Source organism: Indicator indicator, chromosome 7, assembly GCF_027791375.1.
Source record: "Indicator indicator isolate 239-I01 chromosome 7, UM_Iind_1.1, whole genome shotgun sequence".
Classification (NCBI taxonomy): domain Eukaryota; kingdom Metazoa; phylum Chordata; class Aves; order Piciformes; family Indicatoridae; genus Indicator; species Indicator indicator.
Genome location: NC_072016.1, coordinates 27,638,438 through 27,782,616, shown reverse-complemented (window position 1 = coordinate 27,782,616; position 144,179 = coordinate 27,638,438). Strand labels below are relative to the sequence as shown.

Here is a 144,179-nt window from a genome sequence, read left to right as displayed (position 1 = left end):
CCTACCTGTGGTTTGATCAAGGGCATTTATCAATGTTATCTGAGATGCACTCTTACCCAAGATGGACTGCTGGACAGAACAGTACAGCACAGAATCCATTTAGGATTTCATCATTTTTTCTTGTTACTGAGCGCTGTTACACCACACTGCTGCCATTCAAGTCAGATGGTGAAAAAAAATAATTTCTGACCTCCACTGCAAACAATTCTTTGCTGTGTGTTTCTAGACAAATCAGCTTTTAGGTGACCTAATCACAACTAAGATCCCTATTTTGGGCAAGCCTGAGTGCACATCACAGCAGAAGTCAGGCCTCAAGTTCCAAATACTTCATTCTTTGTTCTCATTCACTTTTCTCTCAGAGGAATAGTTGAGTGTTTCCTGGGATTCACGGAACTCCCAATGAGTTGCTGAAAGACTTTCATTTAACTCAGTGCAAACTGATGGGCCTACATGAAGTTTGGTAATAGATGAGGATAGTCAGATGGTTCCTTGTCCTCAGTTGTAAGAGCTGACAATATTGGCTGGGGTTTATTAACATCATTCCATTTATTTTTTAATAGTACTGTGAAGAACTATGACAACATAGTATCTCTACAGGATGCAAGTTTACAAAAGTATGAACTCATCACTTGAAGCACTGATTTGCAAGGTGAATTACAGTATCATGAAACAATCAATATGTAGTAGCAACTACAAAATGCCAACAGTTTAGCATTTCTCCCAAGAGTTAAAGCACTTTCCAAACATCCAGATTATTCAAGTAGGAGATAAAATGTCACTGTGTGAGGGGTTAAATTAATTACAGGTCTTCTCACTTTCCTGATCTCTGGGTAACTTTGGGATCTACTAGTGCAATTAAGAGTTATGGCTGTGCTCTGTGAAATGGTATAAATCCTCTTCTCCAAGTGAGAGATTTCTCTATGTCTCTCCCTTCCTTCCCCACTATACCTCTCATTACAGTGAGTTTTGATACTTTTTATGAGGGAAGTATAAAAATGCCTTACTGGCACAGTCAGAGGCTATACAGAACCTGCTGCCACACAAAGAATGGGAAAGAGCACAAGGAGATTATGTAAACTGGATGAAAATCTTTCTTAAGCCAAGTGATCTGAAAGGGTCACCATGTATATGCACTTAAAATAGTGTCAGAAGTGATTTTAAAATGAGGTTATACAGTCTCATCACATTGAGTGAGTGACTAAAACTTAAGCAAGCATACTGCTTACTCTTTGTATAGGGACTCTCCAGAGCAGTTTCTTCCTGACAGCATGGGAGAAGAATTGTCATTGTCTTGCTGCATCCATTGACATTATATTTGTTATGTCTTTATTTGCAGTGGCTGCTCTGTGGATGGACACATGATATCTGTCTGCAGAGCTGGCAATCAATAACTTTGATCAATATTTGCTTCATTTTTAGAATAGAGAACAATCACGCTGCACCAGGAGATAAGGACAAGTCAGTGTGTTAGGCAGCTTGGTGTGTTTTGCTATTATCTCTCTGTCACTGTTGTTCTGAGGCACATACAAAAGCCTTTCCATAGTTCACTTGTCTTTCTGATGACCAACTCGCTACCTTTTGTAGAGAAACTAGTCCTTACTAGTCCCACTAATAGGTTTTTATGGACCTGCCCAGTTTCTGCCCAGAGCTCTATTTAAGCTCAGCCCTGGGCTTTCAGCTCCAGTCAGAGCTGTGTTGCAGAAATGTTGGTCTCCAGCTCAGCCATGCTTATGATTTACTCTGGTCTCTTCTACTCCAGACATGTGGTCTGGCTTAATGAAAGACCTTCTTCATCATCATCATAAGGCTGCTATCTCCAGCTTGCCTTGCTCAGGTACCGTGGGAAGGGGCTCTGGATGGTAAGGCACCAGTCCTGCCAGCCCTGTTACTGTGCCTGCCTCCCTTCCTGTCCCCTAGGAAGTAAATGGCCCATGCTGCTTGCTTATCAAAGTTAAAGGACCAGCTGGGGCAATCCTTAGTGCTGAGAGTTATATTTTTACAAATGAAAGCAGTGGATAATAAATGTGAAGACATTAAATATTCATATGACTCCTCCTGCTCACAAACCACTGCAAGCTGAGGATGTGTGTAGCTGTTAGAGCAACATGATTTCTGTTGCTCAAGCACTAACTGCTCTATGATCTGCTAACTAGTCTGCCTCGTGGGTCGGTAGAAGCCTGTTTGTGTTTGAGGTGGCTATGGATGCTGCTTTCCATAGGAAGCTGCATGAAATTGAGACTCCCTTGCCCAATCTTTGTTAAGTCTGGCACATGCTGTTTGAGTTTCTGTGCTCTGCAAGGTTCTAGTTGCAGTGCCTACAGGAAGGTTTGTAGAGCAGAACAGGGTTTACAGTTGCAGCATCCTTTGCGTTTGCAATCAAGCAGGCACTCTCCAGGAACACTGTACACAATTTTAGGCAGCTGTTGATGTGAAGCAGGGCAAGATGAGGCCCTATACTGTATTTTGTGGCTAAGAGCTGCAACCCCCTGCATCTCAGAAGTTGCTGTCAAATTTTTGCCTGACTCCTTTGAATAGTAAAGAGGAAATTGATTGTGTTTCTGTGGATTTACAGTTTCTGATGTCTGCTTGTTAAGTGCTGACTTCTAGTTTGACAGCTAAGGAAAAATAGAGGAATTTTACAACCCTTAGGTTAAACAAGAAAACAAAAATCAAATGTGTTCAACCATCATGACTACAGCTGTTTTGGGCTCTTTTCTATCTCAAGCATAGACAAGGTGTCTACCTCCCAGTGTGTGGAAGTAACTAGAGACGCACACTTTGAATCTGCCTTTATATCTAATTTCTGAAAGTCTTTCTGTTGAGCAGCTGCTCTGCATGCACTTCATGAACCAGCTCAGCAGGTGTGTGAATTCCACTTGTTACCCTGAGCCACTGGAATTGCTTTTACCTGTCATTCCACCCTCCCTTCAGTGGCAACACAGATCAGTTCCTGTGGGGCCCTCTTCCTCCCTGTTTGTCTTTCATTGAAGCTCAAGAGCTGTTTCCATCTCTCTGAGCAGGCCTACCTGGAGCAGGTCCCCAGGGTGACTTCTTTTCCAGCAATACATTTTTGAATAGAAAATCTAAAATACAAGTGAGAGGTGGGAGATGGGTTTCGTTCTCCACCATACACTGCAACTGATTTGCTGAATGTCTCTGTCATTTGAGCCAGACAAGGATCCATGCCCTCTGCAATGCTGTGTCCCCAGGTCCAAGTGCTAACTGGCAGCTGCGGTCCCCCTGTCAGCCCTGTGCCACTCATTCTGTGTTTACAAATCAGTCAGAGAGAAATACAGTGTGTTCCTGGCCAATCTGAGAGCTCAAAGGGATGTGCTGTGTCAGCTGATCCCTCATGAATTATTTGCATGGTACTAATGGGAACATAGCAGTCATGAACAGATAAACATGCCCTCTCCAGGAAAAATTTGGTTCCTTAATAGAGATGCATGGAAGTCATCCATCCCTCTTAATGTTTTAACCAAAAATTGCCTGCTTGTTAGAGGTGATTTATTGTTTTACCTTGGATCCTACAAATGCAATGGATTCGAAGGTTAAGCCCAGATGAGCTCATGCTGTTCAGCTGGATGATATTAGGAATTAATCCCTTTGCATGGTTCCATGTTCTGTAATACCTCTCAAGCCTGATGATTGCAGCTGTATTTTAAAAGCTTGCCTTTTTTTTTTTTTTTTTCTTAGATAATCTGCTGGAAATATGAAGCTGGTAAAAAACAATATTCTCTTCTTTCCTTTGAAAAGACACAGTATTTTTCCCCCATAATTAAACTTTTCTTTGAACTGGTTTGCAAAACAAGTTGAGGATCTATTATATCCTTCCAGTGATGACTTGTAAATTCAAATCTATTATAGAGGTGTAATTGGTAATGTTTCCAACAGCTTCTGCAAGTAATTAAAGGTCTCCCTCACAATTTTAATAACCTGCTTGTTTCCTGGCTACTAAATAAGTCTTTTGTTGCAAGTTTTTTTTCTTTGCTTTGTGTTGCTGCCATTTAACATGGCTGGTCCCTGGGAGCCCATGAGCTGCTCTGTGTTTTAACTGTAGCTTATCAACCAGGTAATTTCTAGACTTCTGGCTGTGATATAATTAAATATATGTATAACAAATTTGCCCTATAGACTGAAACTCCAATTGTGTGCTTGGTTGACCTAGGGGTTCCAGCAGGGGTTATTTCAGTCCCATGCTAACAGAATGTTTTAGGGATTTGCTACTTATGTGAAATCCTCATACCAGGTTTCTGAGCCATCTACCAAACAGCTGATCCACTCATCCAGGTTAACCTTCTTGTTTTCCATCTGTGTCACAGGACTCAGAGGATGGAAAGTAGATTGCAAATAGCAGACTAGCTCTCTTTGAAGAATTGTGGGAACACTGCAATGCCCCAAGAGTTTGCAACATACCTCTGAGCTAAATATCAATTAAAGTAAGCTTACTTCTGAGAGAATGCCAGAGTATTTCTGACTCTGGCTTTCTTCATATTTCTCATGAGTTTTATTTTACAGCTTCAGTGTAAAAAAAGAAGAAAAAAAGACCATATAGTTGCAGAGAAACATGTTCTGAGCAAATCCTAGTAACCTGGAAGTCAGCAAACAGAACAAAAAGGTTTAGTATAGGTAAGCATGACTGTCCTTTTTATGATCTGAGTTTAAATGCAGAACTCTAGAACATTATGGTTTATATAGCTGGCCTTTGTGTGGTGTGTCAGGGCCAAGGAGAGCTAGTAAGAAGTTTTTTCTCTTCTCTAATAGTATTTAGTGTATCAGCTGTTGTTCTAAGCTCCTTGTGGGCATATGCTCTATATGAAGAAAGGAACTCTACGGGCACACCACGGGGGAGCTGTTTTCAAGATCTAAGTGATCTGTAAGTCAATCAAGTAATTCTGAGGACCTGACTTTCAATTTAGCAATGCTTAGTCTTGTCAGTGCCAGGTATGGAGCAGAAAGTTACAGAAGTGTTGTTTGGAAGGAAGCCAAGTGATGGGGGAGAAATAGACAGGAGGAAGAAAAAGCACACTATTCTTATGCCAGTCATACTTTTCTAGTGGGATTTTTTTTTCCCATATGTTTCCCTGATTCCTTTCCCACTTCTTCCTTTGCTCTCTCTTTTTTTATTTCTTGCATCCTTAATTTCAAATACACAGTGCTAGAAAACATTGGTTTTGTTTTTTATCTTGCATAAATTTGTAGAGCAGATTAGAGTTTAAGGGACCTCAGTTATAGGCTGGAATTCGTGAATAAAATAAATTTACAAAATAAAATTTGACCAAGAATATAATATTGCCTCTTCTGGTTTTAGACAATAAGTGATATTAAAGTTCTTGAGGGCCAAAAAGGAGGTCATCTGTGCTGTGAGACTTTGCCTTGTTGCTTGTTTGGAATAGTTCTCTAGGTTTAGTCTTTCAGTTTGTACTGTCTCATGTGGGCTAAAAAGCTTCTTTGGTGAGGCTGAACTAAGACTGCAAAGATATTTTAGTTCTCCACTACCCCTCTGAATGACCTTTGGCAAATCTGGTCTTGGTGCATCTGTTCAATAGAAACAGTAGGGCTCTCCCAAGAGCGGAAGAGGTAAGCCATTAATGGTTACAACATCCGAGCGTTTCTGAGGAATGAGAAACAAATACCCACAGAGATCAGTGAACTTCAAGAGCCATCAACTGGAAACACCACCCTTATTTAGTGTGCAATACCTAATAACTGTGAATTGCTTTAAATAAGTGTGACAAAAGTCTGCTTGGTTTTCATTTAAACCAATAGTAATATGAGCTGGGAACTAAATTACACCATCAGATGTTTATCAGTGGTGTTATCCATGCTAGTGCTAGCCAGGTATTTTTTAGCAGGCTCTTCTGTGGAGCACCTGCATGTCACTTCCCTAACCAGCAACTCACCAGCTTGTTCTTATTTTGTACTCTAGCTTACCTTGCCCGAAAGCTGCTGTAAAAATCAGCTCAGTGAGATGAGAACTCAGTTCATAAACTCTAAGTTGATGTAGTGGGCTGAATCTAGTTCATCAGCACTGTGCACCTAACTGAGTGGCTGTGTAAAAGCCTCTGGGGATCATGAAATGTGCAGCTGAAGGGTCCCTGCTGTTCTTTTACTTAAACTTGGAGCTCCAGGAGGTGCCTGCTTGTCACTCTTTATTTCAGGCTTTGACCGTAATGGAGAAGGACAAGGGACTTCTCCAGAGATGCATCCTTCAGGAGGTACCTTCTCACCCCCTGGCCTCAGCTCAGTGCATCTGGAAATGAAATACTTTGCATTTAAGAGGAGTGAAAACACATCTGGAAAAGGAAGGAGAACTTTCTTTCTGTCTGATTTATAGAAATTACGTGTTTGTTATTTAACAGGAGAGGATTTTCATGTTAAGATGTAGTGGAAAAATGCTTCGATACTCTATGCCAGGGGACAACCTAGATAAACTGGAAGATTCTTCAGCTCTTGCTGGCCACATCTGTGGTTTCTGTTATATTCTGAAGCACAGACTCTCCACTGCAATATTCCCAAAAGGGAAGGAAGGAATAAACTTAGGTAATCAATGCATTTTTATAATACTGGAAGGTTGGGTATATTCTATGTATTTTTAAAAATGTCAGAAAGCAAGAGTGATACAAAAGTTCACCCATCGTGCATTTTGGCTGCAGTAGTAGTAAAACAGTTTTTGAAAAGTCATTCTATAATCTTGTTTGGATAATGGCTACTTCAAAGGAACTCATGTTCCTCTGATTTGCTGAATCTCAAGTACACCAACAAAACAGTGGACCAAGTCATACTTTCCAAATTTACTTTCACAAAATATCTGTTGCTCACACAGCTCTTAAGAGCTTATTAGAGTGCTAAACTATAATGGATTAGAGCAATGTCCTGGTTTACTTACAAGTTAAAAGACAAAGTGATAAGAAGCTTTTTAGTTAAATTTCATCACAAAGCTGCATTAATTATGGTATGCCTTAAGATTTTGTTGAGACCCAGGTTAAATTACACATTGTACAAGAAACAGTGGTTTTCGAGGTTAAGCGAGATGGGGATGATAGGAATTCGAAGGAGCTTTCAGATTTCAGTGTTTCCCAATGGCAAATTAAATACAGAATCAAGAAATGCTATATAATGCCAGAAGAATGAATTATTTTAAGCTGTGCACATATACTGAAGAGCTGTCAGCTGATTAATGAATGACTTAGGAGAAGGCTTGGATGTTGCTGTGTGTTGCTCAGCAAACATTGTGTGACAGATCAAAAAAACCCCAAGCAATTAGCATGTGTGGGACAGAAAACAGGACTGAGCACATGCCAGAGCATGTGAGTGCTCTCACCTGATGCCACATTTGGTCCTCAACAACCTGAAAGGTTACTTAAGCTGAGAAGGACTTAATCTGGAAAGGAACTCCAGCAATTCTCATAGTAAAGCTGAACTATAGTTAGGAAGAATACTTATTCTACCCCTCTCTGTCCTGCTTTTACTGCATTCTGGTTTCCTGCCTGACTACTCTGGAACACAGCACAGATATGACTTGGGGTTTGTAATCATCCTGGGATGTTTTAAGTGGCTGTGTTGCTATCAGAGATCAAGTAGCCCAGAGAAGGATGAGCACAGCTTCCCTGTCTGAGCCCTGGCCATATTTTGTTACTTGTCTGCTCCCCTGCTCCCCATTACTTGCTTGGCGAAGAGCTACCCTAGAAGGCATGAGGAGAGCTGGTGTGTTGCCCCAGCTGAGCCAGGCTTGTTCAGGGGGAGCTCACATCCTTGGATACACAGCAGTAGCAGAATGATAGGGAACTGCTTGAGTGGGCTGACTCATCTTGAGCTGCAAGAACTGCTCTTGAGCACTTCTAAGTGGGAAAGGCCCATTACCTGCTTTTTGTTTTATCTTCTTTCCCTGCCACATTCAAAATTAAATAGGAAAGATATGGCACTTTTACTTAGGGGGCCTTAACCTTCCAAATTTTGTCATAGATATATTAGGAAGGAAAACCAAAATCCTTGTGGTGGAGGATCACATGAGGTCTGCAAGCCTAAGTTACCTGGGGTGGTCAGGAATCTTTCCCTTGTCTGGGGATAAAGGGCTAAAAAAAGAGAATAACTCTGTAGTGGCAAAGGCAGTGACAAGACCTCCACCTTGGTGCTTGCTGAAGCTTCTTTCCTGCTGCCAGAAATTTGTTTCAGGCATTTTGCTGGATCTGGCAGCACAGCTCAGGGTCCTTGTGGATCCCGGCAAAAGCAGCAGTCACTTGGAACTCCAACAATTGCCAAGGTCAGTAACTTTGTTACTGAATACCAGTGCTGTGACTGTTTACAGGCTGGTTCACAAGATTGTGGAGACTCAAAGTCAGATCTTTGGGATTTTACCTTAATAGTGAGGATGTAGCTAGAACTCACTCTGACAAGGCTAGACCATAGTGTAACCTACCTGGCAGTAATTTGCTTCACTGATGTGGTTATGAAGTAGTAACAGGCAAGGCTGGTCATTTTGTGTTTCACCTCCCCATCACACTTTCTTCTTCTTCTTTCCCTGTGTCTGTGCTGGTGGTTAACTCCTGGGGAAGAGTTTTGGCTTTGCTTTTATAAGCTGCAGACAAAAAAAAAAAAAAAAGAATTGCATCTCATATCACTGAGCAGACAGAGCTTTTTGGTATCATTGCACGGTGACAGTGTTCCCTGGAGTGTCTGGATTGCACACTGCATCCTGACCTGGGGAAGGTCTGTGAATGCACATGGGTGCTTCAGACTTCTGCTTGGCTTTCATTACTTGACATGAGTGTCCAGCAGCTTCACTGCTTTCTGTGAGCCTGCAGAGCTTTCTCCTGAAACAGGAGAGAAAATGGAAGAGGAGAGATCTGCCTCTACCTTCATCTGCTTGTGCTGAAGATGGTAATTTCAAGAGGGAAGCAAACACTTTTGCAGGCTGCCAGGGCCAGGAGCTAAGCCTCATAAACACTTGTTTGGTGACTCTCTCATAAGTCAAGCCAGTCACCCCAGCAGTTTGTAGGGAGAGGTAAAGCCTAGGCTAGTTGGATTAATACAAGCTTTCCTCCTGGGCTTGAAAAGCAGTAGTGAGATTTGAGCAGAGTGCAGGCTTGTGAGAGTTTACCTCGATCGTATTTTTGTGATAAATGAAAGCCTACTGCATTTGGAATAACTCTTTGGTCTGCTCATTGTCAGCTATGCTTGGAGGTGGCTGTTCCTGCCATCTGATGGCAAAACCTAGAGCAGGTGTGTTCTGTTGAGTCACCCAGGTGTGTCCCAAAACCTGAGTGCAGCCAGGGTAGAGCCCCCAGCTGGGGAAGACAATGCAGTGTGCTGCCAAGAGAGATGCCTGCACTGCACATCACTGTGCAGAGCAGGGCACTGATCAAAGCTGGCCTGGGCCTGAGAGCATCCCCAAAGGAAAATGCTTCCTGGGGTGCAAAGAAAGTTTCTGAGAGTGGTGAGAAGTGTTCTGTGCTTGCCTGCTCAGTGACTGTGAGTCTCCAGCTGCAGACAGTACAGTTCATAGCAGCAAGTTTTCAGTGCATAACGGCTACTGAAATATGTCTTGCTAAAAGGTTTCACTGTAGAAAAGGAGAAAGAGGAGCGATCAGGTTATGATGTGATTCACATATGCTTCTCCTTGAGTAGGGGAAGGAAGGAGCAGCCAAATATCTAAGGCTTTCACCATTCCTTCCAGGTGACTAAGCAGCAATTTTATTTTTAACAAAAGGTAACACTAGGGAAGTGAATAGAGCTGATGATATATCTGAGAGTGCTTGTGTCACTGCCTGCACTGTGAAAATCTGCTTAGGCTTTGAGAGATGCATTGCATTGCCTTGTATTGATTTTTCTACTTCGTGTTGAGTGTGCTTGTTAGCTTTCTTCCCTGTGACAGATTAGGTCATCTCTGCTGAAGGTCACTGATGGGTTTTCAGCTTCTTTTTCATTACTGGAGGTTGGGGCTTTGGCTTTCCTGTCTGTTCTGGGTTTTGGCCAGCAGAGGGTACCAAACGAAAGGTTAATACTGAAAGGTTTCCTTTTGCTGTCAGGCTGGGCTTAAAGTTGAGGATAAATGCTACACTTCTGATAACAGAAGCCTGTAACAGACAGAAAACAATTAGAAACGCTTATATCCTCAAATTGCCTTTCTATGCAAATTTGCTTTGGTTTATGATTAAGACATTTGAATTTAAAACTTGCCAGTCATGGAAAGGATTGCTGGTTTTATTAAGCATTCAGTTAGCAACGTGTGTTGTTTTAAATCCCTGATGGCATCTTTTATAGACATGAATAAATGCTAATAATTAATTTTTGAGTAAAAATTTAAGCCATAGAAGTAGTCATGAAGTAATTTCATTACTTTTAAAAAACAATTACTTCGAATATATCTAAAGCTAGTGCTTGAAAGCATCGATATAAAGTGTTTATCCTCTAAGATTAACATGCAGTTGTCACCCGCTATTTTTGTCCTCATGCCACTTCACTTTCTCATACGTCACAGCTAGCATAATCCATCTCTTATGGATAGATGTTGCCTGCCTTGCAATGAGAGGGGTACCAGACCCCCTTGCTCCACTGCTTTTCAGACAGGAGTTTTTCACAGCCTTGGATAAAGATCATGCATTGCTTTCCCTAGGTGATTGCTGCTTATTTGTGTCAGCCCTGGACACGGCCTTGCTGTGTTAGTCACTATTCCAACACATAAATTCCTCAGAGGTCCCTGTCTGGGAGGGTGATCTGTTGGACTGGATGATCTTGGAGGTCTCTTCCAACCTGGTTGATTCTATGACAGCAGATTGTTGCTGCTGAACTCTTGGAGCTGCAGAGGGGCTCTCCTTGCTCCTTACACGGAGTGTATGGCACATTTAGGTTGCTGGCTGGAGCAGGCTGCAGCCCTCAGCAGCTTTTAGCAGGGAGATCTCCACCTACTCTGTTGTCCCAGATCTGAGCATAGACATATCAGCCAGTTGATGTGACACCTATGAAGTTTGTTAGAGTGGTTATGCACAGTGTGGATAACTAGTGAGCTTGTGCAGCCTCTGAGCTGTTACCACAGCCCATGGGCTGCCCTAAGGAAAGGCTGCTGGGATGCTCTGCCGCTGATGCTGTGTCCCCTCTGAGCACCCTTGCTGTGTGCTGCAGCAAGCAGCTTGGATGACATTTGGAGCAGTGTGACAGCCAGGGATGAATGCAAGGCTGCAAGCAACAAATCTGCTCATTTTGGCTCATTCTGTGGCATCCCTGTGGATTTCAGTTTTTTACCCTCTGAAAAACAAGGTTAATGCTTTAATATTTCACTGTTAAGTTGTGACCTGCGCTCATGCTTCCAAGAAAATATATTACTTCTATTTTGTTAATTTCTCCAGTCCAAACTTGTGTTCCTGAGGTACTGCATGAGGAAAACTGAAATACAACTGCTGCCAGGAAAAAATAAGACTTTCAGAATACGTTGTTAGAAAAAGCATGTTAGGAAGAAATAATGTTGTCATTTTTCAGGTTGAATTCTAAAACAATTTTATGTTGCATCTGGGTAATACTCTTCCATCTAGTGTTAGAATGATATTTTGTAGGTATCTTTCATACACTGATGTGTTTATCCTTTTATCTTCATATTTTGTACATACAATGCTAATAGTAAAACTGACCATCAAGCCTTTATCAGGAAATGCAATTTAAGATTGGAATCCAATGTGCAGAAACACAGAAGAGAGGTTCAAAGCCCAGATGGATCCTTTCACTTCTCATAGGACTAGTGACACTACATCTCTATTATATGTTCTTTGTCAAGCAATGTACTATCAATAGAGTGTGGAGAGTGTTAAATTATGGATGTGTGCTGCATCTACAGAAATGTGGTAGGGGGTGGGGGGGAAACACAAGTGCTGCAGGCATTTGCTGAGCCTCAGTACTCAGCACCTTTCACCCTCTAAGCTGCAATCAAAGGTGGAAAATTACAATCCTTAAGGAATTTGTTTCAGAAAGTGATGAGGGAGTGAAAGAAGTGTTATAATGGAAGCTGGAACTCAACCCTGACAATGTGAAAAGTGTTTCTGCTAGCTGGTAGCATAAAATGTGGAAGAATGTTCTTTAGAAACCTACCCACGCTCTGTGCCTGCTTCTCCAATTTCTGCTCCTTTCCCCTTTACTGCTGTGTTGTGATTGCTTCCCTTCCTTGCTGTCTGGAGTTCCTTTCTTTCCACCTTGACCCTGGGGCTCTGTTTTCTTCTCTAGTAAAACTCCCCATGCTGCTAAAACCTCTCAGACCCCACAGAGCTCATATCAATCATGCCCTGTTCACCATTATGGATCCGTCAGCTGCCTTCCACATTCCTCCATATGTTTGTCTTCCTTTGCTTTCTTTGACACTGTCATTGTCTAGCCCTTTGCCCTTCAGCGATGTCTACTGGAAGATCTTCCTCTAATAGTCTGAGAGGCTGATGGAAAGATCACAGGAGTTTTGGTCCCATTTTCTTCTTCCTCTACAACTTGGCTGCAGGAAATCTTGTATGTAAAGCTCCAGGGAATCACTGACTTTATGAACACTTCAGCATCCTTTTCCTGTTATCCCCTCCTTCCAGATGGAAGCCTCGGTCAATCTTGCTGTCACCATGTCAGTGTCAACCTTAGCACAGCTTCTGAGCTTTTTCTTTCTAACTGCTGCAGGTATCACCACTGTCCTGATGAGACTCAGGGCGATATCCACTGGGTGGACATCATCTAGGCCTCTGTAAATCAAACGTCCTTACATCCAAAAGGGGTCTCTGTTTCACGAGCTGACCTTGAACAAAAGCTGTAAATGATAAGAGTCCTTCCTTTCTATTAATGTTACACCTGCTACTCAGACTGCAATCCTTTTTGATCTCTGTTGCTGTACTATGTTCCATTTCATCCTCAGCAAAACTTCCCACATAGTCATGGTATGTTGAGGCAAGGACTTTGTCTTGGTTTAAATTTGTTTTGAGTTTCCCATCTTTTGTCCCCCCCCTGTTCTACAATATGAGATTTATTGATCTCTCCTTTCACAGCCTAGTGCCTCCTTGGCAGTGAGGTGTCAAACCTTGCTTCTGACAGGCCCACAACAGCTTTCGCCAGCCCTTTGCTTGAAAAGGTCTTATTATGTTTTATATAAGTACAACAGATTTCTTAAATTCCTGAGGACTTTCCATAACAAATATTAGTGAAAATGATACTAAAAATAATCTCGTTTCTTCCAAACAGTCTTCTGTCCTCAACAACAAATGAAGAGGTTTAAGAGTTAGAGAATACTGTTGGTGTGCTGAGATCAGTGCCTGTCACAACGAGCAATGCTCTTTTATTTGGTTTGCACTCCTGTGCAAACTCCTGTCACACCTTGTTTTGTACTAGATTTAAGCCTCTGCAAGACAGAAAGGCTTAGAGTTTTTTTGCTGCTTTTTGTTGCTTTTTTTTCTCCTTTTAACTGATAGCTAGAAAACACAAGAGTAGTGGATAAAACGAACCAAACTACTCTTTATAAAATGGCCATCTAAACAGGAACAGTGGAATTTACCATATAAACCTGTAAATCCATAAGTGCCTTTGGTTTTTTTGCAGCTTAACCTCTCTGGATATACTGCATCAAGGTATGAACTGGGAAGATTGTATACACCCGAGTGCATCACTGCCCGGCATAGAAAAGTTCTGTTTGAAAGGTCAGTTAACAAACTGAAAAGTAAAAATAGAGTGCTTGCTTTAGAGAACAACACTACTACTATGCCATTTTCTGACTCTGGAAGTGAGATGATTAGCTTGTGTATAAACCCACTTGCAAAAATGGGGCCTTAAGTCAGAGTCTTGTTTAGTTACTCCTTAACAGTACTGCTGTATTACGTGTTAGATTGGACCTTAGGAAGAAGTTCTTCAGTACAAGGGTGGTGAGACTCTGGAGTAGGTTGCCCAGGGAGGTTGTGGATGCCTCCTCCATGGGGGTGTTCAAGGCCAGGTTAGATGAGGCCTTGAGCAGCCAAATACGGTTTAGAGGTGTCCTTGCCCATGGTGGGGAAGTTGGAGTAGCTGATCTCTGTGGTCCCTTCCCACCCTAAGTCATTCTATGAAGTTGTGAAATACCTCCTTGAGGACTTGTACTGTTTTCTAGAGTAACTTTTGAATTTCCTAAATTTATTTGCCTCTTCCAGAGTTTTCTCCAGGGATCTCTGCACAACTCAAATCTTTAAGTGCACATTTTGAGCTTCAATAATTTTGAACACTGTTTTTAAATCTGTTTTCTCTCAGTTATTTGTGCTAAGTGTTCACTGCTGCTCTAGAATGCTTGGCATGCTGAGCCCGTCAGATTGTTTCTTCCAGTTCTGAGATTTTTCAGTTCCAATTCTGAGATTTTTCAGTTATATATGGCACTGAAGCCACATGATTGTCTCTAAAATCAGTAAGAGCTGTGATTGCAATTCTGTGTAATACCCTGAAAGTGTAACAGTAGCTGTCATTTAATACCCCCACAGTATTTTTCTGCCTTTGATTCTTTGGAGCAGATGTAGGTTAATTAAACTCTAAACTGAGCTTGCAGAAAGTGATTATCATCATTATTTATGTATTCAGGATTAATCAGGCTACTGAAAATGCTCCCCTTCTATATGGCAGCAGCAATGTGTGTTTATCTGTACATTTGGGAAGCAGCAACATAAAGTGATGCCTACAATCTGCCATGAATCTTAACAGCTGTGCATTTATTCCCATGTGTAGTATAATACAGCAATGTACAAAATATTCATTATAAAGCACTCTGAGGACCATGGTGTATATGCTTGGTATGTTAGCAAAGTTCAGCTTGCAACACTAGAAGCTTTTATGTGCCAGGAGCAGAGGACAGAGAGAAGTGGTATCTAGTGCCACATAATCACAGACAGCCCCGTAACTGATACTGCTGCTCCAGAGAGTTTTGTTGTTTTCTTTTTTTTCTTTTTTTTTTTTTTTCCCAGTTTGGACTAGACTTTACAGCTAGTCTGCTGTCTGAGGAGGTGGAGCTGAAGCGTGAAGCAGTCCTGTCCTGCTCCCATTAGCCTCGACCCAAATGGTGGTAAAGACAGCAATTAGTGAGTTTTGCTTCAGTTGTTATTTCGAATCCTGAGCTAATGTGGAAAAAAAAAAAAAAAGAGAGGCAAATGGAGCAGCTTAGTGTAGTGAGACCCATAAAGCATCTATTCCATGCACTACAAAACACTTCAATATCTTAAAGGGCTTTGCACTGGTAATTGAAGCTCACAACTGCAGCACACTGGGGAAGAATGCCTACTCTAAGCAGGTGCTCATGTCTACAGTCACGCCTGCAGTCTGGGAGAAAGGCTTCACCCATTAAAACTGGTTTGAGAATACAAACCCATTTAGCCAGCTGCCACGGCCTCTAGTTTCCCATCTGGACAGGATTTGAACCAGTGACGTAGGAGTAAAAAGCTTGCTATCCTGTTACAAGTCCCATGAAACTTGAGTTTGATCAGCTCTCCTTCCTGGCAAAGCTTTAACAGCAACCTCAGTTGTCCTATCTGGCTGGGGAAGACTTACAGATCTGGCTTTAAAATTCAAGAAGTTTTACAAATAAGTTACCATTCCAGACAATCAGTATTGTTTCTAAAAATGCTTGGCTCTCTTGAACATCCAGGCAGGGATTAGCCTAGAGGCATCTTTTAGTCTAATTGGATAATTGCCCAGTACAGTAAAGGCAGCTAAGAATGTCCCCCCTATTTTTCATATTATTTGCATATATTTGGGTAACATAATTAGCATATTGCCCTAAGTAGCTGTTGATGCTAATTACAAGGCTGCATCTGGCAATGCTTATAACATCTATTTTTGCTATTATTTTTTCAATTTGAAAAACACAATCAATTTTTTAGAGCAATAGATAAATCATCATTTTTCAGCTCTGAGAAGAGAATGTATGAACAGCCCCTTGGGATTATTCTATTAAAAGAAACTTTCATAGTTCATGCCTCAACCTTTGATTGCAAGGAATTATTAAATATTCTGAAATATCACTAATTCAGCAGATACTGGAAATAAAGTCCCCCTCCCCCACCATATTTTAATTTTTCTCTCTCGGAATGCATCTTTAGTATAATCAGGGTAACTAATTACTGTGTTGAAGATGCTGTGTCAGGTGCACTGCACTCTGTCCTCTTAAAGTACTACTTAACACCCCTGTTCATAAGTGCAACAAAATTCTATTACAGTGCAGGCTTTTAAACAGCTCCCTTCATTAGGAAGAAATGGCAATTTCTCCACAATAATCACTTCTACGCTTTACATCTTTTCTGTACACCTCATTATGTGGATTGGTTTTGAGGGTTTCCTAAATTTGGGTATCCAGGAAACTGTTTGGAGTCTTATTTAACAAAAACTGGAAAACTATTTATGAGAGGCGTAAGAGATGGCAGGGCAAATTGCATTTAGAAAATATTTTTCTTATGCCTGAAATATTTTATTTAACAGAAAGGAAGGCCAACAATTCTAGATGCCATCTATTTGTTTTGCAGATGGAAGATGGAATATTTTGCTTATTGTTTTTAATAAGTGCTTTTTACTTAGTGTAATGCTAAAGACCCTGTAAACCAGTTTATGCTGGAGTTGTAGTAGCTTCTGAAATAGCAAGTCAGGGTCCCTTTCTATCAAACCCTAAATCTGGCACTTACTGTTACTTTTATGAAGAGGCAGCTGGGGGGACACTTGGCTTCTGTAGTGAAAGCACCACCCTGTCTCGCAGAGATGCTTCAACCTCTGGTTCGCTGTTGCCTGCCTTGGGATCACACACTGCTTAGGCATCTATCAAATACTGTGCTTAGCAAAGTCAGACAGTGGGTTGCTGACCTGCACTGTGATTTCTGTGATGGAATCGCTTATTGCACTGAAGTCAGAATTTCCACAAACTGCAGAAACGTGCACTGTGACCTACAGGTGACTAAGGGAGTAGAAGTCTGGCTCAGGGTGGACATACGGATCTGCTCTTAAAACAATGGGAAAGTGTGAATGTGGGAAAGTTTTGGCTCTAAGTGTCTTTTTGAAGTATTCTTGTAGATATGTAGGAACTGTTCTAAATGTTCAGTTAAATAACTGTTGGTGGGTTTATTAATTTAATGGTCTGGACAATCTCCATGCTGGGATAAGTATAGAGGTCAGATTCCCTTAGCTCAGACCCTGGTAGAGGCCTCAGAGACACTCAATATGCACACAGGAGAGAGCTGTAGCAGGTCTCCTGGTGATTTAACTTTTTTGATGTGTTTAGAGGCATTTCAATTAGGAAACAATTGCTTTGCCCAGTATGGGATTTTTATCGGGGTTAAAGCCCATAGGCCTGTATTTAGTTGAGAGATAAGAGTGAGCAGCTTCTATTTATGTCATGCAGCTGTTGAAATGAGCACATTGCTGGCTGGAGGCATCAGCACAGATGCTTTAAGGAGCTTATTGAATCTGAAGCTTTGCTGTTTACCACTGCCCTTTTATTCCTTCTCAAAACACAGACAGAAAAATCACGTTTATTCTCACAGAATAAATACCTGTTCCACTCTTCTTTCCTGCTCCTAGGAAAAAAAATGTGTTTGCTTTTGTCAAGAAATGCAAGAAATGAAATAATGAGCATGTAGATTTACCCCAGTTTTCCAGAGCCTAGACAAAGCAACCACCATGTGTGCAGGGAGAGGTCAAGCCCCATTCTCAGCCTTCAGGGTAGAAAGTCAATACTCAGACACCATATTGAGTTATGCAGCACCCTGTACCATGTGCTATTAATATCTTACCCCCACATCAGCCAGAACCCCTCGCATGAGTCTGAGAGCAGACCAGCTGAGATGGTGCTGCACCCGAGGTCAGCCTTCAGAACACCCAGCAATGCCCATTAGGAATGGGTCCTCTGCCCTTCAGGGACAGTTAACTTCCTTGCTGTCAACCATTCCATATGTTAGGGTATGATTGTTGCCTTTGGGTTTTTTTGTTTGTTTGTTGTGTTTGTTTTTAATGGTTCCCTCTTGTTGATCTAGCAGTGGATAGAGAATTTGGAAACAGCACTAAAACTATCCTGTGTGGGAGGCATCCTGGAGCTGCAACCAAGGCACTGGGCACCTCTGAGCCAGGCCTCAGCAAGGAAGGGAGGAAGATGGAGGAGGGAAGGCAGAGGTCAGTACATGGAAATGCTGCTGTTCATTACCTCCTCAGTGTGTATAAAGAGCAGAGTTGATGCTGAAATGCGTCAAGTTGGTTCCAGTTTGTACTGGCTATGCAGAATCTGGATTATGACCAGATTTGAAAAAGCAGCTTTAAAGCACAAAGACTTTACATGGAAACTTCTTTTGCTCACTCCTTTCCCCATATGAAACCTAGAGAACTGGGATCTCACATGCTGATTTCCTACAGTTTTTGATATGTGCACATAAAATGCTGTAGCTCTGGCTACTGCATCCCAGGCATGTAAAAAAAAAAAGGGAACAAAGGAAATTTCAATTCTCTATAAAACTTAATAGAACAATTAAATCTCATGTTGCTGAGGCAAAGTATAAATAAAAAAAAATTAGTCTGTCACCTGTACTTTACAGTTATATTAAAATGTGAAATTATTAAGTAGAGCATATCAGTTTGTTAAATTATTTTCTTAGAGATATCTATGTACAGTGTGAATTCAAATCAAACAACTGACTACTTAGGAACCAGAAACAACGTAGTTCCTGTATGAGCTTGTGAAAACAGCTAGTCTTCATTTTAATTTTAGGCATGAACCTGGAAACACCATAAAGCCTAAACTGAATAGTATATAATGAGGAATTTCAGGCACATTGCAACTTTATTTAAAATTGAGAAACTGTTTAAATATCTTTCCAGAGATGAAGGCCCCATTCGAATTTTCTTGAAAATAGTGTTTCAACAATAGCAATGCTTTAATGAGAGCCCTGATTGAGAATTGAAATTAATTACTCGACTGCATAAAAGGACTCATGATGAAATTAATACAGTAGAAATTTTTTAATGTTAATTCAAATCTAAATTGACTATGAAAAAAGCCCCCACAACTTCAAAGGAACTGCTCCAGTGGGGATCTTCTGCTGACTTCAGGAGGCATGGGTAGGGCTTGTAATTATAGCTGAGCTGGAAGAAATGACTGAAAAAAAGACAAGTAATAAATGAGTACGATAGTGTGTATGTCTCAATGAGTCGGTTTTTGAGAGTAATGTGGAAATGGGCTCCAGATGTTCTCCTTGTGCAGCAGCTACATGGCCACCTTTATAAGTTTCCCAGCACAAGGGTTGCATGAGGCTGATGCGTTTGGCTCTCCACTGGGCCACACAGCAGCTTCTAGCATAAGGAAGTGCTGTTCATCATCCATGCTCATAAAGATCATATCACCCAGCTCTGGGGGCTACTGGGGAGCAACTGCCCTCAGTTTTTCTTTAGATGGCTATGAGAAAACTTCAGCATCCTCTCTGTGATCTTCCTGAATGTGGTACTTCAGAAAGGAAACTCCCCATAGCAAGATGAAGAAAGAAATAGATATAATATTTCTGAAGTGGGATTAGATTTTCAGCGCAAGAAACCTGTTTGTGTGCTGGCTTGGAAGCTGCCAAACTGTTAACAAATGACAAACACAAAAAAAAAAAAAAAAAAGAAAGAAAAGGAAAGAACACCCCTTGCTGTTTAGCTGTGACATGTACATTCAGTGCAGCTGGCCAGGTCCCTGGAGGGTGGCAGTATCCCTGCCTGTCTGCAGCCTGCCTTGTGAGTGCTCTCTTTTGAGACCAAGGAGATTTGTAGATGCCGCAGGATAAAGGCTTTGAAGAAATTACTGTTATTATTGTTCTGTTTGTTTTTATTACTACCATAATTAGGATGACAGTAAGAGCTGAAAGCCTGAGAGATGAATTTATTGATACAAGTTTAGGTAGTTTCTCAAAAATCTCAAAATATTTATGTACAACAGGCAAAAGTCAGACTGAAAAAGAGAAGTTGGTTTGTGAATTAGATTGGGCAGGACTTGATCTGAATGCTGTCCAGGCTGCAGCTGGGAAAGCTGTCACAGACTGAAGGGGGAGAAAATAAAATAGGTTTGATTAATTTCCCATCAAGGTCCTGTTACTGTTGTCCCCTGTATAAAACATAAGGAAAAATCTGTAGAGTTTGCAACTTAAACTTATGTATCACTTGCGTGGTAAACATTTTGTTTATTGTTGCAGAATACACTGGATGCCCTTGCACAGGTCCATTTCAGTCTCATAAGCACATTAAAATGTATTTTAGATACCTCTCTTCAGTGCTCAGATACCTGGAAAATTCCTCTTGGATCCTGTTGGGGCTGACTCCCTGATTGTGCAGTGTCATCCTGTGATGCATCATTCTGCTGTATCACTGTGGGGAAATCAGTTCCCTGGCCTGTTCAGTTAACCCACGTGACTCTGATACCCAGCTCTTCTTTAGCACACGGGGAATTCGTTCTGCTCTCATGACAGTACAAGAGGAGCTTTCTGCTATGGAAAAGACATAATGATGGTGAACAATGCACAGGCAGCACTGCAGAGCTGGGTGGTAGGACATAGCATATAGGATCAACCTTTCCATTAGTTCATATCTAAAATGCTGTTGTCCCATGAAAGTAAGAAGTACAAGTCCAATGAGATTTCTATTATGTGATTAACTGAGTTTAGGTCAAATATTAAATCATATGATAATTACCCTGTGAACATGGAAAATGTCTCGCATGTAGAGCCAAACTTTCCTAAGGATTTTCTTTGGGAAAAAGAGACCTCTAGATTTGACATGTAAAGCTAAAAGCATCTCTTTTCACTTTCAAGCTGTGCATAAAGCAAGCACGAATATGTTTTAGCTGAAAGAATGTAACAATTTAGTCAATTCTCCCTCTCAGACACTGGTTTAATTGCAGACCAATTCATAGCAGTTAGTCCTTGGAGATCACATCTTTCTGCCAGCATGACTAGGCTGTGTGTCAAGGAACAGCCTCATGAGCAAAGAGAATGTCCCTACAAAGGTCTTGTGGAGCTGATGAAAGCAGATTTTTTTCTGCCACTTTTGATATGCACAACTAAGCAACTTCCACGCAGCTCTGCTGCTCTGTTGTAACTCATCCAGGCACCTGGGATCTGTTGTGAGTTGATGGATAAGGGTTAGTATTTGCCAGCCTAAATTTCCCCCATCTATGAATCCTTTTCCCAGGTCAGGTTGCTTGTCTGGTGAGCTATGTCTGATGTACAGTTGACAATAAAACATGACTTATGGGCAAAATTGGAAAACCATCTGTTGAAGGATATGTTTGCCTCCTTTGCCAGCCTTTAGACAGCCTAGTGCAAGGCCCAGTGGTTTGGGTTGAAGAAGCACAGTGATGGTTTCCATACTCCCTGTCATTGCTGGCTGCCTATAATCTAGTTCAAAATAAAGGGGTGCAAGCAGCGCTCCTCTGCACAGTTGAATCCAGCCTCTTCTAATGTAGTCAGTTCACGTATCATGTATCAAGAGGAGTTTGGATAGCAGGTCCCTGCTCTCGTGAGACCCCACCTCAAATACTGCATCCAGTTCTGGTGTCTCCATCATAAGGACACAGAGCTGTTGGAGCGAGTGCAGATGAGGGCCACAAAGATGATCCAAGGGCTGGAACACCTCTGTTATGAGGACAGGCTAAGGGAGCTGGGGTTGTTCAGCCTAGAGCAGGTAAGAACTGCCTTCTGATACTTGAAGAGATGCTACAGGAAGGCTGGGTAGGGACTTTTCATAAGGGTGTCCAGCAACAGGACAAGGGGGAATGGTTTTAAGCTGAAAGTAGAGTAGGTTTAGATGGGATCTTAAGAAGAAGTTCTTCAGTATGAGGATGGTGAGACTCTGGAATAGATTGCCCAGGGAGGCTGTGGATGCCTCCTTCCCTGGGGGTGTTGAAGGCCAAGTTGGATGAGGCCTTGAGTAGTTGAGTTTATTTGAGAGGCATCCCTGCCCATGGCAGAGAGTTTGGAGTAGGTGATCTCTAAGGTCCCTTCCAACCTAAGCCATTCTATGATATGATTATTTCCAGGATTTTTGAATCAGTTTTCTTAGTTCCTGAACTTCTTACCAGACATCATTTTTTCTAAACTGGGTGTTAGTCAGTTGGGCATGAAAACAAGAAGAAAAGCACAAAGAGAAAATATTGTAAAGCAAAAAATTGTACTCAATGTATACAGTTATATGGGGGAATAGCAAACCTGTTCTCCCCCAAACTTTTTAAACCTGCTGTTGTCCTCCTTTTTTCTTTCTTTTTTCCCTGTGAAATATTCCTGTTTATGACAGAATGAGCTGGAATCAGTAGTTAAATCCCCCTTAAATAAGCAGCAGTTTCTAAATTTTTTTTTGAGCTTGACACATGGCATGTGGCCCTTCCATGTCTCTCCTGCCTGGAAGGCATCTATTGTAGGATAAAATGAACTGTTGCACTGGTGTTCTGGGACATCAACAGATCTGTGAGGCCTCCAAATATTGCTTTGTAGTAGCTGCCAGGATCACATCTGTTACCTGTTGGGGTGATGTTCTAATGCCTCTGATCTAAACCAGGTGTCAAAGTCAACAAAACTCAATCTATATGAACTCCTACTGGAGCTTAAAATTTGGTGTTTAGATGGACTGCACCTGTGGCCTTTATTTCTGTCCTTCACAAAAGACAAGCTTTTCTCAGCTGAAGAACAGTGTCCATGCATTTGTATTTTGTGTTTAGCTCTGCAGGCTTGTCAGAGCTTCTCATGGGAATGACCTTAGAAACTCTTCAGTAATAAAATTCTGCAGAAAATCACAGCAGGACCGAGAATAAATGCTCAATTTACATTGCAATGCATGGAGTAGCACTTCTGATTCCTAGCTTGTGTGTCACAGTGAATTCCTTTGATTCCGAGCAGTGAAATGACTGAGTATCTGCACAGCTAGGCAGATGGAATTGATTCATTAGAGTTCAGTAGGTTATCATTACTGTAGGAACAGGTAATGACATATAGTCTAATTAGAAAAAATATTCAGTGGTTAGAGTGAATTAAAGACTAGAGCTGATTTGACCCCAATCAGTACAAATGAGGATGCAGTGCTTCATCATGCAGACAGCATCAGTAGCATTCGGGTTCAAAAGCCATCTGCTCCTTCCAGCCTTTAAAGGAAATGTGCTCAAGGGTGTTTCTAGGACTGTTGTGTTTCAAACTTTGGTCTTCTCATGCAAATGGGAGTGAGCTGGGCTTCTTGAGGGCAATTTAATTTCTGTTTAAGTCACTGTAATGTTTGGGAAAATTTTAGCATGCTGGCAGAATTGGTGCTATGAGGATGCCTACCTGTGCCTGTGTCTGGCCAAAGAGTCCTAGATTATACATTAAAATGTGAACTTCATCTCCTGGTCAGCCTTACTTTAGGGACATCCATGGGTTTGCATATCATAGTACAAAGAGCTAGCAAGCAGTTGAGTTACTGGCTGTTGTTTTTTTACAGTTTCTAAGATTTTTGTATAGCTCAAATGAAACTACACTTGAATTTATCTCATTGATAGAAGCATTAATAATAAAAAGATACAGAAGCATATTTTTCCCAGCACTATGGTGGCGTTCAGTTTGCAATCTAGAAATTGGTAGCTGTGAGCTACATGTTTTTATATTAAACCCATTCAAATATAGTGGAATTATCTGAGTAGGACACAGCATCTCAGATATCTGTAAACATGGAGCAGGAAGCTAGGAGTTCTCATAAAAGTGTTAGCTAGAAACTTCTGCTAAACATTATTTTATATTCACTCACAAGTAATAGAACTAAGAGTTCATTCAGATTGAACACACCAGTTTTTATTTCTCAGATGAATGGCTTGGGTTTGGTGGTCTTGGATTTGAGCAGGTATCAACACATTATTTTCCTCTTTGATCTCGTGTTTTTGGTCATTTTTGCAAATCTAAGGACTAGGAAAATGTGTTTAAACCGTTTAAAAGGAGCTGCTTAGGCTTTGGAACACAATTTCAAGGCAATGGAAAAAAAAATGGAAGCAGATGCAGGAAGTGGGAAGGGATATCTGAAACAGCTGGGAAAATAAGAAAAAGGGTTCACAACAGACCAGAGAAACCAGGGTATTTAAGGTTTTACTCATGTCCCTATTTATTCCATTCACAGCTTTTGGAGGACAGTGTACTGTTGGCAGTCTTTGCTTCTACTAATCTTTTAGCAAGGAACAAAGCAGCCTGGGGATTTGAGTGTGTAGCTGTGAGAGGATCTAAGATCAGGTACATGATGATGAGCTGTCACTAGATATTCACAGCCTGAGACCCATAGGGTCCTGAATAAATCAAACTGAGTATTAAAGTCCATTAAATCTTTGCAGTAGGGTTTGCAAGTTGAGCTTAGAGCATTCAACTTTGTTTTATTAAAATGTGCAATTAGCAGTCAAGGTCTTAGAGATAATGATATCCTTTGTGTTTAAAATATTTCACTTGAGCATGAAGTCCTTAATTGCTACTGGAATTTATTTCAAGAATATATATGCACAAAAGACTGACTTAATCTTACTGTAAATTATTCAATAAAGAAATTTTCATATAAGCTGAAATATAGTTTGGGTTTTTCCGTTTTGATTTTTTTCTGTTTGTTTTGTTTTGAGGAATTTATAGCCTAGTTTGAAGTATTAGAAAGATCAACCAAAAAAGCCCTAGAAACCCCAACCAAAACAAGATAAAAAATCAATCCTGCACCTACTCAGCTCAAAAAATGACGTTAATTCAATTAGTCAAACCATAATTTAACCCAAGGAAATAGAGCACCTTAATTACTATTTATCCTAAACACCCCACACACACACTAATTATTTTAGTTCTTGTCATTCTTCAGAGTCTTGCCATTCCTAGTAGCAGAAAACAAATTCCCTGCAAGAGACTGCAGGAATTTTATTCACAGCAGAAAGCTTTTTTGCTTAAACAGCTTTCCCCGTGAGACCTGACCCTTCCCAGAGGAAGCAAGACACAGCTAAGGAAAGTTGTGCAGGTGCAGGAGGTCTGCCAGAACATGAAAGTGGCATTGAGAGAGAGCTCTAGCAGCGTGCCACTCTTAGCTAGTCACACTGCCAAACAGTGTAACTTTTCATTTAGAAATTCAGATCTTCAGCATTGCAGCACAGCTTTGGATTTCTGGTTATCGTGTTTGGATTGCCATTGTGTGGTGAGAACTTATGCAAAATATAAGCACAGTATTTCAAATAAAATTAAAATGTCTAGCAATATCTCTCCTGAAAACTAATTTCAAAAGAGGCATATATTATCATCCACATCCTACTTGTGTTGGAATGGAAAAACATATATCAGAAAAGGAAGACTTTGGTATAAAATCTAAATGTGGAAGAGAATTTCTCAGGTAATACATGATTTCCCAGATTCTAAGTATTGTTGTTAATAGACTTACCAATATTACTAATAGAATATTAATAATTAGACTTTATATGTGCCATGTATTGAGTTGAACCTGCTGCTGTTATTCATACCATGCTGCAGTCATGCCAGCTTCAGAAAGTAAAGTGCTGGCTGGGACTTGAAGTTCAGAGTGCAACAGGGGAGGCTTTCCGTTCTGGTTGTTGCTTCTGGGTTCCAGGTTGTTTTGGGTGTTTGCCTTTTCTGCTGGGATAGCGGTGGGACAAGAAGGGATGGGATAGTACTTTTGTGGCCTGGGCTTTTGGCTCACTTGCTTCTGCTTGCTGCTGCTTTATGCCATTTTTCTCTGCAAATAGGTTAAGGTAATTATGCATTTTGTACCATGTTTTTCTGATTTTGCTCAGTAATCTCTATCCTTATCTCACTTTTTTTTGTGTCTCAGTCCCAAGTTTTTGTGTGTTACTTTTCCGTCACTCCTGTTGTGGGAAAATAGAAATAGCCAGGTTAACTCACTGGTTCAGTTTGACCCATTTTGTTCTGATTTAAACCATTAAAATATATCAGTAAATCATAGAGTCATAGAATGGCTTAGGTTGGAAGGAACCTTAGGGATCATCTCCTCCAACCTTTCCACCACAGGCAGGGATGCTTCTCAGCTAGACTTGGCTGCTCAAGGCCTCATCCAACCTGGCCTTGAATACCCCCATGGAGGAGGCATCCACAGCCTATTCCAGAGTCTCACCCCCCTCATATTGAAGAACTTCTTCCTAAAATCCAGTCTAAATCTACTCTCTCTCAGCTTCAAACCATTTCCCCCTTGTTCTGTTACTAGACTCCCTTATGAAAAGTCCCTCTCCACCCTTCCTGTAGGATTTCTTCAGGTATTGGAAGGCAGCCTCCATGGTACTGCCAGAATATTATATTTCTACTTGTTAAACATGACAACTTAGTAATTTTTGCTTTTTTATAGTTCAAGAAGCCTAAAAGAAATACAAGTAAATAAAAATAAAACCAATGCTGCATTAAAGAAGTGGTAGGTTCCAAAATGCAAAGGGAACAATATCTGCTTATTCTATACAAGACAGACCTCTCACTTGTAAAACACTTGTATAGCTTTGATTCAAAAAATAGGGAAATAACCTTGGAATAAGCTTTCCATATTAAAGAAGTTCTTATTAATTGCTAAATATTGCCCCAAAGTCATATGACAACTACCCCAGTTTTAAAACTCAACAGTATATAACAATGCTTAATGTAGCCAGCTTAAAAATACATTGTAATCACAGAATGTTAGGTTTTGGAAGGAACCTTGAAAGATCATTGAGTCTAACCCCCCTGCTGCATAGAGCAGGACTACCCAGTGCAGGTCATACAGGAATGCATCCAGGAAGGTTTTGAATGACTCCAGAGAAGGAGACTCCACAACCTCTCTAGGCAGCCTGTTTCAGTGCTCTGTCACCCTCATAGCGAAAAAGTTTTTTCCTTATGTTCATGTGGAACCTCTTATGCTCCAGCTTGTATCCATTGCCCCTTGTCCTGTCATTGGACATCCCTGAGAAGAGCCTGGCTCTGTCCTCCTGACACTCGCCCTTCACGTCTTTATAAACATGAGGTCACCTCTCAAGTCTCCTGTCCTCCAAGCTAAGGAGACCCAGCTCCCTCAGCCTTTCCTCATAAGGGAGATGTACTACTCCCTTTACCATCTTTGTGGTTATGTGCTGGACTCTTTCAAGCAGTTCTCTGAGGTCCTTTTTGAACTGTGGGGCCCAGAACTGGACACAATATTCCAGCCTCACTAGGACAGAGTAGGGTGGCATAAGAACCTCTCTCGACATACTAACCACACCTCTTTTAATACATCTCAGGATGCCGTCAGCTTTCTTGAGTACAAGGGCACATTGCTGGCTCATGGTCACCCTGTTGTTCACCAGGAGCCCCAGGTCCCTTTTCCCTTTGCTGCTCTCCAACAGATCATTCCCCAGCCTATACTGGTCCCTGAGGTTGTTCTTTCCCAGATGCAAGACTCCATACTTGTCCTTGTAATTCATTTCGTTTCTCCAAGCCCAACTCTGCAGCCTGTCCAGGTCTCACTCCATGGCAGCACAGCCTTCAGGTGTGTCAGCCACTCCTCCCAATTTGGTGTCATCAGCAAATTTGCTGACAGTGTCCTCATCCAGGTTGGCAATGAATATCCTGAACAGCACTGATCCCAGTACTTACCCCTGAGGTACTCCACTAGATACAGGCTTCCAACTAGACTCTGTCCCATAGACCACAACTCTCTGGTTTCTTTCCTTCATGGAGTTCACATTCATCTCACTACCCAATCATCTGGACCACACTTCCTGCGTTTAGCTGCAAGTATGCTGTGGGAGACAGTATCAAATTCTTTCCTGAGATCAAGATAAAACACATCCACATACATAAACTCCACCTTGGTCTTCCACCAGTGGATTTGTACACATTAGGAATGGCTCTATAGACAGTTATACATGTGCTCATGCATCTTCCACATAATAAAATTGGAAGGGAAAGCAGAAGCAAAGCAGAGAGAAAATTTCTGTTGCTGTAAAACAGAAAGAGTGATTTAACAGCTTCTCAAATGAGCAGAATAACCAAGTAGCCCAGTGTCTGAGCTTTTCTGGTCAAATTAAAGGGTTTCCACAGTGGTAGGAAACTTTGCAAATAGAATTGAATATTAAATTAGTCTGCAACAGCAGATGTCACTGAAGCCTTAAAATTTAAGAGAGGATTTTAGAAGGTAGATGAACTGAAACAAGTGAGCTTTAGTGTTACTTTAACCTTGAACATACTTAGTATATACATTACTTTTATTATTGAGTCTCATCTCTAGAAGATACAACAAATTCATATTCTTTATTGCAGTCATTATTGTTGTTACTGTTATTTGACTCCATTTGATTTCACTAATTTGTCTGTGTTTAATTATTTTGTTCCTTAAAATGACCTTTTATATTGATAGCTCAACTTTAGCAGCAGTAATATATGGAGGAAATATTAGGATCAAGATTATTCATCTTAGCCTTCAGTCTTCAGCATCTGATTAGACTCAGCCTGTTCCATGCAACCCTCAGAAAAGAATTGTTGTTGTAGCCTCTTAATATATTCTCTTTGCTACTACTACTAGAGGTGTTTTCCTGTTCAGATTTCCTGGCAATGAGTGATGGTTAAAACACCTCGTGAGGCAGAAGATCAGTGAGAAATTCTGTTTGGAGGCTGTGGGGCATCTGTATTGATGGCTGTCTCAGCTGTGGGTATGTCTGGGTCTCCTCTTTCCTCTAATGTGGGTCAGCCAGTGGCTGTGATTTTATCTGCTACAGTAGGCTCAAACGCCTGTGGTTTGCAGTCTTGTGATTATATCACTGGGGCTGGCTGCTCCAGTGACCTCAATCACTCCAGGACCTAGATCCTCCCTTGCTGAGACAGGGCTGAGGTAAGGGGTGCTGGCAGAGAACCCAGGGAGGAGTGTCCTGAACAAAGATATTAGGGATTATTTTGTTAGACATTAAGCTGCTAAGTTGTCCCACTTTTCAGGTCTTTTTAATAGGGTTGCTTATAGTGGAAGGAAGCTTAATATTGTGTATTTGTATCAGCCATGATTGATACAGCCCAAGACAAGGAAGCTGTCCATAAGCAGTCTCATTCATTTTTCTATGCCTTATATTCAGCCTGTTTCTTCATCCAGTATTAACATAATGCAAATGCAATTCAGTTTTCTAATGAGAAATTGACCCAGACTCTCTGACTGTTCTAAGATACAGTAAGTGGGCAATCACAACCAATTAGGGCCAGTATGGATATGCTGAAAAAATCCATATGGATGCTATTGTAAACCATCTAGCTGGTTATGTATATTAGAAGCTTTCATTTTTAAACACCTTTTGATTAGAGTGTCAGACACAGGATTAACCAAACTGAAATTTTCATGGAGGAAGCTTTGGAGAATGAATCTATGACTTCTCATTTAATTTCATGTTGATATGATTTGCATAAGAGAAATTAGATGATGGTGCAGATGCCACACATTTCCCTGTTAAAACGTATCATGTGAAAAGGCTGATTTTTCCCCCCATTGGTTTCATCTGTATTAAGCTGCTGAAATCAGTAATGTTTCTAAGCTCTTCTATATACTTTCCTAATGCAAAATGTCTGAAAGTTCAATTATTCATAACAGTAATTCATTCCTGATGTCTAAATATAATCTGGAGGTGAGAGAAACACCTTAAAGTCTTGGATTTAAAGCATAGAAGTTGCAATCTGTCCGAAGAGGTAGCAATTATAATCAGAACCAAGAGTTAAATATGCTAGATTTAGATGGGTTGAAGAGGAAAAAAAAAAACCCAGGGGAAGCATATACCTCCCCTTCTCCCATATGTGCATGACTGAATGTGGCACAAAAACTTGACACCCAGTGATTTGTTTGCCATCATGTGGTTGATGATCTCTGCTTCTCTCTCCCTCTTCTCACCTTGCATGGCAGGGTTGACTCTGTCTTTGCTGATCATCACAGACACGTTGCTTTTTTGATCAATACAATATAGGTAAGGCTGAACTATGTTTGACTGGCATGGATGAATAATGAGTACTGTGCTGAAGATGTTCAGGCTCAGTGCCTGAATTCACTTGGTAAGTTACTGAGTTAGTGATGCTCCTCCTTTATAATAAATATTCACAAAAGGACACTCTTCATGATTCACCTTAGAAACTTCAGAGCTGCTTTGCTTCGAGAGAGAAAATCTCACTGCATTGAGCTGACAAGATTTCCTGGCACATACAGAAGCTGTATTTCATATCTTTGGCTTTGGCTAAGTGATTGCAAATAATGAAGTCTGTAGCCATGATCATCTGTTGCTTGTGAACAGCCATGTTGAGAAGACTTCTAATTCTTAGTTCTGCTCTCCAGGGACTACTGGGAATACTCCTAGATGGACCCCATATAAACAAACAAACAAACAATATTCAGGATTATAGTGCAATATTAAGGCACATGGCCTGTGGCGTTGTTGAAGAGCCTCACCATCTCAGTTTGTAGCTGTTTGCTTAATTGCTTCAGCTCTAAATTGCTCAAAAGGAAGGAATACTTTCAGGCACACAAATGGGGTACAGAGGATGACAACTAGATGCATCTGTGGAGTAAAATGCAACTTATGTGAAGAAGTCAATGAAGCAGCAGTAGGTTGTAGTGACAATAGCATTACTGAGGGGAACAAAGACACATCACAGGCTATTGTACAGGACAGCAATAAAAAATCATGTTACTTATTAGAGAAACAGTACAGGATGACAAGTAAGGATAATTGGTGCATAATGTATGTACCTAGAGGATAAGTTGTGCAATCACAGGTTTGGAATTTCCTGAATTATGAATGTTCAGCCATTTAACTAGAGAATTTCTCAAAACCATTTTCATATGCAGTGTACATTAACTGGTGATAATGGTGACAGCTACTGAAGAAGGCGTATCTGAATATATTATTTTGCCTTGCTGCTATTATTCTGCATCTGTTTCAGGAAAAAGGCAATTTCAAGAAATGGTTGTTGTTTTCCAAATAGAAGAAAATAGAGCATGAAGTAAAACACACACATTAAAGTATGTATTGATTACTGACAAAGCACACTTCAGAACTGATCTGAGTGGTGTTGTGTCCAGCTGAGGCAATCATGCTATAAAGAAGGATTGTACCAAATTGCCAACGAGAAGCTGTGGTGGCCAGAACTGCCAACAGGGTCTGTTATGTTTGTTTTGAGCCTCGCCTCAGTTCCCAGCACTGCAGGACACTTCCCCAAAGCAAGGATGCTTTGCCTGTCCTAAATTTAATCTAGTGGAAAAAATCTTTTAGATTATTGCTCTGTCCTTTACTGACCCTCAGCTCTTACCAATAGGTCTTGGTGCCAATATCTTAATTTTTCATTTTATGCTGCTTGCTTTAACAATGTGTTCTTTGGCAGCCAGCCATATCTACAGCACTCAGCTCTTACAACGTCTGCTCTCTGCTGCAGCTGTTCATTTACTTTATGAACTGATCAGGCGGTAAAATGTAATTTAAGGGAAGAGGAACAAGTCATAGTTGAGGGCACAAAGTATCAGCTGGTTTGCTGTATGCAGGTCTGTCCTTCATAGATTTTTGAACCTAACTTGTCATCCTACTTGGTTGTTTTTTCTTTCAATTAGAGCATAATATGAAAACAGTGGCTTGACATGCTGCACATAGTGGGTGAGTAAAACCAATGCTGCCCTTGTGGAAATGCTGGTACCAGGAGCACTCAGGAGTGACACAATTGTCAAAGCGAATGCAGTGCATACTACTTCTCTTGTAATTGCTGAGGTCTTATTGGATTGAACCGAACTGTAAGCTGCGTTTTTAAGTGAGAGACATTTTAGAAAGTACCCTATTTGCCTCTAACAATAGCTGTTGAGAGAGATGGTGCAGAGGATGGCTTACTGAACTAATGAAAACATCTACTGATACAACCCAAAGACTTGGGTTGACATCATGTCTGGTAAACAAGGGAGGAATGGAACCAGAAATAAATGGATCATAATTGATGGGCTGGCAATTAGAATTAACTAGCAGGCAGAGTAATGGGGGGATGATTATGCTTCTTATGTTTTTCTGAGGTCCCAAGTTTATTTGTAAGCTGACCAACACACAGTTTACTCTGCTGTTGACTGCATTTTGATATGGAAATGTATTCTCACTTGTTTATATTATTTTACAGAACTCAAGTGTTGCAGAGAAAATGGAGAAACCATTCTCACTGATGTTTTTATTCTGTTTACTATACACATTGATGGACTTCTAGTCTTAGATTCATTCCCTCTTGGCAATGGCTGACAACCATCTAATACAGAGCTTTAAATACATTATTAGCTTTTGAATGAGTAAATTTCATAAGAAATTACATACTCCACAAAGACAGAGGTAATGGATAAATAGGATCTTTATCTCAAAGGAGTACTAAAAGGACTATAGTGAGATTCAATTCGCAGTTACCAACTGGGTCACATCTCAGTGAAGGCGATGTATTATTTCTGACAGACAGTATGGTCTGATGCCTCTTAAATGAACAACAGCATACATTTTAGTCCTAGACTAGTCCTCAGTGATCAGACATCCAAAGAAAACTGGTATTCTCAGTGGTTATCAATAGTTCGATCTTGTGACCATATGCTCTTTATTCTATAAAGTTGAATGTAAGCAGTTTTGCAAAAGGACCACAGACTATGTTTGGATCTTAAAGTGCTTTATCCTCCAAAGGGGATTTCTTAGCTCAGAGGAGACATATGTTGACAGTGCAATATATTCCTTAAAGATGTGCATAAATAGACCATTTGAGTTTTCAGGTTACTTAATCTGGTTCCTTTATCATCATAGCTTTCCAAATTTGTAAGAGGCCCAAACCATCCTCCATTGAATTATTAATTTTGGAAAGAATTGAAAAGATCCATCAATAAATGGGCTGATTTTCCTTTAAATTAACTTTGATTGTTAGAGTTGATGTTTGCCATCAGCTGTGGACCCTGTTAGTAATCTTCACAAGAGTCACAGGATTACAAAATGGTAGGGGTTGAAAGAGACCTCAAAAAATCATTGAGTCCATCCCCCCTGCTGGGTAGAGCAAGACTACCCAGTGCAGGTCATACAGGAATGCATCCAGGTGGGTTTTGAATATCTCCAGAGAAGGAGACTCCACAACCTCCCTGGGCAGCCTGTCCCAGTGTTCTGTTAGCCTTAGTTTTTCCTTAAGTTCATGTGAAACCTCCTATGCTTCAGCTTGCAGCCATTGCTCCTTGTCCTATCATTGGACATCACTGGTAAAAGCCTGGCTCTGTCCTCCTGACACTCACCCTTCACATCTTTATAAATATGAACGAGATCACCTCTCAGTCTCCTCTTTACCTAGCTAAAAGAGACCCACCTCCCTCAGCCTTTCCTCATAAGGGAGATGTGCAACACCCTTCATCATCTGTGTGGCTCTGTGCTGGACTGTCTCAAGCAGTTCTCTGAGGTCCTTCTTGAACTGAGGAGCCCAGAACTGGACACAATATTCCAGATGTGGCCTCACCAGGGCAGAGTAGAGGGGGAGGAGAACCACACTGCTTCTAGTCCATCCCAGAAAGCACTGGTTGTCTTTGTCACAAGGGCGCATTGCCAGCTCATGCTCATCCTGTAGGCTTGGTGCATTCGACCTGGTATTAACATATTTCTGGGCAAGAACTTGGTGACAAAAGCAGGTAGCTGAGTGTTTTTTATGATGTTTAACGATTGTAAGAGATTAGGTACATCTTTTAAAAAATAAAGACCTGTTGAGGGTGCAAGAAAAATTAAAATGTCTTCCAATATACCCTTAACCAAAATCCTAATGCTTAAAATTTATTTATGTGACCACATTAATTTAAGCAATAATTACGTAGGTCCATACTGTTTAAGCCAAAAGCGTATGAGGAGGGTAGGCACTAGCATATGTATCATGAATCTACAGAAAATACGAGTATGTAATAAATTCATTTAAATTATAGTTGAAATAAAATATTACCCAAGTTGACATTGAATCCACAGTGGTGGAGTAGAACTAGAAGTGTCACAGGACTGCTGACCCTGGCTGTAGATTTTTTAAAATGCCAGTAACCTTGGGTACTAATGCACTAAAATTGCCAGGTAAGCATTTCTGCATTTAAAATTGACAATGGGCTTCCATGATGTGTGAAATGGCACCTATTCAATCCAGTGCCAAACACATTGAGATTCACATGTACCTGTAAACACTGATTTAGAAAGCAGATCTAAGGATCATTACATTTCTATGTAATACATACATTTTAATTCATTCACTGAATGGTCAAACTATATATTTAGTTAAATATTTCAGATTTGCCTCAGCTGTAAAATTTTACAGATTGCAGTTGTGTCTCTCCTGTGGTATTTTGCGTACCTGTCTAACTAGGGGATGCCATTGTCTTAGCATCAGGAATTAAAAGCAGCACGAAGGGAGTGCAAAGGGGCTTCCACCACCAGGAGAAAGTGGCAGGCCTATTATTTCACTTGTCTCTTCAATATCTCATGAGACTTAATCTTTTCTTACTAAGAAGGCTGTCTTCCGATTTGAAAAACCTTTTGCTGTCTTATTTTGTATTTTTCTGTTTCTCTTTCTAATCTCTTATTCTACTGTTTTGTTTTGTTTTGTTTTTTAACACCTATGGAGCAATCTAGGACATCTGCATCGAGAGAAATAATACTGAATATGCTTATCTGCACCTGCCTCAATGCTTTCCACAAGCAAGACTTCATAGAGTCATAGAATGCCTTAGGCTGGAAGAGATCTCAGAGCTATCTATTCCAACCTCCCTGCCGTGGGCAGGGATGCCCTCTCAACTAGACTCAGCTGCTCAGGGCCTCATTCAGCCTGGCCTAGAACACCCCTAGGAAAGGGGCATCCACAACCTTCCTGAGCAACCTACTCCTGAGTCTTACCAGGAGACTCACTTCCAGGACAGCGGGGCTATAAAGGAAGCACAATTCTAGGGAAAACTAAGGTTCATGCAGTACATTCATCATGTACTGCAAGTCTGCAGTACATCAGCATGCTGATCCATCAGCAGCACATACTGCTATTTTCTTACTACTGAAATACATCACCTTAAATGCATACTACTGCACTACCTCTGCCAGGATGGTTGGTAGTTATTTATTTAGGTGACTATACCTGTAAGAAAATCTACACAAAACCTTTTCCCCTACCTAATTTCTCACATGTGAAGTATTTTGGAATCAGTAAGAGAATTTGAATTGCCGAATGTTCAAATTAACAAGCGTTGTTATCTTTGAAGCCTTTCACAGGACTAATAAGGTATCTCTCTGATAATGTAAATACCTTCAAACCCCTTCTTCCAGTTGATACACTACAGTGTGTCTTGAGCTAACTATGATTAGAAATGCTGACTGCAAAAGGAGAAATTTTTTTCACTGAAGTATTTTCTGATTCACACAAAGAAAATTATATTCCATGTAAAAGCATGTAACATTGTATGTCACACAGCAACAGAGTCTGGAGTCTTAGGAGGAATTAAATACTATAAACATACAACAGTGCATATCACTGCAAGAATTGGAAAAGCCATAGCAGTACCATTCTCACTTTAGTAAGTGAATAATTGAGAAGAACATTCCCCTTTCACCGAGATCTTCCTTCACCCAGCAGCTGCCATTATATTACTGACTGAATTCTCTGCAGTCCTGACTTTTTCTTGCAATGTAGAGTCATGTTGCAGAGTATTGTACTATTCTTGTAAAAATAGTGCAATGGATTAGAAAAATAGTAGAATAAGAAAAATCCCAGCAGACATGTAAAAACGTTTGTAATCAAATACACAGTTTACAGTTATGTTAAAGGATGGAAGAAGGACATTCCCTGAAAGCTTACCCACCTACCTGTGCATTTTTTCTAGGTTTATCACTTTCCAAGTGCTTATCTAGTAATACTTTCATTATGTCCATCATTGCAATTTGAGGAAGTTCTGCACTTCAACTACATCCTCAGTAAAGATAGACCCTTCAGCTTGTATTGTCCTCCTTTTCTACACCTCTGAGACTCTCTGAATCTCTGTTTTTAACCTTTAACATTTGAGTGAATATCTAGAAATATTTCTTCATTTACTCACAGTTATTACTGTTAAAGCTGTCTTACGCTCAAAGTATTGGATTTTATGTTGTTTCTCTACACCAGTTTGGTATGGGATACAGTTTTGTACAGGGTATTGCATGGTTCACAATAAACATACTGATGTGACAGTGAATAATGGATTCCAGATCTGTCTCCGCCATTAGTTTGCCAGCTTGATCCTGGCATTTTCTGTACCTCAGTCTATTTTAAATTGATTAGAAATAGCCATAACTCTATTTAAAACATATTCTGAGGATATATCCATGTTTGCAGAACACCAGGAGTTCTTTGATTTCATAGGATCTACAGTGCAAAATATTTTTGTAGGTATCTTTATAGTCAGACTCAAAAAGCAGAAATTTTATTAGCTTAAAATTTTGTGTGTAATTTCTTGTCTGTAAGAATTTCCCATTTCACAATGCAGAATGAAGACATATTTTTAGCCATTAAAATGCCAGAGTCATGCTATTTAGAGTTTGTCCTTGAGCCTTGTGACAACCATCTAAAGCATACCCAATATTTTTTATTGCATGCATTTCTAAAATAGTTCAGTCTCCTTCAAACTTGCTGCTATCTCCATTTAGCAATTATTAACTCAGAGCAAAACTCCTTCAATATCTCCTGGTTTAAAAGTACAGCAGAATCTTGCTGGTGTCATTGTGTCAGGAAACTGGACAAAATCTCTTGGGATAGTGTCTTCAGAAGTCCATGAATCAGAGGCAGGAGCCAGATTGTAAGAAAAACATTTTCTATTTTGTCTTTGCCAGAATCCAGTTTTCTAACTTGACAGGAAAGCAAGTATTTAACACACAATTTCCAAAAAGATTTGGTTTTAAGGAAGGACCTTGGAGACAGACTGAGCTTATCTTCCATTTCTGCTGAGATGGGTAAAGGAGTCCACCTGGAGGAGCGAGCAGTAGTGACCTGGAGAAATTCTACCTCCAACAGCTTTGGGTCACTATTCAGGAATTGCCTAACTAGCAGCTTTCATTCTCTGCATGATTCCTAATGCTTAGGGCAACTATGTTTATGTATATATATAAAAGTTCTTATGTAAAACTATATATATATATATATATATATAAAATAAAAAAGTTTCTTGAAAGTATATTATATAAAAAATGTAAACAACCCTAGAAATAATAACTAGAGCTAATACAAAAGGAGGGAGAGAGTAAGTATGAAAGAATACCCTTATAAAACATTTCCCAGATAACACTTCATGATTTTTCCAAGCAACTATAGTTTTGAGCATATAGTGTTACTGTCCTCGATGGTCCTGTGGAACTCTGACACATTCAGTTAATTACTGATTGGTCACATACTTAATTTTAGCTAAGGTGAACTCTCTTCTCAGTGCACCTTACTGCCATCGGTGCAAAGACGAAAAGCAATTCCATCTTTTAATCTGTGTCTTTGAGCTTTTTAGGTTTTGTTGCCATTTAATATTGAAAATATAATTTAATCACTGAAAAATGGATTTTCAGCTTTCATTTTCTATGTTTTGATGCTTTCACATGCTCAGATAAGAAAGATTAGGGTCAAATATATATGTGGAACAAAACTACTTTTAAAGTGCTGAACTGTATTTTGAAAGTGCTGGATTTTCAGCTTTCATTTTCTATCTTCTGATGTTTTCACATGTTCAGATAAGAAAGATTAAGGTCAAATATGTATATGGAATAAAAATATTTTTAAAGTCTTGAATTGTATTTTGAACATGCTGTTTACTGGAGTGGTCTGCTTGTATTTTTCTTTAAGTGTCTAAGTTAATTGAAATGAATAATTTAATAAAAATAATGACTGAAATAGTATTCATGGAAACAGTATCACTTTATTTAATTCCTTCTTGCAGTCTACTTCAGCTATGAATCAGGACTCACAAAATATAAAAATCCTCTTAAAAGGATCCTCTCTGAGATAAATAAAAATGAGTTTCAGCTGAGCAAGTGGGAAGTATTCCCTATGCCAGTTTCTGATAAGCTGGAATCCTCCATAAATGAACTGCTCAGCCAAGGACTGTCCTGTGGTGTACAGCCAGCAGCGATAACCTGCATGGGCTGAGAGATGAACCAAGCTCAGGCAAGAGTCTGAGTTATTCTTTCTTTTTTCCTGGAGAATTTGTAGCTTCACCATTTCAGGTTGCTGTGGCCAAAATGCCTGTGAAGTATGGCTACAGTGCAGGATCTGTTTTCTTTTCTGTGATCTCTGTTGCCTATCTACACTACTGAACAGATAATTAAATTGATCACAGGACACATTTAACCATTAAGGCCCCTTTATTTTATAAATAAGCATCTCATTTAATATGTTCAGTTCCTACATAATTCTTCATATAATTCTCTAGATAGTGGGAATTTTCCTTAAGAAAGGAAAGGGATTAATCTATAGTTCTGTTCTATCTTAGGCTTCTTATCTAGTCTCTCACCATGTAAAAGAATATTTGTCATTGGTAAAAACAGTATCTAAAGAAACAAAATTATTAGCTCGTAAAGGTAATTTTGTACACTCCTGAAAGCTTCTAAAGCAAAATAACAAGTGTTACAATGAACCAGATCAGCAGGTAGTGCAGGAATTTTATTTTAAAGGAGTTTTGATGTATTATCAGGCAGTGAAACCATCATTAGCACTGGTAAAACTATCAGCAATCCTAGCAGAGAGGATAATGCTGCCTAGAATCAAGCTGGTGTCTCAGCCATCTTTTTAGTTCAAGGTGCAGACTCATCAGTGTGGCTAAGAATGGAAAACTGCACACTGTATATTGTGTTTATTGGTGTGCTAACAGCATGTAGAAGTCTTTGGTCACCACACCACGTGGGAGTCTCCAAACCTCTTGAGGACAGGAATGCCGTAAAAAAGGATATTGACAGGTTTGAGAACTGGGCCAGTGTCAACTTCATGAGGTTCAAACAAGTCAAAGTGCAAGGTCCTCCATCTGGGTCCAGGCAGTCCCAGGCACAAATACAGGCTGGGTGCAGAGTGGGTTGAGAGCAGCTCTGAAGAGACTTGGGGGTGTTGATTGAAGAGAAGGTCAACATGAGCTGGCAGTGTGCTCATGCAACCCAGAAGGTAAATCGTATCCTGGGCTGTATCAAGAGGAGTGTGGCCAGCAGGACAAGAGAGGTGACTCTGCCCCTTTACTCTGCTCTTGTGAGACCTCACCTCAAATATTGCATCCAGTTCTGGTGTCCCCATCATAAGAAGGACACAGAACTGTTGGACCAAGTCCAGAGGAGGGCCACAAAGATGATCCAAGGGTGGGAACACCTCTACTATGAGGATAAGCTGAGGGAGCTTAAGTTGTTCAGCCTAGAGAAGATAAGATTCTGAGGAGAACTTCAAGCTGCTTCCCTATACCTGAAGGGATACTACAGGAAGGCTGGAGAAGGACTTTTCATAAAGGTGTCTAGCAATAGGACAAAGGGAATGGTTTAAGCTGAGGTAGGGCACATTTAAACTGGATTTTAGGAAGAAGTTTTTCAGTACAAGGGTGGTGAGACTCTGTAATAGGTTGCCCAGAGAGGTTGTGGATACTTCCTCCCAGGGGTTGTTGAAGGCCAGGTTGGATGAGGTCTCAAGAAGTCAAGTCTTGTTGAGAGACATCCCTGCCCATGGCAGAAGGATGTAGTAGGTGATCTCTATGGTCCCTTCCAACCTAAGCCATTTTATGATTCTAATGCAGGGGATGGGAAATACCAAGTTCAGATTTTGTACAAGGGGTGAAACTGTTACATGGACAAATTTGAACAATCCTTCTTTCATTTTCCATTAGAGGTAGGGAAACACACTCCCAGTTTGCAGAAAATATTTGTGTGAATATCACTATCTGCTCATCCAGTTCTTACACTCTTCTCTGGGTGGTTGATGTGTTTTGTGTCTGGTTCCAGAAGGCAGCACACTGTCAGGTCAAGAAGTGAAGTGGATAAAACAAGCTTTTAGTCCATCTCCTCGTATAATGTAATGTCCATTTAAATCAATTTAGTGTAAAACAAATGGAATGTCAAGTCTTCAAGCTGATGAAATATCAAATACTAGACTGATAAAAAAGACATTGCCTTTCATCACAGTAGATCTTAGTCCTGTAGTCTATCAGTAGGATTAAGACAATCCTTTGAGTGAAGTAGTCAGAAGCTGGAGTTGTGTTTGTAATACTTCCCTTCTTTGATGTTATTTATCATAAACTACAAATTCTGCTTAAAGACTGGATCTTAATCTGGAGGTGATTATTAAGCATTGTGGAAATCTGTTAAATGTTTAAATGGATAGTGGGAGCTCTCAAGTCTTCTAAAATACAAGTCATTTTCTTCCTTTTACAGATGTAGTTTTCCTTTGGAGTTGTGTTTCACAATCATTTTCAGAAAACAGAAGTATGAGCTCCTTATACCACCACTTCCAGGTGAGAACATGCAGCTATCGTGCCTCCTTTGTGTTGGTTACAAGTGTTCCCAGTCCTCTGATCTAGCTGAAAAGTATGATGACAGGGAAAGATTTGTTCCTTGATCGCGTTCACTCGGCATCTGGGTATCTGCCTAAGAGATGCATCATGGAAGCTCCACAATTGCTTGGGAGGTGAAGTATTGTGGTTGAAGAAATACCTGCCGGTGCTCACAAGACAGCAGTGGAAAATGTAAGACTCTCCCTGAGCCTATAATAGAATTTATTTTAATTTTGGGAAGGAAATGGAGAAGTTAGTTGGAGGAAATTTCAGTGGGAACACTGAAGCTGTTCTGATGAACTAAGTAGAGAAAAATCAAATCATTGCTAATGCAGTTGATGTCGACATTAATGCTCAGAAGCTGAGAATGCCCGAAAGGATGATTGTGTGGTTAAAGTGATGATGCCTGACTCAGGAAATCTGAGATCATTTCCTGACTTTGCTGTCTCTTCAGCTTTGTGAAAGAGATTTAATCTCTTTGCTTGCCTTTCCCCACCCTGTATCACAAGGGAGTAATCATGCTTTAGATTGTACTAAGAATAAACACATTAACGTGCCTGGTACACTTAAGTTCAGGCAAAATATTGTACAAAAGCTTCAGTACTTACTTATTTTTTTAAAAAAAGTTCTTTCTGGGGCAGATGTACAGAGTCTTCATGCCCTCTGCAGCATATCAAATGGTATCTCTAAGCAGGTCTGATACCTTGGCAGCATGCCTAACTTCTAGTCAACAAGCTGTGGTAAATGATGCTTATCAATTACAGGGCGGTGGGGGGTTCTTCCGCATGAACACAACTTGAAACTACTGCATGGCATTCTTCCTCTGGGAGGCCTGGTGAAGCAGGCAGACAAAAATTGAAAACATTGGCAGGTAAAACTTCTAGAGAAATGAAACCTTGAGAATCTGAAGTTGAAAAGAGATGCTGAAATGCTAACACAACACTGAAGGTTCCAAACCACGGGAGAAACAGAAACACAAGCCCCAAACAACCATGCAGGAAGCCAATAAAAGCAGTGGGGTGTAATACTGAGTCCGTGGAACGATCTTGAACCATCTCACCTAACGACAGATAAGCAACTTTGCCTAGGTCCTTGCACGGTTTTTGACATTTTCTCAGCACCTTCTGATCTCTGGCAGTGACAGAAAAGTTAAGGGAATTAAACTTGCAAGTCCTTCCATGAGCATCAGCATGGAGATAGCCTGGCCTCAAGTGCATTTGCATCTCAGTGTTCAGTGCAATAGCCCTTCCAGGCTTTTCATGTAGCTGGGACATTTACAAGGCTTCTATTGCACTTTTAACAACTGAATTTCTGAATCGCTCAACGGCCTCGCTAACTGTTCGGGCAGACCGGACTGACACATCCAGCCGGCCTGCAGCCCTCACGCCCTGGCGAGCGCGGCGTGATGCCGTACCATGACAGCCTTGCAGCAATGACGGCCCGTGTCAGGCTCCACGCCGTTAGGAAACCCCGGCGCCGATCTGTGCCTTGTCCCGAGCGAGGTGCGGCACCGTTGAGGCGGGGTCTGCGCTACGGCTGAGGGACCCGCCAGTGGCGGCCTGCGGCCTCCCGCATCCCCCCGCCGCGGCGCGACCACGGCCGTTCGCAGCAGAGCGTTGCCGCGCGTCACCTATTGGGCGACACAGGGCGAGCCGCAGCGCATAGGCCGGGCGCGCTGACGTCAGGGTGAGGTGAGGGGCGCGCAGGGGCGTGGGGAGGCGACTGGGTCCCTACCCGGGGCATGCGCGCGGGGGCTGCGCGCGCCTGCTCTCCGTTACCCTCCCATCTCGGGCCGGGCGGGGCGGGGCGGGGCGGGGCGGCCGGTCGGTACCTGAGGGCGCAGAGCGCCGCGGCCCTGCCCGAGGAGGGGACAGCGCCGGCCTGCGCTCGTCCGGGCGGTGAGTGCGGTGGCGGCGGCAGAGGCAGGATGCGCCGTTATCCCCTCGCTCTCCTCCTTTCCTTTCACGCTGGGACACACTGCTGAGGGTCTCATTGCCAGCGGTGAAAGGGGAGCTGCCGCTGCTCCTCTTCCTTCGCCGTCCTCTCTCCGGGGCTTGGTTCGCCGGCTCGGCTCAGGGATGCTGGGGCATCACGGGCCACGCAGGCCGCGGGAGGCTGGGGATCGGCGGCGGATGGCCGGGCGGGTGGGGCAGCCTCCTGCGTGTCCCTGCCGGGCGCAGTCTTCATCCTTGGGGCGGCTTGAATGTCAGCTGCGGCTTCCGCAGTGCTGTTGGCTGTGGGCCATGCCACAGGTGTGGCCTCCCCGGCTGGCAGGGCGCTTGAGCGGGGCCAGCTTGGCTGGCGGTGTCCTGGGCTTGCGCTCGTCTTAGTCAGCTGCGCTGCTCCCGGAGGTTAAAGACAGTCTGGTACGGCAGGCCTGTAGCGGTGTGCCGTCGTTGGTTCCTGCTTTGAAGTCGTTTTTGCGTCTTCTAATTCTCTGTTTCTTGAAACATACTTGCAGATATATTAGGAAATAGCAGGTGGTCACAAAGAGCTTTTGGTTGCCCCAAAAAGGGGAAGAACCAAAAGTTCCCAGTATATGGCTGTTTAGAGATCACAGTTAAAAAACCCCAAACAAACCAAACCCAAAAACATAAATCGTGGAATATCTGTTTCAGTTGTAATACAGTCAGTTTTGCTTCTAACGACAAGGGAACGTTACGTACGTTATCGTGATTTCTCCTTAATGACGCTGAGACTGTGCTTTCATCATACAGAGCCTGCTGTTAACGTCTCGTTCTGTCAAATGTACTTTGGCACACAATGAAACGTAGGCAACCTCAGCCTTAGAGTTGGCGGAAGTCAAGCCGTTTATCTTCAGTTAAAGAAAGCAAAACTGAATGGGAACTTTATGCTGTAGCAGAGCATTAGTGTCCAGGCCAGTCAACAAATTAAGGTAAGGATTGTAGATCTGGTGCTCCATCTGGTCTGTTGTATAAAGGTATTTACCACTTTAAGAGGAATTGGTTCAAATTGTAGGCTTGATGCTTTCTATTCATAGCAGATTTGTTTTTGGTGTTTTGTGGTCTTTGTGTTTTGATTTAATGCAGAACAGATTTATTTATATATTACGAAGGTATTAAAAGCAAAACTGAGGTGGATTTAAGGTCTTGTTTTGTTATATTTTTACAATTGAGAGCCACTTTAACTGTTCTCTGAAATTTAAAAAATGTCTTTGAGTAGTCAAAAATGTAAAACTCTTCATTGTGCTAGTGTGAGGCAATAAACATTTAAGTTTTTTGGTAATACTGAATGCAATTTGGCAGATATTTTCTCATGTATTAATTATCACATAGTTCTAAATTCTGTGGGCCCATTTTAAATGTAATGCCACCAAGCTGAGGAGGTGAATGCCTGACAAATGGAACATTGCTAATAACTAGCTACCTAAATGTTAACCAAGGAGCTACATGAATATGCAACTTGTGGTAGAAAAAATGTTTTTAAGGTCAAAATTTAATGTTTACTCTCAATTAGTACTTTTCATTCAGGGAATCTCCATGTTTAGGCTCCCAAAACTGCTAACTATTGTCTTATAGCTGTAAAGCTATTTAAACAGGAGAAATGTTTCAGGTTTAGAAGACTTCTATATTTGATGTTTTTAACCACTACAACACCTTGTATTTTTGAACTGAAGTAATGTTATATATGAATATAGAAAAAAATGAATAGTAATTATCTTAACATAATGATCTCATTTAATGTATTGTTATACTAATGAGTAATCCTGTTTAATGGAACTGTTGATGTTAAAGCTTGCTTAGAGTAAAACCTATTACTTTAGGACCTTGTCATCATTTAAGAGGGATTGGTTATTTGGAATAAACCAGTTACAAAGAAGTGTTGGCACTAGCTCTCTAGATAAGAAGCCATCAGTCTTCAGATTAACATTGCTTGCCTAAAATTGCTAGGAAGTGTGGATCTCTGAAAATGGAAGAGAGGTGAAGGAATAAAAAGTAGCCAGTTGCAGCAGTGGTTGGGATGTTCTCTTTTAGCCACTATTTGGAAGCGTAAACAGCAGCACCATCTTCTTAATTAGAAGCTTTTAGGCAGGGTTAAACTCTCTGCCAACAGGGATACTAAGAAGATGAAAATACTAATGGTGCTTTTAATAATTAGGTTTAAAATCCTGTAGTGTGTTTCCGTTGGAGCAATTAAAAAAAAAAGCATATGTAAATCTCTGCATAGCTGAACACATTTATGTTACAATAACATCCCAACAGCATTGAAATAATTATTCTAAAGTTGAAGTTCAGCTAATCAGTGAGGGTCTTTGCTTTTTTTCCTACCTCTGGGATACATAGTGCAGCTTGTTCTAAAACTTCTATCAAATTGGTGAATTTTGGAAGACATTCTGAGAATATTGATTCCTTCTTGATCAAAAGTAGCTTGATTTACAGAGATGTAGATGTTGCTCACTGGCTGTTCTCTATTCTAAAGGGAGGATTCAGCTGGAACAGTTCTGCTGATAATGTCCTATAGTAAGTGGGGCAAGAAAGTCTTTCAGAATGGGTGATGCTTATCCTTGGTCACGTGGTAAACTGGAGTCACAAGTTTTCCGTAAAGTGCTTTTTCTGTTACAGATTGCTAGGATTATCATGAGCACTTAGTTGGAGATGAGTTGAGGTAGTCCTCTGAAGAGTACATTTTAATGGCTTTGATTGAAGCATGGTTCATGTTGGCAAAGTTCCTGCCACAAGGAGGCTTGTCTTCTTAGCCAGAGGAAAATAGCTGATACAGTTTTACTTTTATGTGGCGGTTGAACAAGTTATAGGTCTGGAATAACCCTTGAATTGTGAACTGTTCCCAAATCTATTCCCTGAAGGAAAAGAACTCCTGTGCTTTTAGCCTAAATAGCCCATGTGGCTTGTGACACACAAAACACAAGTGAAGTACCAAGACAGAAATGAGTATCTTGGGTTCACTTGGCTCATGTACTTTGAGCTGGACATTCAAGTATCTCTTCACGTAGATGTGTTGATCAATATTTCTGATGACTTAGGGAAAGCTGTGACTTTAAACTAACCTTCATCTCAGTAAGGCAAACTTGCTTAGGTAGAAACATGGCAAGGCCAAAGCTATTGCTGTTAGTAGCAGGGAACTTGAGGAAAGGAGCAGAATCTTTCATCCTGCATTGCTTTGTCCATCAGTAAACAGAGTTTTAAAATAAATCGTGATCCCTCTCTGTGTAAATCTTTGTCAGCGAAGCTCTCTGAAATGGTACTTTATAAAAATAACACTTTGCCATGACTAAATCTGAGATGTTGAATAAATAAAAGAAATTGTGTATCAGCTTCCTTTAAATTCAAGTAAAATATGATCATAGATGACTGTGTAACTGTAAGCTAATGTGGGACAAAATGATCCTGGGTTCAAACTGTCACTAGTAACTGAAGTTACTCATGTTAGTTTCCTTGAAAATATTTTTTTTCTGTGGTGTCCCGCCCCCAGCAGTTTCAAGTGTATGGGACTCTAACAAGTATCTGTCTTCTACATTGTATAAAATTGTAGACAGAAGCTGTAGGTGTCCAGCACTAATGAGATCAAATTCGGTATCAAGGAAGTGATACGTTGAAGACATGGTTCAAAAATAAGCAAGTTTCAACTGAAAGTTGTAATATGCCAGTACATGGCTGCAATATTTTTTGTTAGGGCGAGATGTTGAAGAGAAGTCAAACTTCACTTCAGAGAATACAAGTAAACTAGTATATTGAATGCACATAGATGTGAAATAAATTGATTCCCTGGTATGTTTGGTAGCAGGGAGAGCAGAAATCAGTGACTATTTCTTGTGATGTAGGAAGTTTGCAAGTAGTTTCCCTGAGGAATCAGAGCAATGCAATGAAATAACATGGGGGAAAAAAGGTTGGTAGGGCTTTAAAACTCCTTGCTTAAGCAGCCATGGATGGAAAAAGTTGAGGAGCTTGAGACAGGTTGGACAAGGTAATGGAGTGAGCTGTGGAGGGTTGCCTAAGAAACTCTATTAAATTTAAGAAATCCTATGAATTGAAAATAATTGAAGGTTGAGAAACTCACTTTCTCTGCTTGCCCTGTTCATCCACAGAGAGAATGTGGCTTTTTATTAATCACATTTAAAGTAACATTGACTGCTGGAACTGTATGGCTGCTCTGGAGAATTGAATCTGGACATTGAATTGCCATAGTCCAAACCCAGAGAAATTATACTATTTATATAATATTTCATGTTTTGCCAGGGTTCATTTGCTCTCTTTCATAAGAGAAGTTGTAGAGATTTCTTTGTTGCCCTTCTTCTAGCTTTTTTTTTCTTTAATATTTAATCTAGCAGTGGCTAATGACAACAATACGATTGGTTTTTTTAACGAAATAAAAGATCTCTAGCAATGGCTTGACATGTTTTTGTATCGAAGTCATGATCTTGTGAGAAAACCCTGAACTATGTTGAAACAGCTCTGTCAATATATAGAAAAGAAATTCCCACAACTGTTTTTGTCCCTTCCTTCTGCTTCATCTTGTGTAGTCTTGCTCAATTATCAGCTGTGAACCTCTTCAGGCATATTGAAGATATCTCAGAACCAGTGAGTCTATGAATTACATGCAGTCTCCTTCAATTATCTCTGCTTGTCATTCAGCCTAACCTATAACTAGAATTCTTACTCAGGCAGGAGTTGAAACAATGAGCATGCGTGGCTGGAGGGAGAGAAAAAGTTCTATGTTCTGGTAATAAGCACAGCCTTATTGCAGGCTTAAACTAATGGGAATTCTTACTCTTAAGATACCTATGTATCTAAACTGTTCAGCAGTGGTTCAGACAGATGTCATTGTTTCTGTCATTATATAATCAATACAAAAATGTATTGAACACTATCTGTTTGTAATGCCATAAAAGGGTTTTAGCTTGTTCTTATATGGAGAAGATGCATCACTGAATGAATAAGCAGACTAGAAGAGTTAGATGGACAAGCTGGCAATCTAAAAAGGGATACTTCCATTTATAATCAGTTGCATCAAACATTTCACTTGACTTTCAGCCTTCTTGTTCTTATCAGCAAGAAAACCCTGTTCCTGTTAGCTAGCATGACTAAAGTAGCAAAACATGGTAACTGGAAGCTGACTGTTTTGTTAGTGAATAACGGTGAAGTAAGTCTTTCTGAGCAGAGTTAGAGATATTAGAGATCTGTTTGAATCATTTGGTAATAGTGCATAGTTGAGGGAAAAGGGAGGCTCTTTTAAGTGAAATTTGTCAGACAAAGCCAGGCAATTCCTGCTTGTTTGCAGGGTGACAGAGCTTTTCTGTCTGAGCTCAGATACAGATTATTCTGTCTTGTAAGAATAAATTCATCAAGACTGAAATTACCAGCATGAAATAGCGTTGCTGGAGGAATAGTACTACCAGCAAAAGCAGTGGCTTGGTTTTGCTATCAGTTGCCTTGATGCTGACATAATCATGAAATGTTTGAAAGGAGAGATTGAGATCTACCTTTTCACCACGAGAAAAACTGCAGTCTGGAATCCGAGCTATCTTTGGAATTATTCAGTCACTCTTAACTGCGCTATAAAATTTACTTTGGCTTTGATATAATCATTGATACCAGTTTTAAACTTTTCTGAAAGGAAGCCATCTGCATCAAGCAGGAAAGACCAGTGTTTCAAATCTATACATACATACACACACATGTATGTAGGTACACTCAGGGGTTATCTTCCCGGACAGAAGTCTTATGAAATATAAGCAAGTTCTAACACAGCAGAGAGGGTACCCTAGATACAGGTTTGCTTTACAGTCACAGACCTTTGGGAGTAGAGTGAGAATGATGCTTGAGTAATATAATAGTTCATGGTTTTTTTTCTTCTCTGCAGCTGTATGACTGCCTTTAGGTTACAGAGCATTAGATCTGTAAGGCAGAGTGTGTGTCTTGTATTCGTTTGTTTTTCCCCTTTCTGTTTGTTATCCATAAAGATTGATAACAGATTAAACTGAGTAATGTCATCAAAGAATTGAAGCAAATAAAGGCTTATTGTATCTCTTCAGCAAAGATTCTAAGAACAATACATCTTTTGTAGTTTAAGTGCTGTTAAGCTACCCTGATGAAGAAGCTTAGTCTACAGAGTTACTTGACAAGGTTCAGTCTGTTGAATTGGTTCTGTTCACAGAAGGCTGTTCTTTGTGTAATATAACAAATGAAGGAATACACATAATTTAATTCCTTCTAGCAAAAGTGTTTCTAAATTTGGGCTAGGTGTATCAGTCACAATTATCTCAAGGTTTCTGCCTCTGATTCATCAGTCTAGCCCATCCTCCTCTTACAATGCTTTGAAAGACATTATTTAGGTCAGTACACTTAATGTAATGTTTTTGTCAGCTGTGCAATGTGTTCTCTGGATTTCAAGTGAAAACCTTACTGGACTCTGCATCTTGTGTTTTAGAGAGTTGGTTGTGCAGGAAGTGTGTCATGGTTTTATCTGCAGATACAGAGCTGACATCACTAGTTCAGATTTAACAAGGTATGGGACTGCTACACTTCAATGAGTGATTGGAAAAGTCCACAACAGCACCCTTAAGGAAAATCCAATGTCCATCAGCATCTAAATCACCTTTAGTTCTTATTAAAGGCATGTTCCAAAATTTTAAGCAGAGTCAGAACAGACTTATGTTTTATCTCTGCTACAGCAAGAGCTGCCCTTTGAAGAAGGGAATTGATGACTTCCTTCAAGAGGATGCATGAGATGATTAGCAGTTTTGGAGAGGAGTAGTGCTTCTGCAATGCTTTATTGTAATTGATAGATGACCTCTGTCTGTGACAACAGTTAGGCTGTCGGCACTAGTGCAGTGTGTCATTGCACTTCACATGTCATTTATGAATTAATTATAATAACCTGTATTAACATTTAAGAAGAACATGAAAGTGCGGTGTTGCAAGTCTGTTTCTTCCTTTTTTTCTGGCAGTTATCTCGTCTATTTGGAATAATATAGCTCAACACCTGAGTATCTTTTCCCATCTTCCTTTCTTTGTCCTGAAGCTACAGCTGGCTAAGCATCTGCACTTTGACTGCCATTACGCCTTACAAGTCCCATAAAAATGCCAAAGATCAGGACTCATTTACTTATTTGAGAAACTTTAGCAAAGGTCTTACTTGTAGTTAAAACTTGCATGACTTTTTCAATAAAATCTTAAGGATTTATGATAAATCCTGGTGTTTGTTTTCTTTCTTCAACTTTTTTAGAAAGATTTGATGTATGAATTCAAAATTTAAAACATACAGTCTCTCTTTTACTGGTATGCAAAGCACAAGTGGGTAAATCATTACAAAGCATACAATTCTACACAGACAGGAACTCAGCTCATTTATTTATTTATTTGTTTATTTTTTTTTCTTCCTTGAGGTACCTGATACCTAATGTAAAATAACATTAATGAGAGAGTGAATTGAGAATGTGGCCTTAAGGGACGTGAGTGGAGTTTTTGATTCTGGAAGTATTCCAGTAGCTTTCTTCTACATTTCCCTATTTCTTTTTCTCCAGTAAGTGCTTGTGTTCTCTAGCCTTACAAAGCATTAAGAATGCATATTCTGATGAATAACAACAACGCTTTTAAAGATTGCAAGGAATGTCACGTATTTTTGCTGTATTGACTGAAGATACTGTTCAGTGTTAAAAATGCAGAATCACTTCATGATGTCTTACTTGTTCTTTTGTTCCTTTATCTATATTTATTATCACACTCTTCCTGTCTTCCTTGACCGAGTGCACTCTGAATAACAGTAAATAAAACTCAACACAGCAGCAGTATGGATAACTGATTTGCTTGGTGCTTGATAGATCAAACTATAAGTAGGATAAAGAACATCAACCTAACTAAATGTGAAGGTAGGATAGAAAAGGACTTGCTTGTAAGCTCTGTGAGATCTGGGAACAGAATCTTACAACTCTGGACATAAAATGATTTCAGAGAAAAAAAACAATAATTAGGTGTCTTGAAATTTCTTACCATATTTTGAGTGTGGTACCTTCAAAAGGCACACTCTTGCAGTTGCTAGTATTAATCACTGTGCAGGAAAAGGCGTGACACTAAAATTTGTGGATGCCTTCATATAGCACTGGGAATGGATGCTGCCTCGTGCTGTAATCATTCCATGATGTTTTGACACAGAAGCTCACGTGGAGAACTGAACTTTGTTGAGAAGCTCATTTACAGGAAGCAGCCTTCCTGGTGCTGTTAAAGCAGACTGTGAATGAAGTAAAAATGAATGTTGTGTTTGCTAGTTGAAACTAAAGTTGGAGGATATTGTCAAGGTGTAAATAATCCCACGAGAATGAATTATCACCAGGATCTGGAATATTCTTGAAGGTAAGGATGTAGCAGCTTTTCAGTTAATCCAGATTCTACTGCAGAGAGAGTCTCTAAGTTTTAATTCCATTTCCCTGGATTATTATGTAAGTTTAGGATCTTTATAATTAGCTTAATTCCCGATTAGGCTTGTGTGCACTGGATAATGTGTTTCTCAAGACAAAGACTTGTTTGCCCCCCAAAAATACTTTGAATGTCTTTATAATACATTAGAACATCACTCAAATTGTATTGAGCCTGAGTTTTGTGGGATGCAGAAATCACATTGCAACTTGCAGGTACTGTGCTTCTTGAGAGAGGAATTTAATTGCAATGTTTAGTAGTAAACATATGTCAAGATTGAGAATCCTTAAGGTAACTTAAGAAATATTTCCATTTTCTGGAAAAATGAAAATCATGCCAGACAGGATACTGTTAAGTTTGGACTGGGTTGTTTGTGTTGTTTTGTTTTGTTTTTGATGGCATTGTATTTCAGCAAAATAAATGCAACCTAGAACTAAAAAGGTGACATGGTAGTTGCATTTATGTAGCTAATAAAACACTGACAAGTATTGCTTGTCTTTTAATTATCTGAAGTGTTTTAAGCAATCAATACAATTTTCTTGAAGATCATGTTTTGTCTTCCCTCCCCTAATTAAGAATAAATGAGCACGCACCCTTTGTGAAGAACTGAGAGGTCTTTTTTCAAGTTTAATTTGCAGCACTTGGTGGAGGATTCAAGTAATCTAATTAAATGACCTCATTTAAATTTTGTAGTCACCTAGGAGATGGTAGACAGATGGGGAAAGGGAATTCATAGAGCATGGATGTGAACTTAGCAGCTTTCTAATGTAACTTTTTTATGAGACTTGAACTTTTTTGTTAGTTGGTATCTTTTTTTCTATATCTGCAGTATGATGCTTGCTGTGAATTCATCATGATGTTAGACTCTTATTATGGATGGGGTTACTTCAAAAAGTGTACTTCATTACCTTTATATATTTGACAAAGTCTGTGACATTTGATGTTAAAGAAATTTTTTTTTTTGCAAGCTGTACAGGTACAGTGTAGGCAAGTTTTTTTATGGATACAGATGTGTGAGATGCTGTGAATGCTTTTTTTCAGTAGATGATGTTGATAGAGCTTTTTGAGATAAGTCCCACATTAGACATCTAAGTCCACACGCAGACACCTATTATATAAAATGCATTAAAAGTTTTGCAGCTGCCAGGGGAAACTTTTGTGTGCTTCTTTGTACACCTAGTTGAAGGTTGTCTCTGGTGTGTAAGAATTCACTTAGTATTTGGAAACTCTGCATTTGTGTGTTTCTACCAGTTGGTAGGACATGGACTCTGAGTGTGTTTCTCTATCTTCTTGATGTAGGTCTTACAGAAGTACAGCTCTGGGGCATCCTATTAATTTACAAAATCCTAAGGGTACTTCAGTTTGCATGAATTTAATGCCACCTTGATTTTATCTTAAGTGTTTCTTACTGAACTCTTGCAGCTTGGGGAGTGAGTCACTTTAAGGTAATGCTTGCTGTGGTAACAGGTATTTTCTGCACCCTGAATAAGTATGTTGTTAATATGTGTTGAGTCTCATCATGATTGCCATGGTCTCAAAATTTTTTAATTTTTTTTTCAGTCCTGCCAATTGTATGTAGGTCTTTCTAAAGAGAAACATGGATAAGGGTTTCAGGGAATAACCAGGGGTTGGAAGTGACAGAAACATAAAATCCAGGCTGGCAAAAGCAAGATACCATTTTACAACTGTCTTGAAAAAGCAGAAACCTGATCTTGTTTAATGTGTAGTTGTTTCAGGCCTATTTTTTTTTTCCCTTAGATTCAAGCACCATTTAAGGACCAATGTACCCGATAGCTCATGGAAGAAAAAAATCAAATCAGGACATCCTTGGTTTCCAGGCTACCGAAATATGGAATGAAAACTTTAGGAAGTGTTTTGCAACCAATGCCAAATGGGACTGCTGTTAGTTTAGCAGGCAATCACGGTGGCAAAAATTTTGACAAGCACAATGGCACTGTTCATATGTCTTCCTTTTCGTTCAACTGGAAAAAATCAAATAAATATCAACCTCATGATCAAAACAAGAGAGAGACCAACTCTAAGCATAACTATAATGAAAAATTAACTGATTCAGAGAAGTATTCTCAATCTCAAGGAGCGTTGGGTAATGAAGTACTCAGGGTGGGTTTGAACAGTACTGCTTCGGTTGCATCAAAAGCAGCAAAGCAAACCAATATGTTTGTATCTTCTACTGAGGAATTAAACCCAAAGTCTTTGCCTGGGCTCTCTAGTTCAGCAAAATTCACCAAAGGTACCCTGTCAGGAAGGACCTCATATTCTGGACTCAATGCTCCAAAATCACATTTAAATGGATTCTATGGAAATAGGCCAGTGGTAGGTTTGCAGAGACCTAGAGCAAATTCCACCACCACAAGGACAAGTTCAGGAGAAAGCCTTGCACAATCTACAGACAATAACAAGGCTTTTTCCTGTGAAAAGATGGTAAGATCACAAAGTTTTTCACATTCCATTCAGAATTCTTTCCTTCCCACTGCATCTTTAACCAGGTCGCATTCCTTTAATAAAGCTGTGGATCTTACAAGGCCTTATCATAGTCAAAATATAGCTGCCAGGACATCTCAGAGGTCAAGTTTGTTATCAAGAAATGCACGTCAGTTGGATGTACCCAATGGAAACGAATCTATGAAGTATGGATTTACCAGGCCCTACTCTGGTTTGTCAGGTCCTTGTTCAAAGAAGCCCCCAGTGTCAAATGGGTCTGGGTCAGCACCTTCTTTTGGATACAGATTGAGTCGACCTTCTCTGCTGAAGCCTACCAGGGAGCGACTTGTGGGAAATATGGTGGATGGCAGCAAAAGTGCAACTGCTGACATGTACATCATGGAGAACTCTGAAATTTCAACAAATATTAATAGAACTATTGAGAAAAAGAATATTATAGAGAGCAGTGATCAAAGAACAGAATCTGATGAGGGCTTGCATGAAAATATAGGAAAACATGTCTCAAAACTCATGTGTATGAGTGATGATGGAGATGAAATATCTATATCTTCTTTGTCATCCTCTGAAAAAAATGATTTGAGTGAAGACTTCAGTGACGATTTCATAGATATAGAAGACCCAAACAGAACAGTACAAATACATCAAAAGGAGAGCTGCCTAGAGGAATTGGAGCATGGAAGCATAACCTCAATTGAGCCATTCACTTCTCTCAAGAAAAGTGGAGGATCTTGCTGTAATGCTGATGACTGGCTTGATATAAACGTGTCTGGTAAATACTTGATGTTCTGCTTGAAATTTAGGTGCTAAGAATCATTGCCCATTGCTTTTGAATCGTGTTGGAATGGAACTTGGCTCTATGCTGGCCTGTTTGTTCCTCACAGTACTTGTTCTGGATGATAGTTCTCTTTCCCAAGGATCACTTGCGAGAGCCCTTTTCCTTTGGGATAAAACTTGATACTTCATTTACTCTTTCTTGCAATATGGTTGTCAGATTACTTGTATCCTGCTTTGCCACGCATTTCTATGGACTACTCATCTTTAAGAAAATTATTCCTCCTCCCCTGTCCCCTCTGCAGGAAAAGAACTGCTTCAGAATAGCATGAATGAGTGTAGGATGTCTAACTAAATCAGTTAAATTACAACTACAGATGTTAGTGTTGTTTTTCCCAACACATGCTGTATTATTTCTGTAATAATTAGGGGAAAAGACAGAAGATGTTTTAAAAGCCACATTTTCAATGGGCCTCTCATAGTGCACACTTCTTTTGAAAAAAGGTGCAGATGAAATACTGAATGCAAAGCATGTACTTTTGGACCCACCTTCTAATATGTTAAAAAGATACAGAATTTTCGAAAGTAGTTTATATGATGGGTGAAAGAGTGTAAAAGACTAGCAAAGGTGTATGTTGAAAGGATACTTAGTTGTAGCTACCAAACCAGCTTGAATTTTTTGCCTGCTAGGATGAGTGAATGATACTGTAGAATTCTTTCAGATATTTCAGCTACAGTACAGTTTCAGAACAGTTAATGCACCAATAATAAACCTGTTAATTGTTACTTTTGGATTATCTCATTGGTTTTAGAATCTTAACTGTTCTTGTTTCCTTTAAGCAGTGGATGATAACAGTGAAAGCACAAAACATACTACTGAGAATGTGATTTCTCCAGAGATGAACTACAGAGCGGGGTCCTCTTTTGAGCTTTCTCCCTCTGACAGCTCTGATGGCACCTATATGTGGGATGAAGAAGGATTGGAGCCTATTGGAAGTGTCCATCCATGTGGAAGCTATGAATCTTCAGAAATGAACAGCATAGTATGTATTTATTTTCATAATTTGCATGATATTACTGGTTAGAGATAATTATTCATTCGGTACATTTTTAAAAGCAGAATTAATGTATTTGTTTACTTAATTTTTTTTCTTGTAGTTTAACTTTGAGAAACATCTTGTTTAGAATGTTTCTATATAGGTGACCTTGATTAAGCTTTTGTATTTTTGCCTTATTCTCAAGTGAAGACTGACCAGCTCCGTCCTTATGCAGTCTTGTGATAATGCTCACAAAGAATAAAGGAATTAATTTCTGCAAATGATCGGCTAAATATCTCCTACCAATCTCTAAATCTAGGAGTGACAGGGAAGAAAATAACTATTATCTATTTGACTCCTCATAGATCCTCTGGTTTATCTACTGTGTATGTATAAGAACCATTTAGAGGGGAAATTTATGCAGATTTCTCAATTGTCTAAGCATAAAATCTTTAACTTAGTTATCTGACTAGCTCACCATATCAGGACTCTTCATAGGTCTGAAATGTGATACACAAAATTCATAACATTTTTCTTATTGCTAAGTAAGAATCATAGAATCATAGAATGGCTTAAGTTGGAAGGGACCTTAGAGATCATCTGCTCCAACCTCCCCACTGTGGGCAGGGATGCCTCACAGCTAGAGTTATCTGCTCAACGCCTCATCCAACCTAGCCCTGAAATACCTCCAGTGAGGAGGCATCCACAACCTCCATAGGCAACTTCTTCCAGAGTCCCACCACATTTGTCCTGAAGAACTTCTTCCTAAGATCCAGTCTAAACCTACTCTACCTCAGCTTCAAACCATTCCCCTTGTCCTATGCTAGACACCATTATGAAAAGTCCCTTTCCAGCCTTCTGGTAGGATTCCTTCAAGTATTGGAAAGCAGCTCTTAAGTTCCTCCCAGAGTCTTCCTTTCTCTAGGCTGAACAACCGCAGCTTCCTCCTTCTGTCCTCATAACAGAGGTGTTCCAGCCCTTGGGTGGTCTTTAGGGCTCTCCTCTCGATTTGTTCCAATGACTCCATGTCCTTCTTATGATGGGGACACCAGAACTGGATGCAGTATTCGAGGTGGGGTCTCACAAGAGTAAAGTAAAGAGGAGAGTCACCTCTCTTGCCCTGCTGGCCACACTCCTCTTGATACAGCCCAGGACACAATTTGCCTTCTGGGCTGCATGAGTACACTTCTGTCTCATGTTGAGCTTCTCATCAATCAATACCCCCAAATCTCTTACTTCAGGGCTGCTCTCAACCCAGTTTCTACCCAGAATTATTTACAAAGACCATTATTCAGTCTGAAGCATGAATGCAGTCTTTCCAGTGCTGTGACTTGCCAGCTGAGGTCAGAGAGCCACCTCTGGGGTTTTGGTAGACATCATGAGACTATTGTCTGTCCTTCTTAATTTTTCACTGTTCATACTCTTCTATCTGAACAGAGTTTTGTGTTAAGCAGTTCAGATTTTGTTAACAGGATATTAAGAATGAGGACTTTGAACAAAAAGAATTAGGTATTAAGAGTGTGACATACTTAATGTGTTTCAGATGTGTGCCACTTTAGTAATGTAGATACCAGTTTTGGACTTGCACAGTGTTTGTGGCATTTTCTCAGACTTTGATTTGTAATTTTAGTGGGGTTGTCCGCTCCAGCCCAAGAGCAGAACAGAGATTTCTTCTGAAAATTGAATATAGCTCTTTTTATATGAACTATATAAAAATTCCTGATATATTTTTAGCTGCTTTTGTGGTATTGTTTGCTTTCTCGTTTGTCTTTAATTATGATGTTGAGGTGTAGTGCTTAAAAGAGTTTAAAAACATTGAGTAATTTTTCACCATAGTTGTGACCAGCTTGAAAAACAACTATGAGATTTTTCTAGTATGAGCCTTGTAGTTTTATTGATGTTTGAGGCAAAAGTGTTCAATGTAGGCTGTTGCAGAAACAGAGATGTGCATGTGTATGCCAGGAAAAATGGGAAACTTTGAAACTTTGGCCTTGACAAGTTTTAAATATAGGTGTTTTTTATGCACACAATGTAATTTGTCAAACAAATACTTTTCCATGCTTTTGGACCATGTATCTAGATTTTTGTTGGCTACATGTGACCTACATACATTAATTTATGTGTGTGTATGACTTAATAATCAGTGTTCTGACTGACAGAGGGTCTTTTAAGTCTCATGGAGCAGAGGCACGTTAGGTATGTTTGATTTTTTTTTCTTATTTTGGTTTATTTCTTCGTTTATTTGAATTAAATAGCTTTTAGAAAGGGCTTAAAAATGACAGAATAAATTTATTATCTTTTGTGAAAATGGAGGAAGGAGAAGACTGTAAGTAAGACTTACTGTCATTTGAAATTTGAATTTCCACTATTTTTTATCCTGTTAGTTCTGTTCCAGAATTACAGTGCTTGCTGTACTATGAAGTTTTATCTTACATGATAGAAACACCAACAATATATCTGGATTTTTTACAAGGCAGAAATGTGTTTTCAGTCAGCTTTGGTTTTGAGCGGGAATTGTAGCTCCAAAATGTTTGTTGAATTGCCTTAGAGTGGTGGTGTTTTTCCCTTGTGCTTGTTGGTTTTGGACAAAAGCATGGTATGTTTTACTTCTTCAGCCTAGAGATTAAACAGTGCCTTTTGTAATCTGAAGATACAGAAGGATTTCTGACACATTTTAATTATTTCTGAAGAATTATGTTCTTGAGTAGGTTAATGTAAGCTTTTGTTCCATCTTTTTCCTTTTCTCTGCAGGCAATGAATATAAAGACAGGTTAAAAAAAAAAGAATTGAAGGTGTAGAGAATAGTTATTGTGATTAATCAGCACATCGGATGTTTTGATTGCTGGGAGGTTTGTGATCAAATTATGTTGTTTCTGTCTGCTGCTGTGGTGAGGATAAAAACAGTCCTGTGTGTCAAAGTCCAGTTGATAGAAGTCACTGAAGAATTTTGAGTGCCTGAGCCACTACCAGACTCACTGCCCTTTTGAATTAATGTATCTGGAGAAATATCCAGAGCAGGCAGATAGTTGGTTCTGGAGTATCTGTGCAATCAGGCAGAGGTGAGTAGAAGCATTGGAGCTGAGGAACAGCTTGAGTGCATGGTGAGTTATTGGTAAAATCCGTGCAAAACTCACCCTTTTTAATTTCTGTCCTGCTGTTGTATTGTTTGTCTTTTAAGCTGTTAATATCCTTAGAATTGACAATTACCAACTGCTTTCCCTAAATTTTTCTATAGATGACAGAGCAACTCTTCCTGGCTAGTTTTAGGTTGGAAGTTTTTTGGCAACTTTGGGAAAAGTAGCTTGTGCAGAGATGATTGAACGAGGCCTTTGGAATGGTAACCAAAATAGGATGACAATGGAAGCATCTTACTGGTTACAAAACCTTCTTGTTCCTCTTCTGGGAGAAGGAAAGTATATATATCTTTGCTATTCTCAGGGTTTAGTTTTAAATACATGGAGGGATCTGTGGAATAAAGTAAACTTAGTGAAGAAATGAAAAAGAGGCTAACTAAGCCAACAGCTCAGCTAATTCTCTTGTCAACTTTGAAATGTTTTATTTGCATGTCCCTTTGCACCACTTATCTTAAGCTGGTATTGCTTAAGTTCATAAAGTCATGTCCAAGTCCCATGCTCTTTTGTTCCCAAATCTTCATACTGTATTCCAGGATCTGATGAAAAGATGCTGACTCACTTGAATTCTTGTGTTTTATGTTCATTGTTTTGATTATATTGGAAAAATGAAAGCCATTACAAGTATACAAATCACAGAATGATATGGGTTGTAAGAGACCTTTGGAGATAGAGTCCAACCCCCCTTCCAGAGCAGTTTCATCTAGAGCAGGTTGCACAGGAGGGTGGTCAGGCAGGTTTTGAATGACACCAGAGATGGGGACTCTACTACCTCTCTGGTCTATTCAGTGCTCTACCACTCTCAGACTAAAGAAGTTCCTACTCACATTTAGAGGGAACTTTAAATGTTCGAGTTTGTGCCTACTGCCTCTTGTCCTGTCGCTGGGCACCACCAAAAAAAAAGGAAAGATCTCTGACTTTTCTCATAGCCTCTGTTTCTAAAAAGCTTTCAGTTACGCCTAAACATTTCTATTTGGAAAACCATTAGACTTCTTATTCTTCTCTGTCTGTATGATTACTTGCCCTAGTATGGAACTAAGAGCACAAGCTTGTTCAGTGTGTTCTGTCACCAGGGATCCTCAGCCATTCTTTCTCAGCAGAGTTTGCCAGTGGACAATTCTTGGCTCATGGCACAGAAAGGAAATGTCATAAAAGTAGAGACTGGTTTCAGAGGTACTGGCTTCAGAGTGGAAATAAGTACTCTCTCTGTTTCCACCACTGCTCTAGTCTTCCACTTCAGAGCTTAACTATTACAGCAAGGGGAGGTAGTGAGAAACTGAATCACTAAATGAAATGGCTTTTCTCTCCCTGTCTTGTGTGATGTAACTATCCCTGCTGTCAAATATTAAGAGTTTATATGACCACATATAGCCTCTTGGTTTGAGATGTGTGACATTTTGTGAATAAGCTTTTATGGCAAATATCCTTTTTTATTTGAGATAGGAAAGCACGTATGCCTTTGAGAGCTGCTTGATTCAGAACTGGCACAGTAAATCTCATGCTGTTTTGGCTGGCGAAATTACTTGTACTCCGATGTTTCTTTTGTGGTAGCTGTTAATGACAGCCTTGAGTTTGTGTTGTGGAGAGAGCAGCAACTGATGTGTGAAATATGAGAAGAAATACTGGTTAAAATCAACACTTACTTCATGAGCATGTGACATTTCGTTTTTCCAAGTTATCAGTATAAACAAGAAAAGCATTAAAAAAAATTAAGTACAATAAATTGAGACCTGGATCTGACCTTCCTAACTGGGTTTCTGAACATTTTACAGATAACTTGTTGAGAAAGGCTTAGCTTGTTGAGAAAGGCTTAGCTTGGCACACAGTTTCCTTTTACTTTTTTCCTAAGCGACAGGGACATTAGCATTAAATTATTTTCAGAATTATTTTCTGTCGTGAAGCATTAGAAATTTAGGGGAGGGGTAGCGACTTCTACATGTTGGGTTAAATTGTTTTTGTAGTACACACAGCTTTGTTCCCTCTGGAGGAAATGTATATGCCTAATTTCATCCCTACTCTCTTTTACAATTTTAAATATGGGATGCACTTGAACTTCAAGAACATTTAACATTGCATTCAGGTCATACTGATACCAGCTACATCCAGATACCACCTTATAACTGTGTTATTCTCCTCATGACTGGAAATTTAACAAAGTGCCATTTTTCTCCACGTAAGAGGTGATTCTGAGTAAACAGGGTTCCAGTATTTTGTGGTTTTGCCTCACAGTTTTGAAATCCTAGAATGGCTTAGGTTGGAAGGGACTTCAGAGATTATCTACTGCGACCTCCCTGCCATGGGCAGGGATGCCTCTCAACTAGACTTGGCTGCTCAAGGCCTCATCCAATCTGGCCTCAAACACCCCCAGAGAGGAGGCATCCACAACCTCCCTGGGCCAACCTATTCCAGAGTCCCACCACCCTCATACTGAAGAACGTCTTCCTAATATCCAGTATAAATGTATCAGGAAATGCAGTGACAATCTGCTTTTGCAGCACTGTAGAGGACAGGACACTTGCAGCATTGTTACAGATCATTTAGAGGTTGGTTAAAACAAAATTTCTCAAACAGTTAAAAGCTATCAGAGGATTGTTTTGTTTTGAATTATAAACAAGTACATTAAGCTAACTGTGTAAGAACAGTACATGATAATGTTGTGTAGATGATCTTGCTTTGGTAGGGGTGTTGTAATCTATGATCTCTAGAGATCCCTTCCAACCCTTAACATTCTGTGATTCCGTATTCAGATAACCTTTTCTTAATTTATATCCTGGTAGCAGCCATCTGAATTTTGAGATTATGGTTTATTTTCTTTCTCACTTTTGAAGCCTTCCTATTTTCTTTTGAGCTGAACCTCACAATCTTTATGCAAGTACAAGTCAGTGGAGTGAGATTCATTAACTATTTTTCTCATTTGAGAGTATCTGTAGCAATTTCATGTTGCTTTATAGTGTAAAATGCTCCATTATTTTTAAGTAAACCATAAAAATGCTGAACTTGTGATATCAGTTGTATTTTTCTGAAAAAACAACCTGGAAGTAATGAGCAGAAAGGATTGCTTTTCCTCAGGCTCTGCTACTTCTCTGTTATTATGTTTACTGTTCATGACTTTTTGTTTTTGTGCTCAGTAGTAAAATGGAAATTTTCTACTTAAAAGCATCTGCCAATTAAAAAAAAATAGGATATATTCTTAAGTGTTTCTGGAATTCTGCAGAAAGATCAACATGCTTCTTCCTGCCTCATTCAGTTTCTCTTCTGTAGGTTTACTGCTGGAGGCTAGATGGCAGTCAAGGAATGCTTTTTGTGTCTGGGATTTAACTTGGCTGTTTGGCAAGTGCTGTTGCTTATGAATTGGTGAAGTCATGCTATTGAATTTCAGATTTCTTACAGAGCTTGGTATCTGATTTTTAAAATAAAATAATAAAGTAACATCACTCCTCCCACTCCAGCAAACCTCACTGCTTCTTAATATATATATTCTTCTCTCTCTACTTTTAATAAATATAGGGAGAACACACACTGCCTTTATAAAATGTTTAAGAATAGTAAATCTTTATTGAAGACCATTATATCAAATAGTTAAACAGAAAATATCTTGGACTTTCAGAATAAAGTTCTTGCTGTGTTTGTTGTCATAGCAACTTTGCTTTGCAGAGCATGAACAAAATGTTGAAATGTGTTTGGATGTTTGTCTTAATTATCTTTAATGTGACTCCATGTACAGCAATTAAAACAGCTCCCTTTATCCTAGTTTTGGTATCCTGCAGAGTTCTCTCCTGTCTCTATCCAGGTGTGGTTTCCTTTGTTTTTATGTCTTTGTTTACAGTGAGTTTTTCTCTTCACCCCAGTTGTATTGTCTAGTGATGTGCTTTCCTGTGTCTTGATCTTCTGTCTCTCTTTTCTACATTCGCTTAACAGTTCTGTTCAGTTCTTATTAAATGATGCCCTCCTGGAGACTTGCATTGAATTCCTGTTTCCTTCTGTCCAAGGTGGTGTCAAATGCTGAAAATGTAACTGAGAAGGCCCTGGAAATCTTCCTCTTCTCTACTGTCAACCTTAAGTTCTATTTGAATTTTGCAGTTATCTTTTTAGCTGCCTGATTTGCCTGTGTTTGAAAGGGGCTTCTTTTATTCCTAGATTACCTGAAATGATACTTGGTCAGTTCGTGTACTACTCACAAACTCTGCACTTCAGCCGAGTTTTTTTTTGAATAGATTATTCCATAGTTATTTCCCTTTACTTATATTTATCTTCTGCTTGTTGATCTATTTATTTTTTTCCTGTGGTCCTTTTCATACTTTTTCCTTCTCAACATATTTTTTTAATGGAAAAACCAAAATCTTTGTTTTTATTGTCTTGCCAGAAGAGATGCAACGTATAGAACTGCATAGAAAATGAGTGCAACAACGTGTGTTGAATTTCATGCATTTAAAGCTGCTAGGTTTTTTGTTTTGATTTGGGTTATTTTTTTGTTTTGATTTGTTTTTGTTTTGATTGTTTTGATTTGTTTTTGTTTTGATTTGGGTATGTTGTTTTGATTTTTAGGTATTTGGTCTGGATTTGGGGTTTTTTTTGGTCTGGATTTGGGGTTTTTTTGGTCTGGATTTGGGGTTTTTTCAGTCTGGATTTGTTTTTTTGGTTTTTGTTTTTTTTTTTGGTCGGGAGTTGGGGTGTTTTTCGGTCGGGAGTTTGTCTTTCTAGGTTGTACAATCTCTAAAATTACATGCCGCTTTCCATATGCATTATTCTTTTCAACTATACAAATACAGTAGGATTCTTCTCTTAATTTATACAAAAATATACAAAATAAAATAGCATTTTTCTGTTACTGTGACTTTTAATACTTGCTGAAACATGTAATATTATGTAGGGTTGGAGCTGATGCACTTCAAAATTTTTTATTTCTTGTTCTGTTTGAACTCATTGCCCAGCACACTTCATGATGATAATCACTGTTAAGCATACATTATTAACAACGTTGCTGTCATGTAGTTAGCTTCAGTTCATTATATAGTAGTAAGAATAACAACAGAAGCTTTTAAATATAGGTATTTTGTGTACTAATGTGTTGATGAAGCCTGCACTTTATCTTATAGTCTTTCAAGATGACATTGCTGACATCTACTTTTGTGTTTCTGGAGTAGATTATCATTGGGAAATACTCAAAGTCATAGATGGTCCAGCTTTTACAAAGACTTCATCTCACAGTTGTGTGCCCTAGCACAGAGTTGCCTCAGTGTGCTTCAGGAATATATAATTAGGAAAGCATAATGAAATGAGCTGTTGACAGAAAAGTATGTTTGGCATCTCAAATGCTGACCTTCTCTGACATCATTAGACTTGTGAAGTTCTGATAGAGAGACAGCAAAGTGGCTTATCTACATTTATTAGCTATCACTCTGAAAGATTACATTTTTATATTGCCCTTTTCTAGATGCTTTTGCACAGCAATGGCAAACATTTTCAACTTTTTTACTGGCTTGTGGCCACTCTTTGCAATTAGTCATTCTCATTAAAGTTCTTGTAGCAAGAGACAATGCTTACTCATGCTAATCTGGAAGATCAAGTCAAGGCATAGAAACAATTTATCAGCTAACAAACCAAAGCTGCCTCTCAAACACATTTTGCATACTTCTTTGAAAAAAGACATGTTAAAAATCTTCTAGTTCCTGGAAAAATATAAATTGGTGGAAACAGACAAAAGTAGATACATATAGGCAGCTTGTTCTCCAAAATGTTAAATCCACATTTTCTTTAGATGGCTTCTGTTTCTCTCTGAAGTTTTTCTGTAGTTGGTTTCACTGTTATGCACAATGCCTCAATATATAGGTTTTTCTGTTTTGTTTTTTTTCCTGTAAATCCTTACACTGCTATACTTAAGCAAAATAATTCAGTAGGACTTTGAAATATAACAAAGCCAGCTGTTTGTCTCAAATATTCCATCTTTTCTTGATATATTGCTCATGTTTAAAAAGCATATGTTAACTGTTTTCATAGAATCATGGAATGATTTAGGTTGGAAGGGACCCCCAAAAGTCATTTAGTCCAACCACCCTCTGGTCAGCAGGGACATCCTCCACTACATCAGGTTGCTCAGAGCTTTGTCAAGCCTGACCCTAAATAGTTCCATGGATGGGGTCTCAACTACCTCCCTGGGCAACCAGTTTCAGTGTTTGCCATTCTCATGAAAAGAACTTGTGCCTAACATCCAATCTAAATCTCCTCTAATTTCAAACCATTGCCCCTTGTCCTGTCACTCTAGGCCTTTGCAAACAGCCCCTCTCCAGCTGTGTTGTAGGTCCCCTTCAGGTACTGGAAGGCCACTATTAGGTCTCCCTGGAACCTTCTCTTCTCCAGGCTGAACAACCCAGCTCTCTCAGTCTGCCTTCATAGCAGAGGTGTTCCAGCCTCCTGATAATTTTTGTGGCCCTCCTCTGGACCTGCTCCATCAGGTCCATGTTGTTCCTGTCTTGAGGACTCCAGAGGTGGATGCATTACTCCAGGTGAGGTCTTACCAGAGCATCTCATACTCTCCTTCCTAAGTCAGTAAATAACTTCCCCCACTGAAATGTATAATGTTTAATATTCTGTGTCACCAACAAAAAACTGCAATATTTAAAATATACCTAGCTCTTTCCACCACTTGTAGTAAAATACAGTAGTCCTTTGTGAATACTAGGAACACTGCTGAAGAACATTGGAGCAACAGTTTTGACCAGTGACTATTAATGTTCTTCCCTTTCACCTGTACATCTCTGATAACACTTAGTACTGTGAAAGGAAGAGGGGTTAGTTTCTGTCTTTAACACTGATTGTCTTGCTGATACTGCAGTCCTTTCTCTTTACACCTCACTGACTATAGTATGTGTAATTCTATTTAGTACTTACGCTATATTCCATTGTTCTTGTGTCTTAGCACACTCATGCAACACGTTTGCTAGTCCCTTTAAAACAGCTTTATAAGAACCGCAATCTTAAAAGGCAGCAGAGCTTAGTGCTGATAATTGTGTATTTTGTTGGCCCAAAAGGTCAAGATAATGTAGGTTCTCCCCACCTTCCTTTCAAGGAAGTTATAATAATATAGTATGAAAGCTAAAACAAGGTGATGTAACATTTTCTCCTTACCAAGCTGGTTTTCATTTCTAAATGAGCAAAGTAATTTAGGTTTAAAATGCTTCCAACTTTGAAGAATGCAGGTTATTTATGAATAGAAAAAAATCTTTAGAAGATTCCAAAGATATCAGGCAGAAAATGTTTCAATCCATCTGTTTCATCAAGTACTGTTACTGTATTGTTTGCTGTTGTGGATGGTCTCAAGTATGATTGATCTTTGCTTCTAAAGAGGAGGCTGCTGCTAACGTTGGGTATGTGTACAATACAAATGTAACAAAGCTGTGAAATAAATGTTTAATGACAGTAGGATCATGAAATATTATGAAAGCAGCTGTATGTCGCATTTTCTTTCAGGATATCTTGAATAATCTTGATTCATGTGATCTTGAAGATGATGATCTTATGCTTGATGTGGATCTGCCTGAGGACCCTCCTCATGACAAAGGTTCGTACTTTAGCCAAGCAATCTTACTGTTAAACTGCATTATAAACTTAAGAGATTTTTTTAGTTACGTTGTTCTTTTGTGAGCTTTAGTAAGCCAGTGCACTCTTAAGAAACAATTTCAAGTGACTATCTGAAAGGTAGAAGATATTATACATCCGTTTCCACAAATACAGCTCTTCCATTTGAAGACTTCTAAAGTTAGAAACCTCTTGCGTTTTATAAAAATGCAACCTTGTTGCACGCTATTCCTTCAAATTCTTTTAGTAGAATAAATGTCAAACTTTAAAGTTAGTCATTCAGTCTTATACTTCACCTGCATTTGAAAATATTGCAACAAAGGTTTTTTTTCAGCTTTGGTGAATGACAACTTAATTATTTTTAATTACCAAATAAAAACATTTCCAAATACGGTTTATATAATTCAGGGTACCAGACGCTTAAGGATTTAAAATGTGTTTTTCCAAGCTGTCTTTTATCCACTCTTGCCAGTGAGTATGCTGGCAAACTTCTCACAGGGAGGACGGCAGTATCTAGATACCACTAAAATAATACAAATCCAGACTAGGTAAGGCAAATTATTGTCACATGCTCTCAAATTCTGACCTGAAAAAGTTTGAGGTATTTGCTTTTTGTCATTCCTGACCTGCTTGTAATAATTGTCACTGTCATGTGAATAGGGCTATCAGCTTTATCTCCAAGTTCAGTGGAGCCTAATACACCTTCGGATGAACAGAAATTTTGTGTGGAGCACTGTACAAACAAACATTGAAGAAAAAAGAATTTCCTTGTTTTATGTACTGATCAGCTGCTTGCTGAACTTTGGGGAAATTTTAGTTTTTTTGAGAGTGCTTTTAGTTCATTGTATTGGTGTATATGTTAGGTATTAAGCCATATTAACAGTAAATAAACACAGTCTTCCATCCACCACAATGGTGGCACATAATGTTTTAAGTGTGTATGTATGAAGTGCAAGTAATCTTTTTAATTATAGAATGTTTTGGGTTGGAAGGGACCCAAAAGTCATCCAGTCCAACCCACTGCAATGAGCAGGGACATCCTCCACTAGATTGGGTCACTCAGAGCCTTGTCAAGCCTGATCTTGAATATCTCTAGGTATGGAAAAACTAAAACAAATTCAAAGGGTAGATCAATTTCTCATAAGTTTTTGGTTTTTTTAATAGAACATGCAATGTATCTATATCAGTAATTGCTTCAAATGATTAATTTAAAAACTGTTAAAAATGCATCTGCTTTAAAGTTGAATATTTTCCATGGAAACTTAGTGTTTGCCGTTTAATCTAGATACAAATGAATATGGGATTAATTCACTGCTTTCTAAAATGCATCAACAGAATAAACTTAAATCTATTCCCACTTCTACAGCAAACTATCAATAATGTTTGTGTACCTAAGTATGTTTTGTGACTATGACAATCTACAGTGTAAGCTGCTGATTTAGGAGAAACTTACTGTTTGAAATCAATATTAGCTATTTACTATTATTTTTGGTATTTTTTAAATGTGCAGTTTCTGTAGAAACTGAATGTATCATAAACTGGGTATCTCTGCTATAATTACTTCTAATCTTGAAATCACTGAATTTTTAGCAAAATGCGTCTGAAAGGAATTCAAAAGCCATCTCCAGGCTTTCCCTTAAGTAACGATGACCATCTGAAAAAGCGGAATTTGTTCTTTGTTAATATCCAGATACCTTCTTTACTCAATGTCTGAATTTCATTTTCCAAAGCTGAAAATTATAGTGATAAAATTACTTATGGAGGGCTTATTTCGAATAGACCAACTTGAATGTTTATGTAATATTAGATACAGAAGGATAGAAGGATATTGCTTAAGGAAAATAAATTTTATGGTACTTCAGGTGAACAAGTTTATTTTCCTGCCTAATTTTTTTGTTGTTGACCTAAGTGATAAAAATTGTATTTATGAGTATTTGTTATAATAATATTTAACAGCACTTCTTGCTGACATTTAATTGTGTGACTGCACTGACGTCAGCCTCTTAAGACTTTCCAGGTCCTCAGAAACTATCCTTGTTTCACTTTGGAGTCTAGGATGCTGCTTGGACACTATTTATAGAAGCAGTTCTAGCTCAACAAGTATGCAGTGAACGAGGATGGCAGTTTTAAATCACAGGGTAAAACTGGGCTCCCTTCCCACCAACACAGAGGCTGGGAACGAAGCAGGAAGGAAGGCCTGTTTACAAGCGTCGTATGCGCAACTATGTCTGAGTAGGCAGCCGAATAAAACAGTGTTCTCTTGTGTAGAGTTATTCTCCTAGCCAAGGACTAGCAATGTGAGGAAAAACTCCTTGGGTAAGTGAAGGAGAAAGTGCAATGGCAGAATAGCAGTTTATGCTTTTTTTTTTTTTTTTTTTTTTTCCTGTGTGGGACTGCATGGGTAGCAGTTGTTTTGGCTTTGTTTCTAGTGGGTTACAAGCTGTTGCCAAATACAGCTTTTGTTCCCTTAAGAAGTTTGGAATTTGCTTTTCAGAAGTTAGTGTTTTAAAGAGATTTTGTTTGCTTGTGGAAAAAAAATCATGCCTGTTGCACAGATAAAGATTAAATGTCTTTGAAGTTGAAAAGAATGAATAGAATGACATGTATTTGTATTTAAATAATGACACCGTTCTGTTTTGGAATGAAGTACTGGTTTCTTCCTGAAATGTCGTCTTTCTCTGTGTGTTGATAGAACTTTTTAAAAGGCCCGAAGATACTGTCAGTAACAGAGAGGAAAATGTTACTTCTGGTTTTATTTTTTTCTTCCCCATAACTCTTCTTCCTCCAAATGATTTCCTACTGAAACTGGAAACTGTGTGAAGGCTGAATTCTGTAGTTTCTGCTAGAGGTTACTTTTATTCTTGTAACAGGTTAATGTCACATTTTCATCAGTGTATGATTATAGAGCTCTGCTTGACACTGCTAAAATGCTTGCTTCTTTGGATCATTTGAAAAAATAAAACCCCACAGATTTTCCGTTGCATCTGTTAGTAGCACATAGCAAGTATTTTATTTACATAGCAAGTATTTTATATTATTTGTCTTGCAAACAAGTTGTATTTGTTTTTACTTCGTGTTCTCTGTAGAGGAATGTGAAAATATGAACCGTTATGAGAGACAAGACAGAAGTGCAAGGCAGCGCCAGGAAGGATTCTGGAAAAGAGCACCACAGCAGCGATGGAATACACAGGATCACTATCATCTTGGCCATACTGATCACTATATTCATGGTAAAAATGATTTGAACAGGTAAGGGACTTGTCTTTTTTTCTCTCAAACAACTGAAATATTCTGATGAGAAAACCCTTTCACTGCACTGAAGGATTTCAAGTGATACTGAATGGAAGATAGTTTTAGAATAGCTTTATGTCTGTAAATACTCCATCTGTGTGAGAGCATCACTGAGTCTTGTAACAATTTCTCTTCAAAATTCTTGTTGTTTCTGTCCCAATTTTTAATCCTAATATTTGTTACTTTTGTTTTATGTTCTAAATGTTTGATAAATGACCTTATGTTCTGTGGGAAAAAAAAGCCAACAAAACTGAACAAACCAAACCAAAAAGAAAGAAACAAAATTTCACTGCCTTACCATGTGCATGTTGTAGATTCTGACAGCTTGTAACTCATTAATTTGTTTTAAAATTAAATGTAGTCCTACAGTTCATATAAGGTAGCTTGAATGACTGAGCTTACAGAAATTCTGATGAGCAAACTACTTTTAGGGTGCTGTAGTTGTTTTTCTACAAGAGATTTATGCAGAGAAGCCCAGCATTTCAGTAAAACAGAGTTGGCATTTTCTGATTCCTTTTTTTTCTGTTGTATGCCATGATATGTGAGTAAAGCCCACATTACATAACAATTTATTTACTAAATGCTCCTTAGCTCTAGTTTGTCATGACTGTGTTTGTTGTTTTAATTTTATTTTCTGTTTATTTGTTTTTAGGGGATCAAATTATGTAGAATCTCCTATTGGTCACTTGGAAAGCTATGGAAAACCCAATTATTACCAGGCTTCTAGACAGTTGGTGGGTTTACCGGAGAATACTGTGATGCTTGATGAAATGACCCTTCGACACATGGTCCAAGACTGCACAGCTGTGAAAACTCAGTTGTTGAAACTGAAGAGATTACTGCACCAGGTGAGCTGTTGAAATGGAACAAAATCATAGATGGACTAGCCTTATGTTTAGGCTTATTAGGCTATTGCCATTTCCTTTATACGTTTGAATTACAGTTCTCAAGAAAGTGTGCACTTGTTATTGCTATTTAAAATAGGATTTTTTTCTGCACTTTTCCTGACTGCAAAAAAATATATTGTTATTCTGCTTCTCCAAGGAAATAATGCTAAATTAAAAAACAAACCAAACCCAATGTTGGATGTGAAGACAAGCTTTTATTAGATAAGATTCTAAAGTTCTGGGAGTGGGGAAAAAAAGGTTACAATTCATCTCATTGATCAAAATTGCCTTAAGCAAGTCATTGTTAATAACTTCTCCTAAGGCTTTCTTTTCCTGATTCTTTTCATCTTTTCTGTTTGTTTTGACAAGAAGCTTAGCACGTCCTGCTGGGTCATCTTTATTGGAGGTGTTCAAGTTTAATTCTTCTACTGTATGAAATCACTGAATTGTCAGAAGCATTTAATGAGCTTTTTCATTGTACCCCAAAACTTCACAGATTGTGGGATTAGTAGACTACTGGATGTCTCAGCAGAAGTATGGCATTTCAGCCACAAAATTTCTTTTGCTACCTTCAAAAAATTCCATTAGACTTTCTTTGGAGGTATATACGGATTAACATTGAAAAGTATTTGTATGATGTTCTTTTTAATATTAAATTTTACTTTTCTAACAGGGTAATATAATGGAAATAAGTTTTTGCCCAAAACAAAAAGCAAATCAACCTTGAGGCTAATTCAAGGGTATGACTCTGCCTTTTAGAAATGTGAACATTTGCTTCCTATGGTAACTGAGAATGTTGGAGATACTTTTCCACTGATGAAGTAGGGAGTACAATTGCAACAAAAACAATGTAGTGTCAAGGAGGGAAGGGGTGTTCTTAGAACATCATGTCTGCATAGTGAACTACATAAACTGCGCCTCTCAACAGCCTCAAGAATGCAATTAGTACATGAGATAGCAAGCAACTTTTTGTTCAGAGCTTTTAATTCCTTTACCACCAGGACAATCAAACTAGAGAGATGATCTGTGTATGTGTACTTCATTGAGTAAAGGAGTGCATTGTTATAGCCAAATAGGGATGGCAACTCCACCACTTCCCTTGCAGCCTATTCTAGCACCTCACCACTCTCTCAGTAAAGGAGATTTTCCTAATGTCCAATCTAAACCTTCCATTTCACAACTTAAACCTATTTCCTCTTGTCCTATCACTATCTACTTGGGAGAGAAGACCACTACCAGTCTCACAACCTCTTCTCCTCCTGCCTCTCTGTAATAGCAAGTTTTCTGTTAACAAGTACTAATCTTAAGTTCAAACTTCATCAAGCATACTTTGTTTTCTTGACCTAAGCACCTCCTGTTTTGACTTGCTGTTATCAAAACTCATCGCTTCTGTGTATTCTACTGTCCTGTTTATTTTCCAGTCTTATAATCAAACACTATGTATAGTAATGTAAAAGTAAATTAACCTGCTACAGAGGAGAAAATTTTAGACCTTTACCCCTATTTACAAAACATTTTGAGTAAAACTTCTATGAAATATCTTTTCATTATTTATAAGTGTTAAAACTTCTGTTTGCATAAAGCTATTTTCAGGGAAATGAGATAAAATATTATAATTTTTTTTAACTTACTCTGAAGAACAGAAATGTAATTTTGAAAACAATTACATGAACTTTAGCAGTCTTAACACTGAAGTCGGTGTGGATCTGTGTATCTTAGTCTGAGTTTTATGATGGGTCTTTTCTTACGTGATGTTAAAAACCAGTATACAGTCACCTCCTTTCACACAGGAAGGAAGCAGAAGTTGCTTTACTGATACTATACGTTTAAATGTATGTGTGTTATCTTTTTCCAGTTAGAACTTCTAGCATATTATTTAATTTGGATAGTTAGCCATAAAGCTGTAGTCAGGTCTTCAGGGTGAGGTCTCACAGGAACATTTGTAGTAAGATAGTGAGCTATAGTAATTAACTCCAATTTTCTACAACTATCTCATCAGCTGTAGTGTGGCTTGTGGAGTATAGCATGTAATGAATACCTAGCAGATTCCTAGGGAGACTTAATGTGGTCTACTGGATTTATTGCTGTGACTGTAGCCCACGTAACTGTGTATAAATTATCTTGGATATTACTAGCAATGTTGCTGCAATACATTGGATTTAGTGTTGTGTTCCAAATTCTGCTTGGAAAAAGAAGTGGTTATTTGAGTAGTCTTGCCTTGTCTGACCTTTGTGTGACTGCCATCACAATGCCAGCAGTACACCTACTGCCTGCTTACTTCTTGCATACTCCCATCATTCTGTATTTTCTGACAGTGAAATTTGGAACAGGAGTCTATCTTATGCAGAATTGTTTAAAATTTTCACTGCAGTAAGTATAACGTTCTCTGATTTTGCTGGAGTGAAAAATGTACGTTCTTCTTAATTTAAATGCAGTTGGAACTATTTACAGGGAGCTGTTGATCTACTGGTGAATGTTCTAATTTAATGCTTAACTGGAGCACTAACTTTGTATTGTAAAAAGAAAATGCTGTGTAAGGCCAACTGTAGTAATAATTACCATCTAAATGTTAATACCTCTTAAACATTGACTAAGGTACTTCATTTGCAGGCATAATAGTTAAGAAGTTTTCTGCTGATTTTAAACTGTCTTCCTTTTTCCTCCTCAATTTCTTGAACTTGCTGCTCCAGGTTGAGGCTACAGAGAATGTGTTAAAACTTCTGTATTTAAAGAGTTGTACTGTTTCTGATGTCCTGGAGTCTTTCATCTAGACAAGGATGAACCATCATGTGTAGTAACTTTCTCTGGAGCCTGGCGTTAATGATTTGCAGCTACTCTGTTTTATCTCAGATAAGCACTTAGTGATATTTTAAGAACTGAAAACATAGAGCAGGTCACAAAACTGTGATGTCTGTCAAACCTTTTTTTTTCCTGATGTATTCAAGTTTTATAAAAGAGTTTCTTTTCAACTTAACTTTCATGAATGGAGAAGAAATTCTGTTTTCCTAGCACAAATCTTCAATGTAACTAGTCAGATAAATGGGCTGATCCTATATTAAGAAGTATGAATAAAAAATGATTTTTTTTTAGTGCAAAAAGTTACAAGCATCAATATATTTTTGCTGATGATTTAGTAAGTCACTTGCATACCTTTGAAGTATGTATTCATTGTGTTCTTTTTGCATCTGGTGAGACTGGTAAGAGGTATTTATCTTTGTAACAAGAAGTGTGAAGACAAGAAAGAAACAGATCTAATTAATGAAAACCAGAGGTTTCTTTATGGCATGTATTACGTTGTATAAATTGCACCTACAGTTGTTAGTTTTTTTCTCTTGGCCCCAAAATGGTTTACCTCAGTGACTTAACTGTGCTTAAAAGAAACAGAAGTGAAGAAATCAGCAAACAATAGCAAATAAAATTGGGAAATCTTAAGTTTAGGCAGCTGGTTAGCTGTTGGACAATCATTGTAACAGCATTTGTCACTGGGCAGTGGAAACAGTCATACTCATTTGTAGCAATATTTGAATAAAGCTACCCTCAAAATGCCAAGTAATCAGCAGGTGAACAGCACCCTCTGCTTGATGGACTGGTAATGAATTGTCTCTTTGCAGATTTATAAAAATGTTTCGAGCAAAGGAAAGTATTAAAATGAATAATTTTTAACAAAGAAAACTTTGAATTAGGAATCAAATGCTAAACTATGAGAAAACTTTAAACCTTTGTAAATTTCAGAAACATCTGTTTTGTACTTTTTGACTTCTTCATGAGCTGTAAATGCTACAGTGTTGGAAGAATTCTCAAGATGAAATTGTTAGTATAACATTAGTAGCATAGTCTTTTTAAATACTGAGTGTTAAAAGGAAGCTTATGGTGTTAGGGAATTACAAGATAATTGCCAAAAAGGCATTTACTTCTGATGAGTTGATTTTTGTAACAGAAGAATTTCAAATACATTAGTGTAATGAAAACCACTATTTTAAGCTTTCAGTGTTGTGTTCCCATGAGCCAATATCTTGATATTCTTCTGAGAGAATAGCCTTTATCTTGTTTCTTTCGTTTTTCAAGAAGATCTACAATATCTCTTTATTTTGCCTGTGCTTTTAACTAACGCCTTCAAATAATATCAAAGAAAGCAAGAGAAGAGGGGAAAATGGAAAGGCTAGTCAGTAAGAACAGCTGCATGGCCTATATGCTGTATAGAAAGCTCATGTTTATAATCTTGAAATGTGGTTTAGGGACCACTCCAGTGTATTTAGTAATGGAGTTTGACTTTTCTTTTGGATGTGCTTTTCTCTTTTTAAAGTAGAGGCACTTAAAATGAGAACCTGTAACTGCCAAGGGGATAGGAGAAAACGTGAGCAAATGTGGCATTTTTAAGCTGCTGAATTCAGAACAGCAGAGGTACTGCAGTGATCAAAGCCCAACAGTCCACAGTAGGTAAATGCCTTCTGCATGTGATCAGTATAGCAGGTTAGACAGATAGTGAGGTTTTATTAGGCTATTCTTGGCTAAATACTTGTATCTTACCTGGAGTGCTGTCCAGCTCTGGCGTCCTCAACAGGAAGGACATGGACCTGGTGGAGGGGTCCAGAGGAGGACCACAGAAATGATCAGGGGGTTGGAACACCTCTGCTATGAGGACAGGCTGAGGGAGCTGGGGTTGTTCAGCCTGGAGAAGAAAAGGCTTTGGGCAGACCTAAGAGCGGCCTTCCAGTACCTGAAGGGAGCCTACAGGAAGGCTGCAGAGGGACTGTTTCAGAAGGCCTGTGGTGATAGGACAAGGGACAACAGTTTGAAATTGTAGATGAATAGATTGGATATTAGGAAGAATCTGTTTTCCATGAGGGTGGTGGAACACTGGCACAGGTTGCCCAGGAAGGTAGTTGAGGCTTCATCCCTGGAGATATTCAAGGTCAGGCTCAGCAAGGCTCTGAGCAACCTGATCTAATGGAAAATGTCCCTGCTCACTGCAGGGGGTTTGGTCTAGATGACCTTTGCTAGATGACCCCTTCCAACCCAAACCATTCTATGACTATGATCTGATAAATCTTTCTCATAAATCATAATCACTAAATAAATATTACTATTTAGCATGCTGTATACCAAAGGCGTTAATGAAGTTCTTTCTAAATTTGTGAGCTGAAGCAAGCACAGAAATTGGTGTCATTAGTACTAAAAAATTCACAGTTAAAACATTGACATGAGAGCATGCTATGTACAGCCACTCAAAAAGGATAGGTTTCATTTTGTGGCTCTTTTCTGAGTGAGTTTGTTTTGTTACTGCAACAGCCATGATGGAGGGTTATTCTAAAACCTTCATCTTATGTTCTTGAGATGGATTAAAAATGCCAGATGCAGACGTGAGAATATAATTGAGTGGTTCTCTGAAACTGTAACATTTCAGAGTGGGCATGTGAAAATGTTTGAAATGTAGAAAATTAATCATCCAGAGAAATAAGGTGCATGCCAGTGTTAACACTTGGGGAAAAAAGATTCTTACATATTTTACCTCCATGTACACTTAAATCTCTTTATCTCTCTCTCTCACTGAGATTCTCCTAAACCAAAAATCAACTGGTTGGTAGCAAATGAAAATGGCATTGATTTTCTATAGCAAATAGTCTTTGCAAAGGATTGTGAAGCTGAAATAATATTAAGCATGAAATAGGACTACTTTGATAGTCATGGTTGTGAAGCTTTAGGCATTCCTCTGTATTTCTTGTATATGCACTATGCTGATGAATATTAAAGTCTTGTTAGAGAGGTGGTAAATCGTATCTTCGCACTTCATAAAGTCAGAGTTCTTTCAGAGCAGCCTCCTGTCCTTTGAGTATTCTAGAAGTGTTTGAAGGGAGTTTTTGTGTGGACTACAAACTCCCCTACAAACACCTAGTCCCTTCGTTCAGCTAATAGTAAATTTAGGGTGATATTCTAAGGCTTGCTGGTATATGTTGTAATAGTTTGACTCCAGGATTGCTTTAATTTCATAAGCCACTTTAAAACATACCTTGAGGCATGTGGTTACCTCAGTTTATTACATAGGGACCACCCAAAACTGGCCAAAGGCTGATAAATGCGCTGTTACTTTATGTCCAGCAAAACCTTTACAGTAAGTGTGGTTATCTTAAATCTCTGGGAGAAGCAATTCAGATGAGTTTAGATATTCATATCAATAAGAAGAGGTCTGTGAAATGATCAGTCACTGCCATATTGTTTAAATGAGCATAATCTTGATTAAACAGTGCATACAAAAATAGCTGAGTTGATATCAGGTTGCAATAATAAATCCTATAACTGCAGACTATCCCTCTGTACTAAGTAAATGTGAATGTCTGCAACATCAATCCTCTGTCATCTTACATACTGCAGGTTGTTTTTGTGCCCAACCACCAGTAATGTTTAAAAACAACTGTACCAGGATTTCCAGCATGTATGTGAGGTTTGAGTTGTTGCAATGTTTTTAAATGTACAAGATAGTTGTAAATACAAAAATATATTTTTTCCTTATATGCTCCCCCCCTTTATTTTTTTTCAAAAGCAATCTAATTTCCTGTGAGATGAAAGTGCTCACAACCTAAAGCTCACAATCCCACCACTGCTGCAAAGCCACCACTAAAACACATCCCTCAGCACCACATCCATGTGGCTTTTAAACACCTTCAGAGATGGTGACCCCACTACCTGCCCTGAGCACCCTGTTCCAGTGCTTGATAACCCTTTCTGTGAAGAAAGTGTTTGCAATTTGCAACCTGAACCTACCCTGGCCCAACTTGAAGCCACTTTAGTAAAAGCATAATTGATGTTCCCTGAATGACATTCAAGATCAGACTTGATGTGGCCCTGGACAGCCTGATCAAGTTGAAGGTGTCCTTGCTCACTGCAGGGGAGTTTGGCAGGATGACCTTTGAAGGGCTCTTCTAACCAAATGCAGTTTGTGAACCTGTGAATGTAGGGTGTGCATCATCTAGCTGCAGAGCAGAGAACCTGCAGGAAATACCTCCTTCCACCTTCTGCTCCAGCAAGTAGGGCTAATAAAACTGTTAGGTAAAGACCAAGAGGCTTTTACATGGCCTATTGTGATGTAATGATACCTTTATAAAGTTCGCTGTAATGTTACCCAAAGGTTCTATGTTCTCCACAGGTTTCTGAAACTCAGTGGTATCTTAATATTATAGTTGCTAGGCTACTAAAAATACAATGCATGTAAAACTAGTTGCATTTGGTTTGCTATTTCTATTGTCTTTGCTAACTCTAATCTTCTATTAACCATATAGCCTTATTCTGCTGATTTCCCCTTCCTCAATCTCATTTTACAGTATGATGAACAAGAAAGAAAAGGCAAAACAAGTTTCATACATTAATTCTATCCTATATTCACAATGAGATGCTTTAAATTCTCACCGATAACATTAGGACAGAATTGTTTTCAATTGCTCTGTCTTCATTATATGTATTAAGATAATTAAGACAGTGGTAAGGGAATTAAATGAACTTAGTTCTTGCTTTGCTGATGAATGTTAGTTGAGCATTAGCATAGGGTTGAAGTACTAGATTTATATTTCCAGGGAATATGTAATGTACTAATTTTCTTTGCTGTTAGGTCTTAATCTTCTGTCTTGGAATGTTTTATTGCTCTACTTCAGTGCATTTTAATGGCAATAGAAGGCATAGCAGAGATATCAGTGATACAACTTCTAAAAGCCATGCAAAATACTTTTGCATGAAATAGTTTGTCTTGTTTTGTGTGGTTTTGCGTTCCCATGATTACTCCTTCACAATAACTGTGGCTGTGTGATGTAACATTTCTTCTGAGTGCATGTATTTGAATCATTGGTTTACAAATATTGATGTAACCTGTTAATTGCAGACTATAAGATAAATAGAAAATACGTAAAATATCATCTCCTAATCTAGAAATGATTCTATGATTCTACTTGCTACTCATTTCCTCTAGCATTTTGGAAACATTTTGGATTAAATAACATTTCTTTCTAAAGATACTATTGTTGAAATTATTTTAAAACATTTGATTAGGACTTTTTCATAACATAATATGTGAAATTCTGTCACTTGCTGGCAGTCTGCCCAGAAGGAACAAGAAGCTACTTGTGAATTGAACACAACTGTGTGTTGGACAGTGTCAGCTGAAATATTTACTATGTTAAGGAGTCAGAAGCCTTGAAGTTTGTCTGCTCTCAAAATAGTCTCACAAAAAAACAACAACCAAACAAAAAACCCTAAGAAAACCCAACAAAACAACACCAAAACCTGAAAGACATGAAATGATATGTAAGTGATAGAAACTAAATTTCATTGTCTGTAGTATGATAAATGTAATTTAGAATCGTATATTAGTTCTTGGTATTTATCTTTTAAGTCTGATGGTGGCTGTGTGTATTTTGGCTACAAGTAATGTGTTTGTAGGAAAAAGTAAAAATCTAATTGGTAGAAGTTGTTTATTCTTTTTTGCATCTAAAGAATTTCATTCATGTTTCTCTGAAATTTGGTTGTTTTTTTTTTTAAGGAAATACTTATCATGGATTAAAAAGAAAAAAAAATCTCTCACAAAAACCCCAATAAAATACAAAACACCCCTCCCTCCCCACCCCCCCCCCCCAAAAAAAAAAAACAAAACAAAACCAAACTAAGAACTTTAGTAGACACAAAGAACATAAATAGGTCCATTGTAGGTTTTCCCTTTAATTGATCTGTAGCATTTAAGCTGAAAATTCAGTCTTGTGGGTTTTAGGAGTTGCTGGCTCAGCCTTAGAGTTGTTTTACACAGGTTTTTGAGACATGCTGCTGTTACATTCTACAAATATGATTTTAAGTAGTGAGGTCATCGAGTTAAACTCCTGTGTGAGAACACTAAAGAACCCAAAGGAGAATACTGTAAGGTAGAAGATTCATTTATTCTTAAAGAATGTAGCAGATGGAGGAAATGGATGGGGAGTAGGGGAATAAATCTTTTTACACCAAGGAAATGGGGGTTATGAATTTCCATGACCATGAAGTAACTGTACTGTAGTTGTTGTCACTCTTAAGATTGGATACAACATCATGGTACAAACCTGAGATCATTGCAACAATACGTCCTCAGTTTTTGGTCTGTGACTTGACTCTGTAACAATCTTTTCAGAGCTGAGTGCCACAGTATTAGAGTACTGCCTATAATGGCTCTGTGTATTTTTTTTGTGTGTGTGTCCTTCAGAACGGACCTAGACAATCTTTTCATGTCTTTTCTTAATTCTGCTAATGCCTTCTGTGCTTAATTTTAAAATTCACGTCTGTCAAGACAGGGGAAAGGGTACTGCCTGTGTTAGGGAGGTGGGGAGTAAATGATTTCCAAGGTCCTTTCCAACCTAAACCATTCTAGGATTCTACTTTTGTGTGGTTCCAATTTTTATAATTTATAGTTAGTTCTGATGGCTGTGAGTTAATTATGTATTAGTCTGCCCAGCAGCAAGTGTTGCCATTCTGGGTAAGAATTCGTTGCTGAAATATTTTGGCTTTGTATTTTGATACTGCTCAGACATCAGCATCCATTTGACTTGCATTGTGAAGGTAATGAAGCTTTTAAAGCAGCATACCATCACCAATGCTTCCTGATATGACACATTGGAATACAATGGGGAGTTTTAAGCAGATTATTGTGCAAAATGAACACACTTCAACATAGCTGCAGCTATTTGAGTTTGTGAGCCCCTGTTTGGGCATTGTACACATGCTGCAGGAAGGGAGGCTTTCCTATTGGGGAAAAAAAGAAAATCCACAGTGAGAGGTCAGAAATTTTAACAGCTTCTGCAGAGGTGATACATCTTCATCCATGAAAGCAAGATTACGAGGGAGCTGTTTCAGCAAGTAATTAGTTTTTGTTCTTCTCTTCGGTTCTCTGACAGAGTGATGAAAATGTGTCGCCCCAGGAAATCTCACTCTCAGTTCCATCAAGTCCAGAACCAGAAGAACGTGAGTCAACTTTTAAGGTAAATGACACTGATTTACTCTTCAGAAAAATATGCAAACCTGTTAATGTTTTAAAAATACAAACTAAAAACTTGTGTCATTATGAAGTAGTGCTTCTAGCATCTTTTTTTTCTATTAAAGTGCAAACCTAATATGTTTATACACTTATTCTTTTCAGTCTTGTTAAAATAGAAGCTTGGGGTTTTTTTGTTTGTTTTGGTTTTTTTTTTTTTTACCTTTTAAAATACATGTTTAAGAAGGTTAGCACAGTTTTGCCTTTTGGTATTTGTAGCAGTCTTGTGGGAATTAACAGATGTGAAGTAACATCCTTCAAAAATTTTCTGCCACCTTGGAATGTTAGAATTTGAAAAGACTCTTTTTGCTGTCAACCGTAATCATAGCATACTTATTCAATCACTTCATTTTGTTACATTTATTGTTGACTACAGGTTAAAATATCTTTATCTAAATTAAGTTGTCCCTGAGCTAATGCAGGTATTGCAGATGTGACTTAAAAATCCATGTGAACCCCACAAACTCAAAAATGAGTTTGTTTGGAAGGAAGAAGCAATCACGTTGGATATTCCAAAAAAAAGAGATCATCTTTTATGGTCACAAAATGTTGTGCTTTTTACAGTAGCAAAGTTTTGTAGCAATTCCCTCAGGTTCCTGCTGTAAAATCAGGATAGAAAGCTCCTGCACTAGGGGAGAGGAACAATACTTGCTGAAGACATAATGAAATTATAAGTACATCCTGAAAATGAAGAACTATTAAGATCATTGTCTTGTTTGAAGATCATCTGTCCAAATCCTGGGTTCAGGGATTGAGGTTTGCCAAAGCTGTAGGTCCATATTCAACGTCCTTTAGCAACTCTGGTTTCCACATGGTTAAAATTTAGGTCTTCTTTTCTCCTTACTTGTTGTCTGATGTATTTGTTGTGCTTGTCCTTCTACAGTCATCTCCATCAAAATCTTAGAACCTTATAAGTCTTAATTCCTAGAAGAAAAACTAATGCCTTTTAACTTCTTAGTAAGTAGGTTAGGTTTAACTGACATTTTGAATTGTTACTTTTCTAATTCATACTGGCACATGATTTGAAAAAATTCACAACTTAATTGGTCTGAGTTATCCTAAAGCAGTGAGCAATGACACCTTCAGTGAAACTGGAATAGTAAATGTATGCTGCTAAATGGAAGCATGCCCCTTAATTTACAGCCTAGCTGTGGCAGTTTAGGCTAGGTGCCCCCTGCCACTGCTACATGAGATACACCTCTGGTGTCCCAGGTGCCCACCCAATAGGGGTGGACACAGGAAATGGCGTATTTCTACCCATAAATCCTGCACCCTATAAAGCCATCTGCAGAGTCATTCTCTTCCTCTTTCTTCCCTCTCTGTCCCCGTGGGAGATGCTCTCATCGGGTAACGGTGGGGGAGTATCTCAGGCCTCTTGGGCCTGTCTAGGCCTAATGCCAGGAGGAGAATGGAGGGGGGGCAGTCTCAGACCTGGCCAGCCTGAGACTTGCCTAGCAGCGGGAGGGGGAAGAAAGAGCCCTGAGGGTTTGGGTATACCCTGAGGTGGGAGGAGGGAAGGATTGGAAGCCTCTGGGAATTGTGTAAGGGACTCTGTATGCTTTAGGATGTTCTTTGCCACTATGCTTTGTAGTGTTTTTGTAGTTTCACCAATTACTTTTCCATTTAAACTCTCCATCCACTCTCCAATCCGTTTGTGTGTGTCATTCTTTTGTCCCTTTCGGGGCAAGAGATGTTCTGGCTGGCCTCAAACCAGCACACTAGCTATAACAGGACAGTTAAAAAAATCAATTAAAAATGCCTTGTGATGAGAAATTATAAAAAAAAAAATACTCTTGTGTAGTACCCAAATTTTTTAGTCTGTACTTTTGCATAATTAAGTGTTCGGTTTTTAGTAGGATGCACTCAAGTCAGCTAATAGAGTCACAGAATGGCTTAGGCTGGAAGGGACCTTAGAGATCATCTCCTCCAATCTCCCTGCCATGGGCAGGGATGCCTCTCAACTAAACTCAGCTTCTCAAGGCCTCATCCAACCTGGTCTTGAAACACCCTCAGGGAGGAGGCATCCACTATCTCCTGACCAACTTCTTCCAGAGTCTCACTACCCTAATACTGAAGAAATTTTTCCTAAGATCCAATCTAAACCTACTCTCCTTCAGCTTAAAAACATTCCCCCTTGTCCTATTGCTACACACCCTTATGAAAAGTCCCTCTCCAGCCTTCCTGTAGAATCCCTTCAGGTATTTGAAAGCAGCTCTAAGGTCTCCTTTGAGTCCTTTCTTCTGTAGGCTGAGCTGCCCCAGCTGCCTCAACCTGTCCTTTTGGCAGAGGTGTTCCAGCCCTTGGATCATCTTTGTGGCCCTCCTCTGGACTTGCTCCAACAGCTCTGTGTCCTGATGATGATGGGGACAGAGTACTTGAGTTGTGCTATTTGCATTCAGTAACTGTAGTTATGCTTATGTTTATGAAGTACTTTTATCTTATTTCTATAATTTTTAATAGTGGTTTACTTAGCTTTTAAGCTTCAGTTTTGTTTTTTTTTTTTTTTTTTTCTCTTACTGGATTAAGATGAGCATAGGTAGGGTTTGATTGCTTGGAATGTTTATCCTCATGGTTATGGTTGCTTGTACAACAGATGAAGTACTGCATTAAAGATGCATATGATTTCCTTACCCTGGACAATTCAGTGAGTCAGCTCAGTTCAGCCTCCTAAAGAAACTGCTAGTCAAGTTTCTTCATTCTTTAGGTTATATACCTACATCTCATTTCACTATGTGACCGAGAGGAGGAAAGCATTTACTAATGTTACTGCCAGTCCTCCATGATCATCTGATGCCATGTCCTGTAGAGATGTTGATGTGGATTGTGTCACTTGTACAGAAAATCTCATATTGCCTGCTATTGTTTTGCAGATGGATGATCTGCTGAATGAGATCAGGCAGCTTAAAGATGAACTGAAGAAGAAGGATGAAACAATCAACCAATTAGAACATCAACTTGTAAGTATGGTGCCAGCTGCTTTACAAAATACCAAAGTGCACTTCCATAGGTAATTGTTATGAAGGCTTTAAGAGGGCTAGACATTTAATTATTTCCTATGCTTTTGTAACAAAAGTGGACTTACATTCTTTTTAGACCGACCTGATTCATGGGTCTGTAAGCATTTAGTTCTACGTGTCCTAGTGTGTTTGCATTTACAGACCTGGGATCTTTAATTCTGCAGGCCAGTCATGATTTACATGTAGGGCACTAAGCAAGTATGTTTATGAAATTATTATATATTTCATTTCCAAAACAAACCTTTTGAACATAAAATTCTAGAAGCTGTTCAGAAATAGCGGTGAGTAAAGATAAGGGACTTTATGCTTAGTGCTTTAAAAATTGACAAATATTAGGCTTATTGTTCTGCCTGAAGCTTTTTTATTTCTATCTTTCCCATACTGTCCATTAGTTCAGTAAGGAATTCCACCATAGAATTTAAAGCCAAGCAAGACAGTATTAGAAGCTGATTTTTTTTTTTTTTTAAATACAAATTAAAGTATGTTGCATAGTAAGATTAAATAGGCCAAATAAATAAGTTAGGGAGATATTTTTGTCATACGTCCATTGCAGGTGGACACAAGTCCTCAAGCAAAAGTCAAGTATGCCTTCTTGCCTTTTCTTTTTGCTCTTGTTCTAAGCTGCCTTTGGATTTTGCCATGCATATCTCTGCATTAGGTTCTGGTAAACTCACTTGCCATGACAGTTCTTGTAAAATAGCCTCCCATTTTCCAGCTATTTCAAGCTATGGCTAGAGACAGCCTTGTGTGACTAATGAAATGTTTAGCTTCTGCTTTCTTATTCGTCTGTACTGAAATTGACCTGTGGTCTTCATCCTTACCCTGTCTAGCATGTGATCATTCCCTCTCAAACAAAAATGACTGGCTAAGATTTCACTTTCAGTCCTGCTCAAAAATGGAGTTCCAGATCACAGCATACTGAAATAAACTATCTTGTCTATTAGTCTTTTGCAGTAAGTGTTGGTTTTTCCAGTATAATTAGTCTCACTCTTAACATAGGTCTTCAAAGATTTGTTCAAGGAAATTTCACCTTTCCTGATAGGCTTCCAGAATTGCTTAGCTGCAAGAAAGTTTTAAGTTACTGCAGTAACTTAAAACTTTCTTGCAGCTAAGAACCTCTGCTGTAAAGATGGGTAAAATTTCTATTTGTAATTATGGAAAGGGTGACGTAAAGAAAATTGTGCTTCAGAAATTTAAACAAATCAAATTCCCTTCCCAAAAGTCCCTAATTATTCTGGATTATTTCTAAATACACTTTGAGAAGAGAGGCAGTTGTGCAGCATCGTAAATAGTGGTTTCTACACTTTAATCATACAGTGTTGTACTGTCAAATAATGCATGATGTTTGAACACTGAACCTTGACTTCTTTTCAAGCGGCTTTGTCAGTCATCTGCTAACAAGTTTTCCTTTCTTTTTTCTATTTTTTGGGGATGATTAAGGCCATTAGCTGTAACTGCCAGAAAGACAGTCGAAGACCTGCAGGGACAACATGCACGTATGCTGATAAATTTACACAAACCTCCTGGAGGAGGAGTTCTGTGAGTAAACTGTGTCATTCCTTCTCAGTTGTGACTTCTGCATTTCATTCCCCACTGCTTTTACTTTTGCTGTCAAAGAAGTTGGCCTTGTTGAGGAGATTCTGTGCTGTGTCAGAGTGGTATCCCTCCTCCTGTGCATTGCTTCCATTCTTTTGCAACTCTTTTATTTAAACATCTATTACAAATGTTTCTTTTAGGTATGTAAACTTTAAAAATCTCTTCAAAATAATCACCCTTTGCACTAGTTGAGTTACGGTCAGTCCAAGCTGTATATCTAATTACACAGAAGATATCTTCCTATATCCTCACTTCAAAGTTATAGATGTCTTTATTTGGATTTTTTCCCTGGTTAAAGTTTCATCGTTGATTCATAGAATGGTTTAGGTTGGAAGGGACCTTAAAGATCCTCTAGTTCCAACCCCCCTGCCATGGGCAGAGAAACCTTCCACTTGACCAGGTTGCTCAAGGCCTCATCCAACCTGGTCTTGAACATTTTTGAGAAAAAGAAACAGTATAGCCTAAGGTTCAATACATAAGTATAAAAAGAAAAGTTACTCTTCTAATAAATGCATTTTTATATTTCTAAGTTAATTCTTTCAAAAAAATCATTGAGTGAAAAGCACTTTGACAAAGGACATCTTCATTCTCATATGTTGTTTCATGGCTGACATTTGCTTCCGTTATGTAAAACCTAAGTGCCTTACAGAATGGTCATAGAATACTTAAGATGGGGAGGAACAACATATTTGGTATTAGCATTAATAATAATACTCTTGAGTGATAAGCAGCACCTTTGCCAGTCACCAGCACATTTGTCTTCTCATCTTGAAGCTACAGCTCTAGCTAGAGAATCCTAAGAATGTTCTAAAACATCAAAAATGGATAGTTCTTATTTTTTCTTTGATTTTACCCTGATATAAGTTACTTGACATAAGGTGGTAGTAAAGATAAATTACCCCTGCTATACTTCTCAAAATACTTTTTTAAATACATAATGCTAGGATAGAAATACCACCATACTGTGTGTTCACCAGTGGCTCGCAAATAGCTTTATCTTGAGACCATGCTTTCCAACTCTCTTCTTTGTGCAAAGAATTCAATGTGGGAGCAGAACCTTAAATATCTTTTGTTTTGCGCTGACACCTGTGTTCCAGAGTATGTGTAATGTCTTTGTTTATTCCATTTCTCTGTTCCTGTTATTTAGGTACTTTTGAGCTTTTTTTTTCCCCCCACAAGTTTTGATTCCATGCATGTGATGTTTATTTGATGTTTCATATATGTGATGTTCATCTGATGTTTTTGTGCATTGATACTATTACAAGGTTTGTGGCTGGTTTTGCTTCCATGTTCCTTTTTATTCCTGTCTCATTTTATACATAAATTCTGAAGCAGACTAGTAACCATTGGAAGTTAGTTGCTAACTGCAGAAGCTTTAGGTTGAGCAACCTGTTTCAAAAGACATTTGCTTTGGTGTGAAGAAGTTTGGGTTAATTTTTTTTCTTGAAAAAAGAAAGAAGATGTCTGCTGTATTCATGATTGGGGGGATGTGTGTGGATGTATGTATATGATCACAGAATCATAGAATCACTAGAGCTGGGGAAGACCTTTAAGATCAAGTCCAACTGTAACCCAATTACTATGACCACTGAACCATATCCTGAAGTGCCATATCTACAGCTTTGTGAACACCTTCAGGGATGGTGACTTCACCCCCTCCCCGGGTAGCCTGTTCTAATGCCTCACTGCTCTCAGTAAAGAAACTTTTCCTAATGTCCAATCTAAACCTCCCCTGGCACAACTTAAACCCTTTTCCTCTTGTCCTATCTTTAGTTACCTGGGAGACCAACACCAGCCTTACTCCAACCTCCTTTCAGGTAGTTGTAGAAAGCAATTAAGACCTCCCCTTAGCCTTGTCTTCTCCAGACTAAAGAACTCCTACTCTGTTAGCTGCTCCTTGTATGCCATGCCCTCCAAACCCTTCATTAGCCTTGTTGTACTTCTCTGGACACACTCCAGGACCTCCATGGCTTCCCTTTTCTGTGGTGCTCAGAATTGAACACAGTACTCAAGCTGTGGCCTCACCAGGGCTGAGTACAGGAGCACAGTCACTTCCAAGCCAGGATGTCACTGGACTTCTTGGCCACCCAGGCTCACTGCTGAGTCATGTTCATCAGCACCTCTAGATGCTTTTCCACTGGGCTGCTTTCCAGCTGCTCTACCCCAAGCCTGTAGTGTTGCTTGGGGTTGTTGTTACTGAAGTGCAGGACCCAGCACTCGGTCTTGTCGAACCTCATTCTGTTGACTTCAGTCCATTGATTTAACCTGTCCAGATCTCTCTACAGTGCCTTCCTACCCTCCAGCAGATCAACACCGCTGCTGAGTTCAGTGTCATCTGCAAACCTCATCCAAATCATTAATAAAGACATTAAATGGAACTGGCCCCAATACCACGTCCTGGGGGACACCACTTGTGAACAGCCATCAGCTGGGTTTATGGGTTATGGATACACATGCGTGTGTGTTCAGGCATATGATCAGTAGATGATGACACAATAAACATCTCAGTATTTTTATCTACATGTAAATTCTGTGATGAAAATTGAGAAAGGAATTTGAAAAATTCTTGATGGTGCTGACATGTTTTCACAACCAACTGCCTTTCAGAAGCTTTTATTTGTAATGAATGGCTGGAAAGCTTTGGGCCAAGTGTGGTGGGGTTATTTAGGGTCTGGTCATTTGCATATTTGTAAGTTACAGGCTTTGTGTGGACAAGCAGAAATTGATAGGAGCTCCTTAATGAGGGATTTCTTAAAAGAAGGTGGTAGCCTTGCTGTTGTAGCTAAGGTTTGGTTCTAACAATCACACCTCAAATTCAACACTTCCTCTGCTAACATGCATTGCTATGCTTCTTTGAATGACTTAATAGGCCTATGAATACAGAAATAACACTGGCATGAAATTGTTGTTCATCGGAAACCCAATGACACAAAATGTCATTTGTGGTAGAAGAGAGACACAATTTGCTTTGTTTTGAGGCAGGAGTACAATAAATGGAAGCAGAGGAGACACCTGAATAAAATATTCTCACCAAAAACAAAGTCCAAAAGAACATGTTTCACTTCATTAACATTCCTGTTCAGTTCAAGGGTCTTGAACTGAGAGTGCAGGCTGGGAGAAATCAGGTTTATCGTTCCTAAATGTGGTGTGAATCATGAAATGAAGTTAAATGTTTATGGAATGATGAGGGTTTTATATAGACTCTATTTTCAAAAAACAAATGATAATTGAGCATCTTGGCAATGAGAGTTGCTCCTTTGAGGCATATTACCTTCTTTCTTCTTTAAGCTTGGTTAAGTTATCAAAGTTGATGAATCATAGAATCATATTTATTTTTCCTGTAAGAGTTGACCTGCCAGTCACTTTAAATGATTGTGAATATCAGAAAATTACTTTAGTTCTATTATCATAACTTCAGACTTTATTCTGGCAGTGTACAAATTGTGGAACTAATACTGTGTTGATTTCTGAAGCATAAATAACATTCTAGTAACACAGGATAATTTACTGATTGAAAAAAAAAGTGCTTCAAGAAACATTGTTAATGTAGCGTTTCACAAAGAATAGATGCTGGAATAAGCTAGAAAATGGTAAGAGTGGCAACTGGCTATTAAAATATTTCAGTTGGGGTGAGGGTTAGACTGGATGGTCTTTGAGGTCTCTTCCAAACAGATATATTTTGTGAGCTGCAGAAATTTATTGCAGCTCTTCTGTCCATTTGGAACAGACAATATTTCTGATCACTTTATGGTTCACCCAGTAAAGAGGCAAGTGAATATAATGAAACATACTCTTTTTTTTAAATATCACAGAATGGCTTGAGTTGGAAGGGACTTTAAAGATCATCTAGTTCCAACATTACTGCTATGGGCAGGGACACCTCTGACTGTACCAGGTTGCTTAGAGCTTCATCCAGCATGGTTTTAAACATTTCCAGGAGTAAGACATGCCATTAAACATATTTTCTTTAGAAGCTATGCTTTTATCTCTTGTTTTCCATTATTACCAGTTATTTCCAGAACATAGTCCATCCTGAGGTGATTATAAACTTGTCTGGTGCTATGCGTTTTAGAGAACACAGTTTTTGAAAGTACATTTAGTTGTTTGCGTTTTTTTTTCATGTTTTTTTTTTCCTATCTAAAAGTTAAATATGTATATAAATGGAAGCTATGTAACTTCAGGTTAATCATTGGAACTTAATATTCATGCACTAAAACCTAGTGGCTGAAAAGACATCTTTTGGAAATTGGGCCTATTAATAATCAATGGGTAGGTACCAATTGCCTGGCTGCTCTGTCTGCTGCATGGTATTTCTTGTAACTAGTCTCCTGACAGTGTGCTGAAAACCTATGGAATTTCTGATTGATAACTTGGAATTTTTAGTGAGCTGTCCTTAGGATAAAGGCTTGTACAAGTATTCCCTGACAGGGGTAGACCGTGGTGTTTTTAGAAGGATTTCTTACAGCTCTCTTTCACAGAATACACTTGCAGTTAATCAAGGGTTGTTTTGGTTGGAGAAGACCTCTAAGGTCATTGAGGCCTACCTTCAACCCAACACCACCATGGCTATTGAAGTATGTCCCCAAGTGCCGTGTCCATACATTTCTTGAACTCCTCCAGGGACGGTGACTCTGCCACCTCCCTGGGCAGTCTGTTCTAATACCTGAACACTCTTACTTAGGTTTTGAGCGTAACATTTCCTGAGAAGCTGAAGTTGACAGGAATAGCTTACAAAGAACCTTGTCACATCTGTCTTGCAGACTTTGCAGCATTAATTCTGTAATATTAAGTACCGATACTGTTTTTAAGATTTTGAGGGCAAAGGGGTTATATGTCGAGTTTATGTCCTCAAGTTATTTGGTTTGTCAAAGTGGAAAAGTTGTTCGCAGATGCTGAGAAGTAAAAGGCAAGCAAGTGAACTACAAAGCCCTGAATTTGGTTGGCAATGTATGTAAGATTCTGACTTCTGAGGTTCATTAGTGTAACACAACTACTATTTCATGGATGCTCAGTAGATAGCATATAGTAAAAGCTTTTTTTTCTTTTTGCTGTCAGAGTAGTACACAGTGATTAAGCTTTGCTTCCTAAACCTGTATGCATTCTTGTCTTTGACAAAATGACAACAAAAACCCTCAGTCTGCATGGGAGCATGCTTATTTTTGTTCTTAGCTACATCTCTGCTTCTGCACTGAGATCTTCCTTACTTTCCATTTGAACCTTCCAGTTTTTTCCAAAGCCTTTCACATTTGTTTGATGAACCTTTGTAATACTTCATCTTTTTTTGTGTACTTTTTTTTTTTGACCTCCTTCAACCTTGGCCTTAAACTTCCTTTGTGATTTGACTCTGGAACTATGAATTTAACTTTTCAGATTTTGAAGCCAAGTTACTATATTAGTGTTTATCTTAACATTCAGCCCGGGTTTCTCTCATTCTCTCTGTCATTTCTTTGCTGATCTGTTATAACATGCATTCTTAGTGAGACAGAACCATAGCCGGACTTTGGATAGTCGCATTGTGCATCTGTTTCTTGTGCTACAGTGATAGCACATAACATGTAGGGGCATACATAGAAGAAAGGCCCTTTAAAATCTTCATAGGTTTAGTGCAAATCAGCACATAAGGTGCTGTTTTCTTTTTTTTTTTTTTTTTGACCTGAATACTTCCCAAGGACTATTGCATGTCAGAAGTGCTCATTAATCATCATTTTCTGGGTGTTAAACGGCAAGAGGAGACTTGTTGTTTGCATTAATATTTGAAGTATGTCATTCTAGGTTTGGTCATGATCTGGAGCTGTGAGAAGTGGCAATGCTAGGTGAAATGCAGCAAAAAAATCACCTGTACTTGGAAGTGCTCAAATGCTCCAGCTGTATGGATAAAAATGTATCTTTCCCATGTTTTTGGTTCTGTAACAGAGAAGTCTTTTTAAAAGCAGAAACCGTTTTGGATATTGGTGTATCCTTGAACAAGAGCCAGAATATTTGGCTGATGGCCTAAAGTTTCTGTGTAGCAATAGCTTAGAAATGTTTCTCTTGTCCTTTTCTGGCAGAAGCAATTACTTTCATTCACGTGATTGCTCATTCCAAGGCTGAGGTTTCTTCATGGCAGTAGAAAACCTCTGCTTTTCCAGTGCAGTTAGTTAGGACTTCATAAAGCACTTAGCAGCAATTGTACAATTCATCAGAATCTCTGAAGAACATTCATCCCTTTTATTTTTTTTCCTGGTTCTTAGTCTACTTTATTTCAGCTGCTCTTATTTTGCCACTCCCGAGTCTCCTAGTTAGCCTGGGATTTAAAGTTCTGAATCACTTATCTTTTGGAATGCTTTTGCTGTTTCACAATTCTAGTGTCTGGGAGGTGAGAGGGATGGCATCTAAGTTTAGTGGCTTGATGCACAGAGCAGATGGGGGGAGGAGCTGCTGAAATGCAAGTGGAAAGACTTGCTTCAAAACCCAGAAAAATCCCATTGAAATCCCATCAAATGTTTCTGTTTTGTTTTTTAAATATTGAGGTAAGTCATATTCTCATCTTTCAGTTCTGGCATTGTGTTTTTTTGTAAGATTTAAGGACTATGTAATAAATTCTCAGTATATCCTCATCCATACTTGGTTCAATTGATGTTGAGTTTAATTACCTTATCTGATGTGTAATTGAACAGTGCTTGTTATGATTTTTTTTTTTTAAACAAATGAGGAATCTGGCATTTATTTGACATTTGCCTATATGAGCAGTATAAACTCTCAAGACGACTTCTGCCAGATGAAGAGCTGGTTATTTTGCTTCTCAGGAGGAGAATGTTCTCCTGCATTAGGGAAAAGGGGATTGAACAGTGCCTGGAGACCAGCCCAATTTAGGAGGCAAAATACTGAAGGAAGTTAACGTGCACTTGCTTGATTTACTTCTGCAGTCAGAGTAATGCTTAAATAGCATGAACAATTATTGAGAGGAGTGTACTCTTGAGAGGAGTGTACTTAATATTGTGCTCTGAAGTGCTAATATGGATACTTAAAAATTACTGCAATGTATCAAAGCATCTAAATATTTATTTGCTTTTACAGTAGTATCACAACTGTTATCTAGCTCAGCTGTCTTATATTTGTCTTAATCTCTCTCTTTAAAGAGAAGGGAAAGGATATAAAATTTTCACCTCCCTTCTTGATGCATTAAAAAAATCAAAGACCTCTGCAAAAAAGCCCATTGCCAACTTGGATAAATCTCTACAAGGTGAAACCTATTCTTGATGGTACTATGCTTTTTACTCTCTGAGGATTCAGTTATTTTTTAGAGAGCAGAAAGAATACTTTGTTATTGCATCACCTTGACAAAATTGAGGATGAAGTGTGAACAAACCCAAGAAATTAAGTGTTCTTTTTTACAGTGCTGTGAAAATACAAAGCTGTTGTTCATGTCTCATCAATCATTAATTTCGTTCCCAGGAATATTTCTGTATTTAATACTCAGCTGATGCAGCTTAAGTTATTTTTTCATCTTTCTTGACTGAAATGAGTACTGTTGTTCCATGCCGCAGCCTAAAAATTGTGTTGATTTTAATGGCTACTGATGAAGGATTTCAAGTGTTAGGTAATCAATATCTCCATCTAGAGAGAATCAGAATAGAGAACTTGTTTAATTTTTTACCTTGGTTTTTGCTCCATGAATCATTTCATCTCAGCTTCTGAGGAAGAACAAAGAAGTCTTGTCAGACTTTTTTCTTTTATTTCCTGTTCTAAAGTCTTCTGGCTGGCAAATTCTAAAACTTGATTAAATGCATGTGTTAAGTTACATCTTAGCAGTACTGAGGTTTGGAATAGTTGTAGGTAAAATTTAACTAGACTAAAATAAATGGAACATCAGGGAAGTGTTTATAGTTATCCTATGATAAATAAAAGCAGATTATTTCTCTATAGAAATAATGTAATGTTTAACTTTTTTTTTCAAAAGAAGCAGCATGGAAATAAAACTTCATTGTTTGTCCAGCCCTGGCAGTATTACCTGCAGCAGATATGCCAGCAGAGAAACTGGAGAGGAGGGACAAACTGTGTTCGTGCTTTCTTTGATACAGATGTTCCTTCAGATATCTTATGCTTGCTGTCTTAGAGTAACTACAACTGGTTTCTGTTGATACCTGCTGGTTACTGGTAGGCAGGAGGCAGTGGCAGTCATTACTGTTAGCACAATATTCCAGAACTCGTAGAGGCGGAAGTTTTCAGCTGCTAAATGGCAAAGGGATTGTAAAGACATAAACCTGTTTTGCTGAAGTAGGAAGTCAAGATTATGCAATTTAAGAGGGCAGTTTGAGCTTGGATAGATTTCTTTTAAACGCAAGGGTATGGAGAAAATTATGGATTGCATACAATTTCTTTCTGGTTTTGAGAATGAAGCAGCTACGATGTGTCACTGCTGTGGTGATGTAAAACGTTTTGTCTGACAGCCCAACCCAGCAATGACATAGACATGTGCAGTTCTCTAATCCTGTACTAGAAGACTCAAGGGCCAAGAGCAAAGTGAAGGGAAAACAGCTCCATGTTACTTCTCTTCTACATTTAATAATAATGATATCCAAACATGAGGGAAGTGGCCTCCAAAGTGCTAGGATTTGCTAGGAAATCTGTTTCTATGCATTTGAAAGTTTTTGTTGTAAACTAAAGCTGACAGGATTTCCAGGAGATTAGTACGAAAAAAACTTACTGCTTGCTGAGGCATTTTAAAAACGTTTGAAAGCTGAAAAAATACAATTTTAGGCATGTATTTCTAAAAAGAAAAGCTCAGCTCCTATACTTTTCCCTTGAAACCATCTTTAAAAGATGTATAAGCATATATATATATATACACACTGAATAAAAATTGAGGCATTTTGTGAGATTTTTTTTCACTAGTTCAGGGCATCATCATGTCATTTTTTTCTCTGGGCTCTAACATATGTAGCATTTGCTTTTACAAAGTACAACAACTGGGAAGTGATACCTTTTGGGGGGGGTAAAAAAAGAATGGGATGGCTTTTTGGTGTCTTGTTTTTCCCTGTTCTCTTTTTTTATTATACTTCTCCCCCTCTCTCTTTCTGCACAGGGTGGGTATTCTGCTCCCTCCTTCTCTCCCTGGCAGGGCTCATTCCAGGGCATCCCTCGGACTGTGCCACCGCACCGCAGACAGAGTGAGTCTGTACTTCTCACTCATCTCCCTCACCATGTTCCAGTAGAAGCTTCCCTTTTGCACGCACTGTTCATCTCGTAGTATCCTCCTTTCTCAGGCAGTTTTACAGGCCTACACCGTAGCCTGTGGCTAACCAAAATGCTTCCTTCAGCCAGTGTATGAGCAACTACAACTTAGAGCTTTGTAACAGTTATTAAATGCTGATTTACTTCAGCAGTTCTTCAGGCAAACCTGAGTAGCCCCTTGTTTTCAGTCTTGTCTTAACATGAATCTTGCTTGCTGCGTTTTCCCTGTCTTTTTCATGGCTGTAATATACTGTCCTGTTTGTGTATGTGTTCTGTTTGCTCATAAGTCTGCACATGTGCATATGTGGATATATTGACATAAATATGTTGTGGATGTACTTAAAATGTCAGTGAGAGTGTTGTTGTCATTGCCTCTCACAAGAAATTTTCTTAACATTTTAGAATGACTTCCTTGAAACTAATTTTTTTTTTTTGTCCCATTTGGTATTTGTTGCAAAAAGGCTTCTAATTCATTGAAGTGGCTGTTGCAAAACTTGCATGATTTATTAACATTCCTTATGTGCTAGCTACAGCGTGGGCTGCTGTAAGATGCATTTGTTCTGTTGGCTTGGATCTGCAAAAAAAAGACAATTTTTGATTTTGAAACTGTATGCTTACGTAGACATAGAGAAATGGTAAGTCTTACTTTGTGCTTTGGGATTGCATTGTAAGCAGATAATTGTTCAAAGAAATATAACTAGATCATAAAGTTATATTTTTTTTTTTTATGTACTGTAATTTGAGAATTACAGTGTCTCTGCCTAGCAAAGCCCAAGAGTGTATTTGGACAAGAAATAAAAGAGTAAAATGCTGGAAAAGAAGTAAGATTTGTAGGGCCAATGGAGATCTGGAGATCTGAAGAGTAAGCTGCACCTTGGAAAACAAAACTTAAATGTATTTGAGATTGCAATAATCTTATTTCAATTGCAAGAAAAATGTATCTTGTGTAAAGTATTTTATAAATTGTGTTTCAAATACTCTCTTGATGTTTTTGTGACAATGTTCTTAATCAGCTCATCAGGAATGTATAGCCTGTTTCTTAGGCTTTCTTCTGTGCAATGGAGAGATGTGCTTCATTTCCTGTGGTGTTTGATGTGGGGCTCAGCCTGTGTGTATACCGAATGTAAAACCCCTGAAGCAGATCATCATGTCTTCTTGTTTCTGGAACCCAGCAACAGCACAGCCTAACTATTTTCTTGTCCTCTCAGCAGAGAGTCCAGGTTTACAAAGATCAGTTCTAGGGTTGAAGAACATATAAATTTCACATTTTTTGGAGATTACTAATTTGAGAGTCAGAATGGGAGCGTCAGGTCTGAGCTACCAGATGTGTACCTCTGTTGTCATGTTTGCTTTGCTAAACTGAAGGAGAAAACTCTGCTAATTTCTTAGCAGTTCTCTGAGCTCCCACCTTTTTATTCCACTAACTCCAGCTTCTTATTCTGGGATTCCATAGCACACTTCCATGACTAAAGCAAGTTGGATCTTTTAGTTTGCATCTTATATGCTCTATTAGTAAGAGAAATGAGTGAAAACTTGCCCTTGGCTAATTAACCTAAACTCTAATTAACCTACTGCTTAGGAAAATGTTTCCTATAGTTGAGTGTTCCTAGCCTTTTTCTTTGTCTTGGGTTTGATGAAAAGATAAATACTAAAAACAAAGATACAGTGTAAATGATGAGGTTTCTTGGATGTTTTTGCTGGCAAACTTGTAAAATCGATGATTTACCACTGCGTGAAGAATACCTTAAAGCAGAACATTACTGCAATTATTAGCATCCTTCTTTTCCCACATTACTTTTCCCTTGGTTCAGTAGTTTTAGGCCTGCTGGTTTTTGAGCTAATATGGAATGTCAAATGTCAGGGTTTGAGACAAGCATTGTTGAGCTGGGTATAACCACTAAGAAAACAGCCTTAAAGTCTATGCTGATGTTCTTTGTGATAATATAGAGAAGGTGTTGGGAACATCAAGTAAGTCTCAGTTTTAATTTGGCTATGCTTTCTGTCTGGAGATCTTGGATTTCAGTCATTTTTTTTCTTTTACCTTCTGGATCCCAAACCCAAAATATCATCTGTGCTTGTGAATACTGCAGACTCCATTACTGCTTTGATCGTGGATATACGTATCACTCGCAAGCACCGTAAATTGTCAGGGCATAAATCTGTAAATTGTTCATATTTAGTTGTTTGTATACTATGATACAGTTTTATTGCTGCTATACAGGACAGGTAATATATCTTTGCTCTCTAATATTACAATGCTATCACCTGCTTAGGGTTCATCTCTATTAGCAGGAGTTGGTCTTGACATACCTGCTGCTTGATTTGCCCTATCAACATTAACATATCACTGCACTTCAGAACTGGGTGTGTGTTTTATACTTAATTTTTTAGTATTTTCACATTTATTAACTTTATTGCTTCAGCAGCTGTGAAACAATCCAGCATTTTGTATTTCATAACAGTACATTGATTGTTGTCATTTTATGAACAAAGCTATGGGGTTTACTCCTATAACATTCATATTCTGGAGCTTTAATGATGCAGTTAGATTCATGTTGTCAATGAACATATTATGAGCTCTCACTGTAATGCAAGAATATTATACCACTTTCTCTAGGTTCCTAGTCCCAAGTGTTTCTACACACAGAAACCCTGATTTAAAAAATGCTTTCTTACTCAGGCATTGTCTTGTTCACATCTCCACTTACTGTGCACTTCAAGGAAAAAGTATTTAGACATTTTGTATAGAAGCATTACAAATAAAAATAACGTAAGCAATTCTAGCAGGTGATATGTAGCTTTTTATAACTGGCAAGAAAGCTGCGGTGTGCGCATTGAATCTGCTCCCAGCTTTGCTTTTTCATGCGTTTTTTTGTTGGTTGTTCAACATGGAAATGATTCCAAACCTTTATTTAATGATTCAGGTTCTTTGTGGGGTGTACAAAGTGTTGGTGGTAGCAGAAAAAAAGTTGCTTCAGAATATGATCTTGGAAGTTCTATTACTTATGTTAAGAGAGTGGCAAATTATTTGAAATGTCCTGGACTCATTGCATTTTTGTCCTTTATATGGAATGATTTTTTGCTGTGAGAAATGAGTGTTAAGCTATAAGAAGAAATGCCTTCTAAGAAAAGCTTCCTTCTCTCAAGTTGAATAATTGCAGGTTGCTGGAAATGTCTCCTGTACCTTAACCAAGTGTATATTTGCAAACAAAAGTTAATCTTTTCATGAGGTTGTATTTGTCTGTTCGCAGATTGCATCGGATTGGAAGGGACCCTCAAAGGTCATCTTGTCCAGCTTACCTGCAGTCATCAGGGACACCTCCAACTAGATCAGGCAGCCCAGGGCCACATCGAGTCTGATCTTGAATGTCTGCAGGGACAGGGCCTCAACCACGTCTCTGGGCACCCTGTTCCAGTATTTCACCACTGTCATTGTAGAGAACTTCCTCCTTGTGTCCAACCTAAATATACCCTGCTATAGTTTCAAACCATTGCCCCTTGTCCTATCACTACAAGCCCTTCTAAACAGTCCTTCCCCAGCCTTCCTGTAGGTCCCCTTCAGGTACTGAAATGCATCTATAAGGTCTCCCCAGACCCTTCTCTTCTTCAGGCAGAACAGTCCCAATTCTTTCAGCCTGTTTTCGTAAGTGAGGTGCTCCAGCCCTCTGATCATCTTCATGGCCCTCTTCTGGATCTGCTCCAGGAGGTCTGTGTTTCTCTTGTGTTGGGAGTCCCATAGCTGGACACACTACTTTGGGTGAGATCTCACCAGAGGAGAACAGAAAGGCAGAACTGCCTCTCGAATTGCTGGCTACACCATTTACTTTCTGGGCTTCAAGTGCACACTGTTGGCTCATGTCCAGCTTTCATCCACCAGAACCCCCAAGTCATCTTCTGCAGAGCTGCTCTCAATTTCATCCTCCCCCAGCCTGTATTGATATTGAGGATTTTCCCGACTGAGGTGCAGGACCTTGCATGTGGCCTTGTTGAACCTCATGAGATTCTTCTCAGCCCATCTCTCCAACCTGTCCAGGTCCCTCTGGATGGCATCCTGTCTCTGTCATATCGACCCTACCACTCAGCTTGGTATCATTGCAAACTTGCTGAGAGTTCACTCAACCTCACTGTCAATATCATTGAAGTTACTGAACAGCACTGGTCCCAGTAAAGACCCTTGAGGGACACCACTTATCACCCCTCTCCATCTGGACATTAAGCTGTTGGCCACTACCTTTGCATACGATCATCCAACTCATTCCTTGTCCACTGGACAGTCTACCCATCAAATCCATATCTCTCCAGTTTAGACAGAAAGATGTTGTGGGGGACTGTGTCAAAGGCTTTACAGATAGATGACATCTGTTGGTCTTCCCTTGTCCACTGATGTAGTCACTGTATTGTAGAAAGCCACTAGGTTGGTCAGTCAGGACTTGCCCTTAGTGAAGCCATGATGACTGTCTTGCATCTCTGTCCTCCATGTGTTTTAGAATACCTTCCAGGAGGATCAGTTCCATGATCTTTCCAGGAACAGAAGTGAGGCTGACAGGTCAGTGATTTCCGGGGTCCTCCTTTTTACCCTTTTTTAAAATAGGTGCAATGTTTCCCTTCTTCCAGTCTTCAGGGACCTCACTTGACTGCCAGCACTTTTCAAATATTGTGGAGAATGGCTTGGCAACTACATCAGCTTGGCACTACTTTGGAACTCTGGGATGCATCTCATCATGTTCCATAGATTCATATATGTTCAGGTTTCTCTGGTGGTCTTGACTTGATCTTCCCTTATGCTGGGAGGGTCTTTACCCTGCTGGTCTGCACCTAGAGGTCTCAACTCGGAAGGGGGTTGGAGCAAGATTTCCTGTGAAGACTGAGGCAAAAAAAGTTTGAATACCTCATCCTTCTCCTTTTCTGTTGACACCAGCTCTCTGTTCTTACTCATCAGCAGGACAACACTTTTGTTAACTTTCCTTTGCTGGTTAATGGACCTGTAGGAGCCTTTCTTGGTATTCTTCATGTCCCTTGCCACATTCAGCTCTAGCTCTGCCTCTGCCTTCCTGACCTCATCTCTATGCAACCAGACAGTGTTCCTGTGCTCCTCCCAGGTTACCTGTCCCTGTTTCCACTGTCTATGCAGTTCCCTCTTGCTCTTTATTTTGAGCATCAGGTCTTTATTCATCTGTGCCCATCTTTACTTGATTTCTTACTCATGGGAATCAAGAGCTTTTGCACTCTAAGGTTCATGTCCTTAATGATCTGCCAACTGTGCTGTGCTCCCTTGTCCCTGATGAATCTTTACCACGGGGTCCTACTGACTAACTACCTAAGGAGCTGGAAGTTTGCCTTCCTAACATTTAGTCCTGACTTTGACTATTTGCCTGCCCCATATCACTTAGGACTGCAAAGTTCACCGGTGCATGATCACTGCAGCCCAGGTTGCCCCCAGTCTTGACATCACTGATTGATGAGTTCCTTTGCATTTGTGACCCTCAAGTCCAGTATTGCATTCTGTGGGGTAGGGCTGTCTATTATCTGCCTCAAGAAGTTATTACTGAGGCACTGCAGGAGCCTCCCTGATAGCCTACAGCTTGCTGTGCTACTTTCCCAGCATGTGTCAGGGTAACTGAAGTCCCCCAGCAGGATAAGAGCCTGTGAGTGCAAAGCCTCCTCTGGCTGGAGTAGAAAGGCTTCATCAGTGGACTTTCCTTGATCTGGTGACCTGTAGCAGACACCAACCGCAAGGTTGCCTTTGTCTCTAATTTTTATCCACAAGCTTTTGACCTGTTCATGGCAGTTCTTCAAGGACAATTCCTCGTTCTCTGTCCCTTTCCTGACATATAGAGGGCATCTCCACCCTTCCTTCCTTGACTGTTCCTGCAGTGAAATGAGGGATGTCAAACTGATCAGAAAACAAAAAAAAAACTTACCTAGTGGGGTTTGTGTCCCTTTTTCCCCATCTCCTTTCTAAAAAGAAACCATGCCAGTGCGGAGTCTCTTGAAGCTGGAGCTGCTAGGAAGATGAGTTATTAAACAGTATGAGCAATGTAAACGAAATATGCAGTACAGCATACCTTGTTCATTGTTAGAGATCTTGTATGTGCATGGATGCAAATATTTTTGATCTGTAGTTGTAATCCTACACACAATTTCTAAATAGTATTTCACGTGTAAGAGATTAACTGTGTTGGAAGACTTGGAGTTGTAAGAGCAGAGGTATTCCATGCAATTCTTGTTAGAAATATGATTTGTACTGCATTACTTAAACACTGTTGTAACCTTTGTTTCTCAAAGTGGGATTAAAACCAGCAGGGGACATGGAAATTGATATTTAAATGGTGTAAAAGTTGCAGTTCTGTCATGGCAATTGCTCATTGTTTTGTCTTAGTCCTCTGACATCTGTCCTTGTCTTTTTCTTGTCTCTGCTTTCCCATTATGCCATTGGCAAGGAGTTGAGAAGTTAGTCCATTACTTCTGTGATAAAGCGTGGTACAGTACAACTTCAGATTTATTTCCATCTCCTCCTCATGCATTTTCACTGTAGTTTTTTTTTCCCTCTATGCATGATGCATGTCTATGAGATGTGCATGCAGTTCTCGGATTTTTCATTGCTTCACTTCCCTCATTCCTCAAAATACTGCAGGGAAAAAATGCCTTTACTTGATTCTATGGAGAGATCCTGCCAGCAGGAAAAAAAAAAAGTCTGTTTCTTTGTTGTGCACAAAGGAGCATGTGCACAAAGCTTTTTGGCTAGTGTACTTTTGGTTTGAGGAGAACTAATATTATTTCTTTATATTGCTCTCGAAATATTTTAAGAGTCTAACTCTGCGTTTTTGAAGCACCCTAAAGGAATTGCAGGTGTTTGTCCAGATAATTTTCTTCATGAAACAAAAAGAGACTGATTAGCAGGGCAGTCTACACCAAGTCATGGTCTGTCCCCACTTTGAAGCTTTATCGAAGTGCACTCAAAGCAATGCAGATGAATAACAGTTTTCTTAAGACTTTCATGGAAGTTGGAATGCTGCTTTTTCTTTCCATTCCCTCACCTTTTGATGGAATTGACCAAATACGAGTCCCTCTGCTGGACATATGGTCATGACTTCCCTAGCAAAAGGAAAACTTTGTGTGTAAGGCTAATATGTGAACTGTGGATTAGGCTAATACAGATTTCAGGGATAGATACTTTGTGAACTGTTAGTTATGTATTTTGGAAGTATTTCTTAGCTCTGTGTCATCTTAATATAGGTAACAATTTCTAGAGATCTGTAATTGTGGTAATTGGGCAGACTTTGACTAAGGAGAAATTCAAAACTAGAAAACTATGGTATTTAAAACAACCCAGCAATGATAATACCAGTGTCCTTATAATTTTTAGTCTGTAGCTGTTTTCTTCTTCTAAATAACTAACTTTCTGGATATTAAGCTTCTTAGACCTTTTTAGATTATGGAGGATGAGGAAAATATATATTTGGCTGTTTAGATACAAAAAAGTGAAATTTTCAAAATGGGAAAGTTCAAACATTACTTTGGTTTTGTCATAGCTTGAAAAATAGCATAATTGTAAGCTTGCTGGTTTGCTGTGTTTCAGATGGGTTTATTTTACTTTCTATGCAAATTTAATTTCTTCTGTAACTTACGCTTTTTTATTTTTGCTGGTTAGTAGAAGTGGGGTTGTTTGATAAGTAAAGTTAGTATTTGTAATGGTCAGGTTGGGTATTTGTCTGCATTTGAAACTGGCATTTAGAAACTCTTTCTAGGTGAGAAAATATTTTCAGACTATTTTTACATATTGAAATTTGACACACTATTGTTAGCTGTAAAGTGTGGTGGGTTGAAAATCGCCTCCCCCCCTTAAATTTACCAGACCAGCTCAGTTGTTAAAGCAGATCAAGCTGTATGTACAAGCAAAACTGCAATCTACAATGGAATGCAAGGAACAGGTACAAAATGTACAGTATTTACAATATTTACAGGTATTTACAATTGACAAACAGCTCCTCTCCCTACCCCCCTGTACACAAAAAGGGACAAGAGACAGAGCAGAGAAGTTGTTAATACCAGTCACAATAAAGCAGTGCAGCCAAGGTCAGTAAAGACAGGAGAAGCATCAGACAGATGAAAAAGCAAAAAAGAGAGATTGTTTACCCAACTGAATCTTATGGTAGATACCTCTCCAATGGGATTTTTTAGAACTATCATTATTTTCCTTTTTTACACCCAATAGTGGTTTATTTACGTTTTACCACTTTCTGTTCAAGATCTGTGGAAAATTTTTAAAGGCATAGCCTAAAACTACCACATAAAGGTAGTGGAGTTTTGCTTCAATTAGGATTAGAAAGTTTTCATTGAAGATTTAATTTAGTTGAAGTATATGTACAGGAACCAGGTATGTATTGCTTTGGTTTCTGCACTCGTTTTTAGCATTTTTTTTTGCAGCTAGGGTTACAAAGCTGTAACAGTTTTAGTATTCTGAATTACTGTGTTTAGTTCTTCCTTCCTGTAGGATTGTTTGGTTAAAAATAATTCACATAGTTAAGCTGGTTTTGGTCATGTAAGGAATAATGTTTTGATGCGTATTTGACACCATTTTGAAGGCTTTTAAAATTTCTTCTTCTTTCCAAAATTCATCTTACTCAGAGTGCTTAACATATTTGCACTTGACTTGGCTATTGCTTGCTGATTTCACTGATTCAGCTTAGATGTTACCTCTTCTTACAGGTAGAACCAGTGCATTCTAGAGGGAAAAATAGCTGGTAAACCAAATTTAGATTGAGAAACCTTGATATTTCTCTCATTACCATTCATTTGTTTATTTGTTTTTTTTTTTTTCTTGATGGTGAAACTTGAGGATTCAGTTTTCAGTAGTAATCATGCCAGGGAAAATACAAAAAGCTTAAAGAATCCTGAGGTGTGGTGATATCCAAGAAATGTAACAGTTCCCTTCCTTTAGAAAGATGATGAGAGTCATCCAAACGTGAAACATGCTGTAACTAAAATTTGTCTTAATACGTTTTGAGTCTTGTCATCAGTTGTAGAAGTTTTAATAATTCTTAGAAGAGTTGTATAGAAGTTGCAGGTCTGGGTTGTGTTTGTGGAGCTAGCACACAAATTAATCTTTAAAAGTCTTTTTACAGGGAAAAGCAAAGAGAAAGTAGAAATGACCCTGAAGAGGTACTGGCAAATCTCGTCTGACACATGTCTGATTAGCTTGTATCTTTTGATAAAGTGTGAAATCTTCATTGAGCTATCTTCTTGTTTATCAATGTAGTAGTATGTGATATCTAGCTTCACATATACTCCATTGTACCCTGTTGTTTTTTTATCAGCCCATTGAAATCCATTCAAGGTAAAACATAAGTGTAGTCTGGCGCCTAATTGCAACATGCCTGTATCCAATTTTCTGACTGCAGTAAGGCAAGGAAAGTGCACTGTAAGTTCATGTGGTCCATTCAACTCCTTTCCTGCCTGTATGGTATAGAACACTGATAAAAGGTTTAGGATAGTGAACCTGAGTATACAGTGAATAGAAATTAAAAGATGGATACAGTCTAATAGCCATTGCATTTGGGTATTAAGCACTCCAATCAGAGCTGATCAGTACTCATGTGCCATTCTTGCACTGTCCTGCAGACTTAGGTGGGGAACCATCAGCCATGCCATTTTTTGTTTGATGTGTTTTTTTTTAAGCTAACTTGTTTCTTGGTTTTTTTGGTTTTTTTTTGTTTTTTTTTTTTCCTTATGTTGTTGTGTATTTCAGTGCTGGTTTAATTTCTTCCACTTGCATTTGTAGATGCTTCATGAACCATCCTGTTTTGCCAAAGTCCAACTTTTTATTTAAAAACTGAACAGATAAACAGCCTTTATCAAGTATCCAGCCAGCACATGTTGGATTCAGAATGTTATCTGGTGGGTTTTTTTGCCTAATACACAATTGCATTCTTTTATTTTTAACAGCCTCAAGTACTACAGCCTTCCAGCAGCCTTCCCAGTTCCACAGACCTCGCCCAGGGAAAACTAATAAAAATGCCACGTATCGAGGCCCACAGTGAATATCCTAAACGTGGTCTGCATGAAAATAGCAATCGTCGGAATCAGGATGCTGCAAATGGCTCTCTCCCAAATAACCTGAATGACGTAAACTCTGTAAAGAGCATAGAGTCAAACATAAAGGAGGAGAATGCATCGTATTTGGAAAATATGAAAAATAAAAACACTGAAGACACTGGAGATGTAGCTTGTAATAAAGACGGTACATTGCCATCGCATTCCTGTTTTCAGGCCTCTACACAAGCTGATGCTAGAGAGATGCAGACTGAATTAGCTGTGAAAAGTCAACCCTCGTTCACAAACCAGGCTTCTCGGCCAAAGACTTCAAGAATCGCAAAGCCTCCAAATGCTTTAGTGCCTCCTACGATGGCCGTTCTGTCACGATCTGCAAATCATTCTGCTGCTTCCAAGGAATGTGAGCTTCTACCATTAAGTAGCTCAACTCAGCTGCAGACAACATCTGGTCAGGATAACCTAAAGGGTAAACAGAGTCAGAAAGTGTCTAAACTTCGCCCACCAACTATGTCCTTTGTTAAATCTAAGCAAACGAGCAGTCAGAAATCCACACTGGTACCTTCAGAGCCTCAAAACACCTTTTCGAAGACTAACATCCCAAAGCCACCAGTACAGAGGAAAGAAAATGTGCAAATGCAGAATAGTAGTTTGCATTCTGGGGAGACTTTGCCCTCTAATCGGCAATCCCGCCTCCCTAAACCAAAGACGCATTGAAACTGCACCTACGTCTCAGCAAATGATGCCATAAATGAAACTACTCTGTTTTGATTGCCTTTGAGGCTGCTTTATCTACAGCCTGCAGATTGAGTGAATAGTAAAAATAGCATTTTTCTTTAGTATTTGTGTACCCTAGCCCGTTCCATTTTCAGGCTCATGTTATCTGTTGTGCAGCTTCTCTTGTATTAAAGATTGTTTTGCCCAGTGATCTTAGTGATTAAGCAAATATTGAAGTCTTTGGTGGTCACAAACAGAAGGATGCTGCACAAGGTGTTTCAGGATAGTAGAAATTGGGGTTTTTTTACCTCTGAGTTGTCAGACAAGAAATTACTATTCAGTTTAACTATGTTCTGAGTACTCAATAGGTTAGAGTGGTGGAAAATTAGACTTGCTGGCAGATTTTTATTGGCCATAATTCTGACTCTGTATTCCAGAGGCCTATGCAAAAATCCTTGTATTTATCATTATCTCAAGACTGACATATTTAATGTTATTTAATCTGATGGGTTGGATGGGTGGGTTGTGTTTTGTTCTGCTGTAATCTGAAGTTGCTCTGTTCTTTATTTATCTTGTTTTCACTGTTCACAGACGTTAAGCAGATTTCACAGGGTGAAACAAATCTCTCTTAAACATCGTAATTTGTTTAAATCTAGTGATATGGTTTTATTTTGTTGAATAGACACCTTACTGGGTAGGTTCTTAAAAAGCAGTGCTAAGGATACTTGTGCAAAACCTTCCAATAGAGGCTTTTATGAATTGGTTAGCGGGGAGCCTCTGGGAATATGGGGTCCATAACACCTATGTTGAGGTTGCACAACATGCATTTTAATTAATACTTTTTAACTTCTATTGTACTACTTGTATTTATTGATTTCTGTTTAATATTGAAAGACTCTAAAGTACCTGACTTGAATTTTGCACAAACTTTGCCATATGTGTAAGGATTTGAAACTATTTTACAGAATAAAACTTGTATTTAAAAAAAAAAATCTATTTTTAGAAAATAAGTTAACCCCAGTTCTTTGCTTTGAGCAATCCTATGGTGTCCTCATCCAGAGCTGGTACTCCGAAGAGTTTTTCAGAGATGTGTATTTTGGGTTTGGATTTTTTGTAAATTAATTTTGTTTTGTTTGGTAATTTCTAAAGAAATGCTCGGTAACGGGGAAGGAGCTTTTGGGGGAAATAAATAAAAAAAAAATTGCTCTCTTGGAGAAGTATTTTTTCTGCAAGTGGTCTGGAAATACATGCATGGTGCATCTGTGGGACCATGACATGTGCTGTAAATTCAATACATGCATATCCAGTGAAGCTTTCCAGAAATTTAATATTGTGTCACATTTCCAGTTCTTCCCTTTGCCATCACCATCTCGTGGATGTTGCTGATTTGAATTTCTTTTTCTTTTCTTGAATTGTTTTTTATAGCCAGCAGCAGAAGGCTGTTACAGTGACTTCTCTCAAAATATGCTCCTGAACATCATGTAAAGTCAGTAAAATAAAACAGAGTAATGTTTTTTTTTTGATTTTTGGCTATAGGATATTGACATATTAGTCTATTTTCTTGGAGAGAATGAAACAATAGGTGTAGACATTTCTTAACTAAGTTCAATAATCAAATTCTGTAATATAAACCCTTTAACTAGGGGTATCCTGGTGGGTATCTTAGGGGGATAGGGGAATGAAAAAAAAATCTCACCTGAATTTTGGATTAGTCACATTAAAATTTGTCATTGTTAAAATTCTTTTAACTGACGATGAAGTGAAAAAAGTACAAACTTGAGGGGCAAACGGATAGGAAGACATTTCTCTTTTAGAACTGCTTGTATTAATCTGGACCTGCAGAACTTCTTTTAACTGGAGGAAAGACAATATCAGCAAAAAGTAATAAAGGTAACAGTGATTGTTACAGCTGATACAGGATCAAAATAACTGCAGTTCAAGGTTGCTGTAACAGTTACTCTCTTTCCTTGAGCATCGAATTAAATGGTCTTTGGTGTAAGCATTTCAACGAGATGACAAAACTGACTTTTTGTAATCCCCAAAACTAGTTCCCGGCAGCTAAGTTTCTCAGGAGTGTTAAAACTGCTGAGAGAGCGATCAGATTCTTGGTTTTTCTGGTCCATATAGATTTCTGTGGAAGGTGTTTTGTGATGTTTGGGTTTTTGTGTTTTATTTTGTTTTGGTTTTAAGTTTACTTGCAGAGAAACTGATTTTATTTTTTGTGTATATGATTTTGTAAAAACATGATTTTCAACTCATACTGTTGAGAGGAATTTCACCATGAGTTCTTTTGCTTCTGATTTAGTGGTATTAAATTTATGTTTACATTTGAAAATACAGATATCTATCTGTCTGCACCTTTACTGAAAATAAAGGCACAAAGCTAAAAGGTGATCAGGGTTTTCATAAAGAAGAAGATGGTTCTTAATTATTTTTTGTTTCCAGAACAAAAAGAGATTTATTCTTTGGGAGGTTTTTCTGTGTTGTAAGAGCATAAGTAGATTATATTCTTTGTTATAGCATTTCCCCATTTTGTTCTGACAGATTAGTGAAACAGTGAGCTGGAGACAGCAGGATTTGGTGATGGACAAGACAGATGCTAGCCTGAACTGTATTTGTATTCAGCTGCTAACCTCACATCCCTTTAAAGACAACTACATGTTCTGGCTCTTCAGACTTTACCAGGGAAGGCTCTCTTGCATGTATAGTAAGTCCAGAGTACGAGCAAAGCCTGTCAGTAGATAAGCGACTGGAAGTAGTGAAGTGAAGTTTGAAGCTTCACTTGACTGAAGGATGGGGCTTGAGGGGAGACGGATAAGAGTGCTTTGTAAAAGCTTGTCAAGTGGAATTAGGGAAGTATTTTCAGGTAATGTATTTACCTTGTGGAAGGTGCAGGTATATCATCAGTAATGGTGCAGATAATCCTAAATGCATATATTGAAGGATTTGATATCTTCAGGATGTTTTGGGTTTCTAAAACTCATTTATTGCCATTTTTTTGTTGTTGTTGTTTTGACTTCTCATTCTTTTGTGCAATATTCACAAAGTATTAAACTACTGTTCACTATGTGTGTACAGAGGCAATTAAGCATTTTAACAAGTGAATAAACACAAAAGAAACAGAATTGCACTTTAAATGAGCTTCATTGCTTGGAGTTGTGCCTAAAATTATCTAGATGCCTCCTGCTATGTGTGGCTTTTGTTTGAAACTAATTTCCCTTCTAGTGTTGCTGTTTCCAAGGTATCTTTCACAGAACCAATATGCACTCTAGCACGTTTAAAAATATTCATAGTGTACTGAGTTTTTGTTGTGCAATGATTTTAACTGTGGAATTTTAACACTGGTGATACAGCCAGATCATTACCTTCACCTTCCCTGAAGCTATTTAGCACTTCTGACTGCCAATCAAGACCACTGGCAAAATTTCCCATAACCCTTGAAGAATGGTGTACCCAGCATATGTTTTTGTTTGAGAAAAAAAAAAAAGTGCAATATTATTTCCTAGACTTTCTCACAAAGGTCCTGAAAAATCCAAAACAGCACTGATTTTTTTTTTTTCATGCAGCTCCAAAAAGAAGTGGGTTCCTCATAACAGTGAGACTAGACGTAGCAACTAGACTGCATCGTAGTCAGTAAAATTCATGTAATCCTTGATCTAGATGCTGATTTGTTGTAAGGATGCTAGAAAACTGAATACCATTTACTTTGTTTGCATGTCACAACCATATGCACATTCTCAAGTGTCATACTCAAGTTGGTTGCATGTTGGGGGGGAAGTATTTCTGGTTTTGAACAGCACATAATCCTCTTAATATGGACATTTTCTTGCCATATAAATGGCAAGCCCATCTTGAATTGGGCTTCCATAGCTATTCCTTGTCTCCTTATAGTGGCTTTTTCTGAGCAGAGTGGATTTAATAGACGATCCTGGTGGTAGACCTCAGTATAGTCGTTTTACAACTATGCTATCAAGGACATTCAGTTACTGTTGTGGTAAAGCTGCTCACTGCCTACTTAATTGTAAAAGCACCACAATAAAAACAATATAATTCCACTGTCAGTGAAATCTTAAATTCAATACTAGCTAAAACAAGAGGTACCCTTGCTATCTGCTTTGTTGGTTTTGGTTTTGGTTTTGTTTTTTTAACCCAGGCCAGAGTAAATACTGTATATTGGAATTTGCTTGTAAAGTTCATTACAAACAAATGAACAACTGTATGTAAAAATTCTTTCCTCAGTGTTACTCTAGTGAATAAAAATAAAAGTCATAATTCTACTAAGTACAGATTTCTCCTGTCTGGTCACTTCTATGATTTTTTAATTCATTATGCAGAATTACAGGAAATTTGGGGCAGGGTGACATGTTTATAGTGTTTTCTCATGGAATTTTCTTTCTCTGATAGATTTGCAGGATTTTAACATGAGACTACTTATTAAAGAAAAAAAGAAATTGCAGAAAAGTTAAACATTTCTCTGTACTGTTTCCAGAAGAACAGGGAAGGGACTGATGTAGTTAACTTTTAAAGGTATGTTTTGCTTGTACTATACTGAGAAAAGTCTTTAAGAGTTTTCTGATGTAATTAACTAGTTAAAATTATTATCCTCAGAGTTTACTTGAAGGCATTTCCCCACAAGAGTCTAAATCAATACTTGGATACATGTAAACATTTAGTATTTTGTCCATGGTTTCACCTGACCTCTTTCAGTTCAGGCTGGAAATTTCAGTCAAAATTTGAGGATTGTTACAGGGACAATCCTGTCGTTTGAAGTTGGAACTTCTGAAAAATGCTGCAGACGCTTGTAATGCCGAAAAGAAGAATTACAACATATCTTTGAAGGTTTTTGGGTTGGAGGGAAGTTGTGTGTAGGGTTTTCAAGTTCAGACATGTTTTAGGTAACTTCCTCAACTGAGGCTGACGGAGGTGTGTGTTCTCCTGCCTTGTAGTTCTGCTGGGTAAGTGAGCTCTTTGCTGCTTGGTGGACACGACTTTTTTTTTTTTTTTTTTTTTGATGTCTAATTCCATCAGTGTGATCTGGAGATGCTAAACAGCTGATGCATTGACTATGTAAATCATGTTCCAGGCTGTAAGTTCCCTGTCTTCCCTGTCCTCTCCTATCCAGAGGCAAAGGCCTTGTGGCAGCAGTGAGCCATGTTTTGCTGGCTGGACTGAGAGCAATGGTCTCCTGACAGTGGAGCATGTCTGCTTCATTGTCATTGGGCAGAATAATACATGAGAGGATAAAATGTTAGATGAGGGAAAAGTCCTGACATTTCTCTTCTGCAAGCCCAAATCAACACTCTTGGCACCTTCCCTTGTACAGAAATGGCTTATGAGCATGTTTGAAAGGAGCTGAACCCCAGGACTAGTTGTTTTTTGTGAAACCACAGGCAGTAAGAGTCCTCAGGTCTGGTGCCGTACATGGGGCAGTTCTGCCTGCTTGCTCAAAGTCCTCACTGAATAAATGCAGTGGGAGTTCTTAGTATAAAACTGAAGTATTTGCCTTACATGTCAGACCAGAATCCCTGTTTTAAGAATGGTATTGACTCTGGTTATCTAAAGCAGAACAAGAATCCAAAAAAATTCAAATCCGTTTAAAATGCTTCCTCACAGCCTCTGAAAATCAGCTGTTGAAAGAATGTCATTACGAAGATTGGCTTTTAAATCCTATTACAATGCAAGGCTCCTGAAATAGCCCAACCAACAGTTGTAAGGATGGGACACTCTGATGGTTGCTTTACTTGATTTTCTTCCTAGAAAATTCTGTAGAAATGCAATAGTTTGGGAGAGACATTTAGATGTCATTGAAGCTTCACATTCTGATAAAATATAATTCTCTTAATACCTCTCCAATCAAAACAACTGTTTAGATGTTATTCTGAAGAGATCTGATCCATCATTATCTTGGTTACTGTAATTAGGAAGAGAGGCACTCTTCAAAATCGGCCTGTGCAGATTTCCCTAATTTCCTTGTGCTCCCCAGTATAGAGCAGCTGTTGTGCACACATGGTGGTAAGTCCGGAGGTGGTACGTTCCGCAGATTTGCGAGTAATGCCAAGCTGAGTGGTGTGGTTGATAAGATTGAAGGACAGGATGCCAGCCAGAGGGACCTGAGACAGGCTGAGGAGAATCTCATAAGGTTCAATATGGCGAAGTGTAAGGTCCTGCACCTAGGCTGGGGCAATCCTAGATATCAATCCAGGCAGGGGATGATGAAATTGAGGGTAGCCCTGCAGAAAATGACTTGGGGGTGCTGGTGAATGAGAAGCCGGACATGAGCCAACAATGTGCACTTGCAGCCCAGGTGGCCAGTGGCATCCTGCTCTTCATCAAAAGAAACATGGCCAAGCAGGTCAAGAGAAGTGGTTCTGACCTTCTGCTCTACTCTGGTGAGACCTAACCTCGAGTACTGTGTCCAGTTCTGGAGCCCTCATCACAGGAGGGACATGGACCTGATGGAGTGAGTCTAGAAGAGGTCCACAAAGATTATCAGGGAGCTGTAGCACCTCTTCTATTAGGACAGGCTGAGGGAGCTGGGGTTGTTCAGGCTGCAGATAAGAAGGTTCTGGACAGATCCAATAGCAGCCTTCCAGTACCCAAAGGGGGTCTACAAGAAGGCTGCAGAGGGACAGTTTGCAAAGGTCTACAGTGATGGGACAATGGTTTCAAAAGGAGAGAAGAGTAGATTCAGATTGGATGTTAGGAGCAAGTTCTTTACCATGAGGTTGGTGGAACATTGGCACATGTTGCCCAGGGAGTAGTTGAGGCTTCATCCCTGGAGATATTCAAGGTCAGGCTCAAGAAGGCTCTGAGCATCCTGATCTAATGGAGGATATCCCTGCTCACTGCAGGGGGTTTGGACTTTGGGGGTTTGAACTTTGGGGGTCCCTTGCAACCCAAACCGTTCTATGGTTCTATATGCATAGAAAACCTATGAGCCTTTAAAGACTTGGATCACTTTGATAGATTCCAGTGCTTAGTAATATAAAAATCCAGCAACTCCTACAATTCTCTATTTTAATTGCTGCTCAGTTTGACAAACTGTACTAATTATCCCATGCTACTTTTAATCTCTGTGCCTTAGTTTCCTCATATTAAATGAGAATAATACCAGTGTCAGCAAAGTCAAGACTTGTAAGATTCTGTGCTGACTCCCTGAGGAAATTAATCCTCCCTTATTTTCTTGAATGTTAACCTCCCTGAATTTCTCTGCTTTGGAGTCTTCAAAAGCCTGAGCAATATAAAAAGTTTAGTTTTAAAATAAAATAAAAAACAATTTGTAAAGTAATTACTTTCAAGGCAAAATTTGTGGACTTTATTGGAACTATTACTACCAGATCCAGCAAATTTCCTTCTTAGCTTTCCACACAGTTATTTGCAGGAATTCATTAAGTGTTAAATAGAGACTGTCTTTGTGAGTTATGTGGAGCACAATGGACAAGTTCTCTGTGGTCCTGTATGGAGGTTCTTCTAGGAATATGTATCCAAAAGCACACTGCCAATACTGCGTAGTAGTAGGAACCTCTGTTTGTATCTTTTTGGAGAATCCCAAAGGCGTACCTTACGTTCATACAAAGAGTTATGAGTTTGTGGGATACTTTTCTTTCAATTCTACTCAGTTTTTGTAAGTTAAGCAACAAACTTCCATGTTATTCCAATTATTACAGGCAGCTCTCAGAGTTCAGTCATAGTTTATAAACCTTCTCAAGTTTTGCTTTGTAATTTTTGTGGGTTGTTGCTCTGGTTTTGTATCACAGTAGCTACCTAGAAGCCCTGGATCACAGGTCAGAGCCCTTGTGTGTGAGGTGTTGTACCAAACAGTAGTACCAAAGCAGTTATTGCTGCAAGATACATAGTAGAAGGTTGTCAAACTGAGTTGATCCTGCCAAATCTGAACTTAGGTTTTTAGAAAGTCTATGACGTTCAAACCATGTTTTTAAGCTGTTGCGGATTGGCATTACCATGCAGGGAATCTTAACGATACACAGGCTCTCAGCTAATAATGCTCCTGTGATTTTTATTCTGGCATTCAATTTCTTACTTCAAAAGAGCTAGTTAAGGTCTATGCATGTGTGTGTGTTACATTAATGGCTGTTGAAAGCTCTTTGTTTGGCATTTCTGGGACAATCAGGGTACAAAAAAAAAAAAAAAAAACCAACCCCAAAACACCCACTGTATATTTGTACTTTGTATTTATATACTAAAAAATACATATTTCCTTTAAAATATGCTTAGAATTAATTATTTTGGAGCTGCTTTGAGGGTGTTAATTTGCCTCAAAGGATTATCTTTGGCAGTTGTTCTGTTATGTAATATTGTCAACTTTCATATAAATGTATTTCTTTCAAGGGAGAAAAAAGGTCATGGAGATTATTTTCACACTACATTGTTGCATCTCTTGCAGTGCTGCCACAGAATACTGCATTACCTGTGTTTTGTAAGTCTGCTAGAGTTTTGTCCTGGAATGTGACTAGTGTAGGTGTAAACCAAAATTAGAAAATTTCAGGAGAGGTTTTAGAAATATGCTGATGGTCACAGGAGAAATGTTACAGAAGGGCTTTTCAGCTGTTTCTGCAAGACCACTCCCCATAATATAGAGTCATACAGTGGTTTGGGTTGGAAAGGACCTCCAAATAGCTGTCTAGTCCAACCCCCCCCTGCAGTGGGCAGGGACATCCTCCACTAGATCAGGTTGCTCAGAGCTTCGTTAAGCCTGACCTTGGATATCTCCAGGGATGGGGCCTCAGCTGCCTCCCTGGGCAACCTGTTTCATGGTAATATGCTGAGTATGCACAGTGCTTAGCAAAAGAGTTTTAGTCAGTGGGTACAGGGTAAATGAAAAGTCTAGTGGCATGCATTTTCTCGGTGAAGCACTTGGAGCTCTACTGGCATGAAGGACAAGAATTAAGTGCAATTTTAGTTATAAATGCATCCAAAGCTACAATTGCCTGAAGGAAGGTTGGAGTGAGGAGGGGGCCAGCCTCCTCTCTTTGGTGTCAAGCAACAGAACTAGAGGAAATGGTTACAAGCTGTGGCAGGGGAGGTTTAGGCTGGATATTAGAAAATATTTCTTCACTGAAAGGGTTATCAAGCATTGGAGTGGTCTGTCCAGGGCAGTGGTGGAGTTGCCATCCCTGGGGGTGTTCAAGTGCTTTGTGGACCTGGTGCTTGGGGACATCGTTTAGTGTTGACACTTCAGTGCTGGGTTGAAGGTTGGACTGGATGATCTTGGAGGTCTCTTCCACACAGATATATTTTGTGATTGTCATAAGAGCAAGCAAGATAACTTGCTTTCTCTGGAAAAAATCCCATGGGAAAAAAACCCTTCCATCTAATTCCTTTGCCTCTTCAAGTCAGCTTAGAAGACATCTCCTATTTTCACCTGTTTCGATAGTGAAAGCTTCTGTAGTCTTTCCTCCACCCTGTTTTACCGGCCAGAAGGCCGTGCCTTTGCTCTTGTGAGCAGCAGAGGGCAGTACAATGCAAGCAGCCGAACCACTGCACCGTGGGAACCGTGTCGATCTGTGTGTGTAAAACGCCTTCCTAGCCATAGGTGGGGCTGTGCCCCTCTCCTGTTTGCTCTCTTGGGCCAGCCCCACATTAAACAATACTGATTTATTCTTTCCAGTGAGCAGGAGCCAACATTGTTCAGTGGAAAGATGCAATCGTCTGTTTGGATGTGGAGGAAGTAAAACAGATATTGATAACTGTAGTTGAAGTATCTGTATAACCTGAACAGGATCCATGTTGTTGTTTTCCCTGCTTGGTCTCTGTGACAGGCTTATCTTATTTCAGCCTGTTGTATTTATCATTCAACTCACTGACTGCTCAGGTTAGAAATCTACAAGGGATATGGGTAGATAAAGTCTAAATGCACAAATGTGTTTGCATTGATTTTGTAGAAATCTTAAACTGCTCTTTGGACTCGATCTCTGGAGGTCCCTTCCAACCCCTAACATTCTGTGATTTTGTGATTCTGTGAAGTACACCCTGCAGAGAAAATCCTTCTAGCCAGGGAAGAGGTGTTTTTGTCACTATACTGCAACAATTTGCTGTGCTGGTGGTAACATTTGGAAAATTACAGAAGGAGAAGGCATGTGTGTTTGCTTTCATGATTGTACATAAACTCTATGTATCATAGAGTAAATAATCAGAAATCACTTCCCCTGTTTGTTCCTCAATTGTCAGTGCACTTTGAATGAGCCTGATTTCTTGAGCATGTTTCTATCTTTAAAAAAAAAAAAAAAAGTATTTAAAAAAACCTCTCACTCCTAAGATTCCTTGAATTTAGTATCCAGTAAGTAACACTTCCCCCTCAGACCTTCAGCAATGGAAGGTCTCACAAGCTCTCACTTGTGTTGCCTGTTTATACTGCCATATTTCACTTCCCAGCAATCTTGGTTGTCTGTTGATTTGTTAGGAATTGCACTTTGATATGTAGAGGCTGTAGCAGTGAGCAGCCCTGCTGCAGAAAGACTTCTATACTGCAGGGCAGGAGGTTTTTATATATAGACATGCTTGAGAACTTGGTTTAATTTGCTTATCACTGAGAATGCACTGTAAGTGTATTTAATGTGGAACAAGCTCAGCAACAAAATTATTTGGATTTCATTTTTATGAAACATGAGGTCTATTGTGATCATATTAATATAAAGATAGCATTTCTACAAGTAAAGTGAGTATGAATTAGGTTTAGAAGAATTTATGAATTGCATGTTACTAGCCTGAATTAGGATAGATACAGCAAGCATTTTTTCAGGAAATTAAATTTATAATATTTTAGACTAGGGGCTTTACATTATGACTTGTTTCTTTGTTTGATTTTTAGCTCTGGGTAACCTTGGACTCAACTTTTTTTTTTTCTTCCCCCTAGCAGTTCTGTTCACAAGTACACAAGAAAGATTTTTTAAATGGCCCCTAAAATAAAACTATTTGCAAATTTTCCTTTGAACATTGAAGTAAATTGAGTTCTTGTTAGTCTGTTACCACACTCTCATACAACTTTTGCATTTAGTGCTTATTCAGAAATATTTTCCTGGTCTCTCTGAAAAACTGATGTTCTTATTTTGGCTGACAGCAAGCAAATCAGTTTTAAATAACAATTTATATTATTTTTAACAGTGATCAGACAGGGCTTTATACCTTGGTTGTAAGCTCTGTAGAAATGCAACATGGTACTCAGCAAACATTGTTTCTGTTGCCATATCTCAGGAGAGCTTTGCACCATTACTGAAAAATATTTCATTTCTACAGATTGAATCCAGCTGAGGGAGTTTTTATGTTTGTTTGTTTGTTTATTTTTTTTTCCAAAGTAGTGATGGCTTTTTCTCCTCTGTTCCACAGATACTGTAATATGAGTTATCATTGGTGCATACCACTTAAGCATGAAGAACAGGAAGGTAGTGCTGACTTAGGCCATCACAAAAAGATTTGCCAGTAGCTGTTGCTGTTGTCTGGAAGGAAGCTGAATTACCGAAGCTGTATGAGAAAGCTGTAACATCAAGTCTTACAAAATCAAATCTTGCAGGGAGGACTGGCCATGCAGTCAGCATCTTTGCTGTGCAGCAGAATACAGTGCAAACTTGTCTCAGATTGCAGAAACAGAGAAGACCAGAAGCAGAACAACTATGTTAATCACTGAATGTTCAGGGGTTGGAAGGGACTGCCAGAGATTGAGTCCACCCCCATTGCCAAACCAGCATTACCTAGGGCAGGCCACACAAGAGTGCATCCAGGTGGGTTTTGAAAGTCTCCAGAGGAGAGGATTCCTTTTATTTGTAATTATATGCAAGCAGTATCATTCCAATGACTTAAAACATTCTTACTCTTCTCCCTTCCTCTCTTTTTTAAAGCTTTCAGCAGACAATTTACTTAGGCCAGTTTTTGATGTCCACATCATTTTAGCTGCTTCTGCTGTCATTACTAGATTACACTTGGTCTTACCACTTATTTATTTGATTATAGTAATTACTTCCTTGTTCCTTTCTTCCATGGTGACCCGTGGGCATTACTGAGTTTGTCTTTTCATCACGTAACTACACAAACGTTTCAACAGCAGAGGGCTGACTGACAAGGTATTAACCTCTTACTAGTGGAACCAAGGAAATCACTTTTCAGTTCTGTTACTCAGAGATGTTGCCTTGCTGTCTAAAGCTTGTATTATGAGCCTCTGTGTTATCTAAGGTATGAAAATAATTAACTCCCCTCAGCTTTGAGGTTTGGGTTGTTTTGTGGAGAAACAAAATGTATATTGTCTGCATTCATTTTAAGCCATCTATGAAGCTTTGGTAAGGGTTCCATTTCTCTTCTGTTCCTTCAGTTTCCTGCATTGAGACACACAGGGATCTTCTGGGTTTTTTTGGGGAGGGGGTGGTTCTGGACAAAGCTAAGGTGACTTCCTGCCATAATGCATGTGAAAATCTTTGTCTGTCTGCCCAGTGTTGAATGTCCTGCAGACTTTATTACTCAGCTGCTTACTAGTTGTGAAGTTTAGGTTGGATGCATGATGGTGCTTTGGCTTTCTGTTACTTGCACACCTGTCATGACTGACCAGAGAAATCTCATGACACTGAATGTGACCAGCAGTACCAGTGCCAGGGATTACAGGAAACTCACTCCCACAGCCCAATGGTCTGTTCTTCTAAGACACACTTTTAGTGGGCTGTAGGCTGATGCTTTGCAGAAGTTATGGTTTTGCCTAAGGCAATCCTTAGCCCTCTGTCATCCCTAGGAGCATGTTAGGCCTTGTTAGACCCAGAAGTAATGGTGCATCAGAGTGAGATCAAGACAGCACAGTTATGGCACAGATTTCCGTATCTCTGGAGACTTCTGGAAGGGAATTTGTCATTTGCAATCATGATTCTGGTGGGTGACAGGCCCCAAACACCTCCCTCCAAGTGCAGAGTCAGCTGTGCTCCAGCCAGGGGCTTTACGTTTGGAGCTGCTTGAGTCTGTGTGTGGGACTGATGAGATGACTGCTTGCTGGTATGGGGAGCTTGTGCTTCTCCCACTGTGCTGGAGTGAGTGGCTAGGACTGGGAGGAGCTGGGCTCTGCCACAGGGCAGGGGGGGAATCTTCAGAGCCCTCAGGTAGCTAATGGCTGGTAGGGGCTGCCGCCATTTCGTGTGCGCACCGCCCGTCGGCCATTTGGGGCGGCGGGGCGCTGAGGGCGGGAGGCAGGGCTTTTAGCACTTTGAGGAGAAGGGGAGGCAAAACCCACCTGCCCTGTGGAGTGGCTGCTGGTGTGAGGATTCCTGGAAGAGCTGCTGCAGGCCCATGGTCTCAAGGTTGCATGGTGGTTTGTGTGGAGCTGAAATGTACACCTGAAGCACCTGGTGTTGAACCAGGATAGGGAAACCAGGTTGTTGGAAAGGGTTAGCAGTTTGTGTTACTGTGTGTGGGTGTGATTCATGCCAGGTTTGAAAGGTACAAAAGGTTTCTCAGCATTTCTAAATGGCTCTTACTTCCCCTCCTCCAAATAATGGGATTGAAAAAAAAGTTGCTCTGTTCTGAAAATAAGATGGTTTTAATTGTCTTGTCCTGGTGCTCCATGGAGGCTGTGGAGTTCGATTTCCATTTACTGTCAACATCGTCCCTCATTCAGGTGACATTATTTATTTCAACACCAGCTCAACAGAACCTTTGGAACTCTTGAAGAGGTTACCAACATGAGTGCCCTGATCAAAAGAAGCTGCTTTTCCCTCTTTAGGTGCCAGCATTTTGAGACAAGCAGACTGCTGAATGGCAGACTCAGTGGCAAACTTAGAAGTTTTGCTGGTTTATCTCTGGAATTGGAGCAGGAGGCAAAAATTCTGACTTAGCATAAATGTCGTTCTGCCTCATGCTTTGGGGGATTTAATTCTGCAAAAAAGTGGTCTGGTGTAGATGATACAGCTGGTGTTGAGTGTCCTAAACCCAAACTCAGAATGTTTCCCTCTAATGTGAATGTTCAATGAACTTTCACTCTGTGTTTGTGTGCAGATGTTTTTGCACCATGTTATTTGCTCGTGTAATGGCCTGGGTTTTCTTTCTGTTCCTCAAGATTCTGCCACAGAAAAATGAGTACCTTTTATTTCTCAGCTACAGTGAACATGCTCACTACTGCCTGATAGATTATTAGCGAGTTGTGGCTGTTCAATTTATGGATGCAATCATTTTCAGGTAGTTTCATGGGCTGTGGTACCAAATGCTTTGTCCCAAAGCATTTTAGCTACACTGGTGACATTATGGCTTAACAGGAAAGATGATTAATGCATCTTTTGTAAGTAGTATCTCTCACTAATTTCTGAGGTTCTGCTTCTAGCTGAATAAAAGTTGCCCACTGAGGTTCCTGCTTCAGCTGTTGCCCCTATGGGGCCTAATAAGTGTGAGGCTCCTAAGCTAGTGCTCATTATTATTAATTAAGGAGCAGCTATGTTCTTGGCAACCTGAGGCATGGCTTCATGAATCAAATACTAACTGTGCTGAGATGATCAATGAGGAGGGGAGGCTGTTGCTTTGTAAACACAAGAAACCATGGTTTATAATATAGTGATGTTCGGATTGTTTTATTTGTAAGTTAATTGCTGTATGATCAGCCATAAAAAGTGGTCAGAAAGATTTCTGCTTTCTCTTGAGAACGTTTGACCTATGATTGTCCTTCACTTCCCATCTGAATGACTGGGAGACAGGTGCATGATTTTAATTGGGTTTTGATATTCCTCAGCTCCAGGAGGTGGTGATTGAGCAGATCTCCAGTTTACTTATTGATTTGTGTTAACAGCTCTGAATTACTCTTTTAGCAGCCTTTAGTGCTGGTTCTTCTCTCTTATGCAGGAGGGGTAACATGAATTATTTAAATTTTGTTTGAAAGCAGGAATAGAAAACAGTAAGTAAAAGAGCAACTGGGAGTTTTGAGCTGATGCTCAACAGAGTTCCTTCCATCTTTTCCAAAAGCCATGCTTGAGAATGAGCACAGTTTGTACAAAGAAGTCAAGGACTAGTCACTTCTGGAGGAGAGAACTGAAAGATTAGATAGTAAATTCAGGCTGACTGTTTGCTGAACTTCCTCTACCAGAAAGTCTTAATATCCTTCCTGATAGACTGTAGTAGCTCCTGTACATGCTGTTTATTGTTCTGCAATTTGAGACCCATAAAGCTGGTACCTGAAGCTCATTTTGAACATTTGAAGAGCAGTATTTTCTCCACAGGACCACAGTTGTAGTGGATGCACTGTTCAAAAGACCTGGGCAGTGCTGGATTCCTTTTTCAACCTGTATTATTTGCTGCCTTTTGTCTGAAGGTTGTTATTGCTGGCTGGTCTTGCAGAGTGCAGAGTGTGCAAAAGCATGCTGTAAAGGATGAAATGAAATTATTTACTTTGTTTCTGGTTTCCAAATGCATTGCTGGGTTTCAGATGGACTGCTTTGGTCCCTCTCCTCTCTATCAGTTTTACAGGCTGTTTGTTGACTCAAGGCATCTGGGTCAACCAGGGCTATTAATTCTACCTCAGCACCTTGGGCCTTTGTGGCCCATAGGAAAATAGCTGTTGTCTCGGAGATGGCACGGACTCCTGTGTGCCACCATTCCAAGTATAACTGGTTGTAGGCTGGTGAGGTGCCATCAGTGTTCTTGTCCAAGTCCACTTTAGACACCAGCCATCAGTATATTTCAGGAGGGAAAAGGCATGCTGTTGGAAGTCCAGTTCATACATGAGTCATTTCAGAGTCTTTTGAAAATTGTACCCTAACTTTTGAGGGACTTGTATGGAGCTGCCCATCCAGAAGGTTGCAGAGATTTTCTTACCATAAGCAGTGCTCTAGCTGTGTGGGTGACCAGCTCTACTCACTTCTTGCTTGAATGGGAGAAGATAAAGGTGGACAGGAGATCTTCTCCCCACTTCTACCAGTAGTTGCTTCCCTGTGGTGAGATGCTGTTGTGTTGGAGACCAGCTGTGTTAGGAAACAGTATTTTGAGAGAGCAAGCAGATCCTGCTGCACTGGATCAAGCTGGGTCATTGTTGGTGTGAGTTTGGTAATTAAGTTCTTGGAGGAGCAGTTAGGATCTTTCCACCTTTTCTGTGCATGTAGTAGTTAAAAGACCTTGTAATTTGTGGAGACTAGGGAGGGAAATCAAGTGGAACCTGTCAACTTGAGCTCTGTTTTGATAGTGAAGGTTTACATGGCAAAGCAGCTAGTTTGATTTTATAGCTTCCATAGGGCAGAGCTTTATATGACCCTAGGAATAGCCAGTGAGGCTGGTTGGACATACCCTCCCTGTATTAGCAGGGGGAAAAAAATCTGAACTTACTAAATATGTTGAATGCTTCTAGATCTTTCACTTTACCTGCAAGTGTCTTAGATTGCCACTCTAGTGATATAAGAACCCATGCATTTGAAGAGAGAATCCTCAATTTACATCTATGTATATGTTTCCTTGGCAACGAGGAAAGCCTACTAAAACAATCAAAATAAACCCAGTAACTTCCTCCCCTCATTGTTGCAACTGCAGTGCAGCACCCTCAGAATTAAGCTAGTTGCCTGTCCAGTCTATTAAATGAGCTCTCACACCTTTTTTTCCCTGCTGTGGAGATACTGCAAGGCTAGTCTCAGTGAACAAAATTCAGCACTTTTTAATACTGAGACTTCAGGTCTTGTTTACCTCTCACTTTTCAACTGCTTTGCAGAATATGAAATTGCTGTCTTCCTCCTGGGCCTTACGTGGAGCTTGTTGCTGGGGTCTCATCTTGGAATATATTTGGAGAGCTTCAGAACCAAGTAGAAGGGGTGTTGCAGAATCAGTGCTGCGGTTATTTGTCTGTACTGTCCGGACAATGCCAATAGCAGTATTATGTTATCCTTCCTCTTCTACCAATTGTCAAGCGCACCTGCTCCGAGACAACTATGTCTGAAACAGAGCCAAAGTCCCCTTTTTTTATATTGTTAGGTTAAAAAGAATGAGTAAATTGGAAGGACTTCAAAGTGGAAGCAAACTTGAGCAAGCCTTGAAGGACAGAGCTATGGCAAAGACTGGAAGCCAGGATCCTGCAAGCACTTCTGGAAAGCAACTTTATGTCTGCATGAGAACATATGGATTAAATCCGTTTGAGGACAGGAGTCTGCAGTATGTGCAAGTGCCTGCATGTGAATATTCTCAAAGGGACAATGAGAAGAGCTAGGGATAATATTGTACACGTGTGGAAGGTGGTGTCATCAGACAAAGATAAAAGTTTTTTGGAGTGGCATAAGGATGCTGAAATTAAGAAAAACTAGCAAGAACATCAAGCAAGATATTGATTTGACTGTGAATGAGAATAATAAACAAAGTTAAATTCTCTTAGGAAGACCCAATTCTAACAAGCACATACACCTTCTGTCATTTAGTTCCCTTTTAAAGGCCACTGGTCAGCAGTGGGTTGTGAGCATTGGACAAAAACAATATCTGCAGGACCTATGAGCTGGGAGGAGCAGCTGCTACTGTTAGTCATCACTGGGGACTGATCCAGATCCTACTCCTTGGTGACATTTGCATAAAAGGCTGTGCAGTAGTAAATCTGAAGAGAGATCAAATGCAGTTTACAAGTGCCCTTCACCTTCTGTTTCTTTGTGAGTAGCCCACTGCACTGTGAAGGCAGATTTCTGTCATCTGGTGCCTAGGGAAGTAATGAGAGGAATCGTCCTTTGCCTACAGTCCATCAGCCCCTGCTGAGCAAGGTTCACATAATAAGATGCATCAGCAAATCCTCAGACTTCCTCAGACTGGCTTGGTCTAGTCATTGCCTGTACTGTTGGTAATTGTGTGGGAGTGGGATGTGATTTCTGTTTGTTACAGTTCAGACAGGGATTTGCTTTTAGTTGCACAGTTTGTGGTTAACAAAAACGTTTATAAATGGGTTCTGATCAGTGACATCTCTACTAGCAGCCTTAGAGCAAAGTGAGTGCTTTGTATATTTATTGAGGCAATGCTGATTAGGTCAGGTTACTAATTCCCCCCTTCTGGACTGGATTTCCTGTATCTGTACCCCAAGCAAAGCTCTAGTACGGTGCTTCCTTTGACATGGATAGCTGTTATGGGAACAGGTATGAGTTTGTGTCCTGTACTTCACATAAATCTATTCTTTCACAGGTACAGGAATTACATTAACCAGACGCTCTCCTTCTTTTTATAAGCCGCACAATGTTTTCTTGGGGTTTTTTGTTTGGTTGGTTTTTGTTGGTTGGTGGGGGTTTTGTTTGGGTTTTTTTGTGTGTGTGTGATCAAAGCACTGAAAGTGAAAATGCTTTTTGAGGGTTACTAAGCATGAACTAGGTATGTCTCTTCCACACATGCATTTTCTGTTGCATGGCAGAGAACGTGTTCCATCAGGTCTCTCTGATTGTGATTTAGATAGACTCTTTCTGTTCAGTCCTCTTCAACCAGAGTGGAGTTGCTTGAATTAGTTTTTCAAAAGAGATCAAACTTTTAGTCATTAACAGGCTGTGTTGATTATTGTTGCATTGACCTTCATCTAGACAGAAAACTCAGCATGTGATTGAGAAATACAGATGTATTTGAAACTGGTGCTACCCTAATTAAATTGCCTTTACAGGTCTATAGTGTCTGTTAGACCTCAGAGTGATTATTTGCTTTCAAACACCTGTTACTGTCCTGCTGACAAGGTAGGCAGAAAAACTGTTTGGAATCTTTATACCAGAACTTCAGTTTCATCAGAGAGATGTTTGTCTTCTTCCACTCATGGTTGAACTAGATTGTAGAAATCACTGTGAAATACTCTAAGAATTATATTTTTCTGTAAAATGACCATGAAACCTGTGTCTCATTTTGCATATTTAGATACTAACTTCCATGTGTATGTAAGATCTGCAGCTTGCTGGTTCAAGTTGCTGCTGCATTGTTGGGAATTATTGCTCCTCTTCACAGCAGGTCCTCAAACAACAACAAGAGTAACTGACCAGCTTTGCAGGAGTGGCCACGGTCGGGGTTGTATTGTTATCTTCCCAGGAACCTGCTTTTATAACAATGAGTCAGGCACAAATACAGGCTGGGTACAGAGTGAGTTGAGAGTAGCTCTGAAGAGACTTGGGTGTGTTGATTGATGAGAAGCTCAATGTGAACTGGCAGTGCTGTCATGCAGCCTAGAAGACAAATTGTATCCTGGGCTGTGTCAAGAGGAACGCGGCCAGGTCAAGAGAGGGGATTCTGCCCCTTTACTCTGCTTTTGTAAGACCCCACCTCGAATACCGCATCCAGTTCTGATCTCCCCATCATAAGAAGGACATAGAGCTGTTGGACCAAGTCCAGAGGAGGGCCACAAAGATGATCCAAGGGCTGGAACACCTCTGCTGTGAGGATAAGCTGAGGGAGCTGGGCTTGTTCAGCCTAGAGAAGACTCTGGGGGTACCTTAGAGCTGCCTTCCAATACCTGAAGGGATCCTACAGGAAGGCTGGAGGGGGACTTTTCATAAGGGTGTCTAGCCATAGGACAAGAGGGAATGGTTTGAAGCTGAGGAAGAGTAGGTTTAGAGAAGATTTTAGCAAGAAGTGCTTCAGTATGAGGGCGATGAGACTGAAATAGGTTGCCTAGGGAAACTGTGGATGCTTCCTCCCAGGGGGTGTTGAAGGCCTGGTTGGATGAGGTCTTGAACAGCTAAGTCTAGTTGAGAGGCTCCCCTGCCCATGGAGGGGAGGTTGGAGTAGGTGATTTCTAAGGTCCCTTCTGCCCTAAGCCATTCTCTGATTCTATGAATTTGGTCCTTTAATGCAAATTTCAAAAGTTTGTTCTCACCATCCAGAAACCTACATCAATCAGGAGAACTGATCTACAAAAAATTTGGGAAAATAATTGAGTTGTACTGACCAGAGACAAATGAGGGTCCAAGGCAGTGAGAGGAAGAATGTAGGTATTGCTCAGGAGGGTATAGAGGTGTCTATAGCTGAGATAATCACCTTGTTAAAATGGTATGTCACCTCTCTGGCGTTCAAGAAGTGTTGTATTGGCAGGCATTCTCCCTGCTCTTAACTGAATCTGTGAAGCAAGATCTCAGAATGTTCTTAACCAAGGCATGTGCTGCAGGACCTCCACCTGCTGATTTGCTGCCAGAGATGTTTGGAGGATCCATTCTATTTTGGCAGCTGCTTAGGTAGTTTCACGAGCCAAGTGTAAAAATGCAGTGGGCACAAAGCTGGCAAAAAAACAGCTTGTTTTTGAGGAACAGAATATACTGCTGCTTTGGAAGGTTCAGTACCTTTTCCCACATCTGGGAAGCTTAGCAGAAGAATAGAGACCTTTGTAATGAGACATGAAAGAAAGCAGCCAGACTCTTCCTCAAGGACTGTTTTAAGCTGCTGGTTTTGTAACAACCAAACTTTGCTCTCATATGTTGCCTGTTCCCTATTGTGCTCTGTGCACACACCATCCCCATCCCTCAACCTCCTCCCTCTTCCACCAGCTGCTGAATTACAGAGAGGTGCTGGGACACTTAGCAAGTCACTTTCAAAACCTTTTTAGGGATTTTAACTGCTCGCTTCCTGCTATTCCTAATACTCAGGTAGTTAAATCTTGAACTTGAAAACCCGAAAAGGTCAAGGGAAGTTAAATTCCACAGATGTGGTGTTCCAGGATTGTCCCTGGGCACAGTAGGAGCAATTGTGACAGTGTGTTTAGTACACCAATTGCCTGTCTACTTAAGCACCTCTCTGGTACCAATGTGTTAGTATGGGCATCATTCACCATGCCACTGAAAACAGCAAATTTTCAGGGTCAGCACTGGTGCAGCTGCTATGGGAAGAGATGGCATGACGTAAATTTATCCAGGTAGACATAGTCCTAGCAACTACTTGTCAGGAAATCTTTTATCTACACTTTTGAAAGCAACTGAATATGGATTTGTGTTCAGCTTGGTTTTCTGAGAAGCATCTTTGTCAAATATGAAGTGCATGGAGAAACCTCACGTACTGGATGTCAGGGGCTGAGAGACGGTTCCTTTATATAAGCTGGAACAGAAGTTTTCTAGGGGAATAAGGGTTTATAGGCTAAATGTGCACCTTGCTGGTGCAAATATTTTTATTTCTGAAGTGTTTTTAAAAAAGCTACTTTAAAAATCTAGAATTACATGCTTTCTGTGGGACTTTTTCTCCAAGTTGTTAAAAAAAGCCATGTTGTGCCAGTTTCAGCTGACTACTGCTTTTAGCTGACTGAGACATGTTACATTGTGATGTCTGCCATATTTTTCAGCCTAATTAGACTGCTGAAAGAGTTAATAGATACCCATTTCAGGAGCTGGTTTTGCCATGTTGATTGCAAGTCTGCAAAGTGCTAGTAAATGGTTACAGGATTTTCTGTTTGGTGTTGTGAATCTTTTTGTTTGTGAGTGATTCATCAGTGGTGAGTTCCATTTTGATGGGTACTGGAAGGTTGCTATTAGGTCTCCCTGGAGCCTTCTCTTCACCAGGCTGAACAACCCTAGCTCTTTCAACCTGTTGTTTTAGGGGAGGTGTTACAGGCCCCTAATTATTTTTGTGGCCTTCCTTTGGACCCGCTTCATCAGCTTCATGGTTTTCCTGTGGTGAGGGCTACAGAGGTGGATACAGTACTCCAGGTGAGGTCTCAACCGAGCAGAATAAAATAGCAGTCACCTCGCTTGATCTGCTGGCCACGCTTCTTTTGATGTAGCTTAGGATACCATTGGCCTCTGGACTGCTAGTGGTGATATCTGTTTGATTTTGTTATTGTTCTCAGTCTTGGAGTGAAAACAAGCGAGAGAAGCTTATTCCACATTTCTTGATGGTATACGTTTATGTATATACAGTTTGCTTTGTTCATGGATTTCAGAGAACTTAATGAAGTAAGCAGCTATATCCTCTCAAATATGGGGATAATTGGAGGAGAACAGTGCTGAAACACTTTAGTTACTGCCAGATGCCAAGTTAGCAGCATTTCTGAAGCACATCTCACACCTTTTCAGATATTTCAGTAGTGGAGTATGTTGTATATTTGTTGTCATTCTGAAATCTTGAGTAGGACTTTTTCTAAAGAATAAGAAAGGAGATAGTTGCTATTTAAAGTTCATCAATAATGTGTTGTGAGGCATCTCTGAAATGTCTTCAGATCATAGAATCATAGGATGTTTTGGGTTGGAAATAAGCTTAAAGATCATCTTGTTCCAAGCTCCCTGCTGTGGACAGGGACACCTTGCACTAGATCAGGTTACTCAAGGTCCTGTCCAACTTGGCCTCGAACATTTCCAGGAACAGGCATCCACAACCTCCTTGGACAACCTGTTCCAGCATGGGTCCACTTTCCCTTTTTCAGAGGTTATTTTACTAGTCCTCAACCAGAGTTTTCTGTATTCCCTGACTTTTGGTTCTGTCAACTGACCGAATTATGCTCAGGGATCGAGGCTTGCTGATGAATGAAAGCTTTAACAGCATTTTGCACCATTCCCTTGAATTTAAATATTAACTTTGGTGTGGCTGACTTAGAGGATTAGGACTGTGGTACACCAAATTTACCACCTTTAGATTACTGTCTTAAGTGATTAAGAACTGAGTCTGGGTTAGTAATGAATTTGCTTTGCTGTATGAGACCTAGGTCCATCTGCTGTTTTGACCTATGACCTGTGCCAGTCATTTCATGTTAATGAGCACTCATTGTCCACAGACATCTCCTGCAGCAGGTGGAGAGAACAGTCACAACATCCCAGTGGCCACAGGAGGCACAAGGGAGTTGGTCTTGTCTGCAGCTTTTTGTTGCCAGCTTCCCCATGTATTCTCTTGCTTTGCCTTGGGTTGACTCTTCAGCATTTTTTTGTTGTCTTTCTTGAAACAGCTTTCAGCTCTCATGTGCTGTTAAAGCACCTGGGCATCTAACACACATTCCGCAATGATCCCTGTTAGCTTTGTGAGTTGCTTTTTGGCTGTGAAACTGCTCCATGCCTGAGATTGACTCTCTGTCTCTTCCTGATGAACATTGTGGGGAACTGCTGCAAGGGAATTCTGGGTTTGCTGGAGTGCGTGTGAGAGCTTAACACTATTTTCAGAGATTTTGAAATGGGACTGTGTGGCAAATACTGCCAAGAAAGATGAGAAATCTGCACACAAATCTACATCTCAAGGAGGGAGCACCCCAGCAAGAGATCAGGTGTGGGACTGAGGGTTTAGGTGCAACATGAGACAGAGTGGCATGAAGAGGTCCTTAGTACTTTAGAAACAATGTATTTCACCCTAACAGGTTTCATAGGAAAGCACTTTGGAGAAGTTAAAAGTGCATTATATAAAACCAGGGAGCGTTCTATTTCTAGGTATAATGAAACAATCCTCATCTCATGCTTTGCGTGAATGTTTAGTACACGTAAATCTTAGTCTGTGAGGTTAGGACTAACAATGCTAACAGTGTGTTAATCATTTGTCTTAGCAATGACCGCTTCCCGGAGTAATGAGTTGTTTTCCTCTACAGGAACAATGTGTCCAACACTGAACAATACTGGATGCCTGTTTTAAAAGGTAAATTTCTCTAGGTTTTATTTTGAGAGATTTCAGTTTGTATTGAATTTCTATCCTCACATCCTGAGCTGGGCAGAGGAAGGATCCAGTCCTGTAGACTTGCAAAGAAAGTACTCTTCCTAGCACCAATTTACCAAGTTTAAAAAAAACCTAGAGCTGTGAAGCTTTTTCTGTCCTTACTGACCTGTTAGCAATTATCTGAGCAATTCTGCACTTTTTGAATCATCTTCTGCACCCCCGGATCTTCTCAAATCAGTTTAGAGGAGAGTTCAGAGAGGCAATGTTAAGAACTGCCTTGTAAGTGAAAGCGTGTGGTGAAAGGGTGCCACAGTCTGTTGACCGGTGGTGAGACTCTGGAATAAGAGGTTGTGGATGCCTCCTCTCTGGGGACGGTCCATACCAGGTGCGATGAGGTCTTGAGCAGCTGAGTCTAGTTGAGAGGTATACCTGCCCGTAGCAGGGAGGTTGCAGTACATGATCTCCAAGGTCCTTTCCAATGTAAGCCATTCTAGGATTGTATAAAACTGTATTTTGCAATTTGCTGTGGGAGTTGGTATAAGAACCAAACATAGTTTCAAATGTTACTTGACACATTTTTAACCACAATTTTTGTTTATCGTTAGGCAATGACAAATAAAAAGTTTTCTTCATGTGGAGCAGCAGGGGTGGGTTTGTAGCATGATATTTTTCATCTGTTTTTCAGGCTTCTTAGCCTTCAGTCAGACTCAGTGTTTTGGATGCTGCTCAGTATTGTGGTTTTGTGTGGGTTTTTTTTTTTTTTCCCACCTTCACTGTGATTTTAATGACATCTAACATTGTTTGGTAACAGCATTTATTCTGCTTTTGTCCCATCATTGTGCTGATAGGCTCTCTCCATGTTTAAGTCATCTCGCTGATATTAATGACAGATCTGTGTTCTGTGGAACTGTTCTGGATAGTGGAAGAAATGGGGGTGGAAAATGAAAAACTGATGTTCCCCACCTACGTTTTGCTGAGATGTGTTCAAATTGCTTCTGTAGTACTTGGAACCAGGACTTGGTAGAAGAGGGAAAAAGAGGGAAAAACCATGTGCACAGATGCAGGTATGAGGCTGGTCCAGAATCTGAAGACACATGAAGTTAGGAAACATTGTATTTGCAGACTGAGTGTGGTCAGGTTTTGCTTCTAGACATACCTGTTTTAGTACCTTTTCTGGCCTTTTTCTCAGAGCATGATGGAAGACAGAATTCTCGTTACCTGAGAGATTTTATTTTTGTCCTAATTTTGTCACTTAACATAGAATACCATGCAGATAGGCTGTATCACATCTACTGTCTCTATCTGTGAATGAATAAATAAGCAGCGGAACTAAGTGGGATGTGCTGTTATAGAGCTAATTTGAATTTCAGACCAGGATAGGATCGTAGAATCACACAATCACAGAATATTAGGGGTTGGAAAGGACCTTGAAAAATCATCTAGTCCACTCCCCCTGCTAGGGCAGGATCACCTAGAGCAGGTCACACAGGAATGCATCCAGGAGGGTTTTGAACGTTTGGAGAGGAGACTCCACAACCTCACCAGGCAGCCTGTTCCAATTTTAGTACAACTTCCCGCAGTGACCAGGGTTGGCTTGGGGCGCCAGGTCATGACAGTGTCCTGGCTTTTCTATATGGAATTCTTTACTCCCTCTGCTCTAAAATGCTGGCAATTTCTTTCCCTTGAGACTGTCTCTTCTGAAGAGCATGTTGCGATGTTACATATAAGAGTGCCATGTAAAAATAAATGGTGTTGTATTGTCTCAACCTATTTGTCTTGCAGCCCAGGCCAGGTTATATTCTGACTAGGAACAAGGCAATTACATGAGAGTCTAGTGGTGACTATACAGGGTTATTTTTATATTATAGGCAGAATAATAGGCTCAACCTTCTGCAAAATGCCCTTTCTTTACCACACCCTTCTTACCTTCTTCTGTTTGTATAAGATTAGTGAAGTATAGAGAATGTGTAATTAAGTTTAATTGCATGACAGCTTAAAAGTGGGAAGGTAATTACTCATTTAATTATTGTGCTGCTTCGTGCTTAGAGTGTGTGTATAATTGCTCTTTTTATAAGGACACTCAACTTTGCAAGCTTGCATGAAATTATAACAGCCTCATACCCTTTTCTTCTGTTTAAAGTGAAACTAAGCAAGCAGCTTCTGTAAAACAAGAGTGTGTTCTGCTACTCCAGACATTCTTCCTACTCTCTTCAGTTTTGATGGTGTCAGCTTCCCTCCATGACATTTCTCAACTGGAGAGGACTGTAACATTAATCATATTTAAACACAGAACCCATTGTCTTTTGCATATTTTTTATTAATAATTGTAGAATACACTGAGAATTTGGTATTGCAGGCATGCCAGTGTAAATTATTTCCTACACTGTATTCCTTAATTATTTCTATAGTGGCAATCCAATAAATCACATAATTTGATTATGTGAAGCAGTCAAAGGTTAAGTGACTCCTAGTTATAAGTGCTGATAGGAGACTTCAAGTGTGCATAAGAGGTCTTCAAGGTGGGTAAACATCTGCCCTTCTTTGCAGTGGTCCATTTCTCTACCGCCCTTAATAGTACTAGCAGTGAGGGTGAGGTACTGAGGTTTTGACAATCCAGTAACTCTTGGGGCAGCTAAACGTGATGTCCAAGATGATCTCTCTGTAGAAGTCACCAGAGTGGAGAGACACAGAGCAGTGAAGGAGAAAGCCAGCTATTCAAACACAACCACTTTTGTAATGACAAGGGTACTCAGTCTGAGGTAGATGCAGGCTCTCTAAGATTACTTTTTGTTTAAATAGCAAACAGTTAGATTACATGAAATCCCAGTGCAAAAATTCCCTCTGTATTCATTAAGCAAGCAATAGAATTTCCCTAACTCTCTAAGGTTGCTATCAAATTGATTTCTGTATTAATGAGTTCTCTTACCTTTCCCAAGTGAAAGGGAGTAGGTGGGTGTATGCGGCAGGGAGTCGTTATGGTAAGTCAGTGCTTTCCTTTGATAGCCCTGATGTGACATGTCTGAATGAACCCAGTGCCAGTACTGTATGATACCTCCCTGCCAGAGAACTAAAGAGCTCAAGCTGCACAGGCCTGGAGGACTGCATATGTCTTCATCAGGGCTCCTTTCCAGTCTGCAGCTGTCCAGTTACTGCCTGTGTGCCTCCAGACACTTTTTCTCCTTTTGAGGGTAAGGAGATACAAAGTACTTCAGGCCTGTCTCCCTGTGGTAGCCCAGAGCCCTTACAGGATCTCCTCCTGTGCAAGGGAGACTATTGCTTGTCACTGTAAGTGGCTTTCAGCCTTCCCTTCCTCTTGCTGTCTATACCCCTGCTACCTCTCCTCAGGTCCTCCCAGAGCTGGATACTCCCAGAGCTTCTCTACCTGTTCAGCATTCCTCCTGCAGTTTAAGCCTTTATTTTCAAGTTAATACTTGAAAATGATTTTGCCTTTCAGTAACCCTTTAAGAACTGCTGCTATATTCCGATACTTCCCATTGTGTATCCTATGGCTTCTTTATGGCTAGAGCATTGAAGTAAGACGATTTTATTTAAAGTATGTGAAATTCTTTCTTTTCTTGTTTTCTTACTACTATCAGTGGAGAAAAATATGTATTGTTTCCACACAGGAATAGAAGAGTTCATATTTGGCTATTTCAGCTTCTGTTACAGACTTGAAAGACCTGGGGTTATATATTGCCCAGATATAAGTAATTCTTACCAGTGGGGCTACCAGGGAGGGTGGAGAGGTTAAAGGGTGGCAACATGAGAAAACAAGCTTCTTTTCATGATCTGGAGAGTAAGAAGTTCATATGAAAAAGTCCATGTGGGAAGCGGAGAGTTCCAAACTCAGCAAGATTCCTGATGTGTTTGTCTAGAGCAAAGAAACTACTGCTTTGCTCTAGGGCCATTTTATGATGAACTCCAGAGCTCCTGGGAGAGTGGTCTTTTTAAGGCAAATCCATTTAAGCACCATCTTCTGGTGCCACATGATACAGCCAGTTCTCTACTTCCTGCAAGTCAGCACCTCCAAGCTCACTATGGAGTTCTAGAGAGCTTTGTGGAGAGGGCTGCTGTGTGCAGTGAAGCAAGTACCCTGACTTCCAGCAGGCAGTAAGCTTCTAAGCCAGCAGAGCCTGAGCAAACAGGTAGGGCATCACAGAGTGTAATGTACAGCCTAGTACTGCTGTTTGCTCCATGTTGAGCTTTTACTAAGAGAAATTGCAAGGAGGAATGAGTTGGAGCAGGACAGAAAGACTCAGCTGTGGCAAAATGATTTTTTTTTACATTATTTTTAATAATCAGATAAAAAGTATAGACGCAGTGTGCAGATGTGTGGAAGCAAGAGAAGTTGTGCTTAGCTGATGTTGAGGAAATGCTATATATCAGTTAGAATTGATCAAAATGAACGAAATATGGATCTGTTTTCATTAATGCTGAATTAACCTTTTATGAAGACTGTTTTGGGAATAGCAGAGCCTTCATTGATGAGTTACAGGTGAACTTGAGTTTCTTTTATTAATTGCCACCGAATTTCCTCTGCTGGTTTGGTTGTTGATCTGAAAAAAGACAGAATGAAGTGTAATCTGGGGATTCATAGTCTCTGGAAAGTTCTGTTGACCACCCAGAGGCTGTAGTTTTCCCAGTTTTGATGTTTTACTGAGACTCATGTCCTCTCTGCTGTATGTAAAAGGAGTTTCTCTCTCAGGGTACAGATATTTACCTAAAAACCAGCTATGGTAAGTAGACATTCCCTGATAGGGGTTGATACAGCATTAATGCAAAAACAAATACAGGTAAAGAGTAGCAGCTGGAAATGTGCCTGAATGCTTTGCTAAATAAAGACCTCAATTCTCAGTCTGGCTTTCTTGAGCAAAAGGTGTTTTTTAAATTTTTTTTTTATTAACAGAGGAAAAGTTAAATCTTTCTTTTTTGGTGTTTTGCAGTTAATAATAATGTCATAGCATCAATAAAGCTAGTAAGAGTGTTATACTCCTGAGATGCTTTTTGATCAGTAGTTCTGTTGGCAATTACAGTTTTGGATAAAATGTGCTAATCTTAAAGATGAATCTTGTACAGTCAATCAAGACTTATTTCTCAGAAGTGAATTAGCTTTATAATTTCTGTTCTTATTTTGCTTTTTATTCTCTCATATTTCAAGGACACTTTACACTCTGAAAATTTCTGTTGAACGTCTCTCTTGTATTTCTGTGATTCTCCCACACATAAGAAGCTGAAAACAAAACAATTTATCCCAAAACTTATTGGATACAGTAACTTGGCAAAATTGAAGGTGAAGAGTTCTCAGATGTTGCTAGCTTAAAGGGTAAACATTCTCCTTGTGTAGTCACTGGTGCTTGCCATCTGATTAAGTGTAGGTCTATTCGAGTGAGGTGGTGCTCACTTTGTGTAGCTCTAGATCTCCTGAAGTGGCTTGTACGCTTCAAGGCTGGACCAGACATTGATTTCAAAAGCTCCTTTGGCACCTTAATGACAGTTGTAATGTTCTTCTGGGCAAATTCTCTTTGCTTTTTCCTGACGGAATGCCCACTACTAGAAATGTATCCATGACTGCCCTGGCCCTTCAGGGTTCTTGTTCCTCAGTATAAAGCTGATATCTCTGACACTGTGTGGGACCCTAGAAAGGAAAAAATCACAGAAAGGGGATAGGGATTAAGAAGGAGAGCTACCCAGTTCTCTTTTGAGGAAGGGTGAAGCGACTCTGGAATAGGTTCCCCATGGAGGTTGTGGATGCCCCCTTCCTGAAGGTGTTCAAGTGCAGATTGGATAAGTAACCAAGTCTAGTTGAGAGGCATTCCTGCCCATGGCAGGGGAGTTGAAGTAGGTATCTCTAAGGTGCCTTTCAACCTAAGCCATTCTATGACTAGTCAGGGAGAGGCTGGCAGAAACTTCTGTGAATATAATTAGTTGAGAGAAAGATGAGGGAAAGGAAGGTTTTCAAGGGCCAATTACTTACAAAGATTAAATGTTACAGAGCATGAGCTGCAGCTGGTAAACAGGAAAATGCCAGGGTGATATTTCTGATGAGAACGTCTGCAGATTAACAGTAATTAAAGATGGGTTTAGTCTGCTTGAGGCTTTCTTTTCCCTCAGTATCCACATTCTTAGCAATTAGTGTTAAGAATCAAGTATTTTTATTTTTCTTCATATAAAAGCTCTAGTAGATTATGAACAAAGTCTTTATTGTGTAATCCCAGTTACTCCAGAGTGACTCTGTGTGTTCCTCTGTTCTGTGTATGTTATGGTACTTCTTTTTAGCTGCACCTCTTATTTGTAATCACATCTGGTTACGTTACATTGTGTTACTTTCCCACACAAACCATTCCCAAGTCACTAATATCAGTTGTAGTGGTACCATGAATTGCAGACAAGCTGGGTACCTGTTGACAAAATTCTGTTTTGTTGTTTGGGTTTTTTTCTTTCCCCTACTGCCTCCTCTTTTTTTTCCCTTTCCCCCCCCCCCCAGAACATTTATATTGAGAAAGAACACAATGTTGTCTGGAACATGCTCGGTTTTGCAGGATGGCTGGCACTTGGGAATACAGAATTCATACAGTTACATGTTTGCTTTGTGTGTGCGTAGAATTGAATCGCGATCTGAGCGGTACGTGGGTCAATCCATCTCCTGGATTTGGGCCCTGATGTCATTACATCTGAGTCTGTGCACGCTTCCCCTCACCCACGGCACGAGGAACCAAGGCTCTGCTTTCTGGCTTACATACCACAATTAATCACAAGGCGATGGCATCAGAAGACTAAATCTAGGGACAAGGACTGTAGCCTAAAGTACTGTTTGCATAGTATTACATATGTATATATTAGAGCACCATCTAGCAGTTTTCCAAGGTAGTGTCTATAATAATAAAACATAAAATGTGATTTTCATATAACAAGAGGTAAAGCAATGGGTGAGAGAGAAGAATAGGAGAAAGGAGAAATACATAAGGAAGAAAATTGTCTTGGTGGTAGCCTGGCTTTACTTGGAAGAGTAAACCACTTTGGAATGGTTTCCTGAAGTGGTAAATGTTCTGCAAATCATAAGAGCAGAAAGAAAATGAAACTATAAAACATTAGCTCATGTTTTCTTTGAGCACATGGCTTTAACAAGTGTTTTACACGACACTCTGAGTCAATGATGCTTTGTCAGCTAATGCATTAGCAACAGTGACTCTGTTGGTTACTTCTTGTGTCAACCATTTCCCTGTTCGTTCTTAGAGAAGCTTAGATTTAAGATTTTTCATTTGCTTAATCAAAGTTCATATATAGCTGAGAAAGAAAACCCCACTGAGTTATCTCTCATGCTGAGCCTTATGTGAAAATGTAATCCTGCAAGGCTGTTACATCCCATTTATATCTCATTCCTACTCGTAAAAGTGGCATTTGGAATCAGGCAGTTACAGTCTGTGTTCAGCTCTGCTGATAAGCAAGGTCACGCCACCAAAGTATTTGTACTTTTCAGAGCATCTTGTTGGCCACTTCGCTGTCTTCCATGTGATGACTGTGACACATCAAATAGAAGGAAGGTGGCCTTCTGAGAAAGTTTCAGTGACCAGGTCTCTTCAGGAGGTGCAGTGCAGTCTTCCTGAAACCTGGTGTCTCTGGTAAAGCTGTTGTGAGAGGTGCAGACTGATGACACACCTGGTGTGTCATGTTCAGTGGTGCTTGGTTTCAAGAGATAAAATGGCAGAAAACCAACCTCATAGAAAACATTTTTTCCTGTCCTTAGCAGATATGCTCTGTGTGTGTTAGACTCATTGGTTTACAGTTTTCTGGCAGTGGGGAGGAACAGCAGTGGACTGACTTCAGGCAGTTTTGAATAAAAAAGTAAGAAATGCAGAAATCGTTGCACATAACACGAGATGTGAAGTGAAACCCCTGATAGCCTTTTTACCTATGATGTTAGTTTTATTTTTTTCTGAGTATATAATGCCTCTGAGATTCACCCTATTCTCACTGCATGCAATACAGTCAAGTGAAGGGCAGAGAGAGAGCTCAGCAACTGCTGGTATAAAAGGTTAAGAGATAAATAGTGTAAACATTAGGTTGCAAGACAAGGCTGCATAAAGTATAAGGTATGGCTTTCATTGTTTTGGAGGCAAGAGAGAAACAAAATCAAAGAAATAAAAAACCCCAGTCACACACTATCAGATTAAAAAAAAAAAGTCCAAAATATTATTTTGTCATAAGTAGTTATATTCCTACTAGCTTTAAAAACCAAAAGAAAACAGAAACCACAAAACCCCCAACCAACACACCACCAACAAAACCAAACAACAAACCCAACCCAAAATAGCAAGATCAGGAAAAATATGGCAAGGGGTGTTTTGATGAAAGGTGGGTATTAGGTAGAGGGCGTTAGGTTTTACTTCTCTATGTTCTTTGGTAGTTTGGGTATTCTAATCATTGTCATGCGCAGTGACTTCAGTAAGCATACACAGCACACACATTGTGAAATGGCATCATGATGGCTTTCTAGATATTCTTGACAGAAAAGGGAGTAGAAAGGAAAATCTTCTAGTATCCAGGGAAACCAAAGTGGCTTGGCCAATAACCCAGGCATCAGATTATCCCAGGGTCTACAATTGGCTTTAAATGCTTCTCTGGCATCTTGGTCTAAGGAGAACAAATGCAATTTACTTGGCACTTTCTGATTCACTGTACATATCTGTGCTTTCTCATGTGGAAAAGATTTACTAGGTTAAGGGAAATTATCTGAGTCTGCATTGGTTATGTAGTTCCAAGAGACTTCCAAAGTCCTAATAACTCTTCCTGATATACCAGCTATACATACTCTGCCTCTTGTGTGGAGTTGCCGTAACTTGCTGTAATTCACAGGCCAAAGCTTGTTGTAAGGGAAAAGGAGTCCCATGCTGTGGGGCACTGGATTGGCAGTCCCAGAAATCTGGAGTTGGTTTCCACATCTCTGGTGGGCTGTGTGTGATGTGCTGGTGGGGGTTTTATGTTGTTGTTGTTTTTTGTACTTTTTTCTTGACCTTGTAATTTATCAAAAAGTTTGGAGCATGAAAGAAGCATTGGAGTAAGCTCCCCTAACATTAAGCAATTTCATGCCTGTGAATTGTTACTAGTTGTTACTAGTTATGCAGAGAGACAATGTGCCCTCGTGGCCCAGAAAGTCAGCTGTGGTCCAGACTGCACAGAAGCAGTGTGGCCAGCAAGTGAAGAGAGATGATTCCTTTCCTCTCCCTCCCATTTGGAGTACTGCGTTCATCTCTGGAGTACTCAGCACAGGAAAAACATGGACCTGTCTGGAGGAAGGCACAAAAGTAATCAGAGGGCTGGAGCACCTGTCTCATGAAGAAATGCTGAGACAGTTGAGGTTGTTCAGCCTGGAGGAGAAGAGGAGGGCTCCAGGGAGACCCTATTGTGGCCTTTCAGTACTTAAAAGAAGCTTGAAAGAAAGATGGGAACAGACTATTTAGTAGGGTCTGTTTTAACAAGACAAGGGGTGATTGTCTTAAATTAAAAGAGAGGAGAGTCAGACTAGAAATAATGAACACATTTTGTTATGATGAGGGTAGTGAAACACTGGCATGGTTTGACCAGAGAGGTGGTAGATGCCCCATCCCTGGAAACATTCTAGGTCGGGTTGGACAAGGTTCTGAGCAATCTGATGTGGTTAAATATGCCCCTGCTGAATGCAGGGAAATTGGACTAGATGAGCTCTAAAATTCCCTTCCAAACTATTCTATGATTCTATTTGGCCTGACCAGATATGAATGACAGTTACTTTGCTCCCTTGCATACTACCTGGTGTACTTAAACCTCTCTGACTGAGCAAACCATTCCTGCTGAGGAGTATTCTGCTTGGACATCACATTTTTCCGGGTAGTTTCCCACTACTAGCCACAAATAGGCTCTGTTCTTAGCTGGGACCTTTAGATCTCATAAGAAACAAATTCTGAGTATTAATTAAAGAGGTCATCTGGATAGAACTAATGAGGATCAGTGGAACATACTGTAAGTTCTGGTGTTTCTTTTGGGGCTCTGATGGTGTGATTACTGGAAATAGATCCACTTATGGATTTTTAGCCTTTCACTGGTAATTTACTCTTCAGATAGAAAAGTAATTAGTGAGGGTCTGGGAAAGTGTTTGGGATTGCCTTGCTGAGGAAGAATGCTATTTTTTCCTCATAGTATGACTTCTTGTGTCCACAGGAGAACAGAGAGGTTTAAGATTGTGTTTGGACATTTCCGTTACAAATTAATTTTTGTAATACTATACTATTTTTTCTCCTTTCCTCTTTGTGGAGGTTTTGAGTGCAGGACAGTCCTGTGTCTTATCTTCAGTGTATGTCCAGCAATTGTTTGCTCTTTGTCAGAAAATGCTGTCCTTCAGCCACAGAGGGAATTCATTGGAAGCTTTTGAAAGAAAGACCCCTGAGATGGTCAAGGGGAAAAGAAAAATAAAATGCTTTCATGTTCTTCCTCAATTCTCTTCATCCCTCTGTATCAGGGGAGTGCATAAAGGCCTGTCTAAGCAGATTGGTTGAACAAAAAGAGATGTTTCTTCAGGTGTCTGGATGGGTTGTTTTTATCTGGAGCAGATAGTTGTCACTAAGCTGTTGACAGATGAATACTAGGCTGTAGCTGGAATTCTCTATGGTTGACAGTGCTTGGTCTGAGCTCTTACCTAACGTTATCTCCCTTGCAATTTGTGCTTTGGCATATGGTTGTTCCTCTCTGCACTAGAAGTTTCCTCTGCTGTTGAAGCCATTACACTGGCTGTTTCTTCCTGAGCTGCTGGTAGTCACCATGTAAATGAGGTAAACACTTATTGGAGATTTTCCACATTCTATTGAACTCTACAAAGTTTTTGTTCCTCATGCCACTGTAGCCCAGTTTTCTTGGCTTTACTGCCCAACACCTGCAAAACACTCCTCTGGAGCCTCTACTGCCTTTCTAGGTAAAGGAGAAAGTCTGAAATTAGAGATAGCTTCCTTTTGCTGCTGCTTAAACTGCAGATTTCTAGTGTTCAGGCAGATAACCCATTTGTCTCTAGTGGCATAAACAATGTGCTGCTTTCTTACCTTCTACTCCATAGTTAAAATGAAAACCGAAGAAGCAGAGCAAATTCTGAAATTTAGAGTAATAGGAACAGTAAGTAGAGTAAAAATTAATGATTAGGCTATTTCAGGAAAGGGAATTTCATGATACATCATGATGACATCTGGTCACCTGCTTGTGCTGATGTGAGCTGCTTTGCCAGCCTTCCCAGCTCTTTTTTGATCAGGAGAGAATAAAGATGTCAGTGAGACAGTGACTTCCTGTGGAAGATTTCTTTTTTTTTTTTTTTTTTTTAAGATAACACATTAACAAGATCATGTCTGGAAGATGGGATGGACAAAGAGAAAGAAGGAAGAGGAGGTGTCAGGGAACAATTCAGGCATTTTCCAATGCACACTGAAAATTCACTCTTAATGTAAGCAAAGGTGACTTGTGGCCTGAAAATTCTTTGGAGGTTTCTGAATGAGCCTGTGGAAGCTCAGTGTCAGTGGTTACTAAAAGAAGCTACACAGCAAATACCTGTAAACAGCTGAAAGATGAGTGAGATGATCCATTTCAAATAGTAGTTTTCGTTAATACTTACTCTAAAATGAAATAAAAATAGAAGTAAGGTATTTAGTCTCCAACACCTCTGGGCAACAGCTTGGGGTAAAATGCTCTCTTATTACCTACTGAGCAGAAGTGAAAAGACTTATCAGTGTTGCATTTTGAAGACATTTAGATGAACAGTTGCTGTGAGGCTGCACAGATGGTTTCACAGTATAGTAGAGCTACAGCTGCAATTTCAGCCTGTGCCATCACACATGGGCACCAGTGGAGTCTAAGGATTGTCAGTGTAGGATGAACTCCAGTCGAGTTGGAGGGCTGATGAATAAAAGCTTAGGAAGTTGGGCTGATTGAACACATGGGCAACTGGAAGATCCATTAGAGTAATAACATAAGCCCCCAGAACATAAGACCAGACTGGTCTTCCAGTAGGGTTTGGACAGAATGATTTTTCATTCATTAAAAATAGGATCTTTATAATTTAGATTTTTTTTTTTCCTGAGTACATTTTGGTGCTTCTTATTTGATGTTGTACAAAATGCACATGCTTGCCTCCTCTTGTTTCTATCAGATTTTATGAATGGAAGAGTTTAAGAAAGGCTATACCCTTACTGGCCAGTAACTACTGTGAGTTTGGCTGGTTATTTAAATTCAAATTTGTGATTAAAATAATAACTGCTTTCCAGTGATTTCCTGGGTGTTTGAGGCTGGAAGGGAAGGCCTCAAGGGTCTGATCACAGATTGAGAGTGGCTCTGAAGAAAGAGACTTGGATGTATTGATTGATGAGAAGCTCAACACGAACTGGCAGTGCTCTCATGCAGCCTAAAAGGCAAATTGTATCCGGGGCTGTGTCAAGAGGAGTGTGGCCAGCAGGGCAAGAGGGGTGATTCTTCCCTTTTACGCTGCCTTTGTAAGACCCCACCTCGATTACTGCATCCAGTTCTGGTGTCCCCATCATAAGGAGGACACACAGCTGTTGGACTGAGTCCAGAGGAGGTCCACAAAGATGATCCAAGGGCTGCAACATCTCTGCTGATTTATCCTCACCTATCCTCACCTCTGCTGTGGATAGGCTGAGGAAGCTGGGCTCGTTCAACCTACATAAGAGAAGACTCTGGAGGTACCTTAGAGCTGCCTTCCAATACCTGAAGGGATCCTACAAGAAGGCTGGAGAAGGACTTTTCATAAGGGTGTCTAGCAATAGGACAAGAGGGAATGGTTTGAAGCTGAGGAAGAGTAGGTTTAGCATGGATTTTAGGAAGAAGTTTTTCAGTATGAAGGTAGTGGAATTTTGAATAGGTTGTGCAGGAGATTGTGGGTTCTTCCTCTCTGGGGGTGTTCAAGACCAGATTGGATGAAGCCTTGAGCAGCCAGGTCTATTTGAGAGGCTTCTCTGCCCATGGTGGCAAAGTTGGAGTAGATATCGTTGAGGTCCCTTCCAACCTAAGTCATTCTATGATTTTGTGATCAGATTACATCATAAACACGAGTCAAAGGATATCCCCTAGGCCACTCTGTGTGAAATCATAATTTCAGTTTTAACTACACAATTTTTCTTTAAAGGACAGGTTTTTGAGTATGCTGGCAACAATATAATATGTGACTATTTTTTTCTAGAACACTCTGGAATACTGCAATGTACTGCACCCTTACTCTGGTTTCTTTGAATTGTAATGTAGAAGTGAGTTGCCAAGGGGAGCAGAAGGGCGTGTAAAATAAGCATAAGGCCTAATTTAGAGATAAATACTTTTTAAGCACTTAGATGGGGTTATTGGAACTGATGAAATCATTTGTTTTTATAACCCTTGTACTCCCAAAAGTTCAGCTGTGCAGGGGATGGAGTGGGTGAATTATAAATGACTTCTTCAAGTGTAGAGGACACAAACAAAAAGAAATAAACTGAATTGCCTTTTGGAGTGGAATAGTTACTTCATATTAATCCTTTTGTGGAGACTCTCAGACATAATTAACTGAAATTCGATTCACTTTGTCTCGATTCACTTCCAGAGACAGTTAAGCTAAGACAGACACATGCATTCACTGATCACTCTAGTTCAGACGTGTTTGCTTAGCAAACGCCTGTGTTGTACTGTTGCCACAGGCTACCACTCCTGTGCTGGTACAGAGAAGGTCTGTGCCTTGCAGTCCTATCAGTCCAGCAGCCCAAACTGTAAAACAGTGTGATGTGACTAACCTGATGAAGTTTGCTGAAACCTCAGACTAAACTCCAAGTCATTGAGATAACACCATTATCGTTGGCTTACTTGCTTTCCAGCACCTATATTACCTAGAGCAGCACTATGTATGAATCTTTCAGTTGGTGCTACTAAAAAGATTAGGATATTATTCAAAGTGGGAAAAAAAAAAGTGAGAGACGTGACATTTAAAGGAAACTGGAAAACTTTAGTGAGAGGTTCTCTCTGTATTTGTGGGAAAGAACAACAATCTATTTTTCAGAGTTCCTTATCTGGCTGCTGCTGTACCCCTAGAAAAAACAAGCAAACAAACAAACCCACCCAAACAAAAAAACCAACACAAAACCCCCCAACAAAACCAGAAAATCTCCTCACAATACCAACCAATAAAAAACCACCCCCCCTCAAAAAACCAAAAGCAAAGAAACAAACCAAAACCAAACCAACAAACAAACAAAAACCAAAACAGAAAAAACCAGAACCAAAACAACCAAAAAAACCCCAACCAAAATCCATATATCTTCTTTGGGACTGTTTAATTATCTGAATTTTGATATGTAGGCCTAAGCATTTTATTTTTGTCTATTGAGTTAAAAATCCAAGCAGTAATTAAATGGAGACACACTGTTCTGTGCATTCTGTTGCATCTAGAAGTAGATACTTCCCATTCTATGTAGTCTTTAACTGGGATTGCATTCCATGGAGGTGAAGTGCATTATCCTTAACCGTTTAATTAATTCAAAACTAATAGCAAAATAAATAAAATTAACTACACCTTCAGCTTCAATTTCATGCCATTATAATAGTTAAGAATAATCTCTTGAAATATTCTTTGAACATCTGTTCATCAAAGATTTGTGAGCAAGTACTAGCAAGCTAAGGCTATTTAATAATGTCATTAAAATATAGAGATAATTTCTAGACATGTTTGGGAAAGATGCATTTGCAGATAAATACCTAATTTTGACTGTGCTGATACCTAAAAGTATCAGTCTTGGAAGAGTAAATTTCTCTGATCTGTTCTTTCTGTGATGGTTATTGTGAGATAATTTGAAAATATTGATTGTTGATAGCAGGCAATGCATTTTGGTGAGTTATATGGAAATAGTATAATTGTTGACTCAGTTTGTTAGGTAACAGAGGTACAAATGTCATCACCACTACTACAGGGAAGCCAGCTAGATCCTTTAAATGCTCTGCTATTCTATACCTTTGTCTATTAGTTAAGACCAAAGACTTGTCATGGCTAATGAATGTGTAGTACACAAATGGAGCTGGATTTAGACTGTAGTAGAAAGAGAAAACATTATTGATTTGCCTTTCTTGTTTTCTTCCTTTTATCTCATTTGGAAGACTCTGTAACTGCCATTTGTTTTTTCCTTTAAGTGCTTGCAATTTTTTTCTTGTTTTGTGGCTCTTTAGTTGGAGTCTCATGAGCATGAGACTGAACCTTTATCAGTACATCAACTGCTGACCCTGTGACCAGAAGAAGCACTGGCAAGGCTCTAAAAGACATAACTCTGCAGAAATGGTTTCAAAAGGAGGAAGAATTAGCATAATATTTTTGAAGAGAAGTTATGACTCACAAATTAGTCAAGATTTTTTTTTCGAGCATCCAAAAAACAAGTGGATAAGGGTAATCCCAGTGATGTAGATTACTTGAATATTGAAAAGGTTCTTGGTAGTTAATGTTCACTAAAGGGGCTTCAAGGAATGAAGGTGCCCACTGAGTTGCCACAAGTTGCATATTTCTGTCCTTGCATGCAAAAAAAATCAAAAAAACATAGAGGTGGATGATCAGTTTTCAAAGTGGAGTATTAATGTCTTTAGAAATTCATATTTGAGTCAGTGCTGATCGACATATAATCCTGAAAATTACCATGATCACAATAATGTTGCACATAAGTAAACAGGTGACAATTTATTGATGGTATGAAGAATGTCAAGGTAATAATGAGCAAGGTCAACTTCTAAGAATTGCAGAGGAGTCTTATGAGCTGAAATCACTGAGTGAAACAAATGGCAGATGAAATTGTGTAGGTAAATATAAAGCAATGCACATAAGAGAAAAAAATAATCCCATCTGTATATATAAATTGATAGCTTTTGAGCTGTCTGTTTCCAGTTAGGAGTCAGATTTTAGCATCCTGATGGACGATGTGGTGAAAATATTAGCTCAGTTCTCAGCACTATCCTGAAAAGCAAATAATGTCCTAAGTATATTATGGAAGAAATTGAGCAAATCAAAACAATCCAGAATACTGTGCC

General features: G+C 39.4%; 1 protein-coding gene across 1 annotated transcript; it reads left to right on the top strand.

Annotated features, from left to right (window-relative positions):
- Positions 1–52,643: 52,643 nt before the first annotated feature.
- On the top strand, positions 52,644–103,903 carry CCSER2 (coiled-coil serine rich protein 2). Its single transcript, XM_054382407.1, has 11 exons — positions 52,644–54,078; positions 54,924–55,123; positions 65,716–65,806; positions 68,910–69,072; positions 69,767–69,962; positions 79,901–79,984; positions 82,908–83,003; positions 84,430–84,440; positions 84,524–84,593; positions 93,715–93,799; positions 103,809–103,903. The coding sequence occupies exons 1-11, from the start codon at positions 52,644–52,646 to the stop codon at positions 103,901–103,903; spliced, it is 2,526 nt and encodes an 841-aa protein (XP_054238382.1).
- Positions 103,904–144,179: the final 40,276 nt, after the last annotated feature.

Coding starts and splice junctions, on each gene's coding strand:
- CCSER2 (XM_054382407.1), top strand. CDS start 52,644: ATGGAAGAAAAAAATCAAATCAGGACATCCTTGGTTTCCAGGCTACCG. Junction 54,079..54,923: donor GCTTGATATAAACGTGTCTG/GTAAATACTTGA, acceptor TCCTTTAAGCAG/TGGATGATAACAGTGAAAGC. Junction 69,963..79,900: donor TGAAGAGATTACTGCACCAG/GTGAGCTGTTGA, acceptor GTTCTCTGACAG/AGTGATGAAAATGTGTCGCC.